General features: G+C 35.9%; 2 protein-coding genes across 4 annotated transcripts; both read left to right on the forward strand.

Annotated features, from left to right (window-relative positions):
- The first annotated feature begins 13,257 nt into the window (after window positions 1-13,257).
- Window positions 13,258-86,357, forward strand: LOC131144972 (DNA-directed RNA polymerase 3B, chloroplastic-like). Of its 3 annotated transcripts, none has more exons than XM_058093973.1 (19): window positions 13,258-14,185; window positions 14,279-14,479; window positions 14,610-14,743; window positions 15,018-15,087; window positions 16,894-16,952; window positions 17,418-17,535; window positions 21,255-21,368; window positions 22,725-22,856; window positions 23,890-24,309; window positions 24,763-24,813; window positions 26,350-26,420; window positions 54,947-55,031; window positions 55,230-55,382; window positions 56,074-56,148; window positions 56,257-56,346; window positions 83,650-83,697; window positions 83,784-83,898; window positions 84,802-84,905; window positions 85,468-86,357. In XM_058093973.1, exons 1-19 carry the CDS (start codon window positions 13,400-13,402, stop codon window positions 85,576-85,578), a joined length of 2,937 nt encoding a protein of 978 aa, XP_057949956.1. In that variant the 5' UTR covers window positions 13,258-13,399; the 3' UTR covers window positions 85,579-86,357. The 3 variants fall into 3 exon arrangements, with proteins under 3 accessions (XP_057949956.1, XP_057949957.1, XP_057949958.1); XM_058093974.1 differs by having other exon boundaries at window positions 23,893-24,309; XM_058093975.1 differs by lacking the exon at window positions 23,890-24,309 and having other exon boundaries at window positions 13,298-14,185.
- Window positions 86,358-93,675: 7,318 nt separating this feature from the next.
- On the forward strand, window positions 93,676-96,931 carry LOC131143891 (protein SRG1-like). The gene is made up of 4 exons (XM_058092250.1): window positions 93,676-93,912; window positions 94,461-94,708; window positions 95,425-95,749; window positions 96,662-96,931. The coding sequence occupies exons 1-4, from the start codon at window positions 93,676-93,678 to the stop codon at window positions 96,929-96,931; spliced, it is 1,080 nt and encodes a 359-aa protein (XP_057948233.1).
- Window positions 96,932-144,179: the final 47,248 nt, after the last annotated feature.

Below are 144,179 nucleotides of genomic sequence, written 5' to 3' on the forward strand. Positions count from 1 at the left end.
TATGAACTACTAGGCCACTTCCATGAGCTCTGGCTGGTGCTAGACTGAAAACTCTGAGACAAGGGCCTCTTTTTCTGATTTGCCTTTCTTTCCCCCTACTGAATACTGACCTCCACCGGCACAGCTCTAAGCTAATAATGCCGCTACCTGTGTGCATATTGCCTGCCTTAGCACTCTCTCAAACATCTGAGCCTTCTTCGGCTCGTTCAGGACCATATATGGAACACAATTATTAGACGAAGAAAATACCATGACATGTAAATTCTCAATTTAAAAAAAAAAAACAAGTCAAGAATTCTTGACACAAAACCGTCGACGGTTTGCCATCCACAAACCATCCCTCTCTCTGATACATGTACACGGTTAGTCGTATAAGGATATAGTTTTATTAGGGTTCGGACAATACTGCCTACGTCTCCTCCTCAAGCTCACAAGTAAGAGGATTCCACTAAGAGCTCACTTCATAGGTGGAGGGACACCGAATACAACACCTTACCAGCATAGTGCACCTAACTTTCCTAACCGGGTCCAAGCCAATCTAGGACTTTTCACAGGGAGAGTCTCCCTCTTTCGACCAACACGTCGAGAATACAACAGATATTCAATATTTTATGTGTACAAGAAAATGTGCTTCTAAACAAGAAAATTACGTACCAATACAGACAAGCAATAATCAATGCACCTTAACTAGATAGGAACGATAAGCTTAGTGCAAAAATGTGTGTAATAATACTCAAGTTAATGTCACTAAACAATTAAGTGCAAGAATGTATTATCAATCGATCTTTGAAACAATATATATATATATCTCAATCACAAATAGGGCTTCAAAGATTTCCAAGAGAATGACCAAATATCTCAAAAAGATTTTCAAAAACTTTAAGCACAGAAGATTAGAAAATCAAGCTTTTGAAAAACGATTTCTACAAGAACACAAAACAAGGTCAAGAGTCTTGCAATCAATATGTAAAGACACACATGCTAGCAAGATTTTCCCCACACAATAAATTTATGAGCTAAATCTATGGGGAAAATTTATAGCCTACTCTTACTAACTAAATCAACACTCAATCAAAACCAAGAGAATATAGCTTGTAAAGGGAATGTAGGTGATCTCAATATGCTCTCACTCAATAAAATTTTTCAAAAGAATGAGGAAAAGATAAGAATTTTGGCTTGTATGCGAAGAAAAAGGCTCTCAAAGTTTCAGAGGATATTTCCTTAATCAAATCTTAATCTTAGCTTAAGTTGTGCAAATAAACTCATATTTATAGACATAGGAAGAATTATGACCGTTGGGGACACCAAGGGAATTATTAAAATTATTTTTAAAAGAGTTTAAGAAAATTAACCCTGTTTTAACCCCAAAGAACCTCGATAAAAATTGTGCAACTCGAGAGGTTCAGTCGACCACTTTTGAGGTTCGGTCAACCAAGTTGCTTAGTTAGGTCGACCGGGGTGTTTTTGAATTGTAGTGATGGTCGGCTAGACTTGAGGCGATTTCAGAACCTCTGAGGTTCGATCGACCAGGCTAAGTTCGGTTGACCGAAGTTAAACGTTCGGTTGACCGAGCCATTTTATAACTAGGAGTTTTGTCGACCAAGGCGTTGGGATTTCCCATGTGCCAGTTCGATCGACCAGGGCGTTGACGCTCATTTTAAGGATGATCAACCAACTAGTCAAACTTTTGACCTTGGGGAGGTTTGGTTGACCGAAGGTCTTAGTATGTTTTGGTTCGATTGACTGACCATATGAAGTTTTTGTATTTACATCCTAACTTCATTTGAAGTCACCCCTATTCATATGATTATCACTTCTAAGATATATGTGGGCTTTTTCATGCAATATATTAGGACCTATGGTCAGTTTAAGGTCTTTGAGCATTTTAATTAGTCCCAAAAATCTGGTGTCAGTTGATTGAAGGGTGATCCCTAAGGTCCATCTATGGTTTTGAGCTTAAAATACCTACATGCATGATATGCATTAATTATTATAGACCTTTTATTATAATTACAGACCAAAATGATAAATATAAAAATACAACTTAAAACAGACAAAGGCTTCATGCTCTGCTCCTCGGGAATTCCATGGATTGCGCCAAAAGATGTGCTTGTTTGAGTGTTTCTCAACTTCCATTTCTCATCTGTCATCTTTACTTTGAAAAGTAAACCTGTTCATACACTTAGCACACATATGAGATACTGTGGTTTGTTATAGTCAACATAGTTACAAAGCAAGATTTGAGTAGAATGACTAGTTTTGACATTCTTTATTGCGTAGAAGAATCTCAATGTGCTTATGGAAAACCTTGTTTAGATGCTTGGCAGTAGATGATATAATTCAGGCCAAAGGAATATCAATGACTTTGGCTTGTGATTGCTGCGTGCAGAGAAGTTAGGAAAATACTGATCACATTCTTTCTTAAGGCGAGGTGGCTTCAGAGGTTTGATGTCGGGCTAGTGTGGTGTTGGGGATTCCTTTCCAACGGTTCCTTACCTAGAAAAATAATATTGTAAACTGGTTCCACTATGCTCGAAAATAATCTATTAAAGGTATTTTAATTGGTGTGATTCCATGTTTGATTACATGGTGCCTCTAGAATCGAAGATGCAAAGCGATGGAAGGAGTTTATCAAAGTGTGGATCAGATGTGGAGAAGTGTTCGATACTGGGTTAGCTCTTTATATGAGAGTTCTAATTCTTTTTGAAAATTGAAGATATCGAACATTACGATTTTGAAAGAGTTTCAAATTTAGCATCAGTGAGTTTGCGCCAAGCCTGGAAAAATTATTACATGAATTAAACCCCTAGTAGGGTGGATAAAACTTAATTATGGTGGGAGCTGTAGGGGCAATTCGGGTACTTCAAGAGGTGGATGAATTATTCGGGACTACCATGATATGGTGAAAGCAGTTTTTTCAAGCTATTTTGACAATGATATGAACAATAGTACGAAATTAAAAGCAATTCTAGAAGGAATTCGTTTATGCAAATAATGTCATTATTTTAATGTGATTATTGAAAGTGACTCGCGAATTATTGTTGATTGACTTCAGAAAGGTAGATGTATTTTGTGGTATCTTTGGGATTTTTGGGAGGACCTCGTGGCGGAGCTAAAGGAATGAACTTCATGGTGATCCATCAATATAGGGAAGGCAATAGTGCGATTGATTTTCTCGCTAGAGAAGGAGAAATGAGAAACAATGTCATCTACGAAGAACAACATCTTTTACCACGTTCTTTGAAAGGTATCCTTTGGATGGATAGGTTGGGTCTCACTTCCTTTCATCATTAGATCAACCTCTCGATTTTTGTTTGGTTGGTTTAGATTTTTTAATTTTTTGATTTTAGTTTATTTTATTATTTTTGGTTTTTGATAGGCATGTTTAGATTTGTTTCTTATTTAGCTTTGTTTGGATTTGTAGTCCTATTTTAGTTGGTTGTTGGTTTTGTTTTTGGGAGACCTTTAATTTTTTTATCTATAATCTCTCAATGCTTGTCTTGTAACAAGGGTATTCCTCCACCAAAAGTGAGGGTATATTAATAAATAAATGGAGGTGCCGCCCTCCTTTAGTAAAAAAAAAACAAAAAAAAAGCAAGATTTTTCTTCTTTATTTAGTACTTCCTAACATTATTGTTTTGGAGAAGGTCTTTGGATTATCACAATATGTTTTAGGCTTGAAGTTAGATTATTTTTTTTCTTGTAGTCCATCTTGACTCAATTAAGTGGGATTCCATTGGGTCAGGGTGTGACAGACTGCCTGACTATTCTTCCAAGACTGGTTGATTAGCTGCCTAAGGCTGCTAGCCTAGAACAATCTCCATTTCTCTTCTTTTTTTTTTTTTTCCTACTTCTGTTATTTTTGTGTGATGATCTTTCTTTGCTTAAAGATTACACACATTTCAACTTAGAACATGCAATCAAACACATAATGAAAAAAATCTTAAATATGTATTCAAGCTTTGTCCATTTTTTAAGTCTTGGAAATTTCCTTCAACCTTGGTCCATTTCATGAATTTATTATATACTTGTGTATCACACTTACTCAATGTAATTAGTTCTTAAGTAATTTGTTACCATCAAATTTGACCATGTGACCTTGGGGCTAACACTTTCAATTTCTAAAATTAGGCTAGTCATGAAAAGCTTCAACATTCTACATTGCATTATATTGTTGGAGCAGATTTTGTAACTTGTATATCTTTATGAATTATTCTCACATAGGCCAAGAGCTATAATTAAGCTTTCTCTTTGTTCACTGAGTCTTTTTAAGATTCATTTTTGGGTAAATGAGAAAAGGGTCTAAGAAAAGAATGTGTTGCTTATGTTTGTTATATCCTTTACTTGTATTACATTTTGGCTTTGTTTTGTTAAAGGGTTTTTACTTACAGAAGGATAGGTAGTCCTTGAGTGTTTGTAATACTTCAGAGTCTTTCTAGCCATAGAGGGTGTGCATTCGAGAAGAGGATTATGTTTTCTAAGTGCAGTTTACATGAGATTATTATAACTTTGAGCATCGGTACTAAAATTTCAAATAGTTGCTGAGGGTAAATGTAGGTCAAGGTTAGTCGAACCTTGGGTCTTGTTTGAATTGTTTGCTTGTTTTAACTTATGCGTTACTAATATTTCTTAAATATTGAGTGTTTAAATTAATTTTTTTACCAATTCACCCCCTTTAGGTCTTTGAAGCAACTTTTGGTCTACTAGTTCCAAATTCTTTGTAAAAAGGCTCGTTGTTGAAGCCCTTTACTCAATGAATTTAATTTTTTCTATTAATTGTTGTATACTTTTATTTTCATCAACATTATTGTCACAATACATTAACAAGATATGCTTAAAGAATTGATAATAAAGTTAAATTCATTCTTGATGGTGTTTACTCAATAGTCCCGTATTTTCAACCATTTAACCTCCAATTTAGTCTCAACTCTCTCTCTCTCTCTCTCTCCTTCAATTCTATATCTCAATTCTTAATGTCTTTATTTTTAAAATTTGACGTAATATCTTCTAATTCCACATTTAAATTCAAATTTAAATGTATAAGTTCTTAAACTAGCAAAACATTAAATATCCCGATAGAACATTTCAAATTCATAAATTTTGAATATTACCCAAACAATAAATTTATAAGTGCATGAATTTGTTATTCTAGAATTTAAAATTATTGTGTTTAATAATTAAATATAAGAACATGTTGTTGACAATCTAAAACTACAAATGAGATTTTACGTTGATTTTTTTACGTATTAAATTATAATTTTGTCTCTTATTTTTCACAATAAAATAATAATTTAAATTTTTTTTTTTCACTTGAAAAGTAAAAACCACATGTTATAACTGTCATTTTATGCATAAAATAGTAAATGTGAGGAATCCATAATAATTTTTGGAATGTCAATAGTTTATAATTAATTAATTAATTAAAATTATATTTATACCATATTTAATTTCAAAAATTAAATAAAGTTTTTAAAAAGTATATAAAAAATTAAATAATAAATTTGATGTTGTAAATGAAATAAAAATAAGAATACAAAAAAAAAAGTTTGGAGCTACAGAAATTCAACAGTCTAGTTCTTTAGGAATGAGATGTTACTAATCATCTTATTCTCATTTTGTTGTAAAACATGTCCTTATATAGGCAAATACATTTGCATCCCAAAGGTTAACCACATAATGAACCATTATGTGGGCATACCAAAGGTTATAACCTATTATCTAAATAGTCATCCACATAAATATACATGTTTTACAACATTTCCCCTTGGATGACCATACACTATGAATATGTTTCGTTTAAACCTTCGCTAAGGAAAACCCTATGGGATAAAACCTTAACGAAGGAAAAATAGTACAATATTCATACTTTCCCTAAAAAATACAATCATTTAAGAAATGTTCTTATGCTGTCGCATTTCAATGTTATGTTCATGCTTCTTGAAAATTGAAGTTGACAATGCTTTTGTGAATAGATCTACTGAGTTATCACTTGAACAAATTTTGCAAATGTCAACATCTCCTTTCTTTAGAAGTTCATGAGTGTAAAAGAACTTTTGTGAAATATGTTTAGTTCTATCACCTTTTATGTACCCACCTTTAATTTGTGCAATACATGCTGCATTGTTCTCGTATAATATTGTTGGCATGTCATTCTCCAATAATAATCCCCTTGTCCTTTTAATGTGTTAGATTATAGTTCTTAACCATACACATTCACAACTTGCTTCATGAACTGTCAATATTCCTGAATGATTTGAAGAGGTAGCAGTGATCGTTTGCTTTATAAATCGCCATGAGATAGTAGTATCACTACATGTAAAGATATAACCTGTTTGTGATCGAGCTTTATGAAGATTAGAAAGATATCCAACATTAGCATATCCTTTCAACTTTGAATTTACTCCCTTTGGGTAAAACAAACCCATATCAGATGTGCCGTGGAGATAACAAAGGACATGTTTGACTCCATTCCAATGTTTCTAAGTTGGTGTAGAACTAAACCTTGCCAGCAAATTTACCACAAAATCTATATCTGGTCTAGTGCAATTAGCAAGATACAAGAGTGCTCCTATTAGGACCAAGGATTTCTTCATCATCTTCTTGAGGACGAAAAAGATCCTTTTTTACATCAAGTGAACAAACAACCATCGGGGAGCTTAATGGATAAGATTTATCCATATAAAATTGTTTCAAGATTTTTTTTTCTATATAAGATGATTAATGAATATGAATTCCACTTGTTAAATGTTCAACTTGAAAACCAAGGCAAAATTTTGTCTTTCCAAGATCCTTCATCTCAAATTCTTTCATTAAGTAGTTAACAGTCGTTGATATCTCTTCTGGAGTTCCTATTATGTTTATATCATCAACATAAACTGTGACTATAGCAAATCCAGAACTTATCTTCTTAATGAAAACACAAGGACAGATAAGATTATTTTCATATCCAATTTTCAAGAAATATTCACTTAGACGATTGTACCACATTCGTCCAGATTACTTCAATCTATACAAGGATATTTGTTATTTAACAGAATACATTTGCCGTTGTTTTGGATTATATGCTTCAGACATTTTAAATCCTTCAGGGATTTTCATATATATGTCATTATCCAATGAGCAATACAAGTAAGTTGTTACTACGTCCATGAGGTGTACGTCGAGTCCTTCAGAAACTCTTAAACTAACAAAAAATTTGAAAGTAACTGCATCCATAACAGGGGAATAGGTCTCATTATAATCTATACCAGGCCTTTGGGAGAAACCATGTGCTACAAAACGCGCCTTATATCTCACAATTTCATTCATTTCATTTCTTTTATGTACAAAAACCCATTTATACCCAACATGTTTGACATTCTTAGGTGTTTGGATTACTGGTCCAAATACCTTACATTTGGTTAATGAGTCTAGCTTAGCCTATATTGCTTCTTTTCATTTTGGCCAATCATTTTGATATTGACATTCTTCTACAGTTTGAGGCTCAGGCTCATTATCATTAATAATTTCTGAAGCAATCGCATATGCAAACACATTGTCAACAATAACTTCATTTCTTCTCCACATATTTCCAAATTTTAATGAGATCTCATAATTTTCTGGTACTAGAACCACTTCTGGTTTTGCTTCTGTGGAAATATGAGATTGTTGATCTATATTTCATTTAATCTCTTCTTGAGCGTTAATGAACTCTTTTGGAGTGTCACTTTTATTCATTTCCTTTTTCTTTCTAGGAATAGTATCCTTTGCACTAATTGGTTTACCATACTTCTGGCGCACTTTAGATTCATGTGATGCTATTCCCATTGGGTGTTCTTTAGGAACAATCAATCTGGCAGGAATATTTGCAGCTAGAACTTGTGATTGAGTGACCCTTTTAGTGTCTGTAAAAATATCCGGCAATTGATTTGCAACATTCTGCAAATGAATTATTTTTTGAACTTCAAGTTCACATTGATTTGTGCGTGTATCAAGATTAGACAAAGTTGGTGTGTCCTAAAAAATTTCTTGTGTTTTTAATCCTTAACCTTTTCCTTCTCTTAATGACGAAAAAACTGATTCATCAAATTGACAACCTAGAAATCTTACTCTAAAAAGATCACCTGTTAGTGATTCAAGATATCTAATGATAGAAGGAGAATCAAAACCAACATAAATACCAAACGACAGTGTGCAGATGCAATAGGAACATATATAGCGCAACAAAAAATTCTAAGATGATATATATTAGGTTAGTGGTTAAACACAAGTTGTGAAGGTGAAAACTTGTGCTATGTAGTTGGTCTAATTCTTATCAAAGATGTAGCATGCACTATAGCATGACCCCAAGCAGATGCAGGAAGCTTTGATCACATAAGCATAGGTCTAGCAATAAATTGTAAACGCTTAATGAAGTATTCCACTAAATCATTTTGTGTATGAACATGTGCAATAGAATGTTCAACACTTATTTCTATTGAAAGTTGAGGTGTAGTGCCAAGAGGGGGGGGGGGGAATTGGGTTATTAAAATTTCTTTCAAATCTTTTAATGAATTCTTAAGCTCTTGATGATTTATGAATAATTAAGCTCTTGATGATTTATGAATAACACAGCACAAGCTTAATTATTTATTCAATCCACAACCACAAAAACTTAAATGAACAAGCAACCCTCAAAACCAATCAACAAAATCAATTGATTTACCAAGCACAAGTGATCAAAAACTTAAACATCTACATAACCAATCAACATTTAAGTAATCAAAAAAAAAAAAAAAAAAAAAACTCAAGCAAATATAATTTTCAGCACTTTGGTAATTTCAACTTTTGTTAATAGCCCTGTATGTATGATTGTTTCAAGCCCTACAGTGAATCTAATTTGACTCAATGCAAACCATAACTCAAATTCCAAGCAACTCAGAATTTAAATAAACTCTTAGTTAATTTGTCTTTGGGTGTTAACCAATCATCGTACTCCCTTTGAGGTTTCCGCAAAGTATTAATCAATCAACGTACTCCCTTTTGGTTTTAGCAATCCCAAAACCAAATTATATTTCAGTTTATTTAATTTCCAAATTACGTAGTATATATGATTAAGAAATTAAATCATCCACGAAGTTTGCTAGAATTTAAAGAGAGTAAAAGATAGAGAGAGACACCACGTTTTTTACGAGGTTCGACTTATCCCCAGCTTACGTCCTCGCCTTAGGCAAACTACCTAAGGATTCCACTATACGAGTTCCTTTCTAGGTGGAACAAAACTGTTACACACTCTTTTAGTAGGCTAGAGTAATCACCTCTCCAAGCGATACCCCACACTTGGATACTCCTTCAATAGGTTAGAGTAATCACCTCTCCAAACGATACCCCACTCTTGGTCAACGATCTAACAACCTGGAATCATCCAAGAAACAAAAGCTGTGTACAATAATGCTTTCACACAAAGCAGATTAGTACAAATTCAACACTATGTAGTTCAAAATTTAAATATCAAGATGAAATAGAATTGAGGCTTAAGATAAGATATCATCGGAGGTTCTTTCTTAGGATTTGAAAAACTCAGTAGCAAGTTAGAACCGTGGCTTTTGATCAACAAAAATTCAGTAGAGTTCTCCCAGTAAGAATGTGAGTAAGAGTGAGCTTTGAGAGATTGAAAGTAGGATGCTTGATTGCTTGATTTGTATGCTTGGTTATTTGATTCCTTGGGTTAAAAAAGTATTTATAGAGTTTTTAGAGTGAGTTTCCTTGTTTCCCAAGTTGCTTGGAGTGTCCCCCAAGTTTTTATAACGTTTAGATTTGAAAAACTAATTTTTAGAATTTTTCTGTTGAAGTTCAAAATTTAAATTCCCATAGGGTCAGTTAGCTGAGTCACTCGATTGGGTTAGTTTTTGTATAGTTCATTCAGCTGGATAGGCGGCTGACACCATTTCGTTTGTTTGAGAAATTAGTTTATTTAAATGTTAGTCGGCTGACTGAACATCGTTCAAAATGGTCAGTCGACTGCACAGTCCCTATGTCAGTCGGCTGGAAAGTTCAATTTAAAGGTTTTAAAGGTTATGGAAGGTCAGTCGGCTGAGGAACCATAGTGCAATCTGGTCAGTCGGTTGAACATATTATCTTTTTCAAAAACTTTCATTTTTTAAGATTTTAAACTCTTGTTATTTGAAAAACTCAATTTTGACTTTTCAAAATCATTTTCCAGAGTTTTCAAAAATTGGTCTCTAAGTCTTAATTGTATCCTAAACAGTTTCAACATATTTCAAGAGATATTAAATTATGAAGTACTTACAATATTGTCCTCAAAGCCTAAAACTCTCCTCTTCAAGCCTTTCATGATATTTTGCTTTAAGTTCCTTTTGACTTGAGCTTTGAGTTAGTCTTTAAGTTTCCATATGCCAATCTTCAAGCTTTGATAAATCATCCTTGAATCCATGCTTTAAGCGTCATATGATTATCCTTCTTTGAAATATAAGTTTTCGTGAATCCTTCCGAACACTTGACCTTACTGTCTCATAATTGAGTCCTGAAATGTCATCACTTAACCAAATATGTTAAGTTCCACTTGTTTGTCATGATCAAAACAAGATTTTAAGCCTTGTAAGGCCAACACCTATTAACATACAATAGTCATAAAATGCTTTTGAAGAAAATTCACCCGCATTATCTAAATGGACAGTCTGAATGGGATGATCAGGAAAACTTGATCTTAACTTTATTATTTGAGCAAGAAATTAAGCAAAAACAACATTACGAGTTGAAAGTAGACAAACATGTGAACATCGAATGGAAGCATCAATTAAAATCATGAAATATCGAAATGGTCAGCAAGATGGATGGATTGTGTCACAAATATCTCATTGTATTCTTTGCAGAAAAGATGGAGACTCTAAAGATAATTTAGATGGAGAAGGTCTAACAAGTAGTTTTCCTTGAGCACAAGAAGTACAAAAATAATCACTAGGTAAAAGAACTTTCTAATCCTTTAATGGATGTCCATGTGTATTTTCAATGATTCGTTGCATCATAGTTGAACCAGGATGACGAAGACGATTATGCCAAAGTATAAAACTTCTAGGCTTAGAGCACTTCCGGTGTATAAAATTTGATTCAACCATCCTTATTTTTATGAAATATAGGCTAGATGAAAAACTTGAAAATTTTTCTAATATGATCTTCTGGTTTGAAACTGTAAATGTAATAAAAAGATATTCCATATCTCTTTCATTTTTAGTTTCAACATGATATTCATTGCGACATATATCTTTAAAACTTAGTAGATTTCTTCGGGATCTACTAGAATACAACGCATCATCAATATACAATTTTGTCCCATTTGGAAACATAATGTGAACTCTTCGAGAGTCCTTTATTACATTTGTAGAGCTAGATATTGTATTAACATTAATGTCAACTAATGTTAATTGCAAAAATATTTTTTAACACGAAAAATTGTGTGAGTCGTGCCAGTGTCCACTAAGCACATGTCATCCTCTATTTTATTTAGTTTATTTCGTATGATCTTGTAAATGAAAAGTAAAATTTAAGAATTAGGAAAGATAACAAAAGATTACCAAACATATTATATGTAAAACTTTTAATAAAAAAAAAATTACATACGTTAATTTTTCCAAAATAACATAAACATGAAGATAATTTAATAGTAAACATTTCCATCCCCAATCAAATGATCAATTTAGCCACTAGGATCCTAAAAAATATGAGAATCATCAAAATCAACATCCAAAGGAGACTCATACTTAGCATAAATGAGTTTAAACAAATTCACTTCAACATTTTTCTTCTTTCCTTTTAATGATGCCTTGTGAAAATCAACTAGGTGTTTAGGAGTGCGATATATTTAAGATCAATGACCTTTTGTTCCACACCTATAGCAAATATTGTCATTATTTTGCACTTTGTTATTTTGTTCAGACCTTTCTTTATCATTTGCCCATTTCCTTTGAGTTTTTCAGTACCTTTGCTTTCAAATTTTGAAGGATGATCATCATGGGTCCAACAATTTTTCCTACCACGACTCCTTTTACCACCACTACCTCGTCCACGACCTTGAGAAAAAGCCACATTTATTTCAGGGAATGGTATTGAGTCAGTTGGACGAGATTGATGATTTTTTAACAAAATCTCTTTATTTTGTTTAGCTATAAGTAAACAAGAAATTAATTCAGAATATTTTGTAAATCTACACTCTCGATATTGTTATTGTAAGAGCACATTCGAGACATGAAAAGTCGAATATGTTTTTTCCAACATATGATCATCGGTAATTTTTCCTCCACATAACTTTAATTGAGAGCTAATTTTAAACAAGTCTGAATTATATTCACTTATAGTTTTAAAATCTTACAGTCGCAAGTGTATCCAATCATATTAAGCTTTTGGAAGAATTACCGTTTTTTGGTGTTCATATCTCTCCTTTAAGTTGTTCCAAAGGACTAATTGATTCTTAATAGTAAGGTACTCAATTTTCAATTCTTCGTATAAATGGTGTCGAAAGAAAATCATTGTCTTTGCGTGATCCTGTAGAAATGTTTGATTTCTTTCTTTAATTGTACTTCCAAGATTCATAACATTAAAGTGAATCTATTCATGGTAGATAATTTCTTGTAGAAATATCAAGGGCTTCAAGTTTTGTGAGATTTGACATCATAAAGTCACTTTGAAAATAAATAAAAATTCAAAGTTAGGTAAATATTAAATGGAAATATTATTCTCACATATATCTTAACATAAAAATATTTAAAGACACGTATTTAAGATAAGAAATATAATTAACATATAAATATAGTTTGACGAAAAATTAAAGTTATATAGATAACAAATGTTAAAGGAAATAAGGTTCTTACCTTAGAATAATACTAATAAAACTTGTTATACCATTAGAGACTCGATCGTATTGATAATGTGTTATAAATAAAATAAAAAGAGGAATACAAAAAAAAAAAATTGGAATTATAAAAATTCAACAGTTTAGTTTTTTAGGAACCGAATGTTGCTAATAATTTTATTTTTATTTTATTATAAAACATGTATTTATATAGACAAATATTTTGATATTTCAAAAGTTAACCATATAATGAAATATTACGTGAGCATACCAAATGTTGTATCCTATCATTTAAATAGTTATTTTACAACATTTGATATTATTTTATGCAATTACGCAATAGGGGAGTTGGATAAAAATAGGATGAAATTGAAAATTATAAAACTAAATTTATTATTTAATTTCTGCAAAGATATTTAAAGTCGTATCAGACGATTGCGGCAGCCTTCCCCATGAGCCCGTAAAAACTAACAAATAGCGCGGGGGCGGGCGGAGGAGGTTTTAGAGAGGTTTTTTTCTTCTTGTGCACAGGTACTTCGTCCGCTCAAACGTTATCCTCATTGCTCACTCACAGAAATGGCTTCAACAAATTCCTTTCCACAGAGACCTCAAGCCCAACTCCCATCCACACAGCGAACATCTCCATGGTCACACACCTCCAATCTTCACAAAACCCAGTCCATCCTCTTCTCTTCTCCTTCAATCCTAATCTCTCGCTCATTCAAACCAACCAATCCCTCTCACACTTCTCTCACCCCAAAGGCTCAATCTCAGTGCCAAACTCTCTCATACTCAATCCGTGAAAATTCCATCAGCACCCTGCATGATCCCATCGATTTGCTGAACCCCACCACTCCTGTTCGCCCCCAGGACTCAATTCGGAGGATATTCGCCCAAGACCCGCCATGGATGATTCCTTTAATCTCGTTGAGAAGCTTGTACGCGAGAAGCAAAGAGAAAGCGAAGATGGATTCCGAAGTGGCTGAGAAGAGGAAGTATAATCTGCTGAGGCGGCGGCAAATTAAGGCAGAGACGGAGGCGTGGGAGAGGATGGTGGAGCAGTATAGGGAGATGGAGAGGAAAATGTGCGAGGAAAGGCTCGCTCCGAACTTGCCGTACGGGGAGTCCTTGCTTTTGGGGTGGTTTGAGCCGTTTAGGGACGCGATAGCGAAGGAGCAGGGGAGGCAGCAGTCAAAGAAGCGGAGGGCTGCGTTTGCACCGCGCATTGATTCGTTGCCGCCAGACAAGATGGCGGTTATTGTGATGCACAAGATGTTGGGGCTAGTTATGGATAGGAATGAAGATGGGTGTGTTCGCGTTGTTCGGGCTGCAATGCAGATCGGCATGGCAATTGAGCAGGAGGTGATTTTCTAATTTCTAAGCTGATTGTTATGGCAACTCAGGTTGGCGAGTTTCTAATTGGGCGTTTACGTTTTTCCCTCCCCTAAATTTCAGGCTAGGATTCATAGATACTTGGAGAAAACTAAAAGGATACCAAGAAAGAGGATTGTGCCTGGTACTGAAGTTAGTTTAAGTATGGAGAAGCAGAGAAGGAAACGAGTTAATAGTATGATTAAAAGGAAAAAACTTTCTGAGGTGCAAAAACTATTGAAAAATGAAGAATTTAAGCCTTGGGGTCGAGATATACAGGCTAAGGTTGGTGTCTGGCCCTTCTTTATTTTTGTTTTTTGAGTTGTTGAGTTAATTGGCTCCATATTTTTGTCTGTGTCATACTGGTTACTGTATTTATTTGGCGTTTTTCCTTACACCTAATGTGATTGTGCAGCTGGGAAGTTGTCTGATAGAATTATTAGTACAAACAGCTTATGTGCAACATCCAGTTAACCAGGCTGCTGACTGCCCACCTGATGTTCGACCTGCATTTAGGCACACATTTAAAACTGTAACAAGGGATCCTGGGTGAGATTATGTATCTTCCTTTTAGTCTTTTTCGGAAGATTACATAGCACAAAATTTGTTATTTGGTCATTCCGTGGATGTTTTTTTTTCTTGGATCTATGGGTTATGGTCATCAACTGTTGCTTTACTTGTTTCAGTGGCAATTTCAGGTAGAATAAATGGCCAATTAGTTAATTTCTTTGAGTTAATCTGGGCAATATGCATAGCTCCAGAGAGTAGGCATGCTTCACGTTAATTGTGTTAATTATAATAATGAATTGTTTTATCTCTGTAGGCTGAAGACTGGGAAGAAGTATGGAGTTATAGAATGTGATCCCTTAGTTGTTGAAGGGATTGATCAATCTGTAAGCTTTAGATACCTTATATCATACATTTGTGTGTGTATGTATTTATGTGTATATGTATATATATTCATTTTAAAATAATTTGCCTTTGCAATTCTTAATTTTGTTGAAAAGCTTTCATTCCTTGTAAGGACATATCATACTTAAATGCATTATTGTGATCTTGTCTTAGTTTTTAAACTAGTTATTTGCATATGTAATTGCATTGTTTTAATATTTCATGCAAACAAGTTCATTTCTTGTAAGGACATATCATACTTAAATGCTTTCGATCTTGTCTTAGTTCTTAAACTAGTTATTTGCATATGTAAATGCATTGTTTTAATATTTCATGCAAACACACCCACTTGAAATAATTTCCCTTTGCAATTCTTAAATTTTGTCTAAAGTTTTCATTTCTTTGTAAGGGCTAATATACTTGAAAGCATTATACTGATACCGTGTTACTTGTTTGGTCCATTTGAAATGGTTATTTGCATATGCATATGCATTTTTTTTCTTATATAAAAAGAATTTTATTGAGAGATAATGGACTGTACAAATTTGAGGATAGGGCATCCCCTTGAATAACCAAAATACAATTAAAATAAAAAGGAAATAAAAATCGCGTAAAATTGGCCTTCCAATCATGCTTAAGAGAGACAAGTCCCTTTAAAGTAACTAGCAGAAAAATCCCCAAGAGATTCTAGAAATCAGATCTTATACCAAACAAAGATATAGACAAGTCCATGTCATTAAAGATATTTTCATTTTTCTCTAACCAAATTCCCCACACGACAGCAAAAGTAGCACAACCCCACAGTCTTCTAGCATCCTTAGTCCTCCCAAAACCTTTGAAGGAATAAGTAGAAACCTTTCCACCAATTTTGGAAAAATGGAACTCTCATCAAACAAACCACGTTATCTAGTCTATAATCCTTTACAACAAAAAAATGCAAAAAATGATAAGAAGCAGTCTCAGAATTCTCGTGACATAAACATGCACATTAGAGGATAAAGCCTTGTGGGGCCTCCCACCCTGCTACAGATTATTGGTGTCAACTCTATTAAGAGCCACCAACCATATAAAAGCCTTAATCTTTGAGGGAACTATTGCTTTCGAGATGCAACAATGAAGAGGAAAAGTCATACAAGACCAATGAAATTGTTAAAAAATAAAAAAAAAAGGTTTCAAGAAAACTTGCGGCATACAAAACCCACATGTGAACATTCCTCCTATTAGAGGGATTGTAGACATCCAACAGAGGAAGCAAAAAAAGAAAACTCCTTAACCTGCTGATTATTAAGATTTCCTAAATAATGGAAACCTCAGATAGATAATTGACAGTTAACAGGAAAGACAACATATAGGCATTGTTAATCATGGAAGGATGAAAAAGAATACAAAACAAGATCACCCCCCTCAACATCCTCCCAAAAATGACTGCAGGAACCATCCCTCAATTTATACCCAATGAACAAAAGCAACATGTAATAAACTTTTTTTTGCATTACTTTGGTTAGATTACCACTTTACCTAAAAGCTTCTGTTAGGTTGTGGGCCAACCATGTGTATCAAGCAACACTCTCCCACACACACAGCTCAATTGCATGTGGAGAAATAGATAAACGACAAATAACACCATTACAAGAAAGAAAATTGTTTTTAATCACACAATAAACTTGGGCAACAAGACTAGAGCCTGTGACCTTTTGGCAACTATAGTTTTAATACCACGTTAGATTATCACATTACCATGTAATCTTGATATGCTATTATTATCTTGGCATAATATTATTGGTTTTTCATGTCTTTGTTCTATGCAGGCTAAGCATGCAACGATTCCTTATATGCCGATGTTAATACCTCCAAAGAAATGGAAAGGGTAGGATATTGATGAAGTTGGAATACTTTTTGCAATTTCTCTTCAGTGAAGGACTTCTCATGCTTGATGTGTTATTTGATTTTATTTCTTTCTATGAAGGATATGTTCATTTTCTGTTACGTATTTGAAAATTTCTCTTGAGATGGTTGCTTCTGAGGTTGTTTTAAGTGGCTACAAAAATGAGCTAAACTTGCTGCAATTTGCTCTTGAATTCCTTGTCCCCTACAAAACGATTAAATTGCATAAAATTGGCAACATGGATTTCTAGTTAGTGAATTATTAAACAAAATATTAAATACATATTTAGAAAAACAGATGGTATGCGGGCTTGGTTCAGCTGTCCATAGGGTTCACTTGCACTAATATTATATGAACCCACCACGTCAAATGTCCTACAAAATTCTGATGCTGGTTCTAACATTGGTGGGTACTTAATCTTTTGGTCTTATAAAATTCTCTTGCTAGGTCTAACAATGGCGGGTACTTGTTCTTACCGTCTTATGTCATGCGTACTCATGGGTCAAGTAAGCAAGAAGAAGCACTTAGGAGGGTTCCAGCGAAAAATATGCAAAAAGTGTTTGAGGTAAATTTGAGAATTTGCTTAGACATATTTTTCTTCTTGTCATAGAATGTTGTTGATGCAACCTCAAATATGATATCCATATTACGATTGATTTTGTTATTATTATTATTATTATTTAAAAAAAAAATCAGTGGTCCTTGTGAATCTCTCCAAACTTGAACTGATTAGGCTGAGGTTACCATATTTTCAAGTTGATAATCATTAGTTTGTGTTTGGTTTGGCTACCACCATGTATAAACAGTGAGCATCAATGTTGGCCTGGCAGGCCTGAGCTTAGTTCTAAGTTAGCCAGTCCAGACTTCACACTAAAGAGAATAATTGAACCTGGTCCTACCCCTGTAAAGGCAATTTTACTGATAATTTATGTAGTTGCCAAGTTATTATTTTTACACAAAAAGATGAGCAGAGATTTTTTTTGTTGATCAAAAAATTAGAAGGGAACCTTTTTTATGTAGTAGTTGTATAATAATGGTTCAGGAATTAGGTTACAAATGGGGATGCCAATGAACCCATGATCCGATAGAGCACCCAATTTTCCATTTCCCAATTGCATACAACTAAGCAAAAGGAAATTAATCCTGATAAAACTCGAGTGGGCTTCTCATTCCAAATCATATGCTAATCAAATTAAAACTATGAGATCAAAACCAAGCATGATATTCATTCTTAACCATATTCTGTAAGATTCTTAAACCATATTCTGTAAGTTGAAAAAATAATCTAAGCTTGATTTTAGTGTCAAACCATAGCATACAATACGTTCAGTTCATTTAAACAAAACAAGCATAAAAGGTAATAAAGCCCCTACTCTAGCATGCAATCAAGAGGCAATAATTAATGAACTTTGATTCAATGCCCAAGCCTGTGCAGAGAACTTGAGTTGAGGCAACCACAGGGAGACTAGTGCCTGAGTTAAATTTCTATATTTATTATGCTGGAGAGAAGAGCCAGCATAAAACACAATAATGGTTTTGGATGTGGGCCTGCACTGAGAATAAAAACTCAAGTTGCTCACTTTTTCCCTTCTTGAATGGAAACTCAAATAAGAGTTCAGAGGCCTCTATAATGAGGGGCTAATCAACCATGGAATTGCACACATAAACTAAACATGCATTCTTTTATCATTCCACCTCAATTTGCCCACTTATTCCCTTCTTGAATGGTTATGAAGAAGTGTCAAATCACACAAGAACATCAAAAAAACATTCATGCTTTTGTTATTCCACCAAATCCTGCAAAATAATTATTTTTCTTAAATTAGAATATAAGAACGTGCAAAATCATAAATTGGTGATGGGATTGCACTGGGATGAAAACCGAGTTGCCTATATACATCTAACATTGAATAAATGATGAAACCAGTGATGGTTCAAAACTCCCTTCACTTAGGACCACAAGCCCATTGCAGTCAAGAACATATTTTCATCAAACATTTACTTAAAACAACTGAAAAATCAATCCCTAAGCATGCTTCTACTTGTGTTTGGAAAATAATAATCCGAATCCCTATGATACATTACTTAGAAAGTGAATTGAGTGGTGCAACTATGTAGAAACCTGCTTTTCCTTTGCAAAGCAAATTGAGAAGGCAATTTGACAAGGCTCTACTCTTTTGGTGCTAGAACAATAGACCTTGGATCTCCCTTCTTGAATGACCATGAATTGGGGGCCAAATCACACTAAGAATCACACACATCAACCAAAAATTAATGTGTTTATTTTTCCACAAATTCCTAAAAAATCAATCAAATTTCTCTAAATAAGAATATGAGCAAACACAAAATCATAAATTGGTGATGGAATCTGCTAGCATGAAAGTCTTACTTGCCTAGCTATCTGGTATCGAATATGGGATATAACCCATGATAGTTCAAAACTCCTATTAAGGAGGATCTCAAGCCCATTGCAATTAAGCTCATGCTCCAATAAAACATGTACTTAAAGCAATTGGATCAATACCTAATCATGATTTTAGCTGTGATCACTAAATAATAACCTAGATCCCCATTAAACATGCCTTAGAAGGCCAATAGAGTAGTAGAACTTTGTAAGTTTGTAGAACCTTGATCTTCCTTTAGAAAATAAAATTGAGACAACGTGGCTGGACTTTGCTCTTTTGGCGCTAGGACACTAGGCCCTGGACCTCCCACTTGCAGCTAAAACTTTGATTCCCCGTTAGATGCACTCAGCCTCATATTCATTGATGTAATGAGACTGCATTAGAGTTAGGGGTTGTGCTAACAGACACTCAAGTCTCAATAATTAGGATTAATTTTAAGGCCTCTAAACTCTAAGGTGCGCTGTCATGGTTTAAAATAATCTTATCACAGAATTAAAAATGGGTAGAATAGGAAAATTAAGGTGCAACAAAAATGAGCCGTGGCACTCAAGGTGTGAGTGAGTTCTTCCTCCACTGCACATTGCGGTGGTGAGCAAAGAGGGGAGTTGTGCGCCAAGCACAAACTTGTGGGCTGATCCCTCTTTTTGTCCAATTTTGAAACAAGTGTTAGCTTTTGCTCTATTGCCACCTCTTTCACTTGTTTTTGGTTCAACATTGCTCTCTTATGATTTTTAGGTTAAAATCATTAGAGTTTTGATTCACAGAAGTGAGGCTCATTTGGGCCAGGGTTTGGCTAATCCACATGCATTGGGTTTTTTCTTTTTTATTTTTTATTTTTTATAAGTAGGGCGGCACCTCCAATTATTTATTGATAAACCCTCACTTTTGGCGGAGGAATTTCGTGGTTACAAGACAATCAATGGGAGAAACAAAAGAAAAAACATTAAAGGCCTCTCAGAAAAACAACACCAACATCCATCCAAAAGCCAGGATACAAGTCCAATCAAAACAAAACAAAACAAGGACCTACAAAACAAAACTCACGCAACAAAACAAACAAAAGATAAACAAAATAAAGCATAAACCAAAACCAACAAGAAATCAGCTAAACATACCTCATATAAGCCGTACCCATCTTCTCCAGTTTATACAACCCATTGATAACTCTAGGGAGTTGACTACTATTTGTAAACAAACTATTCCTCCCCATAGCACCTTGTCGAGCCAAGGCATCTGGCACTTTGTTCCCTTCTCTATACCAATGCTTTATCGAAAAGTCTACTCCCTCCAATAAACCAATAAGCTGCTCCCAAAAATCCCACAAGTACCACAAGGAGCACCTACTGGATCTTATCCAATTTACTACAATATTTGAATCACATTCAATATCAATACTACATGCATTGGGTATGGAAATGAATTTGATGGCTAATATGTGTCCACCACCCAATGGTTGATCTAGGATGTTTGAGCTACATAATGATGTCCACTTATTTATATATATATAACATATACAATTCACCATGCATAAATCAAGACGCAGGAGGATCTATCCAAAAAAAAAAAGAGGTGGGGGGGGGGGGGGATCCAATTACTAAATAAACACCATTTACAAGGTTAAAAGTAGACAAAATCTATGACATTTTTGTACATTGAACTTCCCCCTGCTCAATGAAAAAATCATTGTGTGTCCACTCATTTCCAAATAATATCATGGTGTGTTTGCACGCCATTCCAACACTTGTCTGATTTATTGCCATGTTGCTGTAGCACATAAATTTTTTGATGATGCATTATGAAATTAGGTTGCTCCTTAGTTAAAAGAGAGTTTTTCAAAATTAAAAAATACCCTTATGCTCCGAAACTATGCCATTTACAGGCCCTGGATACACTTGGAAGCACTAAATGGAGGGTAAACAGAAGAGTACTTAATGTGGTGGAGAGCATTTGGGCTAGAGGTGGCAATCTTGCAGGTCTGGTCGATCGTGAAGATGTGAGTGCTTATTTACTTTCACATTCAAGTAGCAAGACCTTTCCTTGTGATCAAATTGTTTGCATTTGTTCACTTTGATGTAAATTTGCTCCACCACCAATGACAATATGTGTTAATGTATGCAAGGAAAGAATAAGAAATTTGATGGCTCTTGCCGCTTTGATATCCTCTGCCCTACTGATCTTGACCTTGATGAAGGATGCTTGATATTTTCTTGAACAACAGTTTCCCTTGAAATGTTTATGATATGTGCTATGAGCTGCTTTTATTTATTTATATATTTTTGGATAAGAGAAAAATTTATTACCAAAAACAGATCGAAATTACAAGAAGAGGAAGAGATGACCTCCAAAGAAGTACAAACACTACAAACAAGAGATGCTAAATCTGCCCTCCAATCTCTTTGAAGGACAAACAAAATAGCCCCCCAAAAGCCCAAAACAAGGCCTAAAAAAGAAACCAAAATGCCACTCTATCCCAAAACAAACTTGGAGAGGTTGCGGTTGAGCAATCCTTGGAGGTTCTTACATTCCTCTCAAACCAAAGTCTCCATAGGTTGCAAAAACTATGCAGTGCCATAAAGCTTTTTTATTCCTGCTCACCCCAAAACCATAAAACTTGACCAATAAGAACTCCCTACAATCCTAGTTGCCTCCAAACTTCACCACTGCAAGAGAAAAGAGCATTCCAAAGACAGCTTTCTATCCAACAATGATGGAAAAGGTGAGCTTTGGATTTGTTGGACTCATGGCACATCAAGCAGATATCAGGACTAAGAGATGCATGGGGTCTTATGGCTTGTAACATATCATGCATTTTGATCTTGTTGCGAGTCACAATCTAGATGACGAATCTTGAAGGGAACCTTTGCTTTCCAAATGATGTGGTTCCAGTGGAAAAATGGGGGAGGGGGTTTTGAAGGTGTTAGAAGAAAGATTTGGGAGAAAAGAAACCTGAGGAATCACCCTCCCAAACCCTCATGTCCTCCCCCCCCCCTTTCAAATGAAACAAAATTCTCTAGGGCAATAAGCAAGGTGGTGAGCATATAGATAAGAAGTGGAAATCCAAAGAAAGCAACCCCCCCCCTCCCGCGGTCTTCTCTCTCCTGAGGAATAGAAAGAGCTGATAGGTGTGCTGTGAAGGGAAGAAAGCTTAAACAATGTGGCACCTAAGCCTCAACGAGTTCTCACCCACCCAAGATCCTCCCAAAACCATACACTAATTTCTATTACCCACCCTGAAACTAGTGAGAAAGGATAGAGAAGACAAGTCACTAAGGGTATTGCATCCAGCCACCTCTCTTTCTCTTTTCTTTGCTGTTTTTAATTGTAACTTCATTTTTTCTTTGGCTTGTAGCTTCCTATTCCAGAGAAGCCATTATCAGAGGATATATCAGAGATGCAGAAGTGGAAATGGAGTGTGAAAAATGCAAGAAAGATAAATCGGGAAAGGCATTCTTTACGACTTGACATTGAAATTAAGCTTTCTGTAAGATCTCTATCCTTGTTTATTTATTTTCTTTATTATTTGTTTCTCTCTACATAAAAGCAAGCGTAAGTCTATCTATGATGCAACACCGATGAGGCCCTTAGCTTGCTAGACTAACATTGTAAAAGTGGGATATTGGTGTCTCCGTATGTTGGTTAACTCATGATCTTGATCATTGATTGCATTGTGTTGTTGGATGACTTCATATAAATTGTTGGGTTTTTGGTCCAATTTCCAACATTTTAAGTTTTTGTGATAGTTGATCATTTAACATGGTTATAGTTCCAAGAGATCCTACAGACAAGTTTTTTCATTTGTGTCTGTATTTTTGTTATAATGCACTTTGTGTTTGTATTTGTTCACCGATTCAATTTGTTCACTGCTACCCGTCCTTGGGGATTGATAGAGTAGCAAAAATATCACTAAGAAAACTCCAAGGGGATGCCAAGAAATTCACAAAATTAATTTACATGCCAGAAAAATTGACTAAATCTAAATAGACTGCAAAACCACAGGATGAATCCCAGCATACCATGAGTGTAAGGACTTTAATCGCTTATCCTTAAGCCTCAAGAGGGCTATTTCCTCTTCAATTGAACGTTTGTTTGTTTCCCTCCCACTCCACGCAGCCCAAAAATTAATGAGAGGGCCTAAAATAACAATTGTTCTGCTCTCTGTACAAGTCTTTGGACCCTGCTGAGCTGATTCCTCCTAGTTAGATATCATGATATATATTGTTGGGCCAAATTCCTAGCAGCTTACCTTTTGGGATTGTTTGTGGTCTAAAACATGTCAATATTTTATTTGGGCTTCAAACTGAACTTAATGTTGGTGAATCAACAGGTTTTGTGAATTCCATGATTTTGACAAAGTAAGGATAGTTCATGATGTTGCCTAAGCAACTTGGAAGATATTCAACTGCTGTTTAACCTTATGTTGTATTGACTTAGATTATGGCTCAAAGAATTGTGTTTGTACCATATGCTTCAAGTTTCTCTTTGGAACACTAAATGCTGAGCAAACTCAATTGAAGCAGGTGACTCAGAAAATGAAAGACGAAGAAGGCTTTTATTATCCTCACAATGTTGATTTCCGAGGTCGTGCCTATCCCATGCACCCACATTTGAATTATCATTGTTCTGATATATGTCGAGGTGTTCTTGAGTTTGCTGAAGGACGACCTTTAGGGAAATCTGGGTTACGTTGGCTGAAGATACATTTAGCAAACCTGTATTCAGGTGGTGTTGAAAAACTTTCACATGATGGGCGCCTAGAGTTTGTGGATAATCATCTGGATGATATATTTGACTCAGCAGACAATCCTCTCCATGGAAATCGCTGGTGGTTAAATGCTGAAGAACCTTTTCAGTGCTTAGCTGCTTGCATCAATCTTTCAGAAGCCCTCAAAAGCTCATCACCTTGTTCTTTCATTTCCCACCTGCCAATACATCAGGTGAGTGCCTCAGAAGAAGCCTTGGGGCTGGAGCAGCAGAAGAAATATTCCAGTTTAGGCTGACCGACTATTACCATTCTGTCTTGCTTGAGGATACATTAACCAGAGTTTTTCTTCCGGGGAAAAATGCAAATTGCTTTTGGAGCCCTCATTTTCTAGAACTTGTAACTGAACTAAAATAAATAAATGTAATCTGCACGGCGTTTTGGCTTGAGTGAATCCATATATGTTGCCTTTGGCAGCATATTTGAGAAATATCTGATCAAGAGGAGCACATATTGCGCTATTGCAATCGATTTCATTAATCTTTCTCTGCATATCATGCCTTTTCAACTTTACTTTTTTTAGAGGATTTCATGTAGACTGTTTTCAACTTCACTTATTTCAGAGGATTTGTTGTATTCATTTTATTGTTGCTCTAAATTTATTTTTAATGTTTTTTTTTTTTTTTAGGATGGTTCATGCAATGGCCTACAGCACTATGCAGCGCTGGGCAGAGACTCTGTACGTTTTCTGTTTGATGACTTTCATGTTGCATCTTTGCACCTTGTTTGCTTATTCTTTTATGTTTACAGTCCTCCTTATAGACATAATTGAGGGGAAAAACAATTAACTCACCATCACAGGCTGCCCCACTGACAAGCATACAAAAAATACACATTGTTGATCTGGGGTTCAAATATCGTCTGATTACCTGGTCATTGGTAGGATTTAAGGGGCAGCCAGCACCCGGAGTTTTCCTGCTTGGCCTTTGGGCTAGGATGGGGTTCTTCATTGTCAAAACAACAAGAAGAAGAACAATAATTGAAGAATTTGTGCTTGTGCTTTGTGTTACAATTTAATATCCAATGGGCCAACCTTTCTCAAACCTTAGGGCTTGCGCTTCTACCAGCCTTTGATAATGTCAATGTCACAGATTGTTTTAGAAACTTCCATGTGTGTACACACACACACACACACACACACATATGTATGTATGTATGCATGGTCTTAAATTTCCATGAAATTGTCAAAATTTCCGCCGAAATTTCCGATTTCTGTCACCCTCGAAATCAAAATGGCAGTTGATTTCTATCTTGCATAATTTCCGTCGAAATATCAATGAATCGTCCGAAATTTATCGAAATCTCGAAATTTTAGCGAAACTTGTCAAAATTTTAACTATATGATGAAATTTCATTAGAATTCAAATGAGAAATTTAGGAGTGAAGTGAAATTTCTATCTTAATTTATTTATTTTTTTATCAAAACAAAATATTATTACAAGTGCTTTTGAAATTATATGAAAAAATAAACTTACAGTAATATTTTATTTAACCATCCATGTCTAAATTATCATTATTTGTATAATAAATAATATTTAAGTGATTTATGAATTTCATTTGTATTAGCTGAATATGTTTAATGTATATTATCTTACACATAGTTTGATACACATGCTATTTTACATTTTTTCCACATCATACAAAACATAGATGTATTTAATTTGTAATATATTAGTCCTAAAACTTATATTATAATGCTTGTTAATCATTTCTAAAGTTTTACAAAGAATTTCATGCTTTACTACTAATTTCTGTTATTTTTTCAAATCGAAATCGAAATTGACATTTAAATCGAAATTTTCGTACTTTTGGAGCTTCGAAATTTGAGTCAAAATCAAAATTTAAGTCCTTGTATGTATGTATTTACGTATATATGAATTTTCCTTTCAGGATCTCTAGTGATAAGATCTAACCATAATTTCTTAAGAATTTCAAGGAACCCAAATCTGATATTTTTGTTCTAAGCCTCCAAAAATTCCATGAATGCTTTATGTCCTTGCCCAGAGAATGAGAATATGCTAAATAGGTAAGCTCTGTTAATTGGTTTTTGTTGCTTATGATATTAGCTATAAGCATTTGCGTTTGTTTTGTTTATGCTAAATAGGTAAGCTGTGTTAGTTGGTTTTGTTGCTTAAATTATTATCTAAGCATTAGCTTCATTTTTTTTTTTCAATTGTCTTGATTGATGCAAATCTTTGGTGGTCTGCTGTCTCAGTTGGAAGCAGCTGCAGTCAACTTAGTTGCTGGAGATAAACCTGCTGATGTTTACTCAGAAATAGCTGCAAGGTCTAATACAGTGAGCATGACCTTATCTGTACTATTCTTTTCCCCATACAAAGCTTTTAATTCAATATGCTCCTGTTTTTTCCTTCACAAAGAAACCTCTGTGCCATGTGACCTGCCTTTCATGGCATTTTTCTTCTTCTACTGATTTTTATTGGTTTACATTTGTCATCAATCTCAGTATTGATTGGATCCAAGTGAACTGGAGAAGATATAATTATTACCCCAAAAAAGAGTTGTATATTTTCCCTAACTTGTTCATGCTCTAAGAAGAGAAATTGCAAGAAAATGCCATTTAGGTTTGACACTCTACATGATTTAGACTTTGAAAGACCCTTTTAGCATGCAAATGTTGTGTTTTTTTCCTTCAACTCCCTCCATTTTCACCAGACTATTTGCATTTTGATGGCTGGCTTGATGCTTATTTAGCACTTTCTCTCATCCAATCTACAAAAATAGAGGTTCCAAGAAAAACAAATGAACAACAAAGCAAGCACAAAAATAGAGAGTTTGCATGAATAATCACCAACTCTAGAATACTGTAGTTCCACATCAGAAGATGAGACATGAATTGAGTGTCTTTAAGTTCTTGAGTACTCTCCTAAAACCAACTTGGGCTTAAGCATTTTGGGGCCTCATGGTTGCTCATTCAAGTTCCTACACCTGTATTCTTCTTAGGTTGTTACAAATGATAACAGAGCAGTTGATGGATATTTCCAAAATGGTATTCTACTCAATGTAGGAGTGTTCATGCGGCTGAAATGCTTGTTAACAGTGAGCAGATTCGTTTCCTAAGATCGGATGCATACAAGGGTGAGATTCTTACCCTTTGTTTTATGTTTCAGAAGGATGTCACAAGTAGTGGGGAACTTGAGATGCTCCACTCTTACATTGGAAGATGATGAAGAACAGGCTTGTATACAAAGCCTTGAGTAGTCTTCTTTGAGCTATTGGTGCTTAAGCATTTTGGCCATGTGGTCAGGCTCATCCAAGTTCTTATGCGAGTCCTGTTGATAATATGCACACATCTTCTTAGGGTTCATAGGCATACTCACAAAAGAAAAAAAAAGGGAAAAAAAAAAGAGAGAACTTGTATGGTTTGCACAAACTTGATATGCAGTCGACACCCCTAAACTGCTCTTACCTTGTTCCAATTTCCATCAAGGCATATGGCAATTTTCGGATGGTGGATACGATGTAGATAATGTTGCTAGTATGAGACAGAGTCTTAAACCTAGTTGGGCATGATCAAGATCCGATTTCACATTGTTTGTTTCCAATGCACTCCTAATTTTAAAAATAGTTTTGTAGGCACCTAAATTGGTGATGGCCCTCCCGTTACCCTCACAAAGCGGGGAGCAAGGTTTTAAATAACAGATGCGACTGTTAGTAATGCTGTTACGTAACGGTTTTTTCGGTTCCCGATACCATTACACACTGCAAAATCGGTGGGAAGAAAAATCACGGCCATAGTGGCTGTTATGGACTGAAACCATTACGTACAGGCCACATACGGCTGTTATGTAGCCTCTAGTTATGCCAAAAAAATTTATTTTGTTTTTTACTTTTTCTTCGCACTTTTGTTTTTCCCCCCTTTTATAAATCATTTTCATTATACTATGTCATAAGAGGGAAAAAAGGATTATAATGAGGATGATAATGATACAAATTATTTTTTTTTAAGTACTCACAAGAGATGCATTAATTTACACAAAATATGAACTTGTTAGGAAAATATATTATTTTGATAATATTAGCAATTTGAAATTTATGTTCTATATTTTTCAACTTCAACTTTCTTTTCTTTTCTAGTTTTTGTGTATTTGTATTTCTCGTATGTCTTATGTGTATAATAGATTAATGGAATGTATAATGTATTTTGTTTTATTAATTTATTTATCACACATTAGAATTTATCACGCATATGAACAATGAGAAAGTATAATTACGAACACGTAATTTTTCTATCAATGGTGGTTTAAAACAAATGTAAATTTCTTGCCCCCTTACCAAACAACTTAGTTGAACTTAAGGATCCAAAATACACTAATACTCTTTCTGAGAAGGCTTAAAAGCTTAAAACATGAAAGTACACTAATATGCACAAGCATGCTTAAAAAAAAATTCATGGCCGTTACACTCACTTCCCATTATGTAACATCCGCTACTCCCACTTCCTATTAGATCCGTTACCGTTGCGTTACGCTACCTGCTACTGCAATTTAAAACCATGGCCGGGAGCCTTGTGGCCCGGGAACACCCTTTTTATTTTTAAATTGGTAAATATGTTGTTTGAAACCCCTAATTTGTTCAAAAACTTCAATTCTACTTGGATATATGTTCCCTGCTTGTTCAGATTTTGTCCTCCTTGTATGATGACAACTGCACCTATGGTAACCTTCATAGTTCCACCTCTTATACAATTAATGTAACCCAGAGAATTTAACATGTGGAAGAATTTAAATTTTTTTTTTTTTCTAATTAATGGAATATGACAGTCATTTATTCAGAATCTTTGCAAACTCTACCAAGCATCTTAATTTTCATAGCACTTATGCTGGTGGTTTTAGAAGAAGCATCATTACCCCTTATAACATTACTAGTATTGATGCGTGTCAAACAAGTTACTAGGAGGTGGTTTTAACCTCCATCATTTGAAGGCTCTTTTTGACACACTTCCCAAGTTTGAGGATTCTTCTTTTTCCTTGATGCAGGACGAGTGTGGAAAAAATTAGAGAAACTGATTTAGGGTTAAGGCTGTGAAGGAAATTGAGGAATGGGTGGAATTAGGGCTAGAAAATTATAAGCTTAAGTTTGGTTTGGAGGACATTAATTAAAATAACAGGGAGAAGTAATAAGCACATTGCGGGGACTCGTGGCTTGGATACACTACATGATATTTTTGAATGTGGTGTTTGGGATATTGGATGCCCATGTTGGGGAATTCATAGGAACCCTATGCAGTAGCCATCTTGGACTCCTTGGTGTCATAAAAGCAAATAAGAGTCATGTAATAAGCTGTAAAGCAAAGGAATTCATTATTCACATCTTCATAGGCAATGTGTGTTTGGAAAGAGAGGCAAGTAGGCTACATGTTTACAATAGCTAATGAATTTTACAATGACTGATGAACATTCATCCTCCTCTAAAGAGCTTTCTATGCTATTCTCACTCTGTCTCTAGGAAAGATCAAAGTGATCGAGGAGTTATACTCACTATTTTCATTGAGGCATTGTCCTACTCCAAGAACTAGACCTATACTACTAGTTACATAATGGTTACTAGTCCTATGTGACTAACTCTAAAAATGAGCAACACAAAAGTTATTCCAAGTGTAGGAGTTTTGTCATGTAATACTTAGCCCAAAGGCCAAATTGTCTCCTCAGGGAATGCAGATTAATTCCAAACTTTGTGTAAACCCAAAAGAAAATAAGAAAAGAAATTTTTATTGAACATAGTTCAAATTCAGTTCCTGGGGTTTTTGGGAGATTTGTGATGAAATTAAAACAGAGAATGAACTGAACTTAAACAAAAGCCTAAACAAAAATAAACGACGCTTAAATGAAATCTTAAACTCAACTAAGTGCTTAAACAATTTAACCCCACATTAAAATGAGCGCACATTAAAATAAATTTTAACACACCACTATCTTAAAACAATTTAATTCCAATAACAACTTTATATAAAAACAACTAATTTCAACATTAAAAGTAACTTAAATAAAAACAACTACTTCAATAATGGCAAAAAAATAAATTCAACTATGAAATTAACTCAAACAAACATTTTGTTTAATCAAAACAGGAGAGAGAACTAGAAAAATACTCTTCAATAAAGAAATATACAAATGCACCAACTAATTTAAACAACCATTTAAACTCAACATTAAATCCAAATAAAAGAATTCAATGTAACAATTAACTGAAATAAATATTAATTGAAATAGCAAAATAAAACTAAATAACAATAAACTAATAAATCAATGAATTCAAGAGACTAGAGAGAGAGAGAGAAAGAGCAGGCCGTGAGAGAGCTGCCCTTCTTCTTGGTGCGGCGCCTCTCCTCCCCTTTGTATATGTATATTCTCCTTTTTAAAAGCACTGGCAGGCCCCCTTTAATTCAAGACCCAATTCGGCCCAGCGCATGCATGATGTGCTCCTCTCACGTGGTCACTTCAAAGGTGAGCCCAGCTTCCCATTTCAATTTAAAAGCCCAGCCTTCTGCTGCTAAGCCCACTTCATGCGCAACCTCACAGCACGCCCAAACGCATGCATCCTTTTAACATGAAGCCCAGCTCACGGCCCTTCTCCACGTTCACGTGTATTCGGCTGCATGCATGGATATGGCCCATAGGTTCCAGCTTATGGCTCCATGGGCTGCTCACGCACGGTCTTTAACCTGGTTCTATCACATTCGGGCTCACATGCTTGACCCATTCACGTGGTCAAATCAACGCATGGGCCTCTCTAAGACTCTCCACACGGCTCTAGCGCATGGCAACTTACGTTCTTCAATTGGGCCTTCAGCTCCACACGGCCCAACTAGAATGTTTGCATGCATGGTCTTTTTCTCTTTATTTTGATTTTGAAGCCCACGTTAATTTGCACGCATGGCTGCAACTTCTTCACATGCGCACGACTCATTTGATTCCATGCAAGGCTTCATGCACACACGCTTCATTCTCGTGCATGTGGCTCTTCCAAATTTCCTATGTGGCTTGGCTTCCGAAAATTATCAAATTGCATGACTTCTTCATGGGCTCAAGCTCACACATGACCCACGTACACTTTAATTTTAGTTTTAATGTCTAGAAAGTATCCTGCAATAATAAAATACCAAAAATGCGTAAATTATCGAATAAAAACCCAAATATTATAAATGGAGCTTAATGTTAAATTATGGGACATAATCGGGCATTTAATTAAAATTATAATCTTTAATGCAAGAATTTAAATGCCTAATTACGCAACTTTTACGCATAATCACACTCCCTAACTAACGTTTTGCTAGTCCCTAGCAAATAAAAAACCAAGAAAACTACCAAATCCTATCTACCTCCTCTTTTGCGAGGAACACTGTTGCATTTACCAAATGCAACAAGACTTTAAACCTCTAGGTCAATTCTAGTGGATTAGTTGTAGTCTCGTGAGGGTTTCCAGGGTGACACCCACAAACAACAATTCCAATGAATTTTAAATGAATGCACATGCAACACAAATATACCATTTCACATACAGGAATATCACCGGATTACATACAAAAGTCATTCATACACAATTCATGCAATTCCGAAGCTAGTCACTCATACAAGTTTCATCGTTATATAGCCATTAAGAACAGTATTTTCACATGGAGTCAACCAGCAATTACAATTCAGAGTTAATGTAGCTATATAAATTCGAGCATAAATAGGAGAAATTTCAAGGCATGTGTAATGTGTATGACTCGTTACACCCAGGATATCCATGGATACCTACAGAACGGTCGTTTTGACTCGGCCTCATTGGTGTACCCTTAAAAACACTCAAAAAGGATGGGTTCACTCGTTACATGTGAGGAGGAGTGTCATGATCAAACATCCCACATATTGCAAGGAACAAATGCTAAATGTATGGAGTGGACTAGTCTGAAAAAGATCTAACTTATTTGTGAGGTGTCGGGTCCTTCACCCTAGCATCTTCCACCTACTCATTATATCCGTCCAAGACTATCCTAGATCAACTTATTTACAAACCAGGCATGAATACATTCGAGGCATTAGGTGGTTGAACAGTTTTCGTATGTGTAAAATATGTGTCGTGTCCTCAACTTTTTATTGTACTTGTGTGGAGTAGGTATTAATCTTTCACCTCATTTTGGTGCATTTCTATTTCTCTTTTTCTTTCTTCTGCTCATTTTTCAATTTCTTTCTTTTCATAGTCAGTTAGGACAATCATTACACTTCTTTTATTGTCTTCATAGTATTCATGTGAATTAAACTCGAACAAGAGTCTATGAAATAAGTCTATTTCTAGGGGTGACTTAGCCTTCACATCTTGAGTATGCTACCAGACCTAGGCTCCTATCTCCCCACTAGATGTCACCTCTAGGTTAGCAAGTCAAAAATCGAGACTAGTTTACAAAGAAATCAAAAAAAAAAAGAAAAAAAAAAAAAAGAGGGAAAGTTGAATTTCATGAACTCTGAGTTGACGTAAAAAACTCAAAAGAACGATAAATGGCTCAACAGTACCTTACAAGGTGTCATAGTTGTCACGGGTGCTCTCTCAATGCTCACAAGGAACTCTAAGTGCTACGAGTCACGTGAACATGTATTTTTAGCCTAATGATATATCATGTAAATCTAAGAGTTTATATAGCCAGATTAACACGAATGAACTGCTAGTCAACCTTCATATAGTTACAATTCCTAGATTAGCCATATAAAGAGAAACTACACATAAATAACCTTTTTTTTTTTTTTTTTTACTAAAGGAGGGCGGCACCTCCAATTATTTATTGATATACCCTCACTTTTGGTAGAGAAATACCATGGTTACAAGACAAGCATTGGGAGTTTACAGATAAAAAAACATTAAGGGCCTCCCAAAAATTCCTAAGTTATATGCAAGTATGTAAAGGATATAAGTCAATGTTAATCATGGCCTAATCATCTATATTCAATATTTTTTTTTTGTCTTTTGTGCATAAGGATATCATCAAATGGAAGCACACAGTGTCACATGCAAATTCTCCCCCCCCCCCCTAACTAAAGTAAAACATTGTCCTCAATGTGAAAGCATAAAGGAGACGAAAAAGATGATAAGGAGGGAAGTAGAGGAGTACATGGGTAGAGAAGTAAGGGAAAAAAAAGACTAATACTAAGGGAAAATGTACCTAAAAATAAACTAAAAATAAAACAGGATAAAACAAAATGAAAAGAAAGGAAATAAAAACATCATAGTATGTCTGGAGGAGGCTCGGGGGGAATTTCATTTGGTGGGTGCAGGTTTATAAATTGAACTGGTGGGTCTCCAAATATTGAGTCGCCACAATGAATCTTCTTTGTTACTTGCACAGAATTTAGTTTCAAATAAATCATTGCTCTTCAAAGTGTTAGACAAAACATGTTTAAATTGACTTTCTTGTTTTAACAAGAAAGAATCTTTATCAAGTAAAGTTTCCAAAAAATTCATTTCTTTAAGAACCAGTCTTTGAGGAATGGGTGTTGGAACAGTTACCTTCGGTGCTTTAGAAACATCAACATCAAAATTTTTACCTGATTCCTTGAAAGTTGAACTCTTACCATTCTGCTCAACCCCCCTATCTGGTGCATCAGTCACCTTACCATTACGGAGACTTGTTTCGACATTGCAATCCTTGACATTTACTTTAGTAGAGGATGACGGCTCCACGATTGTCAATCTCTGAGGATAAGGAACTACAGGCCGGTGCTCCTTACTAGTCTCGGCCTCCACATTAATTGACTTCTTCAATTCTGGGCTTGCTTTCTCTGATTTTCCTTTGGCTTCATCTATCTCAGTTGTAACTTTAGGTGTCGGGACAACTATTTGTCTGTCGATGGGTATCTCAGGTCGGGAAACTTATTTTCCATTTCTCAAAGTAATAGCGGTTTCCGTTGTCTTAAGAGAATCCCCTGAGATATTATGTACTTGTTGCTAATATACTTGAGGATTAGGCTGAGGTTGTACCGGAAATTCCCTTGTTTCTAGGGTATTCAATGTTGTGCTCATCTTAGTCAAATCAGTGTTTATCTCGTTGATGGCTTGAGAAGTTTGCGTATTGGTTATGGCCAGACTCTGCATACATTACTGAAGTGTATTAGCCACCTGTGCCATGCTATCCTCAAGAGACATCGTCGGTGGAACAGGAGCTACATTAGATTGAAATCCTGGAGGTGTGTAGCTCTGAGAGATCTGCTGTGGCTGATACTGATGCAGAGGAGCAACTGGATGATATGTTGGCTGCAAAGGTGGTGCATGAGACTGAGGAGGCTGATGGAACTGTGAAGAAGATGGACCAGATTGATCATTCCTCCATGAGAAATTCAGGCGATTCCTCTATCCCGGATTGTAGGTGTTCGAGAATGGCTGATTTGGAGCTTTGTTAACCCAATTTGCTGATTGCATCTGATCAGACCTACTCTCATTCTCTAATTTCATAACTTCTACCCTCCTAGCTAGCGCAGCAACACGAGCCTGGAGATCAGTCTCCTCTTTGATCTCATATTTAACTCCACTACCGATTGCTTTGAGAGGTTGTACTTCCATTGATGCCTGATCGTATCATGTATTCCATTGTTGGACATTTTCAGCTAAGTAATCAAAGAATGATAGTGCCTGATCCGATTCCTTGCTGATGAATTCCCCATTGCACATAGTCTGGACAAATTGTTTGTAATCAGGAGTAAGAGTTGTATAAAAATAGTTGACTAACTTCCAAGACTCAAACCCGTGATGTGGAAAGATATTAATCAAATCCTTGAACCTCTCCCAGCAAGCCTAGAAAGTCTCGTCACCCTTCTGCATAAATTGACTGATCTGCTCCTGCAGGAACTGGGTTCTCTGAAAAGGAAATAATTTGTGTAAGAACTCACGTTGCATATCGGTCCAACTAGTAATAGAGTTAGGTCTCAAAGAGTTAAACCAGATATTTGCCTTATCCTTCAAAGAAAAAGGAAATAAGCGGAGCTTCATATACTCATAAGTTCCAGCCCTATTAAAGAAAGTGGTATAGACCAACTCAAAATCTGTCAAGTGCTGGTAAGGACTCTCAGAATTCAGCCCGTGGAACTGAGGTATCAATGGCATCCTCCCATGCTTAATCATGAAATTATGTGCCTCATCAGATAGAGCAATGCAAGATGGTGTAGTAGTTCGTGTAGGATGCAAAAAATCCATAAGTGTGCGTGATGTAGGTACAGCCGTATTTTCTTCAGAACACTTTTTTTTTTTTTTTCATGATGAAAATCAAAATAAAATGGAAAAACACTAGCTTGAAACTAAATCTGACATTTCCCGGTAACGACGCCAAAAACTTGACTCACTCTAAAAATGAGCAGCACAAAGGCTATCCCAAGTATAGGAGTTTTGTCATGTAATATTTAGCCCAAGGACCAGATTGTCTCCTTAAGGAATGCAGATTAATTCCAAACTTTGTGTAAACCCAAAAGAAAATAAGAAAAGAAATTTTTACTGAATATAGTTTAGATTCAGTTCCTGGGGTTTTTAGGAGATTTGTGACGAAATTAAAACAACGAATGGACTAACTTAAACAAAGCCTAAACAAAAATAAACGACACTTAAACGAAATCTTAAACTCAACTAAGTGCTTAAACAATTTAACCCCACATTAAAATGAGCGCACATTAAAGTAAATTTTAACACACCACTATCTTAAAACAATTTAATTCCAATGACAACTTTAAATAAAAACAACTAATTTCAACATTAAAAGTAACTCAAATAAAAACAACTACTTCAATAATGACAAAAAAATAAATGACTATGAAATTAACTCAAACAAACATTAAGTTTAATCAAAACAAGAGAGAGAACTAAAAAAATACTCTTCAATAAAGAAATAAACTAATGCACCAACTAATTTAAAAAACCATTTAAACTCAACATTAAATCCAAATAAAAGTTCATTTTTATAGCTTTCTGTCTAGTGATGATTTGAGTTCTAAGATATTTTTTATTGCATTTTAGTTTTGGTTTTGATTATTTTTAGTTAGTTGATGGCTTTTGCCTTGGGAATTCCCAGGTTTTGATGTAATAGTGTTCATTTTGTCGATGGAAGTTTTGCTTCCTTCCTCTCGGGTATGCCAGAGTTTCTGTACATATCCATTTGATCAATATAATTTATCATTTACTGATCAAAAAAAAAAAAAAAAAAAAAAAAATCCAAATAAAAGTATTCAATGTAACAATCAACTGAAAATAAATATTAATTGAAATAGCAAAATAAAACTAAATAACAATAAACTAATTTATTCGAGGAATTCAAGAGACTAGAGAGAGAGAGGGAGAGAGCAGGCCGTGAGAGAGCTGCCCTTCTTCTTGGTGCGGCGCCTCTCCTCCCCTTTTTATATGTATATTCTCCTTTTTAAAAGCACTGGCAGCCCCACTTTAATTCAAGACCTAATTCGGATGCCCAGCGCATGCATTATGTGCTCCTCTCACGGGGTCATGTCAAAGGTGAGTCCAGCTTCCCATTTCAATATAAAAGCCCAGCCTTTAGCTACTAAGCCCACTTCACGCGCAACCTCACAGCACACCCACACGCATGCATCCTTTTAACATGAAGCTGAGCTCACGGCCCTTCTCCACGTTCATGTGTATTCGGTTGCATGCATGAATACGGCCCACAGGCTCCAGCTCATGCCTCCACGGGCTGCTCATGCATGGCCTTTAACCCGGTTCTATCACATGCGGGCTCACATGCATGACCCATTCACGTGGTCAAATCAACGCATGGGCCTCTCTAAGACTCTCCACACTGCTCCAGCGCATGGCTACTTATGTTCTTCAATTGGGCCTTCAAACTCAACACGGCCCAGCTATGAATGTTTGAATGCATGGTCTTTTCCTCTTTATTTTGCTTTTGAAGCCCACGTTAGTTTGCACGCATGGCTGCAGCTTCCACACATGCACACGACTCATTTGATTCCATGCAAGGCTTCATGCACACGTGCTTCATTCTCGTGCATGCGGCTCTTCCAAATTTCCTACGTGGCTCAACTTCCGAAAATTATTAGATTGCATGGCTTCTTCACGAGCTCAAGCTCACGCATGACCCACGTACACTTTAATTTTGGCTTTAATGTCCAAAAATTATCCTGCAATAATAAAATACCAAAAATCTGTAAATTATCGAATAAAAACCCAAATATTATAAATGGAGCTCAATGTTAAAATATGGGACATAATCGGACATTTAATTAAAATTATAATCTTTAATGCATGAATTTAAATGCCTAATTACACAACTTTGACGCATAATCACTATGCACACAAGATAAACGGTGATAGGCAAGTGTAATACCCTGAACAAGCTTCGACCATGGCATTCTCCCTTACTTATGCAATTCAATGTCCTTGTAGACTTTGACATTGAGTACTCTTCAACTTTGTCCACGAATAGTTCCATGTCTTTGGCTAACATCCAAATTTCTTCATCTTTGAGGCCTTTTCCACTTCACTAAGAACTTATGCTGCTTCTTCCTTGATGATGTGAGCTCTTTGTCTGCAAGGTTTTCGATGTCTTTAGTGGTGGTTTGGTTGACTAACTTTTTCTTTGATCTTGGCTTGGGTTGTTGATGTGAAACATAGGATTTACCTTTATCCAACTTAGAGGATGAATTTGTAAGAGGGCTTCCTGACCTTCGCCAAGATGGGGATTGGTCCTTCATAATTACGAAGTAGTATCCTTTCTCGACCTCATAATGACTTGATCTGCTCTTGATGGAGCTTAACTAGCATCAACTAGTCTTCTTCCTTGATATGCCCTTTTCTTCATCCCCCCGGAAGCTTTCTCCAAATGAGATTGGGCAATCTCTGCGTTTTGTCTCTATTCTTTGGCAAAGATCTATGCTCTCGAACTCTTTCCTCTATACGACTCATCCACTATGTGAAGTAACATCAACTGCTGGCCTTTACAAGTTCGAAAGGACTTTTGGTGGTTGTTGAGCTCTGAGGCATTGAGACAAAATTGAGCCACACCAAATAGTTGCTCCTAGTTCTTCTAGTTGGGAGTGACGAAATGGTATAATACTCCTCTAGTAGCCCTTTGAATCTTTTTGTCTATCCATATATTTGCGTGCAAGTGGTAGCTTGAAAAGTTTTGTCTAAAAGTTTCCTATGAATCATATGTCTTGGTTATTGATGATATCTTGGGGAACACCCAAATTCTTTGTGACATGCTTGAAGGAAAATTGTGCAATCTTCTTTGAGCAGTACTTTGGTTTTGGAATGAAAGTACTAAACTATGAAAACTGTCTATAATAACAAGTAAAGACCCTGCATCCCCAACTCTAGGCAGGTTGGTGATGAAGTCAAGTGAGACATTCTTCTACTATCTTGTTGGTACTTGAAGAGACTCCAACAGCCTTGCAATCTTCTTTTCTCAACATTGTCTTGTCAGCAAGTTAGATAGGTCCGATTATATTCAACTAGCTCATCACACAGGTGTGGCCAGTAGTATCGTTGTTGCAACAATTTCAAAGTCTAATGCCATCCTGAATAACTTTCCCACATGGTGTAAGAAGGTTACATTTACTTAATGGAATGCCTATTCCCAAGAATAGATTAGTTTATTGGGTTAGTTACAATTAGCTATACAAAAAATTATGTTGTTACTATAAAGCAAATAACAATGTGAAACATTTTATGAGTCCATAATAACGAATAGACAAGCAATAACTATTCCCAAATTTCATCATGGGCATGTCTATACCTTTCCTATTACATGTTGAATGAAATAATTAGGAATATATAAGGAATAACTCTTCCCTTGATTCCCAAAATTTAAATTATGCTCCATCTTATTCCAATGAATAGCTATTTCGTTGAACCAAACAAGTCGTAAGACTCTTGCATTAGTGGCACAGAAAGGTCAATAACCGTCTGTCAACAAAAATTCATCCTCTAATAAGAGCTAGCGTGCTTTGCCCTCTTCCACCAACTTTATGAGGTTTTGGACAACTAAATCTTTGACAAGGTTCTCCTTAATGCGCTTCCACATTGTCCTAGTAATTTTGCTTGCTGTCAAGTATATTACTAGTTGTAAGGCCACAAGCTCGACCTTCCTATTTGGTGCATCTATGATTTAGTTCATCCATTTTGCATTGTGCTTGAAAGAGAAATCAAAATCTACCAAAAATTCTTGCCAACGAACTTTCTTGGGGGATAACTTAGGTTGTGCGAAGAAATGACTAACAACCAAGTTATATATCTTCACCACAAATTTAGACCTAAGTAGGTAATGCCATCACACAGATAGACGATGAATCATCACTAGCATCTCCTTCTCTTGGGCTATGTACTTCCCGCTAAGCTTCACTAACCTTATATCTTTTATACGCAACAAGATGCCCATCTTGTAAAAGGCTCCATGGGAGGCATAGTGTGATGCTTTTGTCTATTCTTCAAAGGGCTTCAAGATGTCTAGAAGAGCAAGTGTTGGATCCCACATTATGACTTCCTTTAACTGAATATTTTAAAAGGCTTAATCAAGGCTTGCCTCAAGGCATGGCATGCCTAAAGCACCTTGAGGTACAATCTAAAATACCAAACCCCAAAAAAGCTAACGCATTATACCGTGAGGCTTGTGCATTTATATGAAAGGCTTGCCTTTTGCACGTTTTTAGTTGAGGCTTATGCATTTTGGGTGTTTGATTATCTCAAGTTAGATTCAGGAATGTTATATTATGAGTCGATTTCTATTACTCTTTGACCTCAATCTTTCCAAAGTAATTAAGAGTTGTATCTTAGATCTTGAAAATAATTTTTTAACATTGTAATGTTATAAATATCTCTTGTTAATTTATATGATGGGTGTAAGTGAGCAATTTTTGAATGATCGACAAGTAGTTTGCAAATTATACAACAACAACAAACGAAGCCTTAAGTCCCACTAGGTGGGGCCAGCTACATGAATCCTTTTTTGCCAATTTATGCAATCATGGGCAATTTTATCTATAAATTTAAGGCTATTAAATCCTTAGTCATTATCTCATTCCCAATTATTTTAGGTCTACCTTCACCCATTCTACTCCCTTTTACAGTGACTAGCTCACTCTTCCTCGCTAGTGCACTATTGTTGCAAGTGCCCAAACCATCTGAGTCTTCCATTCCTTATCTTATCTTTTACAGGAGCTACACCTAACTTACTGCAAACATGATTGTTCCTTAATTTATATTTTAACGTTATACCACTTATCCAGCGTAGCATTCTCATTTTGACAACTTTTACTCTTTGGATATGTTGTTTCTTAGTAGTCCAACATTTGATCCATATAGAATTGTTGGTCTTACAACCATCCTATAGAACTTCACTTTAAATTTTAAGGGTATTCTATGATCACAAAGAACACTCAATGTACTTCTCCATTTTACTCAACCTTTTTTAACTTTTTGCATTACATCTTCTTTAATTTCTTCTTCTACTTGCTTAATAGGTCCAAGGAACTGAATCTATTGACATTATTTATTTCTTGACCACCAAGTTTAAACTTTTCTCCAATATTTCTCCTACTAAGCCTAAAATTACATTTCATATATTCTGTCTTATTTCTACTATCCTAAAACCTCTAGATTCTAAAGGTTCTTTCCACAATGCTAACTTAGATTTTACTCCATTGCTAGTTTCATCAGTCAAGATAATATTATCTGCAAACAACATACACCATGGAACCTCATTTTGGGTACTCCTAGTAAGTTCATCCATCAGTATGGCAAACAAGTAAGGGCTTTAAACAGATCCTTGATGCATATCTATTGTGATTGGAAATCCCCTAGCCTTTCCACTAGCAGTCCTAAAGCTAGTCATTACTCCATTGTCATTATTCTAGTAGTTTGCAAATTATATTTGATTTTTTTTTTAACATTATATTTGTGATTTTCTTAATTTTTTCTTAATTTTTAAAGTATGTATTATTTATCTATGTATTTTTATCTGGAAAAAAATCTCAAAAGGCTTACACCCTAACACCTTAAGACTTATGCCTTGACTTATAAGGTGTTGACTTTTTGAGTCCGATCCCTATTTTGATGCTGACAAAGCACAAGTGTCTTCTCTGTGCGTTGAGTGCTTGTACAAGTTTTTAATTTGGCACGCACATAAGACAAGGGGAAATGGAAGCCAAAAGCACTTAAAGAGCATTTACTACTGGTGCATTCCATGAAGATAGAAGAGTAAAGAAGAAAAGAAGACATGTATATTTTAATTTGTAATTGCATTTTGTTTTCCATTTGGTCTGTAATAATGCATTGCATGCATGATGTGGATGGAAGCTCAATGATGACCGTAGACAGACCCTAGGACCAATATTTTTCATAGAAAAACTTTTTCTTAATAACTAATTGGATAGGGTCAAAAGTTAGGGCCAAAATAAACTTTACAAATTCGGTCGACCGACGTTTGGTTTTTAGGCTTAATTAAAAGACTCAGTCGACCAAACCATTCCAGCTCAAATCATTTCTGTCGATTGAACGGAGAAGTTGACCAAAGTCAAAGCCTCGGTCGATTGACCCAATTTGAACTCACCTTCCACTGTCGACCGAACTATAAATTTGACTTTTCTACCTTTCCTCTGGCCACTGGCCTTCACGTTTTAAAATGGGTTAGCCAATCGAACCTGTTAGCTCGGCTAACCGACCATTACTCACCGTCGATTGAACCTACGAAGGTTCGTAGATCGCCCTGGCTTAGCCAACCAACCCTGTCTTCGGTCAACCAAACCCACAAATATTTTCAAATTCATTGAGTCTGTTCGGCCGACCGACCCTTTAAGACAGTTGACCGAACCTCTCGGGTCAGACCATTTTTAAATGCTTAAACACGCTTAAAAATTAATTAAACAATTTTAAAAATGTCCAGCGTGTCCCCAACGGTCATATTTTGTCCAAAGTCTATATATACCCCCTCATAACTCATAATTAACAAGGTAATTAATCCAAAAATTCTCTCAAATTTTTATACCTTATTTTTTTTATCCCTTCAAGCTAGATTTTCATTCTCCATCAGTTGTTTATTTGAAAAATCATTTTCAAGAGAGTGTTTTATTTATCTTGGGCATTTGTTTTACAAATCATATAGTGTTTACTCTCATATTTTATTTATCTTTCAAATCATATTTTTGAGAGTAAAACCAAAGTTTCTTCACATATTTTATTGAAAAATGTCTTTGAAGAAATCTTATTCTTGACTTGTGAATCTTTGCACATTTTTTGCAAAGATTTCCAAAAGCTCATTATGCCTTCATTGCAAAAATATTTTTGAGCAAAATATTTACTTCTCCCGCACTTTATTTGGAAAATCATTTTTGGAGAAAATATTATTTGAGTTTAAATCTTTTAGCACTTATCATAAATATCTTTATTCAAAGATTATTTTGAGAAAATCACCATACTCACATTGAGCTTATTTTCATATCATACGTGAGTGTATTTTGTACAGTATTGTGTACACATCTGCTTTTGTAGAAGCATTATTATGTGTACAAAATATTTTATATCTGTTGTATTCCCGATATGTGGTCGGAAGAGGATTGCACTGGCTTGTAACGCGTACCGGATTGCTTAGACCCGGTCAAGAAAGCACTGGATAGTTCAGACCCGGTTAGGAGGACCTGTTGCATCGTAAGGTGTAGTTGTAAGGGTTGGGGTCTGCCCTGTAAATTTGACCTGGGGTATTCCCTCGCCCAGTAAGGAGAGGTGATTGTAATCGGTGCCGCTCCACCCGTAAGTGGACATTAGTGGTGAATCCTCTTGCTTGTTAACTTGAGGTAGGGATGTAGGAAGTGTTGGCCGAACCCCGATAACATATCGTGTGTGCATTGTTTTATATTTCCACAATTTATTTTCCTGCACATATATGTTATATTTGATATATTGCATTTACTGCGCTTAATTTAATTTCTGTATATTTTATATATATTTGTTGAATTGGTATATGCTTAGACAGATCCTAGGTAGTGCTATATTGATTGTGGATTTGAATTGAACCTAGGAATAAATTTTTAAATATCCAATTCACCCCCTTGTTGGGAATACACCAATTCCAACATAAGGGTTAAAACACCTCTCCTTGCGCCTTAGCCTTTTAAAACACTGCTTTAAGTTGTTAAAGGCTCCCTCTAGTGCTCCTTTATTTGGTTCTACCTATGACATTTCTTTATCAATTTGTCAACGAGGACGCTGATTGTTGTTGGGATCTTCCAATTAGCTCTCATCTTCTCTATATACATCTGAATATGTTTTTGTTCAACTACATGACCAAGAATTTGTTGCTCCTTTGAGCGAAATAGCACAACTTCTCTTTCTTCACCCAAAGTTTGTTCTCCTTTAGCTTGCCAAAACCCTACTGTAGATGCTCTTTATATTTCTCCAAAATAGTACTGCAGGCAACAATGTCATAAACTTATTGAGGTAGTTATGAAAAACCTGATTCATCAACTTGCAAAAAGTTGTTGGCACATTGGTCAACTTGAAGGGCATCACCAAGAATTTGTAAGCCCCATACTGTGTCATGAAAGGCGCTTCGTGTTCAATGCCATATGCCATTCTCGCTTGATAATAACCTAGCCACAAGTTAAGTTTGGTGAAGTGCTTGCCATGACTTAGCTAATCAAACAAATTAGCAATCAGTGGAGTGGGATACTTGTTGTGCATATTCACTTTGTTGAGTTAATGGAAGTTCATGCACATTTTCATGCTTCCATCATGTTCATTGTAAACCAACATTAGTGCTCTAAACAGTGCTTTGGAAGGACGTGTATAACCTGCTTCCAATAACTCATCAAGTTTCTTCCTAAACTTTGCTAACTCTTGAGGTGCCATCTGGTACAACCCTTTAGGAGGAAGCTTTACCCCTGGTGACAACTCGATCTTATGCTCTACACCTCATTGTGAAGGCAAGATGTGCAGTTGCTTAACTCGCATCACAAGTTTGTATTCCTCTAACATGCTTTGGATGGCGGTAGGCACCTGCTTATGACCTACATCTTCATCCACCACAGATGAGCCAAGATATGTTGGCTCACCCTTCTCAATACCTTCTTTAGTTCCATGGCTGAGAGGAACTTCTTTTCGTTCCCTTTTTTCATAGCAATTTCCTTCGTACAAGGGTGATCTCCCATTAGACAAAGGGAATGAGCTAACAACATAGGTACTGCCATAGTCTCCCTTAAGAATTCCATTCCAAGTATCACTCGAAAATCATAAATGGGGATGAATGTGAAATTCGCATGTCCTACCCACTACCCCAGCTTAGTAGTCACTTGCTTGGCTAGTCTAGGAGTAGGTTGAGTTGTGGAGTCAACAACTTTCAGGCATCTTGAATCCTTCTCCAAGTTAAAGTTGATTACTTACGTTTTTTCCTATGAGAAAAAGTTATAGGTAGCCCCAATATTAACCATAGCATAAGTGCTTTTTCCATTGATCTGTAGGTCCACTAACGTTAATCTTTAGATTGGGTAACTTTTGGTTCTTTTGTTAGCCTCTCCAACACATTGAATAATTGCATTGCACCCATCCTTGGGGTTTCTTCCTCATCCTTATCATATCATTGTGTTCCCTTCGCCATGGAAGCTTGCAAGCCAATGAGCGGTGACTTTTGAGGGCAGTCAACTACTCTCTTAGGACATCATCATAAGAGGTATGCCGACTTAACCATATCATTGGATGTGTTGAAAGACCGAGATGAAAAAAAAACTTCTTTGAAGTTGATGCCCTTGGTGTCGACTCCCCTACTTTTAGGTTTTCCCTTTTTGAAAGACTTTCCGCTATTTCCCCTTGATGTGTGTCACTCTCCTTGAATGTGATGGAACTTTCTTCAGCATGGTCAGTAGCCTATGCAATAGGCAAGTCTTGAACTATTTGGCGATGAAGTTTAGCCATTGCTTATGTTTTCAATCCTCAAATTAAATAGAACAACTTGTCTTTCTCTAACAGTTTTCAGATATCCAATGCCAAAGTAGAGAATTGTTTCACATACTACTTACTATACTAGTGTTCTTAAGATCTCGTAGTTTGCAACATGCATTGTGCTCAACATTTTTAGGAAATAATTGAGCTCTAAGCTGAAAGCTCTCTCTTCAAGTGTGCTCAATTATCAATTAGAAACTGTCCATTCTAAATGTCATCATACTTGATATGTCATCACAGTTTAGTGTCATAACTCAAGTACATAGACACTATGGATATGCCTCCTCCGAGTTTGTACTTACCGCATGAAAAAATTGCTCCATGTCAAATAAGTCTCCAACTCGGTAGGATCATGGGCACCCGCATATGCTCTGGATTTTGACACACTTGTTGTCCCATATTATAGCTTTGTAGAGTTGGAATTTCCCGATAGCATGATAGCATCATGGGCACCAACATGCTTTGGCTTTTGACACCCTTGTTGTTTTATACTCTAGCTTTGTAGAATTGGAATTTCCTGATAGCATGAACCATTAGGTTCATCTTGGCAAGAAGATCATCCATCTAGATTTGTAGCGCTTCTACTATAGCATGGAAGTCTTCCAACAACTTGTCAATAGAATCCTGTCACTACTTTTGAGATGCCTACAAGTTCCTTAAGTTGGGCCATCTTGATGGCCACATTGTTGGTTGTCTCAGCTTGCACCTTTAATATATCAATTTTCTCAGTATGAGTGCACGAGATTCTCCTACCGATGCTTCATATAGTCTTGATACCAACTGTCACAAGTTGAACACTTCACAACTTGTCAAGGTCGTGGGACATGGGTTATAGCATACTAGCTTAACTAGTCGACCAAAAGTATGTTGTGGTTTCACCATCAAACGCAAATGAAATGGAAGCAGTAAGCCATCATGAAAGAAAATTCGAGTCATGGTAAATTGTAAAATAACACAATTCATTATTCACACCTCCGTAGGCAACTTGAGTTTAGTGAGGGCAACAAGTAGGCTAAACTTGTTTACAATAGCTAGGGAGTTTTACAATGATTGCACTCACCCTCCCCTAAGAGTTTTTTATCACTAGGAAACATCAAAGTCATTGGTCATACTCATACTCACTTTTCACTAAGGCATTATCCTATGCCAAGAATAAAATTTATACTATTATTTATGTGATGGTTAAGCACACAAAACAAGTGGTCATAGGAAAGCATAATGCCTTGAACAAGCTTAGCTTGTGACACTTAGGTATGCAAGAATTCAAGATTCCCTCATTGGTATTCAATACCCACTTCTCCTTTTTGGGTAATCTTGGAGACCCATGGGAATCCAATTTCACCAAACCAAAAAAAAAAAGAACCCTACTATCATTGCTCTTGATTGAAGTTGCTCCTTCTTGTTTCGTTTTTTGACTAAAGCCTTTTATAACCAACCTTGCCTTATATTTGGGATATGAAATATTACTTCACTTTTCAATTTGTATACCCATATATTCTTCAAAGCTCTCTTGTCCTTAGGCATCTTTACTAGCTCAAATGTATGATTTTCTTGTAGATTTCAATAGTCTTCAACGGTCGTCTTTAACAAATAGAATGGTCTTTAACAAATACAACATCATTGTTTCTAATCATCTTCTTCTCAATTGTGTCATATAACCTGTACCAAAAATTGACTTGTCCATATCCTAGAAAGATACATGGCTTCATTTTTTATATCAAGCTTTGACTTCTTATCTTTAAAAATGTGCACAAATGCTTTGCAGCCAAACACTTTCAAGTGTTTTTAGGAAACATCTTTTCCACTCAAAACACTTTCAAGTGTTTCTGGATTGTTGCGCTCAATGCCTCACACCAAAAGGATCTTGGCAACTTAGCATGTGCTAACATGCCTCTCACTCTCTTTGCCATTATCCTGTTCATCATTTTTGCCAAACAATTCAACTGAGGATTTTTTGGAGGATTTTTTTGATGTTGAATGCCTTAAGCTTCGTTGTACTCATCAAATTGTTGTAACTATTTACCACCATTATTGTGTATTGGTTTTGGAGATTCCATGGACATCTATTTCTTAGATTTATCCCTTATTCAATCCTAACATTAATTTTTTCTGTGGGGAGGGGTACTTGGATTCGTTTTTTGAAAGATCCGTCGTTGGGGAATGATGTTCTATCCACATCTTTTCCTTGCCTCTTTTGGTTGAGCTCAGGGCAAGATGGTATGATTCCTTTTTTTTTTTTTTTTTGTGGTCGATTAGGGTAGCCCACTGGTTTCTTGGAACTTCCATTTCAGATGATCTCTAAATGATAGAAAGACGTTGGAACTTTCCTATTGTCCTCTTTCTTTAGATAGGGATACTTGGTCTTGGGCTTTGGATCATTTGGGGGTTTATTCTTGTAAATCTTTTTTTGAATTTTTGATCCGTTCCAACTGTTATTTTTCTCTATTTTCATGTATTTGGAAGGCTAAAGTTCCCTCAAAGATTAAGGATTCCATTTGGTAATTATGCTTAATAGAATCAATACTAATAATCTGTTGCAAATTAGGAGACTTTTGAAGGCCTGATCTCCGGATGTTTGTGTGCTTTGTTATTTGAATTCTGAGTCAGCTCCTCATTTGTCCTTACACTGTGATTTTGCTTGGAGCATCTGCAACAATTTATTTGGCGTGGTTGGAATGTTGGCTGTCTCTTTTGAGGGCTTTGGAAAGAAAAAAGGAATGGACTGCTCTGTGGAAGTATGGAATATTTGCAGTGGTGTGGTGTGGGGTTTATGGTTCGAGCGAAATGCACGGACTTTTTCAGGGATAAAATTGAGTAGCTAGTTGGTTTGGGAGAAGATTCATTATTTAGCTTCCCCTTGGTGCATTGGCTCTGGTTGTTTTAAGGGAGCGAGCTTTTCGGAAATCCAGAAAAATTGGAGAAATTTGCTGCTTTGATATTTACAGATTTTTGTTTTTGTTTTTGTTTTTTTTGGTTTTTGTTTTATAAGTAAAGGAAACTTGATTGAGGAAGCATCAAGGGGATGCCAGCCCATGTACAGTAAATCAAGCACCATAAAGGGTGTTACACAAATCAAAGATTACATCATAATCATTAGCAACAGTCCTGCTGTGCCAGCTATTGACTGCAGTAAACCAATATTCTTTGCTGTTTTGGATTGCTGAGGTTGGATTTTTAAACACTTTCCTATTCCTCTTTTTCCAAACACAACATAAAATTGCAAAGGGAATGAGGGACATAGCCTTTCTCTTCTCCTTTGTTGCCCAAATTCCTTTCCAAGCTCGGAGGTCCCCTCCCACAGAGTTAGCAATAACCTGTGTTTGTCTGATCAGTGTCAGCACCATATTCCAGAGATTCCTTGTCCAAGTGCAGTGAAGGAGGATGTGCTCAACAGCTTCTGCGTCAGCCATGCAAAGGAGACATCTGGTGGCTACTGACAGACCCCTTCTTTGCAAATTATCCATTGTGAAAATCTTTCCATGGGTCGCCTCTCATTCAAGGAAGGCAACTTTTGTGGGGGGCTGCTGTCTTCCAAATCTGAGTCCAAAGGAAAATGAAGTTGTTTGACCCCAAAGGGAAGAGCTTCCTGTAGAAGGATCTAACAGTTGAAGGCCCCATCTCATCTAAGGCCCAAATAGGAAGATCAATGCTATTATGGCATTGGAGGCTGTGAAGAAAGCTGTAAAAGTCTGAGTTGGTTGAGTTCCCATTCTTCTACGTTTCCAAGGAAGGGGATGTTTTCAAAGAGCCCCTGATATGAGGTTTGAAGGTGTTGACTGATGCAGGCATCTTTATCACATGCCAAGTTATAGATGGCTGGAGATAAGACACTAAGAGCTTCTTGATTGCACCACGAGTCATGTCAAAAATATATTTTGTCCCCCCTCCCCACTTGAGATCTGATACAAGAAGCGAAATCATTTGTCTTTCCTGATGAATTCCACACCACTACAATCTGTGGTCCTCTATTAGCCTGGGGGATCCAATCATTATGTTCAAGCCTATATTTCACAACAATTCAATGCCAAAAAATGGTCTTTCTCAATCGTGAATCTCCATAACCATTTCCCTTACAGGGCTTTGTTGAAAAATGTGGTGGGACTTGAAACCCAAGCCTCCTAAATGAAAGGGTTGTTTCACCATGCCCCATTTGACAAGGTGAAATTTGAAGCTGCCCTGAAGCTCACCCAAAAAAACCTCCTTTCAATTCCTTCAAGTCTCTTAGCAACTGAAGTTGGTTGGGGAAGGAGAGCCATGAAGTAAGCAGGGAGATTTGTCAAAGTGCTTTAATGAGAGTGAGTATGCCACCTTTTGATAAGAAATTCTTCTTCATCCAGCCAACCTTTTTTCGAACTTTTCAATAATGGGATCCCACACTCCTAATTTGGCAGTGAGAGGTAGCACAAGGTAGTTTGTAGGGAAACTACCCATTTTATACCCCAGAAGACATTGATGCTGCTTTCAAATCTACCAATCTAAAGAATTCCTCAAAGTTGTTAATAAAGTCCTGCTTAAACCCTTGTGCTTTGTTTCCATTGCAGTCTTCAACGGCATGGTGGATTTAAGCTTCCTCAAAAGGTCTCTCAAGCCACTCTGCGATGGAGGAACTGAATTTAAAATCAATGCCATCCACTACCTGTCTTAAGATTTCAAATTCAAAGTACAGAGTTTTATAAATGTTCCAAATTCCCCCTCTGATGTCCTCTTCCTCAATTAAGGCGTCCTCCTCACTTTCGAAGAATTTTTTTTTTTTTTTTTTGTGTTTTTAGTTTCTTTCTTTTCATGGATTTTTCCAGAATTTTGATGGGAGATGTCTTATTCTCCTATTTGTAAATTCTTCTCTTTCTAATGAAATCTCATCTTTTGCTATAACAAAAAAAGGGGAGTAAGCTTTTCGGAGATTCAATGAGATTGGAGGAATATTTTGCTTTAATACTTCAAAGTATTTTTTTTTTCTGGATTTTTCCAGAATTTTGATGGGAGATGTCTTATTCTCCTCTTTGTAAATTCATCTCTTTCTAATGAAATATCTTCTTTTTATATATGAAAAAAAAAATTCACCACCTTTATTTGATCAGATGTACTTTAGTTTTCTGTCTGTCTTTCTTTCGACACTAGCTTGGAATTGCTTAAATACATCCAATACTTGATCTTTGGTGTTCAAGGTGTACACCCATCCTTTCCTTGATTGATCATCAATAAAAGTAACAAACTAACTGCAATGCACCACCAAGTGTTCTAGTTTCATAGGACCATACACATCCAAATGCACCAAATCTAAAATATTGAACTTTCTAGATGGAAGAGCACTTTCAAAGGAATCTGTTTTGATTCCAACTAAGCAATCTTCAAAAGGCTTTAGGGGCATGCCTTTCATTTTTGGAAGAAGTTTTTTCCTGACTAGAAATTCAAGTCCTTTTTGACTCGTGTCCAAGTATTTTGTGCCACAAGTACAAAATTGAATCATTCACCACTGCATTAACCATGCCCTTGAAGAGCTTTGCCTACATCAAGTAAATTTTAGAACACTTTTTCCTTTCGTCAACAACCATAGAACTTTAGTGAGCTTCCATTGCCCACTACTAAAGGTGTTACAGTACCCCTCATCATCAAGCTTCCTGCTGGGATTAAATTTTTATTTGATGTTTGGAATATGTCTCACTTCTTTATAAACCTATTGCCGTTAGTTTGTGAGTAAGAGTATATATCTCCAAAGCCAACAACTACAGATAAACCATCATTTCCCATTTTCACCACACCAAAATTATGGGGTATATATGATGAGAAGAAATCCCTTATGAAGTTGCATGAATGGAGGCACCTCTATCTATTATCCAGCTAGTCTCCTGGTAAGCAAGATTGATTTCATCATTATCACAAACAATAAGAAAACCATAAGAAGTAGTAGCAACCCTATTTTGTCTTCATTTTTCTTGTCATTTTTCTTTTTCTTTTCTTTTCCCTTTCTTCCACTTTCAACATTATTTTTTTATGTGACTTTTCTTACCATGAGCAAAACATTAAATGTCGTTCTTAAGAAGATGAAGAACCTGCAGTTTTTGTCCTTGTATCTTTATTCAATAAGTTGCTTTTTACCAAACTCAGAGACAACTCCTTTAGAGGCTAAGTTTGTAAAGCAAACCCTAAAAGTCTCCCAAATATTTGGTAAAGGATCAAGAAGCCATAAACCCAACGCCTCATCATTAAAAGAAATTTTTAGAGGCCAATTGATTTATAATTTATGAATTTCATTCAAATTATTAGTAATAGGAGTACTATTCCTGTATTTCAAATTCATAAGATTCTTTATCATATACAATTTACTTCTCCCTGTTTTCAAGCATAAAGCTCATCTAGTTTTGTCCAAAGTAAGTGTGCATCAATTTTATTGGCCACATGGTTATGGAGATCGTCATTACTTTTGTCATCAAGCTTGGTCGACTCATAAAGAATAGGAGCTTGATAATTTTTACAATAAAGAAGGTCCTCCATTCTTCTTTTCCAAATGTGATAATTACTTCCATTCATACTAATCATTCTACTAGTGTTTGCCTCCATGACTACACACTAACCAAGCTCTGCTGCACATTTGGGAAACAATAGAAAAATACGCAATAACTACAATTATCAAGAATAACAAACTCTGGCATACAAAGCAAGATATGTCATCACTAACAAGGTGGGATTAAACAAAAGAAAATTAAAAAGTCGAGAGATCTCATCCAAAAAACAGAGGCTGCTGTCGTAGCCATGAAAGCAAGTCTACAAGACTCCAAATGACTATCAAACCTTCCAGAATGAAGAAAAATAAGTAATGAACAAGCTATCAAAATTTCAGGTCAATCAGACGAGAAGTCACCACCTGATCGACAAGATTAATCTACATGCACCTTTGTCCCTAAATTTTCAGCAAAGTGTTTCTTCTCTCTCTCTCCCTCTCTCTTCTTGTCTGTCCCCAAGGATACACAAAAACTCTCTAACTGCAGCAATAACTTCCCAAATTAATTAATTTAACTTCTCCAAAGATGACCATTCGTCTTCCAAAGCAAGCCACTACTAAGTACTAACTAATTAATGAACCACTCCATGCATGACATCTAATTGGGATACCACCTTTTACTTCCACTTAGAAATGGATTCTGCTTGGGCATTGACCAAGAAATTCAAGTAGACCAATCTATACATGTGAGCCATCGTTCAAATAGGAGGGAAACCCAACAAGGTTTGGTGTTTTGATAGTTCTAGCATTGTTTCATTTAATCCTTTTATTTGTATCTTTTTCAAACATGACAGATTGTTATTTGTATCTTTTTCAAATATGACAAATTGTCCTTATCTTTTGAATAAGTTTATTTGGAAGGTCAAGTTTCCTTCTAAGGTTGGTTCTTCCATCAGGCGATCAAATTTTTTTTTTTTTTATGTTTTAAATGTGATATTGCTGTGTATGACTGAAACAAGATAATACTAATGATGCTTACAGAAGAGGAAGCATAATAATGTTCTGTTGCCTGATCCATGTGTCTTGTGCAAGCAGAATACTGAATCAGTTGCTCACGTTTTCCTGCTCATTTTTCCTGCACTGTCGTTTGTCTTGGAAACTGTGGAATCTTCTCTTCAACATTGAAGAGGAGTGTTGGGTTTGTTTGAGTACTGTGCAAGAGTTGTTTGTCTCTTTAGATTTTGGAGTTTTATCTAGAATGATGGTAGGATCTTATCAGAATCTGGGACTGTGCTTTAATAGCTGTGGTGCTGTGCATATGGTTGGAGAGGAATTTGAGAAGCTTTTTGGACAAGACTCTTCCCCTTCATTTGCTTTGGGATAGGGTGGGTTTCTATGCCTCCTTTGGGGCATTAGTGGCAGTGCTTTCACAAGAGTTTCTTTGAATTGTATTCACAGTGTTTGGAGATCTCTATCATATTGACTCTTGTTCCGAATACTGTTTTGCTTCGTTGTATTATTTGGAGGGCATCTAGTCCTCTGTTTGCATATTCTTTCTTCTCTTAACAGAATCTTTCTTTTCTTATCCAAAAAAAAAAAAAGACAATTCTTCATTCGACAATTCTAGATAAAATCTGTCTGAAGTCTTATGGCTCAAACAGCCCACCAGACTATGAAAGCATGCCTTTGGATACAGCTTTTGAAACCAAATTACTGAAGACCAGAAGACAGTAGAGTTCCCTCCTCTCTCTAATAAGCTCCTGGGCGGAGTCCATTTTATTTGACCAAGGGAGTAGAGAAGACTAGGTGTGTGTTCGAGTCAAGTTGACACAATGGATACTTAAACTCGACATGACTTCACTAAAAAATGTTGATCTCAAAGCTTGACTCAAATTCAGTTGATCACAAAATTGTTGAACTCGAGCTCGAACTTGAACTCGAACTCGAACTCAACTTGGCTGCAAGTCTTAAAACTCGAACTTGACTCGATTAAACTTGATTTGTTTATAAATCAATACTAAAATAATATAAATTATATATAAGTATAAAATATATATTTTATGATATGTTATGACTTATATAATATAAAAATAATAGAATTACAAAAGCTTATTAGGCTCATGAGTAGTATTACAGAACTTGAACTCAATTCATCAAGCTACTCAAGTGGCTCGAGCTTGACTCACTTACACCTGTAGATTAGAAAACATAATCCCCATTTGAAATATTAGGGTAAAACCTTGGAACAAATCTGATTTCTGAAATTGAACTAGAAGTTCTTGGAAAATTCCACTTCCCATTCTTAATTAGACTTGGAGCTTTAGCAGCATTGCTTTCCCACTCTTAATTAGACTGGCCATCTCAAAATGGAGCAATAATCAGTGTTTGGATTGTCTGTTCGGTCACCAGTGCTTAGAATCAAGAAACCATATTTTCTTTGAATTTGGTTTTTCCACTCAGTTCTATCATAAGGCTACAACTTCTTTGAGCATTCCCATCTTAAGAGCTCAAATGAATTTCTAAGCTGGGAAATGGCTCTGTTGCTACTCTTAAGTAAAGTTACCCGGGTTGCTTGCATTTACACTCTTCAGAGATCTAGGAACACGATTACCTTTGAAAATGCCTCCATGGACCTAGATAGCCTAACAAACAAAGCATTAGAAGATGCAAGAGCATATATTTTTGCCTCTGGTTTTAAGAATTTTACCAGATTCTGCCAGTTTTGAATTCTGTTTTGCTGTTTTGCTGCTTTGTTTCTTGTTTTTTCTTGTTGTAACTTAACTAATATTTAACCATACAAAATTGACTGGATAATATTAAACTTCGAAATTAGCTGAGATCAAAGACCAGAAATATGCAGCAGTGCTTGCGTTACTGTTCTGTCAGCAGTACTTCATTTCAAAACTCAAATTTAACTCCGAGGGCAAGCCTCCTTGCCTATCGTAACACTAAATCAGTGCTTGTGGTTGATAATTTTGCCTTGTTTTGTTTGTTCTATGAACCTTTTCAACGGTGCTTATTTCTATCACTCTTCCAACAAACTCGTTGAGTTTAGCACTAGTAGCCTTCTTGTCTGTTTCTTCCTATTCAGCGCTGTTGTACCAGTTTCTTCCTGTCAAATCATAGGATATGGTAGAAAGTAATAAGGGAATTAAACAAGCATACAAATACAGTAAGATTACATTGTTCACAATGTTCCTATGTCTAGAGAGGGGATAAAGATCAAATTTAACATCAAAATTAATTGGTTTTAGTAGAGCAATCTACATTTGTTAATACCAACACAAAAGATGGAAAACTGTCCATTCCCCCCCTCCCCCATGCAATGCACACTAGGATGTATGTTCATACAAATGCATGTGAGCACGTGTGCATGTTTCAAGCCAAAATGGTTTGCATGTGTTATCATTATTTGAAGCGGTTTCTAACGAGAACTGATTGGCAGGGTTCAAAATATCTTCAAAAGGGACAGCAACAAGGACCCTGCAGTCGATCCCAATGCATTATTAGCTAAAATCTTAATTGACCAGGTTGTGCCTTGCTTCTTTTTCACTCTTGTTCCTCTTGTTCCTTTTTTATTTTTAAAATTTTGTTTTTTATTTTTTATTTTTATTTTTTATTTTTTTTTGGGGGGGGTTGTGATCTACAAAATGATTAATTTAATTAAAGATCAGTGGAATTTTTTTTGGACTATTTTAACTCATGGTTTATATTTTGGAAATTTTCAGGTGGATCGAAAATTAGTGAAACAGACGGTGATGACTTCAGTATATGGTGTTACTTATGTAGGGGCACGTGAGCAAATAACTAGAAGATTGGAGGAAAAGGGTCATATCACTGATGATAGGCTCCTATTCAGTGCAGCCTGCTATGCTGCCAAAGTGAGCATGTAGCCACCAAACAAGACTACTGATAATAAAAAAAGGAACCAAATAATAAGAATTGGGTTATCTAGATTGGAAAAAGATTATAGTTGCATATTTAAATATCCATCATTATTTCCTGCAGTTAAAAATTAAATTGGAAGATGTTTTGGACTTCCTTGTACATTTTACAAGGAAGTCAAGGTTATAATATTAAATTCTAGCATGTCTACTTTTACTTGAGTTTATAGTTATTTCTACTCTAATTTTGCATGTTTGGCTCTATTGGAACCTTAAGTGTCATAGGAACTGGACAGAATAACTTAGACTATTCAAGGAACCACCCCAATGGGAAAATCTTGAGCAACTTGTACCACTGCAGGAGGAAAGTCGTGCACCCAAACATGAAACTTGGAACTTGCATTGGCCAGTTTAGGAACACAGTCTGCTGTGCAATTGGCTGTGTCATAGGTTTGAATCCCCAAAACAGCCTCTTTACAGGCAAGGGTAAGGCTGCATTCAGCAAATTACCCCCTTTCTGTATTAGCAGGAGCCTCATAAACTGGATGGCTTTTAAAAAGAAAATAATTGTGGATATCATATCCACATCATGTTGCATGGCTAGTGTATGACAAGATTTTCATTTTTATCTTGAATCACCCCATTCTGCATTTAAATATTGATTTTTTGATTTAATTACCTCCCACAGGTGACATTGACAGCCCTTGGAGAGTTGTTTCAAGCTGCTCGCGGCATAATGTGTTGGCTTGGTGATTGCGCGAGGGTTTGTTTTCTTGTCACATATAGGACATCTGAGTTGGTTTGGCACCAGTATGGCCAAGCAAAGAATCTGTTGTGAATTCTGAATTGTTGTACAATGGAAGTTCTGCAGGTTATTGCATCAGATAATCAACCTGTTCGGTGGACGACTCCTCTAGGCCTCCCTGTTGTGCAACCCTACTGTAAAAGTGAGCGGCATCTTGTAAGTACTTGTTATTTGTTGTCTACAGAGATAACACGGCTTAATATCTGTGATGAAATCTGCAGCTTTAGTGGCATGAGGTATTGATTCTCTCTATCCTAAGAGTAACATACCAATTAATTGTATTAATATGTTGTTGCAGCCTTTTGGGCGACAATAATTTGAAATCAAAAGAATCTATGCTTAGGTGGTTAGGTTATCTGGAAGAGATCTTTTAGGTGAAATCCATTGAGATTGAAGGCCCCTACATTGAGAAGACAAATTGAAATGTATGAAAATAGATCCCTTATTTCTTTAGGCATGTAGTCCAGCATGATGAGTTAACTCCAACCAAAACGTGGAATGAAACACATGGCATGATGGCCCTCTAATTTACTAACGTTAAAAAATTATGGTACCCTAATTATATCCTTTGCATGATAGGCATATAATAGACTACTTTTACCGTAATTAATTTGCTTTCTTGAATGAGGGGGAACTCCGGGCTAGCATCTGGCATGGACCATTTTGATGATTTTAGAGTGTAGTTTGAGGGACTTTGGCTAGTGCAACATTCACTCACTTGGCCTTTTTTTTTTTTTTTTCACGCTGCGTTTGGGAGCATGGATTTTGGCCCTTGGATTTGAATTTGGGTGGATTTGAACAATGCAAATCCAATACCTCTTTCAAACATAAGGTTAATGTTTTAAATCTAGTTGTTTGGATAGGATTTATGTTGTAGTTATTGTCAGGATCGTTGGCTCATCTTTCCCAGGAGTTTGTTCTAGATCTATCCTTTATAGTAGTGTTCAGGAAAAAAAATATTCTGCCCTAATATTCTCTGCATGATAGATGTAAAGCAGCCAAATTTTCCAAAACATGGTCTACATTCCTGAGGTATTTTGTTTGACATCAATAATAACTCGCTTTCTATAATAAGGGGTGACTTGAGGTTTAATTCTAGCATGGACCTGTTTGAGGGACTTTCCTTTGGCTAACACATCATTGACTCGGTCAGTTGTTGTTTCTTCTTTGAAGTTTTGTTTTTAGTCTAGTCTTTTGGGTATTATTTACATTGTAGCTATGGAAGGATGTCTTCCTCATCTTCAGTAGGAGTTCATTTTATATCAGTCCATTACAGGTGTGTTAGTAGGCATATTATCATCCTTCAAATAAATAAAATGGGAGTCTCAACTGTTCAGGAGGTTTTCTAGTTATTAGAAATATTCTTAAACATGATATCAGAATGGGACTTGAGACCCAAAGCCCTATATAGACACTTCACCACCAAACCAAACCTTAAATCCCTTGGCGCTATGCCTCTCCATCATCCCAGGACTGCCGTTTGTACTTGGATAAGTTGGAATTATGGACATACTTGTCAGTAAACCTCCTGACTTCGCTGGCAGTTTGTTTTGACAATCTCCTGTCGTATTCAAAAACTGAACAAACAAACATCATTCTTAAACCTTGCCAACCTGGCCACCCTGAAAACTCATCTCTGCCAATTTCCTCATGCTGCAATTGTAGGCTGAGAAGTCTGACATCATGCTCCAACAGGTGAGTGATGCAGTTATACCAAATGAATGTACTTAAGTGTTCTGAGGTGATGCAATTCTTACTGCTCACTCCCTTATCAACAAGATGTCATTGTCATCTTTGGAGGTAAAATACCATACTATATCCTATTACCAAATGATCCTTTGTTCTTAGTACCTTCTCATATATTCAATTGCGTCTTTCATTCATCATTTGACTCTTGGAGTTCATAAATTTTAACCTCTTGATCTCAAATGTGCTTTTTTGGGGTATTCCCAAATTTTTTCTCTCTGCCAATGTCACTTTCTTTGTGGTCTACTCTACGGTACTCTAAATCGAGCACCAGAATGTTTCCTCTCCATTGATCACTCTTCTTTCCCCTTTTGATTTGAGATTTTTCTCTCTACTTTCTCCATGTTCTCCTAAGCCTTCATCTTTATTGAGTCCTTCAAGTTGTTCGGATGGTCCTTATTTGAATTTGTCTGCAGGAAGTGGCACAAAGTAGCTGAGATCCCTCAAGACTCTAGTGCTGTAGCTTTGCCTCCTTTGTCTACAGATATTGTTTCTTGTATTGCTGTTTGGAAAGATAAAATTAAATGTACCCAGCATCCTATGTATAACTTTGTGTCGGTGTCTAAGGCTTTGTCCTATTTAATTGGAGACCTGTAATGGATGAAGAGATGCATGCCTTGATGATACTTGGGAGTTTGTGCAACTTCATGTTGATAAGTATATGGTTGGTTAGTTATTGGGTGTATAATTGAAAGTTAGCCCAATGGTTGTGTTTCTCATGTGAAGGTGGGATAGTAGCTAAATGTTGTACTTGAGTTTATGGTTTGGATTATTCAAACACATTTTCTCTTGAGGCCAAAGTCAGGTATATTTACTCTTTAATGACCACATTTCATAAAGAATGCCTTCTTGCGTAGTGAGTTTTAGCAGGTTTGCATGCAGCAACTTTTGGTTTGTTACTCAAGATGAGTTAGACTTTGTATGTCGTTTGAAAAAGTCTTTCTATGGCTTAAAGTAGTATCTTAGAGCATGATTTGGGTGATTCAATGCAGTGGTGATTGATTTTGGTCTTCAAATATGTGCAGTAGATCATTTTGTATTCTACCATCACATTGCTGTGGGCAAATTTTACTTTTGGTTTATGTGGATAATGTTGTAATCATAGTTGATGATAGTTAGGGTATACAACATTTGAAGTAGTTTTTAGAAATTGCGTTCTAGACTAAATATTTGGGACCATTGAAGTACTTCTTGTAAAAAAGTCTTTCTATGGCTTAAAGTAGTATCCTAGAGCATGATTTGGGTGATTCAATGCAGTGGTGATTGATTTTGATCTTCAAAGATGTGCAGTAGATCATTTTGTATTCTACCATCACATTGCTGTGGGAAAATTTTACTTTTGGTTTATGTGGATAATGTTGTAATCATAGTTGATGATAGTTAGGGTATACAACAATTGAAATAGTTTTTATAAATTGCGTTCTAGACTAAATATTTGGGACCATTGAAGTACTTCTTGGGATTTGAGGTATCTATATCTCATTTAGGGATTGTTTTGTTCTTGACGTGTTGGATGAAACAGGGTTGTTGGGATCCAAACACACACCCATGAATCTTAACGCTGAACTAATATGCAAGATGGGGAGGAATTGTTGTTTGAGTTAGTTCCTTGATTTTCCTTGATTACGATGTTATTTTTTGTGTCTTATGATATCTCAAAACTAGTATGCTTGGAATAGGTCTTTTGTATTGAAATCATGCTCATGTTTAGGCATACTTAGAGGCAATGTAAGCTGAATCATCATTTGACGAAAGATTCATGCCTAGATACTGTGTTTTTGTTGTTGGTAACTAGGTTCTTGGAGGAATTTGAAAACTATTGTTGTGATGTCACTGTTCTTGGAGTATAGAGCCATGGAACATACTATTTGTGAATTGATTTGGCCAAAGGAAATGTCAGAAAAGCTTGAGCATTCACAATATATGGAGTTGATGTACAATAATTAGATTGCTTCATGTCCAATTCTCCATGAGAGGACATAACACATTGAGGTTGATTGTCATTTTGTTTAGGAAAAGTTTGCGCAAAAGTTCATTACAACTGCTTATGTGAAGCCTGGATATCTGAGTGGTTTATATAGCCTTTGGGATTGCCTAGGTTAAGTTCATTTGTAATAAGCTAGGAGCATATGATACATGTATATGCTCCAGCTTGAGGGGGAGCATTATATTTTACCATGTTAATGAGGGTATTATCCTCCTTTGATGTACTTTAGATATATTATAATGGAATGGGAGGGCCAACTATTTATTTTCCAATTATTGAACATAGTGTATAATTTTTAGTCCCATATCGGAATGTTAGGATAACCTCACTCTCTTGTATAGCTATATATACATCTCAAAGTTGTAAGCTAAGTACACCAATTGATATTCACTTCCTCTTGTATAGTTCTCTCTCTTTTACTTTCTTCTTGGTATCAGAGCAAGGTTGGGTTCCTTGTTTAAGGTTTGGGTTCTCAATTGAGCCGAATGCTCTGCACTCGCCACGTATGTGGAGCTTGTGCATCAGAATGCTTTATTGGTAGTAGCTTGAGTCGTATGCTCTATACTTGCCACTTTTAGTGGATCTTGTACATCATAAAACTCAGTCTACTATTTTCTCGGTGCATCATTTTATATTGTCACTTTCCAGTAACCTTTTTCCAGCAACTTTCGGCAACTTTCCCGGTGACTCCGTCAACTTTTCTGACGACTTCTGGCGCCTTTTCCAGCAACTTCCAGCGACTTTCCCGGTACCTTCCGGTGGCTTTTCTAGAGACTTTCCCGGTGACTTCGCGTCTTCCAGTGTCCTTTTTTTGGCGACTTCCTCGGTGCCTTCTGACATATTTTCCGGTGACTACGTCAACTTCTGGAAACTTTCATTCCTTTGCTGCGTTGATACTTTTGCAGCCTATTCCTCTTCTTTACAATGGCTACCAAAGACGGTGATATGCCTACCAAGGGCAGTAAATCCACCTCTTCTTCTCTGAACCTTTCACGCCCTTACTTATCTCTGGCTCAGACTGCTCCTGTTCAGAAGGTCACCAGCATTCTTCTGATCGGCGACAACTTTCATGCCTGGTCACAGTCCCTTCGCTTATTATCTTGGGGGCTGTGACAAGGCTGAGTGGTTGTTAGGATTGGAGTTTTGCCTTGCTAATATTGATTCGGCTCATCGACAGTGGTCCATTGACAACTGTGTCATCTTGGGTTGGATATTTGCTTCTATGGAAGACCGCCTCTAGAGGATGTTTATGTTTCACGATACTATTTATAGCCTTTGGTCTGCCTTGACTAAAATGTTTGTCCACACAAGGTGTGAGACTTAGATTTTTGAGCTTTATCGGGAGCTCCACGAGGCAACCCAGGCTCCTTTGGGTTTATCAATGACTGACTTCTTTAGCAATCTCTAGTCTCGGTGGGACGAGCTTGCCCAGTATGAGCCTCTTTCTGAGTTTCCTACCGAAGCAGCAACTATTGAGGCAAAGCGCTAGGATTGTCGGCATGCCTATCAGTTCTTGATGGGTTTAAAACCTGAGTTCGAATCACTCCGGACTTAGATTTTGAACACATCCTCGGTGCCCTCTTTGTACGAGGCATTTGCAATGATTGATGGTGATGATTAGCAAGGACATCTTCTCCCTGGATTTGCTTCTTCTTGTGTGCCCGTGCAGGTTGCCCTTGCAGCCTTTACTGGTGCTAGGTATGTTGACTGCAAGACTTGATTCTGCTAGCACTGCCAACGGAATAATCACACCATTGAGCGCTGCTTCATTCTCCACCCTGAGCTGCAGGAACGTTACTCCAAACATGCCTTTCATGGTCGTGGTCGTGGCAAAGGTCAGGAACCTTCTAACATTGGAACTGTTGAAGAATCTCACCCTGCACCTCCAGCTTCTCTTACTCTTGCACCAACTGCTACTCTCCTGCACCAACTGCTACTTTAGATTTGTCTTAGCTCCGGGCTTAACTTACTCAGCTTCAGTCTCAAATTAGCTTCCTTGCCTTTGTTGCACCGACTGCATCCTCCTTTACAGTCACCTTTGCTGTAGGTAACCCTACTGCCCTTTTAAGTAAGTTTGGCATGCAAGGTTGCACACCCGTTTGGATACTGGACTCAGGGGTGAACAACCATTTGACTAGTGAGGCATCTTTCATTACATCCCCTGTCCCTTCGTTGGATCGTACTGTCCACATTGCCAATGGTACCTCTCGTTCCATTCATACCCAAGGCACTGCTTGTTTATCCTCTACTCTATCTTTATTCCCTGTTTATTATGTTCCACAATTTTCCAATAACTTGTTTTCTGTTAGCCGTATTGCCAAACAATATAACTGTGCTATTGTTTTCTTACCCAACTCTTGTTACTTGCAGGACCTGAGTTCTAGGAAGATTTTTGGTAGGGGCTTTGAAAGGGACAGGATTTACTACTTTGGCAATCCACCTTCCTATCCTGCATCCTCTTCTGGCTTTCAAGAATTTGCTTTGCTTTCTGATGTTCTCTTTAAAAACCTTGGATTTGTGGCATGCCCATTTGGGACACGCAAATTTTAAATATTTGTATTGGCCGTTTCTAGAATTTAATAAAGCTTACAAGAATTTTAATTTTCAGTGTGCTACTTGTGAATTATCTAAGCATGTTCGTTCATCTTATCCGTCTCGTATGCACCGTTCTCTTACAACTTTTGATATTATTCATAGTGATGTTTGGGGTCCGTCCCCTATCTCCTCACTCACTCAGCATCGATATTATGTCACCTTTATTGACGATTACTCCCGTTGTACCTGGATCTTATCTCATGAAAAAGAAATCCGAAGTTTTCACTCATTTTCAGGCTTTCTTGCGAATGATTAAGACTCAATACAATATCGTGGTTTGTATTTTAAGGTCTGACAATGGCCGTGAGTACCTCAGTAATGAGTTTCGTGCTAAGTTGTGTCAACATGGTATTCTCCAACAGTTGACATGTCCGTACACTCCTCAACAAAATGGTGTGGCTGAATGCAAAAATCGCCATATCATGCATTGTCGAATTCTGCTCCACTTCATCTTCTACATCTTGGCAAGTCCATTTTCTCCCGTCTTCCTAGGGTGTTTGGATGCACCTGCTTTGTTCATGATTGGAGTCCTTCTCGGACCAAGCTTGATGATAAGGCCATCTAGTGCATTTTTATAGGGTATTCCTCTATGTCTAAGGGGTATCGCTGTTATGATCCTCTTGGTCGGCACACTTATCACTCTCTCGATGTCACGTTCCACGAGTTTACCCCCTTCTACACTGACTCCTCTCCTTCCATATCTTCGGTAGTGCCATCTCCACTTCCTTGACCTGAGCCTATCTTTCTCCCATCTGTACCAGTGCCCTCTTCTCCGATGTCGTCTTCATCTTCTGTACCAGTGCCCTCTTCTCTGGTGTCATCTTCATCTTCTGAGCCTCTTACCTCTGCCCCCACTGGGCAGGACCATATGTCTCTCATTCCAAAGGTTTACACTCGCCGACCGCGTCCTTTGGAGCCTTTGTCAGCATCTTCACCAAGCTCGGGTATGTCTCCTATTGTCTTTGATCCCCCTACTCCCTCCTCATGGTATCCTTCTCGAATTTGTCGAGTTCCTGATAGACTTTCTTTATCCTGTTCTATTGACTACCCTATCTCCCAGTATCTTTCTTATCAGGATATTTCCTCGAGTTATCGTGCCTTTTTGGGATAGGTTGACGCTGTTATCATACTTCGCTCAATTCATGAGGCCCTCTAGGACCCCAAATGGGTTGCAACCATGCGTACTAAGATGGAAGCTCTATAGCAGCAAGATACTTGGTATCTTGTTCCCCTTCCTTCAGGTGCACACACGGTGGGCTATAAATGGGTGTTCATAGTTAAACACCTTGCAGATGGTACTATTGACAGGCATAAAGCCCGCTTGGTGGCCAAGGGTTTTACGCAGATTCTTGGTCAGGATTTTTATGCTACATTTGGTCCTATGGCGAAGCTTACTACCGTTCGCCTCCTGATCTCTTTGGAGGCTTCTTTCACTTGGCCTTTATATCAGCTTGATGTCAAGAACGCCTTCTTGAATGGTGATCTTTCTGATACTATTTACATGGATCCCCCTCTAAGTTTTTCTGCTCAAGGGGAGTATTCTGGAAAGGTGTGTAAATTACGCAAGTCCTTATATGAGCTTAAGCAATCACCTCATGCATCGTTCAGAAGATTCAGTGATGTGGTTCTCTTTATGGAATTTATTTAGTGCCAATATGACCCCACTTGCTTTATTAGGCGTCTCTCCCATGGTCCTTGCAGTATTATCTCTGTCTATGTGGATGATATTATTGTTACAAAGTAATGACTTGTCTGAAATTGTTAAGATTAGAAAGGACTTGGGGGACACCTTTGACATCAAGGATTTGGGACCCCTCAAGTATTTCTTGGGCATTGAGATAGCACGCTTCCGCAAGGGCATTTCCCTCTCTTAGCGGAAATATGCCTTAGATCTCCTTATGGACACTGGTATGTTGGGATGTCAGTATGCTTTTACGCCCCTGGATCCTAATATTTCCCTTTCTGTAGAGTCTAGTGATCTACTGACAGACCCTTCGATGTATTAGAGACTTGTTGGTCGCCTTATCTGTTTGACCAACACTCGACCTAATTTAGCCTATGCAATGAGCCTAGTAATTCAGTTAATGCATTCTCCCCGGACTTCACATCTTGATGCCGCCTATCACATCTTATGGTATGTGAAGACCTCACATGGATTGGGATTATTTTATTCATCTGAATTACAACTAGGTCTTTTCTGTGTTTACTGATGCTGACTATGCTGGGTCCAAGACTGACGGACAATCTACCTTAGGTTTTTGTACTTTCAAGGGTGATCATATTCTTTCTTGGAAGAGTAAGAAGCAGGCAGTGGTTTCACGTTCTTCTGTTGAGGCTAAGTACCACGCTATGGCACAAGGTACTTGTGAGATCTTGTGGCTACGCGCTCTCCTATTTGAGATTGGCTTTCTTGTTACATAATCTTCTTTGTTGTTTTGTGACAACAAGTCTGCTATATCTCTCCCTTCTGATTCAGTTATGCATGAGAGAACCAAGCATATTGAGGTGGATATTCACTTCATCAGGGAAAAGGTTCGTTCTGCGATTATCTCTCCCCACTTTATCTCCTCCAAAGGCCAGGTTGCTGATGTCTTCACCAAGTCTGTTGGCCCAGGTTTATTACAGACAACTCTCTCCAAGCTTCGACTTGTCAACATCTTTGTTTCAGCTTGAGAGGGAGTATTGAACATAGTGTATAGTTTTTGGTCCCACATTGGAAAGTTAGGATAACCTCACTCTGTTGTATTGCTATATATACATCTCAAAGTTAAGCTAAGTACACCAAGTGATATTCACTTCCTCTTGTATAGTTCTCTCTCTTTTACTCTTTTATTCTACATCGACTTTGATAATCTTTCTTCATTGCATAATGGTGTTGTGTCTTCTTCTTCTTCTTCTTCTAAATATTTGGTTTGTCCAAATTCGGTGGAGGATGTGTTGCCCATAGACTTTGCAAGGAGGATCGGGTTGGATAATCCATGGTTGATTAGGTAGATTATCAGGTTAGGATATTACAATCCATATTCAACTCATTTAAAGTGATGATTTATGGTAGTTCAGATTAGATTAGATAATCCATGGTGGATGGCGGATAACCCGTCATTCCCATCCCTAATATAATTTGTTTACCGTCTGATGAACAATTTATTTTATAAAATAATAATTGAAATCATTTTTAGAATTATAATTTGGCATTTGTTAAACATTTAATGACTAACCATAAAATTATAATTTTTTCATTTTTAGAACATGAATTTGGAGACTCTTGTTTTGATCACGAGAAAATTGAGAGTATCTAGCTTGAGTTTGGAAAATTTGGTTTGTCCAAATTCAGTGGAGGATGTGTTGCCCATAGACTTGACAAGGCGGATCAGGTCGAATAATCCGTAATGGATTAGGCAGATTATCAGGTGAGGATATTACAATCCATACCCAACTCATTTAAATTGCGGATTTATGGCGGTTCGGATCGGATAATCCATGGTGGATGGCTGATAATCCGTCATTCCCGTCCCTAATATAATATTTTTTACCATGTGATGAACAATTTATTTTATAATATAACAATTAAAATTATTTTTAGAATTATAATTTGGTAATTGTTAAACATTTAATGACTAATCATAAAATTATAATTTTTTATTTTTAGAACATTAATTTAGAGGCTTTTGTTTTGATCACGAGAAAATTGAGTATTTAGGCTTGAGTTTGAATGTGGGCATGGGGCAGCCCAAAGACGCATACAATAATGTAAGAGTTGGGGATGTGGGAATAGGCTTTGACCAATAGAGCTTATGCTAATTAAATTATGCCCAATAAGCATAGACATATAGGATTATCTAGCAGATAGGCGGCTATCCATCGGATAAAATCCTAAGTCCGGAAACCTACATATCCATTGGATAAAATCCTAAGTCCGGCAACCTACTCATTTAGAAGCAGATAAAAAAAATTTAAACCATATTCGGCTCATTTAATGTACGGATCAGTTATTAGTCAGTTTAAGCGGGTTGTATTAATGGGTTTTTATTAATTTTGTCAGGTCTAGTTGGCTATTTCATTTTTTGTTTTGACTGGAGCAAAGACAAGTGAGTCTTATGGAGTTGTGGGTTATATGCTCTCTTGTTGGGTATTTGGATGGAAAGAATACTTGCATTTATAAAAGGAAATTGGAGTTCTTGGTTTTTTGGCTCTTGCTGCCAGTTGTTTCAAGTGGAATGTTTTTTAAGGATGTTCAACATGATTAACTGGGTGTTTTGTATTGATTGCTATCTTCTTGTGTACATTCTTTCTCCCTTTATAATATTTATTCTCTTTCAATAAAAAAAATATTTGGATTCTAGTTAGGTTCGATGAGGCCCAACTCCTTTTCATTTTGAAAACATGTGGTTTCTCATCACTAATTCTCTTGGTGAGGAGAGTTGGAGAGGTTGATTTTATGAGGGGTGGTAGGGTTCTAGGTTTATGAAAAATTTGAAATATCTTAAGGAAACTGAAACCTAAGGTGTAAATCCAAGAGAGAGGGGGGGGGGGGGGGTGAATTGGGTTTATTAAAAATTTATTTGATCCTCTTTATGAGCTCTTGTCTCTTTTTACAATCTCTTAAGGTTTTCTCGTATTTTCGTTAATTAGGCAATACATACTAACTCCTATTTCCTTTTAATCAATTCACAATCAATAAACACAATCAATTAATTTACCATTCACACACAACAACCACAAGACAAGAAATCAATTCGGAATATTTAAAGGTCCTGCAAATGAATGTTCAATTCTTGTTGTTGATTTATGAATTTGAATATTGCAATAATAACCAATCACTTTTTTAATATCAGAACTTAATTAAACCTTCAGCTAATAAGTTTTGGGTGTTAACTAATCAATGTACTTCCTTTCGGTTTCCGCAAGAGATCGATTAACCAATGTACTCCCTTTTGGTTTCCGCAAGCCCAAGAACAAATTAGGCCTTTTTGGGTTTACTTAAATTCTAATAAGTATTACTTTATGATTTCAAGTATTAAAACATTCACGTAAGTTATATTGTTGCTGAAATTAAAAGGAGAGTAAGGAGAAGAGAATAACACCACCACTTTTTACGAGGTTCGGCTTACCCCAGCCTATGTCCTCGCCTTAGGTCAACCACTTAAGGAGTTAACTAAATCTTGTTCCTTCCGGGTGGAACGAAAAATCTTACACAATTTACCCTCTTTTTTAGGAAGAGAAAAACCTCTCCAAGCACCAGCCTATGCTTGGTCCAACGATCCAACCAATCATTTGAACCGTTCAAAGTACAAGAAGATGGAAAATAAATCTGCATACAAAAAAAAATACTCTCAAAATTTAGAGTAGGTTGTACAAATTGAGATCTAAATTGTACTTTTAAAAACCAAAGCAAAATAGAATATATGAAGCTTTAAAATTTTAGAAGTCACCGATGGTTCTTAAAAAAATATTGAATTGCAACTTGAAACCGAACTTTGATATTTTCAATCTACCAAAATGGTAGAATTCCTCTCCAGCAAAAGATGTGTGCAAATTGAACTCAAGGAGAATTTCTTTCTCTCCAACAAAATGATGTGGGTAAATGGAGCTCAAAGAGAATTTCAGCACAAGAAGAGTTTCAGCAAAAGACTTATTAATCTCTCTTCTTTTGTATTCTATCTTATGTGTATTTTTCATTACCTAAGGTGGTATTTATAGGCTTTTTCAAAGATCAATGTCCCCATCAAGTTAGGTAATATTTGAAAAAAAATTGTTAACTTAATTTTGAATTTCAAAATTTTTCATTATCCAAGGAGGTATTTATATGTTTTTTCAAAGATCAATGTCTCTATCAAGTTAGGTAATATTTGAAAAAAATTGTTGACTTAATTTTAAAATTCAAAATTTTTCATTATCCAAGGAGGTATTTATATGCTTTTTCAAAGATCAATCTCCCCATCAAGTTAGGTAATATTTGAAAAAAAATTGTTGACTTAATTTTAAAATTCAAAATTTTTCATTATCCAAGGAAGTATTTATATGCTTTTTCAAAGATCAATATCTCCATCAAATTTGGTAATATTTATAAAAAATTGTTGACTTAATTTTAAAATTCAAAATTTTAAAAGAGAATTTCCCGTTTGAGATCTGAAATCTGCTCCGCGTGGTAGTCGTCTGCCATGGTTAAATCTGAAACTCAGAATGCTGACAGTCGTCTGCCAGAACATAGGCAGTTGTCTGTCATGGTTAAATTTTAAACCCAGAACGTTGGCAGTCGTCTGCCAAGACACAGGCAGTCGGCTGTCAAATTATCTCACTCATATATTTCAAATACAGTAGGGTGGCAGTTGTTTGTCCATATGGTGACAGTTGTCTATCCATGAACAAATCAATTTTTTTTTTTTTTTTAATATACACAAAAGATTGACAGTCGTTTGGCAGAACATTCACAGATGTCTTAATTTTCTTTAGTAGTCGTCTATCAAAACCTTGACAGTCGTCTGTCAAAACCTTGACAGTCGTCTATCAGGCTTCTATCTTCAGTTTAAAACACTCAAATTTTGCCAGTCGTCTTTCCATAGACAGACAATCGTCTGTCAAGTGCCTGACTTCTTTTTATTTTTGAAAACTTTGCTTCCTTTAAGACTTTTGTTGCTTTGATTTTAAAAATATATTTTAAGCTCTTTTAACAAGGTGTTTCTTAGTTTTTTTTTGTTTTATTTATGAGAGCTTCACATATCTAAATGACATTTGGTTTAGAAGTACTTACAACAGTCCTTCTAATTATGATCTCCTTAAATCAGTAGGTCCTTCAGCCTTCTTTAGCCTCTTGAGGTTCACTTTTGACTTTGGATTTGCTTACTCTTAACTTCTTCATTTGTCATCCATTGCCTTTGATATTCTAAGGAGCTTCCACTAGATTAGCATTGAGCTTTTATCAACCTTGAGAGTCCTTTTACCTAAAAACACAGTAATCAACACAACATGTTAAAGCATCCTTCATTTTGTTATTATCAAAACAAGATTGAAAAGCCTAATTAGGCCAACAATCTCCCCTTTTTTTATGATGATAAATGAGAAACAAAAAAAATATGAATACACGTTAAAAAAAATCTCCTCCTTACAACTAACATCATTCTACTCCTCCTTACAATAAGTATTACTTTAATAATTTGTAGATTCAAGACTGATGATGCTTATTGCTCAATAACGCTCAACATGCTCAAATAGTATTTTTGCACAAATACTATTTGTAGATTCAAGATCGATCATGCTTATTGCTCAATGACGCTCAACATGCTCAAATAATAGACCCCTAGAACTTATACACTTGGACTTGTTTGACCCTACAAGAACCCAAAGTTTAGAAGGAAAAAAATACACCTTTGTAATTATTGATGATTACTCAAAATACCCATGAGTGTTGTTCCTAGCTAACAAAGAAGAAGCTTGCAACTCATTGATCACTTTATGTAAGAAGCTTCAAAATGAGAAAGGGTATAATGTCTCAAATATTAGAAGTGACCAAGGAAGAAAATTTAAGAATCAAAATGTTGAAAATTTGAAGAAGTTAAGGGTAAGCAAACCCAAAGTCAAAAGTGAACCTCAAGAGGCTGAAGAAGGCTGAATGACCTACTGATTTAAGGAGATCATAATTAGAAGGACTGTTGTAAGTACTTCTAAACCAAATGCCATTTACATATGTGAAACTCTTATAAATCAAAAGAAACTAAGAAACACCTTGTTAAAAGAGTTTAAAATATATTTTTAAAATCAAAACAACAAAGGTCTTAAAGGAAGGAAAGTTTTCAAAAATAAAAAGAAGCCAGACACCTGAGAGATGATTGTCTATCTATGGACAGACGACTGGCAAAATTTGAGTATTTTAAACTGAAGACAGTGTCCTGGAAGATGACTGCCAGCATTCTGAGTTTTAGATTTAATCATGGTAGACAATTGCCATGTCGTGGCAGACGACTGCCACGCGAAGCAGATTTCAGATTTCAAACGGGAATCTCTCTTTTTAAATTTTGAATTTTAAAATTAAGTCAACAATTTTTTTCAAAAATTACTTAACTTGATGGGGATATTGATCTTTGAAAAAGCATATAAATATCTCCTTGGGTAATGAAAAATTTTGAATTTTAAAATTAAGTCAACAATTTTTTTTCAAATATTACCTAACTTGATGGGGATATTGATCTTTGAAAAAGCATATAAATACCTCCTTGGGTAATGAAAAATTTTGAATTTTAAAATTAAGTCAATAATTCTTTTTTTTCAAATATTACCTAACTTGATGGTGACGTTGATCTTTGAAAAAGCCTATAAATACCTCCTTGGGTAATGAAAAATTTTGAAATTCAAAATTAAGTCAACATTTTTTTTTCAAATATTACCTAACTTGATGGGGACATTGATCTTTGAAAAAGCTTATAAATACCACTTTAGGTAATGAAAAATATACGTAAGATAGAATACAAAAGAAGAGAGATTAATAAGTCTTTTGCTAAAACTCTTCTTGTGCTGAAATTCTCCTTGAGCTCCATCTGCTCACATCATTTTGTTGGAGAGAAAGAAATTCTCCTTGAGTTCAATTTGCTCACATCTTTTTCTGGAGAGGAATTCTACCATTTTGGTAGATTGAAAATATCAAAGCTCGGTTCCAGGTTGCAATTTAATTTTTTTTAAGAACCATCAGTGACTTTTAAAACTTTAGAGCTTCATATATTCTATTTTGCTTTGGTTTTTAAAAGTACAATTTAGATCTCAATTTGTACAACCTACTCTAAATTTTGAGAGTATTTTTTTTTGTATGCAGATTTATTTTCCATCTTCTTGTACTTTGAACGATTCAAATGATTGGTTGGATCGTTGGACCAAGCATAGGCTGGTGCTTGGAGAGGTTTTTCTCTTCCTCAAAAAGAGGGTAAATTGTGTAAGATTTTTCGTTCCACCCGGAAGGAACAAGATTTAGTTAACTCCTTAAGTGGTTGACCTAAGGCGAGGACATAGGCTGGGGTAAGCCGAACCTCGTAAAAAGTGGTGGTGTTATTCTCTTCTCCTTACTCTCCTTTTAATTTCAGCAACAATATAACTTGCGTGAATGTTTTAATACTTGAAATCATAAAGTAATATTTATTAAAATTTAAGTAAACCCAAAAAGGCCTAATTTGTTCTTCGGCTTGCGGAAACCGAAAGGGAGTACGTTGGTTAATCGATCTCTTGTGGAAATCAAAAGGAAGTACGTTGATTGGTTAACACCTAAAACTTGTTAGCTGAAGGTTTACTTAAGTTCTGATATTGAAAAAGTGTTTGGTTGTCATTGCAATATTCAAATTCATAAATCAACAACAAGAATTGAACATTCATGTACAGGACCTTTAAATATTCCGAATTGATTTCTTGTCTTGTGGTTGTTGTGTGTGAATGGTAAATTAATTGATTGTGTTTATTGATTGTGAATTGATTAAAAGGAAATAGGAGTTAGTGTGTATTGCCTAATTAACGAAAATACGAGAAAAAATCTCCCCCTTACAACTAGCATCATTCTACTCCCCCTTACAATAAGCATTACTTTAACAATAGATTCAAGACCGATCATGCTTATTGCTTAATGACGCTCAATATGCTCAAATATTATTTTTGCTCAAATACTACTCCCTCTTTTGACATCAATCAAAAAGGGTAAACATTAAAAGGTACATATGACCACATACTCCTCACTCATGCCAAGATTCAACATCATATCTCAAACATCCACATGTAGCATGCTGCATCTCATTTATCATGAGCCTTGTTTCAAGAAACAAGGAAAGCAATTCAAGCTAAGTGCTGCATTATACAACACATCAAAGTACATGCCAAAATAAATTTTGATCCCTCAAAAGAGACAAATCCTAGGTGATCCTAGAGACAGTTTATTGACTGTGGATTTTTCTTTAAGCCTTGTTCTTTTAGTTTACTTCTCTACTATGTAGTAGACCAAGTTCTCTTCTTATGGTTATAAATCTATCTTCTGAGAGTGGTTTAGTAAAGATATTAGCCCATTGGTCCTTTGTATTGATGAATTCTAGATTTATGTCTTCTTTTTGAACATGATCTCTTAGGAAGTGGTGTCTTATGTCAATGTGCTTTGTTCTTGAGTGTGAAATAAGATTTTTAGATATGTTAATCGCACTCGTGTTATCACACTTAATTGGTACAGTTGTGTAGTTTAAATTGAAATCTCTTAATTATTGTTTCATGTAAAGAGTTTGTGCACAGCAACTACCAGCTGCTACATATTCGGCCTCGACAGTTGACAAAGCCAAGAAATTTTGTTTCTTAGAAGACCAAGAAACTAAAGATCTTCCTAAGAAGTGGCATGTGCTACTTGTGCTTTTTCTATCTATCTTACAACCGACATAGTCCGCATCTGAATAATTGATCATTTCAAAACCGGTGTCTTTAGGATACCATAGTCCTAAGTCCATCGTGCCTATTAAGTATCTTAGGATTCTTTTAACAACAATTTGGTGTGATTCCTTAGGTGCTGATTGAAAACGTGCACACATACACACACTAAACATTATATCGGGTCTATTGGTTGTTAGATATAATAGACTTCCAATCATGCCTCTATAGTGCTTTGTGTCTATGGATTTTCCCTTTTCATCTTTGTCTAGGCTGATGGAGGTACTCATAGGTGTGCCTATGGGTTTACTATTTTCCATACCAAATTTTTGTATCATATTTTTTATGTATTTTGTTTGACTTATAAAAGTCCCATTTTTTGCTTGTTTAATTTGTAGTCCAAGAAAATAGTTTAATTCCCCCATCATACTCATTTCAAATTCTTCTTGCATACATTTTGCAAATCCTTTACATAGATGTTCATTTGTAACACCAAATATTATATCATCTACGTATATTTGAACTAAAAGTATATTATTTTCCTTATATTTAATGAACAAGGCGCTATCAATTTTTCCTTATAAAAATCCTTTCTCAATTAGAAATCCACTAAGTCTTTCATACCAAGCCCTAGGGGCTTGTTTTAGTCCATACAAAGCCTTAGTCTAAATACATGGTTAGGATTTTCAATATCCTCAAAAGCAGGGGGTTGTTCAACATATACCTCTTCATTAATATGCCCATTCAAGAATGCACTTTTGACATCCATTTGATATAACTTAAATTCTTTGTAGGAAGCATAAGCTAACAACATTCTAATAGGTTCCATTCTAGCTACAGGGGCAAAAGTTTCATTATAATCTATTCCTTCTTCTTGATTGTACCCCTTTGCTACAAGTCTAGCTTTGTTTCTAGTGATTATACCATTTTCATCCTTTTTATTCCTAAATACCCATTTAGTTCCTATGATCAAATGATGTTCCGATTTGGTTGCTAATTTCCATACTTGACTTCTTTCAAATTGGTTTAATTCTTCTTGCATTGCAACTATCCAAGATTCATCCTTAAGGGTTTCTTCAATATCTTTAGGTTCATTTTGGGATAGGAATGCATAATGATTGCAAAGGTTCTTTAGTGAAGATCTAGTGGTCAAAGGTGGTTCACCTATAATTTGTTCTTGAGGATGATCTTTCTTATATTTCCATTCTTTTGGTAATTTCATATTTTCTATGAGTTCATCTTTTGATTGTTCTTCGTTTATTTCATTTTCCTCCTTGATTTCTATCTCATCCTCCTTTTTGAACATATCATCTTTTTCTTCATTTTTAACTTCTCTTGAAAAAGAGCTAGATTCATCAAACTCTGTGAATTGATTCAACTAAGGTGAGTGTTCTTTTTATTGTAGACTCTATAGGCTTTACTATTTGTGGAGTATCCTAGGAAAATGCCTTCATCCGATTTAGCATCAAATTTTCCTAAGTTGTCTTTGTTATTTAGAACGAAACACTTACACCCAAAGACATGAAAGTAATTCATATTAGGTCTTCTTCCTTTCCACAATTCATAGGGTGTCTTGTTTAGGTTTGATCTAATGGAGACCCTATTAACTATACAGCTAGTTGTATTTACAACTTCAGCCCAAAAATATTTGGGTAGGTCATTTTCATTAAGCATGGTTCTTGCCATTTCTTGGAGGGTTCTATTTTTCCTTTCCACAACTCCATTTTGTTGTGGGCTTCTAGTTGCTGAAAAGTTGTGATTTATGCCATGTTCATTACAAAAATTTTCAACATTTTGATTCTTAAATTCTCTTCCTTGGTCACTTCTAATATTTGAGATATTATACTCAATTCTCATTTTGAAGCTTCTTACATAAAGTGATCAATGAGTTGCAAGCTTCTTCTTTGTTAGCTAGAAACAACACCCATGTGTATCTTGAGTAATCATCAATAATTACAAAGGCGTATTGTTTTCCTCCTAAACTTTGGGTTCTAGTAGGACCAAACAAGTCTAAGTGTATAATTTCTAGGGGTCTACTAGTTGATATATGTTTCTTCTTTTTGAAACTTTTTTTGGTTTGTTTTCCTAATTGACAAGCATCACACACTTTATCTTTGACAAATTTTGTTTTAGGCAAACCTTTAACTAAATTCTTTTTGGAGAGTTTGGATATAAGATCCATGCTAGCATGTCCTAACCTCCTATGCCAAAGCCAACTATTTTCACTCATGGCCGCTAGGCAAGTTATGTCTTGAGGGATTAAACTATTAAGATTTATGCAATAAACATTGTTCATTTTAAGTGCAGTGAATAATGTATTTTGATTCTTAGAATCTTGTATTATGCATTTATCTCTCTTAAACATTATTTCACATCCTTTATCGCTAAGTTGACTAATACTTAGTAGATTATGCTTTAGACCATCTACAAACAAGACATCATCTATAGAAAGTGAGGAGTCTTTACCTATTTTACCTATTTCGATGATATTGCCTTTTGCTTTGTCTCCGAAGGTTACAAATCCTCCATCCTTTGGAGTGAGAGAGGTGAATTTAGATTTATCTCCCGTCATATGCCTTGAACATCTGCTGTCCAAGTACCATTTATCCTTAGATAGAGTGGTCCTAAAGCAAACCTACAAGAAAGGATTCAAGTTGTTAGTTTTGGAATCCAAACCTTCTTAATTTTTTTAGATTTTGCCTATTTTTAGCATGTATCTTCCACTCATCTTTTACTTTTGTATACTTTTTCTTAAGTGGACAATTAAACATTATGCGTCATTTCTTTTTGCACATGTAGCATGTGGTGTGCTAATGAATATTTGTTGATGAAGTAGTTGCATAATATTTAGATTGATTTACAAAATATCCCATATACAAGTTTTTCTTTCTTTTGTTTGAGGCTCCATTATAACCAATTCCTTCTTTGTTGTTTGTCATCCTTTGTTGTCCTACCATCTTTTCAAAGTTATCCTTACCTTTGGTAAAGTTATGGATGACCTTTTCTTTCTCTTGAATTTGATTTTTGAGATTATTTATTTCTTGCATAATCTTGTTATCTTCATTCACTTGAGACTCAGATAATTTTTGAGATAAGTTATCTACTTTCTTCTCAAGTTCTACAATCTTTAAATCTTTTTCTTCTTCAACAAGTTTTGCAAATTCAAGTTGATTTTTAAGTGCTTCGTTTTGTTCTTTCAAGTTTGTGTTCCTTTTCGAGATTTTAATGTACTTGTTATGTAGAAAGAGTAATTCAGCTTGAAGTTCTTTATAAGATGACATACTTTCACATGAATTACTGCAAGACTCATTACATGAATCTTCAGAGAGGGAATAATAATAGTTTACCTCTCGTTATGCGCTATGAAGCACATGTTCGCTACTTCTCGATCACTTGGCTCACTTTCTGTTTCACTCGAACTAGTGTCATCCCAAGTTGCCTTCATTGCAGGGTTCTTTTTCTTCTTTTCCTTCTTGAGTTGTGGGCATTCCGGTTTGATGTGCCCCACCTTTTTACAGTGATAGCAAGTGGGAGGATCATTTTTATTTTTGTATTCCTTTTTATTGCTTTCTCCTTTTTCAACTTTTGATCCATTAAATTTTCTAGTGAATTTTTTGTTTCTTCTTAAGAATTTTCCAAGCCTTTTAGTTATTAGAGCTAAGTCCTTGTCTTCAAATTCACTAGATTCATTATCTTCCTCACTTGAATATTCTTTCAAAGCTTTTAGAGCTATAGACTTCTTATTTTTGTTTTATGTGCTTCTTTCTTTCAACATCATTTCATAGGTTAAAAGAGATCCTATGAGTTCATCTAAAGAAGTTGTTTTAAGATTTCTTCCTTCCGTAATGGCTATGGCTTTTGGTTCCCAAATAGATGGGAGTACTCTTAGAATTTTACGGATCATCTGATGGGTGGAATAAGTTTTTCCTAAGACACTAAGTGAATTTATGATATGGGTGAACCTAGTGTACGTGCTTATTATACTTTCATCAGAGTTCATCCTAAAGGCTTCATATTCACTGGTTAACATATCGATTCTACTTTCCCTAACATCTACTGTGCCTTCATAGGTTACTTCTAATTTATCCCAAATCTCTTTGACTGTTTTACATGCCATTACTCTATTGAACTCATTTGCATCAAGTGCACAGTATAAAGGGTTTATTGCACTTGAGTTAATTTGCAACATTTTATAATCTGAGTCATTTAGTTCTTTATCTTCTTTAGGTACTTCTTTTCCATCAACTAACTTAGTCGGGATTAAATTTCCATTTGTTACAACGTTTCATGCCTTCCAGTCCATAGTTTGAAGGTAGATTCTCATTCGTTGCTTTCAGAAGGTATAATTTAATCCACAAAAAATAAGTGGCCTAGTTGATGATTGACCCTCACCAAAGGGAGCTACTCCTATTTGTGTCATTTAGATCTTTATATAGCTACTTATTAGGTTTTTCTATAACCTTGCTCTGATACCAATTGAAACCTAAGGTGTAGTTCCAAGAAAGGGGGGGGGGTGAATTGGGTTTATTTAAAAATTTCTTTGATCTGCTTTATGAGCTCTTGTCTCTTTTTACAATCTCTTAAGGTTTTTTCGTATTTTCGTTTATTAGACAATACACACTAACTCCTATTTCCTTTTAATGAATTCACAATCAATAAACACAATCAATTAATTTACCATTCACACACAACAACCACAAGACAAGAAATCAATTCGGAATATTTAAAGGTCCTGCAAATGAATGTTCAATTCTTGTCGTTGATTTATGAATTTGAATATTGCAATGACGACCAAACACCTTTTCAATATCAGAACTTAATTAAACCTTTAGCTAACAAGTTTTGGGTGTTAACCAATCAACTTACTTCCTTTCGGTTTCCGCAAGAGATTGATTAACCAACGTACTCCCTTTTGGTTTCCACAAGTTCAAGAACAAATTAGGCCTTTTTGGGTTTACTTAAATTCTAATAAGTATTACTTTATGATTTCAAGTATTAAAACATTCACACAAGTTATGTTGTTGCTGAAATTAAAAGGAGAGTAAGGAGAAGAGAATAACACCACCACTTTTTACGAGGTTTGGCTTACCCTAGCCTACGTCCTCGCCTTAGGTCAACCACCTAAGGAGTTAACTAAATCTTGTTCCTTCTGGGTGGAACAAAAAACCTTACACAATTTACCATCTTTTTCAAGAAGAGAAAAACCTCTCCAAGCACTAGCCTATGCTTGGTCCAACGATCCAATCAATCCTATGAACCGTTCAAAGTACAAGAAGATGGAAAATAAATCTGCGTACAAAAAAAAATACTCTCAAAATTTAGAGTAGGTTGTACAAATTGAGATCTAAATTGTACTTCTAAAAATCAAAGCAAAATAGAATATATGAAACTTTAAAGTTTTAGAAGTCACCCATGGTTCTTACAAAAAAATTGAATTGCAACTCGAAACCGAGCTTTGATATTTTCAATCTACCAAAATTGTTGACTTAATTTTAAAATTCAAAATTTTTCATTACCCAAGGAGGTATTTATATGCTTTTTCAAAGATCAATATCTCCATCAAGTTAGGTAATATTTGAAAAAAAATTGTTTACTTAATTTTAAAATTCAAAATTTTTCATTACCTAAGGAGATTTTTATATGCTTTTTCAAAGATCAATATCCCCATCAAGTTAGGTAATATTTTAAAAAAAATTATTGACTTAATTTTAAAATTCAAAATTTTAAAAGAAAACTTCCCGTTTGAGATCTGAAATCTGCTCCACGTGGCAGTTGTCTGCCATGGTTAAATCTGAAACTCAGAATGCTAGCAGTTGTCTGCCAGAATATAGGCAGTCGTCTGTCATGGTTAAATTTTAAACCCAGAACACTGGTAGTTACCTGTCAAATTATTTCACCCATATATTTCAAACACAGTAGTGTGGCAGTCGTCTGTCCATATGGTGACAGTCGTCTGTCCATGAACAAATGAATTTTTTTTTTTTAATATACACAAAAGATTGACAATCATTTGGCAGAACATTCACAGGCGTCTCAATTTTCTCTAGCAGTCATCTGTCAAAACCTTGACAGTCATCTGTTAGACTTCTGTCTTCAGTTTAAAATACTCAAATTTTGCCAGTCGTCTGTCCATAGATAGACAATCGTCTGTCAGGTGCTTGGTTTTTTTTTATTTTTGAAAATTTTCCTTCCTTTAAGACCTTTGTTGCTTTGATTTTAAAAGTATATTTAAGCTCTTTTAATAAGGTGTTTCTTAGTTTATTTATTTATTTATGAAAGCTTCACATATCTAAATGACATTTGGTTTAAAAGTACTTACAATAGTCCTTCTAATTATGATCTCCTTAAATCAGTAGGTCCTTCGGCCTTCTTCAACCTCTTGAGGTTCAATTTTGACTTTGGGTTTGCTTGTCCTTAACTTCTTCATTTGTCGTCCATTGCCTTTGATATTCTGAGGAGCTTCCACTAGATTAGCATTGAGCTTTTAGATATCAACCTTGAGAGTCCTTTTACCTAAAAACACTTTACTCAACACCACATGTTAAAGCATCCCTCATTTTGTTATCATCAAAATAAGATTGAAAAGTCTAATTAGGTCAACAGAAACCTTGAAAAATTATAACATTGACGTGTTTGGTGATATGAGGGTTAGGAAGGAAGGCTAAGGGCCTGTTTAGTTGTGGAAAACATTTTGCATTTTCCATTTTCCAATTTTTAGTTTTCCAAAGAATTATAAAAATTTAATCTATTTTTGAATATTTTCAAAATTCGTATTAAAAAGATATAAAATAAAAGTTTGTTTAAATGTGCAAAATAATTTTTTATTTTTTTATGTTTAAAATTTAAAATAATCACAAAATAGACAAACCTGTTTTCCAATTTTTCGAAATTTATGTAAGGTAATATTTAGAATCATCGATTTTGGGGCTTAAATTTGGATTTGTACAGATTTAGAAAAAACTCTACATAATTCACACAAATTAAAGTCCAAATCCAAGTTCCATGCTCCCAATGCATAGTAGAGTTGGAAATTTAGGAAATAATGAAAGATGTTTTCCAATTTTTCTATATAAATTTGGAAATTGGAAAAACTGTAATTAGGTACATTTTTCATTTTCCATTTTCCAAATTTTAGTTTTCTAAAGAATTATAAAAATTTAATCTATTTTTGAATATTTTCAAAATTCGTATTAAAAAAGATATAAAATAAAAGTTTGTTTAAATGTGCAAAATAATTTTTTATTTTTTATTTTTAAAATTTAAAATAATCACAAAATAGACAAACCTGTTTTCTAATTTTTCGAAATTTATGTAAGGTAATATTTAGAATCATAGATTTTGGGGCGTAAATTTGGATTTGTACAGATTTAGAAAAAACTCTACATAATTCACACAAATTAAAGTCCAAATCCGAGTTCCATGCTCCCAATGCATAGTAGAGTTGGAAATTTAGGAAATAATGAAAGATGTTTTCCAATTTTTCTATATAAATTTGGAAATTGGAAAAACTGTAATTAGGTAACTTTTTTGTTATTCTATGGAAAACTAAAATGGAAAATGAAAACTGTTTTCCAACCCTAAACGGGCTCTAATATTTTGCAGGAGATAGAATATATTCATATGATGGAGGATGCTAAGATTATGGCTCTAATGGGAGCTTCTCTTAAAATGAGTTAAGAGGATTTGTTTTTAAGGAGGATATAAGTTGGAGGCAACAGGCACAAGGTTGCTACTGGCAGGAGAAGGAAGAATGTGATTGAAGAGTTGGGAGACCGGTGGAGTAATTGTTAAGGAGCCTGCTTTGATTGTGGAGGAGGTAACCAATTTTTTTTAAAAAAGGTTTTGTTTAGGCCTATGATTGAGGAGTTGAGCTGGTATTCAATTTTAGGCAGTGGGCATTCCTGATTAGAGATTTCTTTTGAGGAAGATCAGATTAGGAAATTTGTGTTTGCTATGGAGAGTGACAAAGCTTTGTGGCCTGATTTTTTCGATCAGGCATTCTTTTTGGAGCATTTGGGTGTGGTTACTCACGTCTTGAAGGCAGAAATATTATGCTAATGGGGTATTATCAAATATGTGTGTGTGTTAATGGGGTGATTAGTAAGAGTATGGATTCTTCTTTTATTAGTTAAGTGTATAAAAAGGATCTGTCCTTTATAATGGAAGATTTATTACCTATCATCTTGATGTTTAGTGTTTATAATGTTATTATTGTTAAGGTTCTTGTTGACAGGTTGAATGAGGTTTTATATTCTACAGTCTGTGATTTGCAGACTGATTTTGGGGGGTAGGCAGATTCCTAATGCTGCTTTGGTAGCATGAGATAGTTGAGGGTATTTGGAGGGGAAATAAGAAAGGTTAGGTTTTTAAGAGAGAGAGAGCCTATGACAGTGAATTGGCATTTCTTTTTTTGTTCGTATTTGGCTCTCTTTGGATTAGGACTTGTTTTTTTAGTTTCTAGGGGAGTGCACCAGTGGGACCTTTTCTACCTTTTTATTTTGGTGGCAAATGACTTGAGTAGAATGTTTTCGTTTCTCATTTGCAATGCTAGTTATACCGTTTTCCTCTTTTTCTAATGATGTTTTCTTTCAAGAATGTCCTTACATTTTCATAGAATTTTGAGTTTTTTTTTTTTTTGGGTACCATTAATTGAGTAAGCGCGTATTTAAGTCGAGCCGAGTCGACATAATGGCATACTCAAACTCAACTCAACTTGAAAATTTTAAGCTTGAAATTCGACTTAAACTTTATTAGTCACATAATTGTTGAACTTGAACTTGAGTCGGCTACTAGTTCTTAAAACTCGAGCTTGCCTTAATTAAGGCCAATTTGATTATAAGTTAATATAAAAATAATATTGAATATATAATTTATATATAATATTAAATAGATGTAATAAAATATAAATTATATGACTTATATAATATAAAAATGGTAAATTAAAGAAGCTCGATTAGGCTTGATTATGCTTGTGAGTAGTATTACAAAACTCAAACTCGACTTGTCGAGCTACCCAAATAGCTTGAGCAGACTTGAGTCAAGTCAAGCTACAAAGCAAGTCAGGCCTGAGTAGCTCGCTAGTGGCCTTGACTTACTTACACCACTAAATTTGAGTCTTAAATGTTTTTTTAGTCTATCATATTTAGTGGGTTGTAGGGTTCTGAAGTGGCTTATGACTTACCTAGGTGTTGCATGTGGTAATGCTTGGTCTGTGATCTTGTGGTTAGTAGGGTTTCCAAGTGCCTGAATAGTTGGAAGGTAGCTTTTCTCTATAAGCGGCTGGGTTACTTTGATTGAGGTTTCTCTCTCTCAAATTCCCCTTTACATCCCTTCTCGCTTTAGGGTTCTGTTTGGGGTTGCTGCTAGGTTGGAGTGTGTGATAATGGATTTCATTTGGTCAAGGGTTGGTGAGGGGAGAGATCATTTGGTGAATTGAGAGGTGATGTGTAGGTCTAATGCCAATTGGGGCTGGCTCTTGGAAATTGATGCTTAAAAAATTCACTCTGGTGGGGAACTCATATGTTGTTTTTCCCATAGAGTGCTCAAAAGCTACATTATGTTTTATCCAAAAAAGAAGAAAGAAGAAAAAGAAGAAGAAGAAGCTAATCTGATGTCTAAAACTTCCCTCTGGTGGCATAAGCTAACTCTTTTTTTGTTACTTATTTTGTTGGATTCTTTTCCACCTTCTTCTGGAAGGGTTACTAGATCTGGTCTTGGATGGTTCTAGGATGTTAACCTTCTTCCAGAAGGGATTACTAGATCTGGGCTTGGATAGTTCTAGGATGTTCTCTTGCAGATCCTTTTAGTATTATTTGATCCATTACTCTACTCCATTCCCTCTAGTAAATTGTATTTGAAAACCCAAAATGCTCTCCAAGGTCAAGGCCTTTGTTTGGCAAGGTCTTTATCTGGCTAAGCACCCTTCAAAGAAGTAATAACCACCGACAATCTGCTATAGATGAGGAGATGGTTGTCTCCCAATGCCTGTGTTATGTGTTATAATAGTGACTAGCTGCATTCTCCTTTATTCTTATATTGTTCAGCAGTTTGGAGTTCATGGATAAGGTATTCAGTTTGTTTGCGGAGTGTTTGATGTTCCTAGTTCGTTGGAAGCATTCTTGTTGATTTCATCTAGAGGTTTTGGAAGGCATAAGGACGTGGCATATTGTGGTTTTGTGCTGTATATGTGGTGGTTTGGAATATTTGATTGGAAAGGAATGCTTGTGTCTTAATTGTCAGTCTATGCCTATTGATTTGCTTTGGGATAGGATAATTTTCTTGCATCTTTGTGGGCTATTTCTTTTATTTTATTTTTGGTTTTAGTGGAATTGTCTTCTCAGATCAGCAGAATTGACCTTCCTTTGTTGTTTTGAGCTTTTATTTTTGTTATTACTATTATTATTGTTACATTCACTTCTTCTTCTTTCCTTTTTTTGTTTATAATTTTTTTGTATTCTTTAGGAGGATGACTTACCCTACTACTTTTACTATTTTTCTCTTCATCTTAAGATACTTTGTTTTTCTATAAAAAAAAAACTCTCTTGGACAGACTTCTAATTTGTAGAATAATGCAAAAATGAAATAACGGGAAGCTTTCTTTTAGCAAAGGGAATTGATTTCTTTATACAATGTGTCGATAAGGAAATTGCTCTCAATGTTGCAGCACTGTATTTGCATCAAACTGATGCATGCCTCATATGTTCCTTCAATACTCTAGTCAGCACGTAGTAGCTGAACTCTGCTTTTGGCTGCAGATAAGAACATCGCTTCAAATTTTGGCACTGCAGCGAGAGAGTAATTTTGTAAGATTATGTTTTTGTCTATTTTATGGCTTTCATTTTTAAAATTTATGCTGTTTCCAATAACTTCCCCTGTTATCTGAAACCAGGTTGATGTTAGAAAACAGAGAAGTGCATTCTCACCTAATTTTGTACACTCACTTGATGGTTCACACATGATGATGACTGCCGTTGCCTGCAGAGATGCCGGTTTGTGTTTTGCAGGTTTGTTTTCCCAAAGCTTAGAGCAGGTTTATTCTATATGAGTTTCTGACGAGAACAAGTTGATTAACATGTAATACCTTTTAAAACATACATGCATAAATAAGTTTAAGAGTATATGCTTAGGTTTTGAATGTAATAAGCCTTCCCAAGGTCAAGGCTTGCCCTTAAAGAATATCCCCTTGTGAAACTAAATATAATTAGTTGAAGAAATTCTACCCGCATGTGAAACTAAATTTAATTAGTTGTGGAAATTCTATTTAGACAGTTCATTTTCGCATATTGGTTGTGTTTGTAGGGGCCTTTGCTCTGGGTGGTACATATTCTCTGGTTGCTACTTTGTGGGCATTCTGCTTTCCTCTTTTTCCTTCTCTTTTTTGTCAATGTGCACATAATTTTGTCAAACTATTTCTTTTGCCCTTTCTTGGTGAGGTTACAAGCTTTTTGATAAGTTGATAAGTTCAAAATATAGGTCCAAGGGTCATGTTAATGGTCAACCAATGTTTTTTTTTTTAAATGTACAGAAGTAATTATTTGGTCACTCGATTTAAAATGCCAAAATGTGTTTTTCCGATTTCTAGTATATTTTTCTTCAAAATCATAGAATTGGCTCAATGATATTTGAGTGTCATAACTTTAGTAATATCCTAGATGCTATTATTTGTTATGTTTACAGTAAAATGATAAAATCTCAGTGAAACGTTGTTTTAATTAATATTCTTTCTGTGCCATTAAGCCTTGATACTGTACCACATTGTATCAAATTCACTCTAAAAAGTAAAATAAGAAGACTGCTGGCAATTAGCATTTCTTAATCCCTACTTTTTGTGAAATGATTATGAAACTATAAATTTTCTAGAAAAGATCTGGCGTATGGATCTGAAATATTCATGTCTTCATTTGTAGGAGTGCATGACTCCTTCTGGACACATGCATGTGATGTGGACAAGATGAATTTGATTCTTCGTGACAAATTCATAGAGCTTTACAGTGTTCCAATACTTGAAAATGTAAGTGTATCCTGATCCAGATTCTCTCTAAGCATTATGCAAAAGCACATAATGTTTTCCTCCACATTATGCTTTCATGGAGCTCCACATTCTGGTTTCTCTGTTATATGCCATAGTTGTATTTGGAGGCAACTTTAAGAAACAATGTGTCAATGCCACCAGAATGGTTTCCTGGAATTTTTTCACATCTTTTTGTACTACCAAGAAAAGAGGAAAGAGAGTAAAAGAAGAGTGCATAAATTATTTAAGTATACTTACGCTGCATTAGGAGCATGAATTTTGAGCTTTGGATTTGGATATGTTAACTTGGATAAAATTCAATAAAATTTTGTATTATATTTTATCCAAATCCACACAAATCCAAGCCCAAGGCCTCTCCCAAAAGGGTTAGTGTTAGTGTTAGTGTACAAAATGGTCCAATTTTTAACTTATTGCACGAGTGATTTTCACTTGTATTGTGAAGTAAATCAACAATTTAACTCTGTTTACAAATAATTCGAAATTTTGTTTTATTTACATACATTTGACTTCTCATTTTTTTTTTTCTCTGATTTTTTTGCAGTTGCTTGAAAGCTTCCACAAATCATATCCAACATTAACATTTCCTTCCCTCCCAGAGAGAGGCAACTTCAATGTGCAAGAAGTTCTTAAATCTCCATACTTTTTCCATTGATCCTTCAGGCACCATCAACATTAGCACATACCATTTGCACAAATGTGATTGTGAGCTTCGAAAGCATTGACCACTGAAGTGGGATATATAATGCTTTAGTTGGGTAACATTGAGTGTTGCAGGGACTAGGAAAAACTAAACACTTGTGACAACCCCTGAAAATACGCCATTCCGAAAACGATGCTGAAGCTGTTTTAATGTTGTGATTAAGATGTCCCCTACAAATATGCAATACTAAGAACATGCTGAAGCTGTTTTTATGTTGGGATTAAGGTCAACTCATGCCAGTCTTCATTTGAAAGATGGAGCTGCCTGGTTCCTTGGAAGGTTATGACCAAAGAAACTCATCTTGTACTTCGATTGAGTTCTCTCTGAAATCTTTAAATTTGAAGTGCAGTGGCTGAACTTTCTCGAGGCAGAGCATAAATGGTGCATGCTTTTGCAACATCTGATTCTGTTCTTGGGGAGCTGAGCATTGGTTTTCTGGTCTGAATTGTTTCGTCATGCTGCTAAAGAGGTTCTTGTTTTTGAATTAATCAAGTTGTTGGTTGTGTGTCCAGAATAATGATTAAACTAGGGATTAACTGTACAAAACTGTGCATGGTTCTGATGTCTCCATATTTGTTGTATGAATATAGAAAAAGGGTGTTAGAGGAAAGATACAATCTACGCTAATGTATTTTTTGCAGCTAATGTTTTATGCAAGTGCCTAGATGTTTTATCAGGCACAAGGCTCTTTTTTATGGACAAACGTAATTAAGCTATGATGAGTTCGTCCAGCTCCTAGTCTTTACGGATAATATTGATGCAAGTTTATAGTACTACAGTCCTATTCTAGGATATTATGCTTGATTAAAACTAGTAAAAAGTTTTGAAATATAGCATTGCACTTATAAGCTGGATCATGCATTATGACTCGGGTGCAAGCTGCCATTTATCCATCTACTCCTACAATAGGGGCGGTGGCAACGATTGAAATAAGATGATTTTGTTTTCTATTTCAAGGTTTTAGCAGTCATTGCAAACTTAGGATTCGTAGAGGCCACCTGGAATATCAAGGATGTGGACAAGCTCAATTTCTTTACAGAAGCTAGCTACTATATCCATCTGCATGGAAGAAGATCCATATTTGTTGTTTTCAAAATTGAATTTCAGTCTGTGTCTATAATAAGGTGATTGGTGAAATTTAATTTTTAAATTGTATCGTGTAGGGTGAGCTTATAATTAGGTGACTGTTAAAATTTCACCTTATATTATAGGCACAAATTAATACGTGACTAAATTTCAGCTGCAAATTACAATGACCTTTTACCTGTAGGGGCCTACTGTGGAATTTGATAGAGGACTCCTTGTACTAGAATAGAAGCACTATGAAACTAGATGGGTGACTTTACAACCAAGATGAAACTGATGATTCATGTCATTGGGCATTTCAATTCTAGTGGTATAATATAGAAGAACAATGGGTTCTAGGACTAGAGTGTATGGGGTGCTTGTGATGCTAAGGAGTCGGGGAATTATTTGATAGGGGGAGCAATACTTTTAGAGTGAAGACCAACTCAAAGGTGTCCATGCTGACCATGTACTTGAGTGGAGATGGTAAGCTGTAGTAGTATAAGTATGAAAAAATTCAGAATGAATGGTGTGTAATTGATATTTGGGTAGACTTGAAGAGATAGCTCAAAACCCAATTTTTTCCTAAAAATATTTACAATGTTTGGTGGAAGTGATGATATCTTCACACGCTGGTACTATAAGGGAGTATGTGAAACAATTCTCTACTTTGATATTGGATATTCCAAACATGTCAAAGAAAAATAAGTTGTTTTATGCTAGGAAGAATTGAAACCGTGGCCAGGGTTGAATTTCATCTAAAGGTTTAAGACTAGCTATTGCATGGCTATTGTGGAAATTTTAATTGACTATGCTGGTGAAAGTTCTACCATGTCCAAAGAGTGTGGCATTTTAGATAGAAATAGTGAAAAGTCTTTCAAGAGGGGTAAACACAAAAGTGGGGGGCCCAACACTAAGGCATCAATTTTAGAGGAAGTTTCACAGTGTCTGTCGTACATCTAATGTAAAGGTAAGTTGACATGATTCTTATGTTGATACTCTCACAAAGTTGTTGATTGCTTCGCAAGTCATCACTTAATGCCTTGTAAGCTTTCATTGCGGAGGGGACATAAAGATAGGATGAGGATAAAATCTTGAAGATGGGTGCAGTGATGTTACTTAATATGTTGGATGGGCAAACAAAAAATATCTAAAGTTGCCTAAGCTTTGTTGTGGACCTACTAATCAATGGGAAGAGCAGCAATAACTTTGTCTCAAAGGCAAAAGCATAGACACTGAACTTAAACTTAAGAAAAAATTAAGACACATGAAAGTGGTTATCTCTATAACTTAGCCTAATTTAGGAGTAGCCAAAAAAGTGATTGTGAAGTATGGTTAGTTGATACGATATGGGGATTTCATAATCATTTCAATGGACTGATTTCCAAGTAATGCTTGGAATGGAATTCTTAAGGAGACTAATGTGGTGATAATGCTTTTTGTTGGTTCCTTTTATTTAAAAAGAGATCACCATTAAATAGTACATGTAGAGACTCGAACTTGTTAATAAGAAAAGTATAAAAGGGGATTTTTGTAGGCTTCGTCGAAGAAGCCAATGCTCTCGTCGAAGAATGCCCTTCAGTGCTTTGTCATCGAAATTTAGAGTCTCATCGACAAAGAGATCCCAATCAACATGAAAAATATCAGGCTTAGGGTTTGTCGACGAGGGAGGAGACTCGGTGACGAATAGCCTTCTATGGCTCGTCGATGAGGGACCAATTCGTCGACGAGTTTAACCGGGTCATAAGGCCTATAAATATCATTTTTCATTGCTCAAGGGTTAAGAAACCCAAAATTCTCTCTCTTTCTCTCTCTAGAACCGACGAGTTCACTCTCTTTTTCTCTACAATTCTTCGCCATTCGTCGCATGTTTCAACGATCGAAAGATACTGCGAGGATCAAGTAGCTAGGATCTACAGTTCTAATGGATTAGATTTTCAGTTTGGTGCTAAAGGTCAGGATTTGGTTTTCGACTGTTTCGGTTTCTGTTTCGAAATCAGGTAAAGGGATAATGTTTAGTGCAATGATTTATCGTTTTTGATCCGATGGAGCTAGTTATGGAAATGAGTATTTATGTTTTCAATTATTCTTTTGAAAACCAACCATTCGAAATGCTTGTTTTCGAACCTAGGATATATGGTATGATATATTTTTTTTATAAAAATGAACGGTGGAAAGTTCGGTTTGATCTTACAAACCATTTATTCAATGTTTTTCGTGGTTGTCTATGGGCTATGTTTTAAATATGGAAAATTGTGTGGCATATGGATATGTTTGCATGATACTGAACTGTTTGCGAAAATATTGGAATTGTTTTGAGAAATGTAGGAATTTATGAGAGAGCTGAGGTCGAGTTTGTATTAAATGACTGAGGTCGGGTTTTATAAATAACAGATTTTATTTTGAGGCTAGAGTTTGTATTAAACGGCTGAGTTGTAACATAGGGGCCAAGGCCTGAGATTTGTACTTTATGAGAGGATAGAGGCCCAAGTGATGTTAAATGACAAGTGGCCAGGTTTTTTGAAATGAATTTTAAAGTACAATTTATTTACTTAAATTGCACGATATGCTTTAGAAAACTTGTGAACCTAGTGTTGTGAGTGCGATACCATTGCTAGAGAGAGTTTCACCATTGAATCGCGTGCATTCACATCTACGAGCGTGTGGTCCTAGCCAATTGACCTAGACGCAATCAGACCTGTAAGCGAGCTTGCGGAAGCCTACTGACATATATAGTAGGGAGTTGACTTGGCATAGGTTGATCCCTCGAGTTTTTTTCCAGCCTTTGGGCCGCATAACCCTGACTATGGTGGTTTATACCTAATGAGTAGTTCCAGGGTGTATCTTTCATGCATATCTGTATATTTATGTAATGATGTAAATGCTTTCCAGTACTGATTTATATTTTGGGAAATGAGAAATGAGTATGCATACTATGTTTAGTAAAAGAGAGAGGTATGTTTCTAGTATACACTGAAAAGCATGCTGCCACACACTGCCATTAATTTAATCTTCCTTAGTAAGAGATGTCTCACCCCATTGTACAACATATCTTTTCAGGGAATCCCAGAGATCGAGTTTTGAGGGATCCAGGGGGTGGAGACTAGTGTAGTTATTTTATGTGTCTTCAAGAACTCAGACATGAGTAGTTATTGTAGTATGCCTTTGGGCTTGTATTTATGGTCGTGTGGACCGAGTTTATGGACTTATTAGATTGAGATGTAATATGAGTATGGAAATAACCTTGGTATATATGTTGATTTAGACTCTGGTAATAGTATGTTGAGATTGTTTCATTATTCCGCTGCTTATCGTGTATGATATGATGGTATCAGGTACATTTTGGCCATTTTGTTATATCCAATCGACTGGGTTTTACAACCAGTTGACTAACCCCTCTGTAAAAATGATTGATATTGTGATTTGTCATTATCAAAACGGGATAGGACTCAAAAAGTCAACATAAGGTACCATCCAAGCCACACACAGTTGGCAAGAATTACTTACTACTGAAGCGACTTCAAATATATCTTATGGCTGGCCAGCCACATCTTTGCTTGTCTTGATAAAAACGTGCTTTTCTCTAGCACATGTGATAGAATTTTCTCTATATATACATAGCACTAAGTCAAAACCCATCATTTAGCACGTTCATTATTACAAAAAGATCAGGAAATAGTCACATCTTCACTTGTCTTGATAAAAATGTGCTTTTTATGTAGCACATGTGATAGAATTTTCTATATATATATAGCACTAAGTCGAAACCTATCATTTAGCACATTCATTATTAGAAAAAGATTAGGAAATAGTCTCATCTTTGCTTGTCTTGATATAAACATGTGTTTTTTTTGTAGCACATGTGATAGAATTTTCTATATCTATATCTATATATATATATATATATATATATATATATGTGTGTGTGTGTGTGTATAACACTATGTCAAAACCCATCATTTTGCACATTCATTATTACAAAAAATCAGGAAATAGGTGCCTTAAGATTGCATTAATGGAATACTTTTTTTCGTTTTTCTTTGAATTTTAAGGTTGATTGTCCTGCACTCGATTGAATAGCTCTTTTCTCATTCACATTGAGTGCTGTTTAAATTAGTAAAAAATCTTATCAATTATTTAAGATAATTTGTAGTTTTTGTTTAAAGTTTGGGTTAATCATTCAAACCTTTGTTAGTTTATTTATTGTTCGATAGAAATTGGTCATAATTATATTGGCTTATTATTATTGTTGGAAATGGTGTGATCCTAAGAGGGGGGTGAATTGGGTTTTAAAAACTTTTTCGGTTAATTTAAACATTTACACCGATTCACCACAGTTCATATCTCATTAAGTATAATAGCGTGTATGAAAAATGATGAAGCTATACATTCAAACATACATGTGCGACATATCTCATTTAACTCAAATGTGTACATGCAAATAATTATAACAGTTAATAAACAAGCATACACATAGAGATTAAAGTGCAGAAAGTAAATGAGATAGAAAGAGAGAAACACGATATTTGTTATCGAGGTTCGGCCAAACCAGCCTACATCCCCGTCTTAGGCATACCCCCAAAGATTCCACTATCCTTACTCACTTAAACGGGTGGAGTAGAAGCCGCTACAACCTCTCCTTATGGGGTAAGGTAAACCCCAACTCAATTTTGAGGCCGAGCCTTACTGGTCTCCATTATGGGGTGGAGACACCCCAGTTCAATTTTCGGGCTAACTGAACTGATCTCACTTACGGGGTTGAGACTTCCCAGTTCAATTTCGAGCTGAATCCAACCGATACATTAAAAATTATTTTTGTACATATTAAAACACTTATAAATACAAACATGGATGTACACATTAAAAGCTCAAATACATGCCCTCTCTTATGATATGATATAATCTCATTAGAGTAAGGGTGATTTTCTAAAAATGATTTTGTAATCTTTGGGAATAATATATATGATAAATGTTTCAAAGATTTGGCCCCTAATAAAAGTTTTCTCCTAAAATATATTTCAATAAAAACTGTAGGAAATCTTAGGGTTTTGCTTTAAAAATATTTTTTCAAAAACAATACATATATGATCTTTGATGTGAACTAAATATGCAATAAAAACTTCAAAGATGAAAATGTAATAAAAGTTTTCTCCAACAAAGATTCGTAATAAGAGATATTTGGATAAGCTAGGATTTGTGCATGAAAAGGTTTTTGCAATAAACACACTCTAAAAATAAATGCCCAATAAAAATACTCTCTTCAGAAATGTTTTCAAAGAAGGAATCAAAGAGAGTTTGGAGAGTATGAAAAAATTTGCCCCAAAGAAAATGTTTTTTCAATAACAATAGGTTTGGGGGAACTTTGATTAGGAAAAGTCAAAATAAAGTTGAGAAAAAATTATGGCTAATCAAAGTTACTAATCTATGCAAATGAAGGGGTATTTATATAATTTCTGAAAAATATGACCGTTGGGGACACGGAAGTCATTTTAGAAAAAAATTAATGATGTTTAATTAAATTAACCTCAGTTAAATGCAATAAAAAATTGACCAAACCGAGAGGTTCGGTCGACCACTTTTATAAATTCGGTTGACCAAGGCTATTTTGAACTACAAGTTTGATCGAGTTTCTAAACCCTTTGTGAGTTTGATCATCAATGGCAAGACGCCGGTTGACCATTCATGAAGTTCGGTCGACCATGATGTTTTTGAATTGTGAGTTCAGTCGATCAAGTAGTTGAAAGAGTAGATTTTTATAATTCGGTCTACCGAGGAAGGTTAGCTCAAAACAGGTCGGTCAACCAAGGCAAGTCAAACTGTTGACTTTCTCATTGTTTGGCCGACCAAGGCATTTAACACACCAAGAGGTTGGTCGACCGAGCATTGGTCAACATATTATTTGACTCCGGGCATATTTGGTAGACTGAGCTGATTAAAGCTCGAATAGGTCGGTCAATCGAGGGCACTAACAATTAATATTTTGCCCAAAAAATCCAACGTTGGTCGACCAAAGTCTTTGTAAGCCCTACTTTGATCCTAAACTCATTCCAAAAACTTTGTATGATTTTAGTTTTTTTTAGAAAAAGGTTTTTGATGAAATGTTAGGAGTCCTATGGTCAACTTATGGTCGTCTGAGCGTTCAAACATATAATGCAGATGCATGCACTATTACAGACCAAGTGATAAAAACTAAAATGCAGATACAATAGAAAAATAAATGTCTTCGTCTTTACTCTTTAAGACTTCATAGAAAACGCTTGAGTGTATAGTCTTTATGTCATTTATGACTTCCATTTTCCTTTTTTGTGTGTGCATACCAAAATATGAACCTGTTCAAAGTACTAGGCACACACATAAGATACTTGTGCTTATTAACATTAAAACAGAAATCAGACTCAAAAAGTCAATAATTATTATTATTATTATTATTTGGAAATGATAGAAAATTTGTTAACTTGTCAAATATAATTAATTGGAGAGCATCTTGAGAGTCTCGAAGGGATGCCTCATTAAAAGAAGTTGCAATACCTATATTTAATAAGTAAAAAAGAAACATCTGTTCCTCACATGTGAAATTAAGATTGTAATAAAAATATATATAGTTGACCTAAATTGTTTCTTCTTTCTAAAATGGAAGCCACCTTAAAATAATGAAAAATTAAAAATCTTCACAGCCATATACTAATAAAACAAAGCAAGAATAAATTGCCAAACAAAACAAAGAAAGAAGCAAAAAAAAAAAAAGAAAGAGAAAAAGGAAAAGGAGGTGGACGTGCCATGAGGAAGCAATTAAAAGCCAAGTCTCAATTACCCGATGGGTCTTTCGCTAAATGAATAAAAAATTGAAACTTTTCTCTATAGTATTTTACATCCACATTTCAAAGGTTTTATTTTAAATTTGGAATTCCTATAAATACCCACCTTGGGATGTATATGCATGGATATAATTAAATTAAGGCTTCAAGAAGAGGTGGCTAGCTAGCAATGACACCATCACAGGCAGTCCCAGCTCTGAGCCTTCAGGAGTTCCTAAAAGAACCCGCTAATTTTGAAGTCCCAGAATGCTACGTTTGCGAAGAGAAAGAATCCCCAGTGCCCGCGGAGGCATTTTCGTTGCCACCCCTCCCCACCGTTGACATGAAACGCTTGCTTGGTGGGGAAACCGCGGATTTGGAACTCCACAAGTTGCACACAGCTTGCAAAGAATGGGGTTTCTTCCAGGTTTGTATTTCTTCTTCTTCTTCTTCTTCTTCTTCTTCTTCTTCTTCTTCTTCTTCTTCTTTATTAGTTCCGAGGTTTTTGCAGTAATTAAAATTTTAATTTATTCTAATGTCCCGTTTGGTTTGCAAAATAAAATCAAAAGGGAATAGAACGTAATGAAAATTTTTTATTTTATTTTGTTTAATTCCATTTCATTAATTACTTAATGTGTGTGTGTGTGTATATATTACTAGGTAGCAAATTTTTTATCTTTATGGTCCATCTGGAATTTTAAAAATATAGGAGAAAGGTGAAGAAAATATAAAGAAATTAACTTTTTTTTTTTTGTATATTTAATCATCCAAGAAAGTGAGAAATAAAATAAAATATATAGAAAATTAACGAATAAAATTTTTATTTAGGTTTGAATAGTATTTGATTTTTTTTGCCCAACTTTAATCATAGTAAAAAGTTTTGTTTTAAATATTATTTATGTAAAGAGGAGTACGATATATCGCTATCTATTTAGTTAAGCTTATAGTGGTCCGTTGGTCTTGATGAACAAACAGCTGGTGAACCATGGAGTTAGAGCTTCACTGATCAAGAATGTGAAGTCTGAAATTGAAAAATTTTTCAAGCTACCTTTAGAAGAGAAAATGAAGTATAAGCGAAGGCCAGGTGATAGTGAAGGGTATGGGCAGACCTTAGCTCTATCTAAAGACCTAAAGCTTGACTGGGGAGACAGGTTCTACATGCTCGTCAATCCTGTTCATGAAAGGAAGCCACATCTCTTGCCAGGGTTCCCTCCATCGCTAAGGTCACCTCTCCCTCTTCCTCTCCCTCTCCCTCTCTCTCACACAAACATATGGGTGTATTCGAGTTGAGCCAAGTCAGGACAAGAACTTGATTCGACTCAAAAATATTACCCTCAAAACTCTACTCAAGTTCATCGGGCTCAAAATTCTTAAACTCGAAATCATGGGTGTATTCGAGTTGAGCCAAGTCAGGACAAGAACTTGATTCGACTAAAAAATATTAACCTCAAAACTCTACTCAAGTTCATCGGGCTCAAAATTCTTAAACTCGAAATCAAGTCAACTACAAATTCTTAAAATTTGAGTTCAACTCAATTATAAATAAATATCAAATACATGTATAAATCTATATATGATGAACATATAATTTCAAATAAATTATAACATATATGACTTATTTAATATAAAACTAATGAAATTAAAAATCGCCATTATACTTAAAATTTAACTCGATTACTATTACCAAACTTGAACTTAAATGGTTAAAATACTTGAATAGTTCAAATTCAACTCAAACTCGAGTAAAATTGAGTTGAGTCGGGTTAGGAGATGAGTCCAATTATTTGAATAGCTTGCAAGTATTCTTAGACTCACATTAACACCTCTATTACTCATACATATTATATCAATATGTATATATATATATATATATATATATATATATATATATATCTATGATGTGCAATGTGTTCGTGTTGTTTTTGTTGAGTGCATGCAGGGATACGTTGGAGAGTTATTTCTCAGAGTTGCAGAGAGTTGCGATGACACTGATGGGGCAGATGGCAAGAGGGCTAGAGGTGGAGTTGGGAGAGGTGGAGGAGACGTTTGAGGATGGGATGCAGTCGCTGAGGATGACACACTATCCTCCATGCCCACAGCCAGAGAAAGTGATGGGTCTGAAGTCCCACACGGATGGGTCAGGCCTCACCATCCTCTTGCAAGTTAACGGAGTTCAAGGTCTCCAAATCAAAAAAGATGGCATTTGGCGTCCAGTCAACTTCCACCCAAATGCCTTCGTTGTTAACATTGGAGACATTCTTGAGGTTTGTAGCTGTAGTTTAAAAAAACTATCTATCAGTTTCCAACTTGTTAGTCAAACATCATGTTCAAACATAATCATTTTATAGTGAAATAATATATATATATATATATATATATATATATATTTATATTTATGTGTGTGTGTGTTTGTGTTTGTGTGTGTATGTATATATAAAGTTTCAAATTCATCTGGCCTAATTAAAAATATTTTAAAACTTCACAAACACTACTCTTCCAACCATCACCACACATCCTTTAACATACAATATGACTTTTCATTTTAAGGTGTACGGCACATATCAACCCAAATTTCCTTTTTATAAAGAGATGATTGGAGAGTCACAAAAATATTTTAGTAATTCAAAATTAAAATTTTTTTATGAAATTATTTTGAAAAAAAAAAAAACAGAATATTTGATCTATTATAAAGATTAAGAATTCAAAATCGAAATTAGTTTGATAAAGAACACAAAATCAAAATTTTAAAATATTAATAGTGGCACCCGTCTAATAGAACATCAAATATTTTTCTTGGTACTATTTATACTAAAACCCTTCTTTCTTTCTCCCTCCCTCTTGTTTTGTTTTTGTTTTTTTCTTCTTACTTTGTGATTTTGCAAATTTAAACTTGATTTACTTCTAATATAAAAATTACATATTACGTATTACTAATCCATAATTTTATGGTAATGCTCCATAAAAAAAGAGCCTACCCACAACATTGGGGCTAGGCCCTATATTTTTTATTTGAAGTCTTTTGTGCCCTATATTCATATATTAATTAGCATTTAAGATGCACAACATCATTTTTTTTTTTTTTTGTTTTTTTTGAAAATATATATTATTAAAATCCTTTTTCTCAATTTATTTGTTTTCTACTTCTCTAGTTCCTAACAAAAGTTGTGATTTTACAGATTTGGAGCAATGGAGTATACAAAAGTGTTGAGCACCGAGCCACAGTGAATTCAACGCAAGAGAGATTCTCCCTTGCTATGTTTTTCAGCCCCAAGCTCCAAGCTGAAGTTGGCCCTGCAAGAAGTCTCATAAACTCACAAAACCCACCTTTATTTGAGAGCATAGTGATGCGAAATTACCTGAAGAAGTTTTTCTCTCGTCAGCTAGATCGAAAGACAAACATAGAGCACATGAGGATTATTAGAAAGGGAGGAAAATACATAGGCTGAAGTGTGCCGTTGGTTGTATGTTATGGTTTTATGTATTGGCACTAATATCCTTTATACCTTCTTTATGTATGTATAATATGTATGTATAGTATGCCTTATTTATTATACTCGTCCCATCACATTGCAGCTTGAATAATCCTAATTTTCTACTACCAAATACCACTTCAGGGCTCGCAGGCACTGGGTAGTTGCATGTAAAATAAATAAACCCTTCTCCTCGGTTGTTGTTTGGTATCAATTATAAACATTTTACCAGTTAATAAAGGTATATGTAATCATTATGTGTCCCCCAATTAAGATTCTAATCTATTATTTCACGCATAAATATAAAATAGGATTAATTATATGAATGCTGGGATTAATCATAGTTACTCAGCCACAAAAAAAAATATTGCATTCGATAAATTTGGCAAAAAGAACTTTACAGAATTCAAGAAAGCTCTTCATAGAAATTTTGAGCTCTTTAACAAGAGAGTCTATCTAACAGCAATATCTTTTATTTCGTAGTTACCTAAGCTCATGGGTTTTCAAGCAACAAGTGATCATTAATTATTAACAACACATTTATCCAATATATCTTGATTTTTTTTACCTAACTTATTAGTACAGCCCCTCACGTACCAATTCTTTGCATGCGGAACCATTTCTTCTACCTTGGTATAGACGACTTCTGCAACCACCACTTCCCTATCGGGGATTAGATTGCTTGCCAATTCCTACTTCAGCTTCTCCCCAACCTCGAGCTTTGCCTTGCCGTGATGGTAAGGACCGATTGATACTAGCACGAGAGCGTAGCATTTGGCATTAGCTTTGGCATTGCGTAGCATCGTAGGAACCCTATGAAGTCGGTCTATCTTATCAGATACTACAACCCCTCTCCTTATCATCTCATCAGACTCTCCCTTCATTATGGACTCTAACCACATCAGGACATTTTACGTCATTAGAAGAAAATATTGAGCATGTGTGTGTTGTGATCCCCCCCGTCAGTTGAGATACGTGTTGAAATATAACCCACATGAAATGAAAGGGCAATGAGCATTTTGGATTAATGGATTAAGGTGACTTATGACTTTTAAAATTCTATGAGAATTAATGGAGAAGTGGAAGGGCTTCTTCCTATTAATGTCTACTTTTATGGGGAGTGGGAAAATGGTTATATATATATGGTTGGAAATTGTCCTCTTGCTACCAATCCCTTCTCTCATTAGTTTACCAATATGATCTGGTGAAGGATAAAATAGAAAGAGGGTTAAGTAAGAGAAATGATTCCTACGAGTCTTCTTCAAAGACTAGTTCACGATATGGCCGAATCTAGTATGGTTTTGTTGAAACTTTTTTTTTTTTTTCTATATGAAGCTGATTTATGTGATGATCATGATAGTTAAAGATCCTAATTTAGCAAGTGAAATACAGAAAATTTCTTATATGTTGTATCAGAACATTGGTTAAAACTATCATGGTTTTCCTTTAATAAAGAAATTGATTTTGTTAATTGTGCAATGTTTAGCATTCATGATGTTTGTTCGTTTGACTTCGAAAAATTCCCATGTTGTTTTTCAGATTTAATGAAATATTGATGGAAGAATAAACTGGCTAGATTTATTGGATTGTAATATCATGATTCCGAAATCGTCATCACTTTTGTAGTGATATATTCTGCTAATTGCGAATTTAACGAAAATTTTGTCTAGGAAAGTGAGACTTAAGTAATCCGTTGTGACCCCCCACTTCCCTAGGAATTTACCTGCTATAATTAAGAACAATCATCACGGGGCCCAACTGTCACGTCATCAACGCCACCTTAGTAAATGGTGTTATAACGACTAGGCAATATTTCGCCAGTCAAGGAATATTTTGTTATGCGTACTTTATTGTTTGAATTTAGTATGGACTCACTTATCTTGGATTAATATATAAATATATTTATGCATACAAGGGCTGAAATGTTATGGGCTGGATTTTATATATCTTTCATGATGAAATTATTATTTTGGGATATTATTTATCTGCTTCAAACATGGAAAAATTTTTGATTGGATATTTATCAATCAATGTTTATATTGTAGTTAGTGTTAACTGTTGACCTTATAGGTCAAGCCCAATTTTGATTATGACAAATATTCATAATATCTAATGGATGTTTGAGGCTTTGTGCAGGAACCAAAAATTGTCAAGATCAAGATGCACATAAAGCAAGTGAAGATTGAAGACCAAAGTCCATTATGTTGTAATATATATTTATTTCATTTTCGAAATTGGTCTGTAATAGTACATTAAGGTATTTTACTTGTAATAATCACACACCCCACGTGCATGGTCTAATAGGTAAGCTCAGAACTCAAACAGAACTAAAATTGGATCTAGAAAATACCCTAGGACACTCACCTTTGCACTCATACATGTTAGGCACTTGAATAGGGTGTTTGTGAATTAAAATTGGACCGAAATGCACACTTTGTGCACTTTCGATCGACTGGCACATGCAGTTCATTCAGCTCTCGATCGACCGAACCCGGTCTAGGTCAACCAGTTGACCATAGCTCGGTCGACCGAATTAGTTTAGTTCAAATACACCTGGTCGATCGAACCTCCTAGGAGTCAACTTTTTGACTACCTGGTCGATCGAGCCCAAAATGTATTCCAACGCTCTAGTCGACTGAGGGTCCTCGGGAGATGTATCAACAGTCTGGTCGACCGAATCATGAAGTTCAAATATCCTAGGTCGACCGAACCATGCTAATTGGGAAAATTGCCATTCCCGGTCGACCGAAAGTAGAATTTTAAACTGGAAATGAATATGTGTGAAAAAGGGGACTTTGATAGCCTGAAGTTATCCTCAGGCGCCTAAAGAATTTCTTCTGCAGCCTGAAGATTAAGTTTGGTAGCCTGAAGAATTAAAGGGGAAAGACAGAACCTGGAAGAGGTACCTCGGTCGCCTGACCTTGGAACCTCAGGCGCCTGAAGTTGCCACTTCAGGAGCTTGAAGTCGAGTTCGGTTGCCTGAACTCGCGGGAAAGCCTAAAAATCAGTTCTTTATTAAAAAGACATGCGAGGTATCTTATTGATCCAATGGCTGAGATCAATCCTAAGGGTAATATACTATATATTATGAATATCTAAACCCTAGAACAAAAAAAAAAAAAAAACCAAAAAGTTAGACACACAAGAAAGAGAAGAACACACCTTGTTGCAAGATTGTTGATTATCTACTCTTAGTGCTATTCGATTGCATATACATCAATCTCAAATCTTCAAGCTTGGGCAAATCAAATCAGTTTTTCAAAGGGAACTTGTTTACTCTACTGTACTTCAATCTAGTATTGAGGTTTGATCTTTCAAGTTATTAGTCTTGTGAACTTTACATCTCATTCATTGCTTGTTCTTGACTAGTATTGAAAAGTATTGATCTTGAGTGTGCCTATTCGTACAAAAAAAAATTTTCTAAAGAGATCATTACTTAAGAAAGTTTATCTAACTTGGTAGATTGAATTTTGATTCAAGAGAATATAAATATACATATATTTTCTCAAAGAGCTTATTATTGAAAAGCCTAGTTTTGATTAAAAGGGTGATCTTGAAAGTACCCATACATATACAACACTATTTTAAACAAGATCATTATTTGATTTATGGTGTGTGATTGATTGAAAGATTTGATTCAAGTGTGTGGTTTCTAAAAGGATCTATCTTTAGATACATTAGAGCTCGATTTAATATCCTTGGTACGTAGAACTATAATTTTAATTGAGGGATATTTTCTGCAAATTAATATACTCAGTTTTGTGATTGAGTACATGAAATAAAACTTTGTGATTTTGATTGAGTGTATATTCAAGACATAGTTTTTGCTAACTAGTTCACTTCAATTATATAAGTGTGCATTTTTGCAAAGTGAACCAAGAACCCTAGTTTATTCCAAAACAGTTTGAATTTATCTTTACTTGAAAGTTTTGGTTAAAAAGAGATTTGTGTGTTGAGGCATATCATACATAGAACGATTTTATCATTTTCATTCATTCACGAGCTTCAAGTTATATCATATGTCAATGTTTTAGGAATTTTAATTGTACTCACCAGCTTTTGTTAGAAGCATTGTTTTTGAGTGTATTTTCCAGATTCTATTGTATACACGGTTCGGTGTGTGAACCGGTGTGAGAGGAGAGAGTTGTATCTCTTGTAAGCAGCAGGCCAGGAGGAAGCTGTGCCTTTTGTAAGCAGCGAATTGTAAGGGAAGCTCCATCCCACTTTAAGGAGCAGGGTTTTAGTGAATCCTTGAGTGGTTGCTCAAGGCGAGGACGTAGGCCAAGTAGGCTGAACCTTGTAAAACTGTGTTTGCCTTCTCTCTTCCATTCACTATTTATTTTTAGCATCACATTTAATTTCCTGCTTGCTTGTGTATGTTGAATAACTTTATACGCACTTAATTGAGTAAAAAGGAATTCATTGATAAAATAACTTTAATTTAGACATAAGTTCCTATCATTAATTAGTTAAACTTAGAAATAGGGATTGATTGGTAAATAGGTTTGAAAGAATTTTTAAAATACCCAATTCACTCTTCTCTTGGGATTACACCTTAATCAACAAATGCAAAAAAAAAAGGAGGTTGGGGTCCAGAACTATGTTGATTTTGCTCTATTAACTGTTCTTCATTGTTTGCGTGTTTGGTTGTTTAGAATATAGAAAAATCAAAGAAAAGTTCCCTTGGTTTTGGTTGTTTGGTAAATGCTTTATATGTGTGCTTGAGTGTCTTCAACTAATGCCTTCGATGTATTTTGCTTCCAAGGAAGATTGCTTTGATATTTTAATTGGCCTTATTTTTGGAAAACAGTTAATTTGTTTGTGGGTTGTCTACTTTGACCTAAATTTCATGGCTTACTTTCTTTGTTTCGTTGTTTCTTGAATTAATATTGGAGTTCCATGCCTTTTTCTTTTTCATTTCTTCGTCAGATGTTTGTTTCACTGTTTGGTTGCCAAGAAAACTACGAAATAAAACAGAAACTAAAGAAAATTTTGTATTTTGATGGTACATCTTGGTTTGGGTTTCAAAAATGAAGCACTCACCTGAGCCATCCCTAATAATTTTCTTTGGTTTAGTTGTTTGGAGATTTTTTGTTTTGCTGTATTTTCTTACCTAGCAAATGGAATTGTCGTTTTAGATTGAACTGCTTGGAAATTTTAGTTTTTTTTTTTTTCGTTTGCTATGTTTCATACCTGCAAACAGAATCGTTGTATCTGAGCTCCTGCTACAATCTTTTGTCGGTATTTTTTCCTATTTGTTTGGTTTGAATTAAGAGTGACATATCTGGATTTCTCTTGTTACTATTTTGCAGTTTTTGGGCTTGTTTTTGTTGTTATTTTGTGGGATTGGCAGTTTGCATTGTTACTTTTGCTATTCCACTTGTTGTATTGATTTTGTAAGGGTGTTTTATTGAATTTATGTGATATTTGAATGGTGCCATTATTTTTTCTTATTTTTGTAAAAGTTCTTACAATATTTTTTTCTTTTCATATATGCTTTTCTTTTTAGTCGATGATTTTGCCTACAATTATTGCTATTAGAATTGTAACACAATTAAAGCATAACATATGAAAATGAACATGGTTTTATATTAAGGGGTTATCATGAAGCTTGCCTAATTATGATATATATACATATATATATATATATATGTGTGTGTGTGTGTGTGTGTGTGTGTGTGTGTGTGTGTGTGTGTGTATACTAGACACAATTATTTGAACCATTGTTCCTTCACTCTGTTGTGATTGAATATTGTTTGAGGGACTAAGTTATATGAGCAAGCATGTACTGGAATGCATTTAGAGGTCTATGTGCAAGTTTGTGCGTTTGTAATAATTAGTAGAGTTGCTGGCTGGTGGCTGGAAAAACTAAGCCCGCTTGGGTAAGAATAAACTGGTTATAAAAAGAAATTTTAGTTGGATGTATCCAAATCCAATAGTCATCATATACTTGCAAACTTGTATATATTTAGGTTCTGATCATGCAAATTAACATACATAATAACTCTATATGCGCATTAAGTATGCCTTAAAATAGCGTATTCTCAATTATTTGTTTCTTCCTTATATCTTCAGAATTTTTTGTTTTCACATATACTTTTTGTCGTATTTCAAGAAAAATATGAATATTGTTGTCTTGATATATTTGATTGTTAGTAATTTGAGTTTATTTCACCATTTGAAAGTATATTCTTTTCTTATTAGTGTATTGTTTACCATATAAGTGTTGTGTTAAGACTTTCTGCTCTTATTGAAATTATATTACATCTCTTGTGAAATACTGGATTGAGTTGCCATACTGGTTGTGAATATGCCTTTTGCATGGTTGATGCAAATTTGTGTATTGCATGTTGGTAATGAATCTAGGTTCTCGCATACTCTTATATATAAACCCTTTTTCAGGTAAATTTTTTGTTGGAAATGTTCTTTATAGTCGGCATGCTACCAAAATTTTGTTAAATACTTTTCCAAAATATGAAATAGTAGATGTTAAAATATATAACTGTATAAGCACCAAATGAGATGAGTAATGTTCTTGGAACCACAAATAGCTATTACTTGTTGGAAATCAAGCTCAAAAGAGGAAACTATGTTGGCAATTTTTGAAAATTGCCCATTTAGTGCATCATCTCATTAAATTGCTTTTGATCTTCCATTAAATATACATTTGAATTCAAATTTCTCATCGCTTTCAAGACTCATTATTAGTTATGATTTTCTAATTCAATCATTATTATTTATAAATTTTCTAATTCAAAGTCGCTGACCAACACATCTGTTGTATATTTTAGAACCGTGATATAATATAATGGATGCATGCCATTGAATTTAGAACCCATCTAAGTATATATATATATATATGTGTGTGTGTGTGTGTGTGTGTGTGTGTGTGTGATTGCAATGTGGATACTTTCAAAAGATTACATTTTTAGTTTCATTTACACAAAACTATAAGGAAAATCACATGGGTTGGACAAATTTTTTGTTAAGATTTACATTAGTGTGTAGTCATTACTCCTATTATTTTTTTTACCTTGTACAATTCTTCTAAATGCACAAATATGCTTAAACATTAACAAATACATACTTTAATATTCTAGATTTTGAAAAATATGCATACGATTATTTTCTTAATTATATTTTCGAAAAATATGTTAAGCACATTGTATTTGTCAAAGTTAAAAATGACAACTGTATGCATGTCTATGTTTGAGCTGGCCACAGTTGATCACTTGGCCACATCCACACATGTATCCAATGGTATGAAAGGAGTGAGTTATATACGTACGCCTATTAATTGAATATTTTCCTGTAATGTTATTGGTAGGTAAGATTACAATCAAGTCGGTCCAAATCGAGTTGACTTTTAACATACTTTACTTATTTAGTAAATGAGTTTTAAAATTAAATTTATGTTGAACTTTTTTAATAAGTGGGGGGTTAAGTATGCCCCTTTGAAAGAAATTTTGTTTTCAACATAAATCTTAGGGTTTCATCTTTCTTAGCCAATGCCTCCGCAAACGAAGCCTCGGACTGCCTCAAAGCACAGCCACTCGCCACAATGCACTGCCAAGCGGCATAGGGTCTAGGACCCGCCAAGGGGAGAGTCTTCTTCCAAGGGTCGAGCAGCCCTAAGTGAGCACAAACGAATTTCGAATGAAACGAGAGCACCAACTCTTGAGGATGTGCATTTGCCCCCGACACATTCTGCTAAGCCACACATTAGAGTGTAGTCCCTGAATGTTACCCTAGGGCTTACAGAGGACATACCCACTCATCCGGTGCTGTTCTATACGATTAGGCCGACCATGCCACATGATTTTGCTGCAGGGCCTCTGACGGACATTCCTGACGAGCTGGTGCCACACCGTCTCCTCAAGCCACGCAAACCACAACCCTCCCCTCGTACCCCTAGATTGCATCATCTGCTGGAGGAAATGGCATGGGACCAAGATTCCGCTCGAGTAGTAGTCGCCTCGCCTCGCTCGACTAGTTCTGATTTTGATTATGACTCTGATCACGATAGAATAGATGCTTGGGATCTTTAGATGCGATTTCTCTTTTGCTTATGTACTATGCTCATGCACCCATTGCTTTTATTTTTTTTTCTTTTATTTGTTTTTTCTTGTATTCTGTCTTACCATGCTTTTGAATGGTTGTACGCGTGCTTCGATGTTTCTATCTACATTGTATTGCTTCTAAAATTAATGAAAATACATGGTGCTTTTGGTTTATACTTGTATTTTGTGCTTCACTATATCATTACGTTTTTTTGGCTATTTCTCGATTTTATGTGGATGTTACTTACACAGATAAGGTAGGTAGATGAGTGTTCACTTTTTTTATCCTTCTTGTGCATCCATTTGAGATAGTGCCATAGCTATTTTTTATGACTTTATTCTTTATATGTTGCATTAATATATGATCGAGTTACTTACTATTGTGCAGGGGGTTATTGGACTTGTTTTTGGAAGTGAAAACTCTACTTCAAGCGAAGATAGGTAAGCTGCTCTTATATGTTCACGATTATTTGTAGGGGATAATATTTTTCCATTGAACTACTGGAATATATGAACATCAACTTCATTATTAGTGCAATATATTGTGAATTGCATCCTGGTAGTGGATTTAGGTTGTTGCATGCTTGAAATGATTTATTTGCTGAAAACTGCCAAATTAATTGCTATCATTTCTTTTGTTGTAGGTTGTTATATTTAATGACAATAATTTATTTTAAAATTGATTGCAATAAATCTTCAGAACAACAATGTACAAAAGACCAGTGAAAAGACAAGAATTAAATGCCATGTGAAGTAAAATGCCAAGTTAATTGCTGTCATTTCATGTGTTCATTGAAGTTTAAATCCGTTCAAGAATGGTTATTACACATTCATGCCTAATCGTACATGTGAGACAAATCAATTGTTAAAATTCAATTGATTATTAGTCATACTATGTAGACTAATAATCAATTGAACATGTTGATTATTTGTTTCATTTATGATTAGTGATGTTTGTATTTCAACCATTCTTGAATTGTCCAATGTGGACAGTTTAGGAAGTTGTATTTACATTGTTGTCATCGTTCACCCTTTGTTCATTGTCATTATATATTTTGAGCGTGTCTATGCTTGTGTTCTCTGGGTGCATAGTGGGGTGTCATGACAATTTGTTAGTGATGGAAAACTAGCGACATTTTCACTTCCCCTATCTCGTGTACTTAGAGAGCCATGCGGAGATACTGCCAAAATTTTTAATGAATATGACGAAGGAATTTGAGTGATTATTTGCAATGTAAATGCAACATTCCTAAATGGGATAGGATCAGTACCCTTTAGATGGAAGGTTGTTGATTTTAGGATTCACAATGCATGCATCATAAAAATTATAAAAATGTAATTAATACCATTTACTTGAACATGTTATGGGGTAATTAATGAACATGGATAAAAGTTGGATGAATGCTCGGGGTAGGTTTTTGCTAGAATACGTGAAAGGGGTACATGATTTCATAGAGTTTGCGCATCCTCGTGTAGACAAAACCAGTAGAATAAGGTGTCTTTGCAAGAAATGTCAAAACATAACATTCAAACACATTAATCTGGTCCATTCACATTTATTAGATTTTGGAATGGAGAAAAGGTACACAACATGTGTGTTCCATGATGAAGATCACCTAGTTCAGAGCGACGACGATGACAATGAAGATTAAGGGGCAAATATACTAGGTGGTGATACACATTCGGAAGGGTTGATCGAAAAGTTATGTGACTCAAAAAGGGGCATTATAATAGACACGGGCGATGTCAGTGTGTGGCATAGTGGTGATGGATCTACTTTAGAAGCTACCATACCTTGCGACCCTAGTAAGTTAGATCAGATCAGTAAACCATTTGCTAATCTTATGAGGGACGCATGGGTGCCCCTATATCCAAACTATGTAAAGTTCTCAAAATTAGAGTTTCTGATAAAGTTGCTTCACACAAGGACAATGCATGGGTTATCTTAGAGCGCATTCAACATGCATTTAAGGCTCATAAAGGTGGCACTACTTGATGGTGAAACACTTCCAAAGTCCTTTTATGAGGCAAAGACATACATGCGTGAATTGGGTCTCAGTTACACTCCAATATTGTGTGTAGGTACGATTGTGCACTCTTTTATGGTGAATATGAAAATGCAAATGAGTGCCTAGAATCTGGTGAACCGAGGTGTAAAAATAATCAAAAGAAGGGTAAAAAGATCCCCCAAAAAGTTTTGTGATATTGTCCACTAATCTTGCGACTGCAATGATTGTATATGTGCAAAAAGATTGCTACAGATATGAGATGGCATCAAGAGAAACGTCTTCAAGATGGAAACACCCTTAGCCATCCAGCGGACTTCGAAACTTGTCCTCGCAACGCAAACTTGGCCTTGCTTCAGATGGGTTCAATCCTTTCAGTAACATGAATAACTCGTATATCTATGTGGCCAGTTATGATGATGTCATACATTACTTATAAATTCGTCACTAATAGTATTAGTGATGAATTTATAAGTTTTAGTGATAGTTTTGATCCTTTACTAATAACCTTATTTTCTGTAGTGCTTGTATTTATGAGATATTAGTCATAAATCATTGTCTTGTATAAAATCTCAAAGGCATGGTTAAGTAAAATCTACTTCCAAATGGACAAAGGTAATTTTACCTAATATATAAAGATAATTTTACCTAATATATATTTCTTAATGCTTACTCTATACTTAAATATGAAAACCTTAACCTAAGAATCTTTTTTCCATTGCACAAAATTGAGGTTTAGGGATCCATCTCATACTATATATCATTTAACCCTAAACTCATTTGTGAACATAAAAGCCTTGATCAATATTTAGTCATCACTCTATGCTCAAGCACTAATGGTCATAAAAACTCCTATTCTACTAGTGCTTATAAAAAGGACATCCTTCCATAATAAAAATTAGAGACATCACCAAGGGATTCAAGATTTATCATCTAGTCATTAAAATATTCCCCTTGTGCTTCAAATGCAAAACTCTCTTATTTTTGTTCACCTCTCCTCCATAGGAAAACTTTACTAAATCATGATCATATCTAGTAAAGATTCATCCTTTCATTGGATTGTATCCTTGCTCTACTCAGTGATCATATTTAAAGGGGTACCTTCTAGTTGTGGATAATCAAAATGACCAAAGAGCAGCATTTAAGAAATTCATATACCCTTAAGTGCTCTTTTACTAATCTGTTAGGACATATTTGCTAGCATGAAAAATATTCTGAATATATTCCACTTGTGCTCACCTTTAAATACTCTTTTGAACTCAATAGTAATTTAAACCTTTAAGGGTATTTTGTAAACTCTTGACATAAGCTCTCAAATTAACATCAAATCCTTTAGAGCTTCATATATTTATAGTGAAGTTGAATGGCTAAGATGATTGCTATGGGTTTCAATCTAGATGATGGAACAAATTTCAAAGAAATAGATGCATGAACAACAAAAATGGAAAGCCATTCAAACTTGTGCCTCTCACATGCATTGAGATTCATATGAAAAGAGAAAAAGTAGGCTTAGTACATCTAAAGAAAAATTCATTGTGACTTTTTGGCCCTCAAGCCTAGGCATTTAAAGCGAAGTATAAATCATTGAAAATTTAAAGCACTTGACTAAGAGTTTGAATAGATAAAAAAAACATAAGACAATTATGAGTGGAATGCATAACTCAGGGGGAGCATTTATCTTTCATGGCTATATAAATTAAAATGCTCTCATGATCATATTTTATGCTCATATGCCTTCATAAGATTAGCATTGTAGCTTACTATCCATAATGCATTAAATGATTAAATCTCTTTGATGGATGGACTTATTTTATATGAATTACTTATTGAGCTTCTAGAATGCATGCTTGTATTGAATGTCACCTGCATAGCTGATGCAGTGATGCGAATTGCATGTTGGTAATGGATATAGGTTGCTGCATGCTTAATATAATTTATTTGTTGGAAACAACCAGATTTCAAGTACAAGTTTTATAAGAAAATGTCCAATTTACAGACGGCATGCTGCCTAAATTTTGTTAAAATTTTCCCAAAATAAAATCATGTACTAAGATGATTATGATAAAATAAATACTAAAATATTTTTGAAAGGATGAGTGAAAATTAAATGAATATTAAACTTCATCCTTAGTTGAAAATGCATGCTTGAAAATATTTAGGGGAGCTGAGCTCCATCCCTAGAGAAAAAGCATAAAAGACTCATGTGCATCATGTCTCGCTTTTTGAATAGTGAGACTCTTTTGGAAACCATGAACATCATATCTAGCTCTTAAAGCTTGATAATTAGATATGGACCGTTCTCCGGTTTGAGCACTATAGCAATGCCTTGATATTTATATTTTTTATCCATTTGTGTTCTATAAGAAAACTATACTAGTCATGTGATAAGATGGTTTAATGATTATCCAGTATAGTTGTTCTAGAAGTTTTAAATGATTACTTATACTGTTTAGAATACTTAGTGAAATTAATCCTTGTTTAGTATAAGTAATTCAATTCATCCAAGCTGGTTATCGAATCTAAAGGGGGAGTTGTTGTAAAATTTCATTTATTAAGCTCACCCTATTTTCAGCTAAGACCTATAGCTTACTATGGCTTGTATGTATAGTATAATGAATTTCTTTCTACCCACATTAAATCTTAAATCCGTTGCATCTAAGCTTGTGTTCAAATTCATAGGGGGAGTCTTCAAACTTTTTTTTTTTTTTGTTCTCACATACTCTAAGGCTTAGATGTGCATTGAGCTATATTTTGGCATGTGCGTTAAAAGTATATATTTTTCTTGTAAATTTTAAATGAAAATATCTTGCTTAGCCACAAAGATGTCAAAATTTGCCATATGATATAGCTTTCATATAGTTTGACATTTTTAGATCTATATGGTTGTTTTTATGGTTATATTTTTGGAATGCTCTTAAATGCTTTACCAGGAAAATGCTTGCTTGCTTGAGTGTTTTATTAAAGTTTCTTTATCAGCAAGCATAGTTTCCAGTACTTTTTGAATATATCAAAGAGGGGAAATATTTTTATGGCAAGAAATGTTTTAAAACTAATTTTTTATTTTTATCTCTTGCCTCAAACGATTCATGACATATAGTTCTTATTTTTATAAAATTCAAATGCTTGTCATGATGTTTAAATTTTGTTTATTTTTTGTGAAAAGGGCACTCCATTCTTGGTTCATTGGCTATATACTAAAAGACATGCTAACTGGTTAGACTGAATTTATATGCAAACTTATATTTGCTATCATATGTCGTGTGCTTTGAACTCATAACCTTCACAGGTCTTATGAAGTGTTTAGTTGCAAAGGTTTGTGGATATTTCTAGTATGACCCTTTTTAACATGTCATATAGTATTAATCCCAATTGGCTAGTTATACTACTATTTGTATGTGTTATGCCCAGATTTTAAATCAAATATGGGGAGTTCCTTTTTAAGCTAAGGTTTCTTTTAAATGCTAAAATTATTTTATACTTAATTTAACCCTTTTGTTGATGCCAAAAGGAAGAGAATTTTATGAGCAAAATAATAAATGTTTGTATGCCAAAAAGAGGAAAATTGCAAAATGATAAATGTTTTTAAGCCAAAACGAGGAAAATTTTTTGGTAGGGCAAATATTTTTAAATGGGTTAAATATCTTAGCTGCGAGCATGTGTGCTTCACTGTGAAAACTATATGCATGATTATGTGAAATGTCTTCTTTCTCAAATATGCTTGATCTATACTGTCGATTTTCAAGTTATGCATATAGTTAGGGGGAGGCTTTTTAGGCTACACCCATTTTGCTCGTATGTGTTTGTCATCATCAAAAATGGGTAGATTGTTGACTTTTTGAGTTTAATCCCTGTTTTGATGTTGATAAAGCACTTGTATCTCATGTGTGTATTTTTTGCATGAGTAGGTTTATAAATCAGCACACACACAAATGAGAGATACAATGGAAGCCATGAGGATCCAAAAGCTCATAGAAACTTGGCGTATTCCATGGAAATGTGAAGATCGGAAGGAAAAGAAGACACATGATTTTACTGGTAATGCATTTAGAATTAGATTTTAATTTGTAATAATGTATATCATGCATGATGGGATGAATGCTCAAACAGTGGAGCATAGTTTGACCATAGGGAACTTAAATTTTCATGAAGAACCCTTAACTCAAAATGCCATACTCATACATATAGGGTTGAAAGTTTTAAGGTCAAAATTTGCTCAAAATCTTAGGTTTTCAATGTCTTCTGTCAACCAACCCACACACATTATAATCACCTCAGTCGACCGACCATAGTCTTTTGGCTTATTCTATAAAGCCTCGATCGACCGGCCACTTTAGCTTTTGAATACCTTAGTCGACCGAACCCACAAAGGATTGGAAGTCGCCTATAGCCAACCGGTCGGCTCGCTTCTCAGTCGACTGAGCCCCTAAAGTTATTTGAATTTTTGCCCTAGCTCAGTCGACGGACCTCTTGCTCAGTCGACCAAACCCATAGAAAATTCAAATTCTACCCTAGGTCAGTCAACCAACGCATTGCTTTGTTGACCAACCGTCTCAGGTTACCTAATATTTTCAACGCTAAATATGCTTAATTTTTTGTTTAAATATTTCTAAACTGACAAACGTATCTGTTGACCTTATAGGTCACGTCCGGTTTTGATTATGCCAAATACTCATTGTATTTAATGGGTATTTGAGATTATGTGCAGGAACCTCAATTGTCAAGATCATAATGCACATGAAGCAAATGAAGCTTGAAGACCAATTCATGTTTATAATTGTAATATATAATTCAATCATTTGGTTTATAATAGTAATTAGGGCTTTGATTGTAATAATTGCATGCATCACATGCATGATGTAATGTGTAAGCTCATAATGCAAATGACCTTAGAAATACCTTAGGGGTTGCCCTTCGGGTTCCTACAGCCGATGCACATCATCCTTATACTCCCGCACTCGGGTTCCTACACCCAATGCACATCATTCTCATACTTCAGGTTCCTACACCTGAAGTACATAATCTTCACACTTCAGTGCTCGGGTTCCTACACCCGAGGCACATCATCCTCACACTTCATTGCTCAGGTTCCTACACCTGATGCACATCATCTTCATATTTCGATGCTCGGGTTCCTACACCGCAAGCACATCATCCTCATACTTCCACACTTGGGTTCCTTCACCCAATGCACATCATCCTTATACTTCAGCACTCGGGTTCCTACACCCAGTGCGAGTCACCCTCCTAAGTTATCGGGATCCTACACCCAGCACAAGTCCTTCTTAAAAGCCTTGCTAACCGGGATTCTACACCCGAGTCATCATTAACCATTGGTCTAGAATTCCCATCGAATAGTGATTGGACTTTTAGAATCCTACTTCTGAGAAGCCCTCGAGATCCTACACTCGAGAAATCATCAGACTCTCAGAATCCTACATTTGAGAAGTCCTCGAGATCTTACACTTGAGCAATTCGCAAACTCTCGGAATCCTACATCTGAAAAATCCTCGAGATCCTACACTTGAAGTAATCAACAAACTCTTAGAATCCTACATCTGAGAAGTCCTCGAGATCCTACACTTGAGCAATCAGTAGACTTTCAAAATCCTACATCTGAACTATAGCTCGAGTTCCTACACCCGGTGCGAGTCACCCTCCATGAACTATAGCTCCGGTTCCTACACCCGGTGTGAGTCACCCTCCATGAACTATAGCTCGGGTTCCTACACCCTGTGCGAGTCACCCTCCGTGAACTATAGCTCGGGTTCCTACACCCGGTGCGAGTCACCCTCCGTGAACTATAGCTCAGGTTCCTACACCCGGTGCGAGTCACCCCCCGTGAACTATAGCTCGAGTTCCTACACCCAGTGTGAGTCACCCTCCGTGAACTATAGCTCGGGTTCCTACACCCCGTACCAGTCCCCCTCCGTGAACTATAGCTCGGGTTCCTACACCAGGTGCGAGTCGCCTTTCATGAACTATAGCTCAGGTTCCTACACCCAGTGCAAGTCACCCTCCGTGAACTATAGCTCGGGTTCCTACACCCAGTGCGAGTCACCCTTAGTAAACTATAGCTCGGGTTCCTACACCTGGTGTGAGTCACCCTCCGTGAACTATAGCTAGGGTTCTACACCCAGCACAAGTCCTCCTTAAAAGCCTTGCTAACTGGGATTCTACACCCGAGCCATCATTAATCATTGATCCAAAATTTGCATTGAACAGTCATCAGACTTTTAGAATCCTACATCTGAGAAGTCCTAGAGACCCTACACTCAATTGATCATCCCCAGCAAAGTAACCATCTTTCAAAGACTTAGGATCCTACACCTGAATACTCAGAATCTTACACTTGAGTGATTTTCCCTGATTGGCAGAAATAAATAATTCTTGATTAACCTCAAAGCCATAGGGAGTTGTTTGGCTTGGCTAAAATAGGTGTCTTTTATCTTTGCAGGTTTGTTGCTAGAAAAAATGTAGAAGAGTTCCTACCGTTACATTGAAGTAACAAAGCCTACAAAGAGAGGCAGCTGTAGACACCCTATTTTTGCCATAACCAAATAGAACAAGGGGTCCCTTCTCATTATACTATTATTATTATTATTACCTTATTATTATTATTATTGTTATTATTATTATTAGTATTTATATTATCGTTGTTATTATTATTTATTCTTCTTATTATTATTATTAGTATTATTATTATCTTTATTTTATTATTACTTTCTTATAATTATTTGTATTATTTATTATTATTTATTACTAATAGTATTATTAGCATTACTTTACTATTATTATTTTGGATATATTTATTATTATTATTATTATTACTATTATCACTATTTTTATCATTATTATTATTATTATTATTATTATTATTATTATTATTATTATTATTATTATTATTATTATTATTATTATTATTGTATACTATTATTATTGTTAGTAACATTATTATTTTTATTATTATTATTATTATTATTATTATTATTATTATTATTATTCTTATTATTATTATTATTATTATTATTATTATTATTATTATTTACTATTACCATTATAATTAGTATTACTATTATTATTATGATTATTATAAAAACGAAAAAAAACAAAAAAACAAAAAAGGAATGATCTTTAGGGTTTTTGGGGATATAGCCTATATATAGGCTCATTCTTCCCAGCCAAAAGGAGGGGGGGGGGGGGGGCGGTGCATAGCAGCACACACAGCCAAAGAAAATAAAAAAAAAAATTCTTCTTCTTCTTCTTCTTCTTACCTACGGCTGCCCCACCAGATCACGCCATTGCCCTCCATCCTCTGTAGCAAACTCCAGCCGATCCCAACCTCGCCGTCGTCTTTACCCACTAAAATCGCAGACGGCAATCCCTGCACCACACCAGTTCCAGGAGGCCAACACTCCTACTCCTGGTGAGATCCCACAGTGCCCTCACGCCCAGCTCTGGCAACTGCGGATCACCACAGCTCCAGTTCAGACCCGAACGCCTCACCTGCAACCGCCACTCTCACTGTTCTCCCGTCGTGGAACAGCCGCCAACCGAACCTAGCAGCTTCGGCAACCTACCACATATCCATTACACTCACGCCGCCAGGGAAGTCTTCTTCTCGCTTTCCATTCACTCTGCCATTCCCTCACGGCAGGCTCCTGCACACACAGTAAACGTATAAACACACACACCCATACACAGAACTCACACATATAACACACAAACACCCAGTGCACACACATAGCACTGTTAATGTCAAAATCTCATTTTTCAGGGTGTCCCGTAGTTTCCTACTAATTTCTTGCATTTTGCTTTGCTCTTTCTTTTAGGTACGACGATTACAGATGCTGGTGAAATGGTGTTCTATGCTTAAAGGGACTGATTTGTACTATATAGGCAAGAGAATTCTGTGGTGTGTGGTGGTGAGTTTTGGTGGAGAAGGTTGTGATTATATTATTATTATATTTAGGTTATGTATTTTAGTTTTTGCGTTATTATTGTTGTATGCTTCGGATTGGTTGTAGAATATTTGATTATCATGTTTTATTATTATTGATGTTCTTGTCGTTATTGGATATTTGACATATCTTACATATATATTATTTTATTATTTCATATTTATGGTTTATTAATTTAGGTTGGTGTTGTGTTAATTTTCAATTTGTTTTGTTTAGATATTTGCTTGATGTTTACATATTATTATTGAACTTGTATTATTTAAGTCATATCTCTTTAGGGTATGTTGTAATATTATTGTTTATTGTTATTTTTTTGTCACGTGTATATTTGGGTGATATTGTGATATATTATTTCATATTGCTTTATTATTATGCATGGTATAATGTTATTATGTATATACCTATATATCTAGATTTATTATGGTTTATAATATCATTTCTATTATCATGTACATATTATGAGTTTATATTGTATGTAATATTATGGTTTACCACTTAATATGGTATTATTATCACGTATATAAATTTTATTATTAATATGATATTATTTAATATAGTATATATTTTTTTATCATATATGGTACTATAGTCATTATTATTTATCATGATATTTTTAGTATCTTGAGATATTTAGTATTACCTTAAATGTTTAGTACTACGTATTTTTGGTATGTTAATATTGTGTTATTTATGATAGTATTTTTATTAGTATATACGGTATTTATGGTATTACTTTTTAGTATCTTTAGTATCTTAATGTATATATATATATATATATGGTATATGGTATTTTATTACTTATTATGATATTCACAATATTGTAGTAGATATGTATTCTTATAATTATTGTGTGTATTATGGTAGTTTAATATCTTAGCTTATTATCCTATTAACCTATATTGAAACCTCCCAAACTAGTAATTTTATACTTAGAAAAACCCTATAGGATTTCCAAAATTTGGGAGTGTATTTTGCAAATTATTTTTGATTTTCTCCATATGATTTTAATGCTAGGGTATTAGCCTTCGGGTTTTACGTACCTTTAGTTATGAGGGAATATATATTGTACATATATTTTTGTATTATCTATTTATTTATTTATTTAATATTTATTTATTTATTCCACATGTATATTTTTAAATCCACTAATAGAGGGGTAATTTGAGAGACTTATTAGATTGACTTAGGGATAATTCCGAATTAGTTAGGTACCGTTCGTAAGAACGGGCGCATAGGGGGTGCTCGTACCTTCCCCTCGCGTAACCGAACTCCTGACCCCAGCTCTGGTAATGTAGACCCATTCTACCCCTAACGGGGTAGTAATCATGTGTTATAACCACACTGAAGGTTAGTGGCGACTCCAACATTCCATATTTTTCCTTAAAAATTAAAATTGATTTTTATTTCGTCACCCGGGGCACGCACCAGCCGGGATGTCGCGACACTATGATCCCATGCTGATATCGATTGGTCCTTACTATCACAGCAAGGTAGAGCTTGAGGCTGGGGAGAAGTTGAAGCAAGAATTGGCACGCCAATTAATCCTGGATAGGGAAGTGGAGGATGCGGAAGTCATCTGTGCCAAGGTAGAAGAAATGGTTTTGCATGCGAAAAATTGGTATGAGAGGGGCTGCACTAATAATTTAGGTAAAAAAATAATCAAGATATATAAGATAAATGTGTTGCTAATAATTAATGATCACTTGTTGCTTGAAAACCCATGAGTTTAGGTAACTATGAAATAAGAAATCTTGCTATAAGATAAAATCTCTTGTTAAAGAGCTCAAAATTTATATGAAGAGCTTTCTTGCAATCCATAAAGTTCTTTTTGCTAAATTTATCGCACAATGCAATACTTTTGTTTGTGGCTGGGTAACTATAATTAATCCTAACATTCATATAATTAATCCTATTTTATTTTTATGTGCTAAACAATAGATTGGAATCTTAACAAGGAGACATATAATGATAACACATACCTTTATTAAAATGTAAAATGTTTATAAATGATACCAAACAACAACCCAGGAGAAGGGTTTATTTATTTTACATGCAACTAGCCAGTGCCTGCGAGCCCTGAGGTGGTAATTGGTAGTAGAAAATTAGGATTATTGAAGCTGAGTATGAGTATATAGAAGGCATACTATGCATACATGCATGCATAAAGGATATTAGTGCCAATATATAAAACCATAATATACAACCAACTGCACACTTCAGCCTATGTATCTTCCTCCCTTTTTAATAATCCTCATGTGCTCTTAGTTTGTCTTTCGATCCAGCTGACGAGAGAAAAACTTCTTTATGTAATTTCGCATCACTATGCTCTCAAATAAACATGGGTTTTGTGAGTTTATGAGACTTCTTGCAAGGCCAACTTCATCTTGGAGCATGGGACTAAAAAACATAGCAAGGGAGATTCTCTCTTGCATTGAATTCACTGTGACTCAGTGCTCAACACTTTTGTAAACTCCATTGCTCCAAATCTATAAAATAACAAATTTTGTTTGAAACTTGAAAGATATAAAACAAACAAATTAAGAAAAAGGGTTTTAAAAAATATATGTTTCAAAAAAAAAAAAAAAATGATGTTGTATGTGTTAAATGCTAATTAATATATTAATATAGGGCCCAAAAGACTTCAAATAAAAAATATAGGGCATGGCCCCAATGTTGTGGGTAGGTTCATTTTTTATGGAGCATTACTATAAAATTATCAATTAGTTCTACGTAAAATGTAATTTTTATGCTAGAAGTAAATCATGTTTAAATTTGCAAAATCACAAAGTAAGGAAAAAAAAAAGGGAGAAAAGAAAGAAGGGTTTTAGTAAGATATATAAATAGTACCAATAAAAATATTCGATGTTCTATTATACGGGTGCCAGTACTAATATTTTTAAATTTTGATTTTGTGTTCTTTATCAGACTAATTTTAATTTTGAATTCTTAATCTTTTAATAGATCAAATATTCTGTTTTTTTTCAAAGGAATCCTGATGTAATTGTTGTAATTGCAAGAGGGGGGGGGGGGTGAATTGGAGATTAAAAAAAAAAATTCTAGGTCAAGTTTTCTATTTTTAAATCCACAACACAACCTATGGTCAGTCTAACCAAAAATAAATCTAGCAAAGATATGAATTCTTAAATAATCAACATGAGTATCATAGTTCCAGTATTTCCAAGCAATCACAAATAGATATTTGAATGTAAGTGCAATATTTCCAACAAATAAATGTAAAAAAGCGAGTACTGGAATGTAAAGAGAGTATAGTAAGAATGACACAGGATATGTTATCGAGGTTCGGCGACTATGCCTGCATCCTCGCCTCAAGCTAACCAAGCAGAGGTTTCCACTAATGCTTACTTAACGGGTGGAGTGAAACCAATTATAGCCTCTCCTTATGGGGTGATGAATACCCCAACTTATATTCACAGGGCTAAGCCCAACATACAACCACACCTCACAGGATGGTGCACCTAGTTCTCCTAATCGGGTTTGAACCAATTCAGTGCACATTACAGGCCAGTACAATCCTCTTCCAACCACAAGACGGGAATACAACAACTATCAAAGATTCGTATACAAGTAACATGCTTCTACACTAAGCAAATGATGTACAACTTTAAGCTCAATGCACTTTTGTATGATAAAACTTAATGCTTAACAAAATTTATCTGAAATATGATGGGTGGAGAGGAACACTCAGTCACTGGTTGTGACTGAAACTCAGTGAGAAATAGTTGTAGGATAAACACTATCAATTTATTCAAAACTGAATTATAGTGAAATCAAAACACTTGCTCACTGGCTATTACTCTCCCTACACACCATGCTACACTGCACACACACACACACACACACACACACACACACACACACACCTATTTATATTAGATACTAAACCAAAATAATCAAAGATTGCAGTTGGAAGGTGAGGTTGGTGAGCGAAGAAGCGGCTGGTTGGCAGCCATCGTCAACCATTGCTGCGACCGTCAACCGTCAAGTTTACTATTTCAACATCCCCCCTTAAACTTGACTCTTTGTCATTCCGAACATTGTCTTCAGTGTTGCAAAAATATCATGCCTGAGTGGCTGTGTGAAAATATCAGCCATCTGATCATACGTTCTGCAAGATATCAATTCCACTTCTTTATTCATCACATGCTCCCTGATAAAATGTTACCAAGTATCAATATGTTTGCTTCTTTCATGGTAAACTGGATTTTTCACAAGTGCAATCCCTGATCAGTTGTCGATGTAGACTTCTGTGGGATTATCTTGAAGAAATACTAGATACTTCAGTACATTCCTAATCCATATACTATGACAAACAGCTGAGCTGACAGCAAGATACTCAGCTTCACATGATGACAATGTTATGATGGGTTGCTTCTTCGAAGACCATGTAAATGCTGTATCTCCCATGAAAAATGTGAATCCCGTCGTGCTTTTTTTTTTTCATCAAGATCTCTTCCCCAATCGCTATCTGAATAACCAATAAGTTTGCAATCACCGCTTGATGAATAGAACACACCATCGGTGATGGTACCCTTGACATATCGGAGTATCCTTTTCGTTGCATTTAGGTGTGACTAGTCAGGAGTGTCCATGTACCTTCTAACAAGCCCAACTCCACAGAGTATGACTAGTCTAGTGCATGACAAATACCTCAAGCTTCCAACCAGACACTTGAAATATGTGAGGTCAACATCTCCTTCCTCATTCTTTCTCAATTCCAATCCCGTTTCAAACGGAGTTGTCACATGGTTGCATTTGTCCATCCCAAACTTCTTTAGTACTTCTTTTGCATAGTGGCTCTAGGAGATGAAGATTCCTTTCTCACTTTGCACGACTTCTATGCCAAGGAAGTGAGCCATCTGGCCAATATTCGTTATTTCGAATTCTTTGACCATGCTCCTCTTGAAAGCGGCATACATCTATGGATTATTGCTGGTGAAGATCAGATCATCAACATATAGGTAGGCTATCAGCATGCTTCCATCTATCTCCATCTTTATGTATAGCGCATGCTCATAGAGACACTTCTCAAATCCATTCTTCTAGAAGTAGTCATCAATCCTCATGTTGCACGCATGAGGTGCCTACTTCAAGCCATAGAGTGCTTTTTCAAATTGTACACTTTATCTTCTTTTCCCTTCTTCACATATCCAGGTGGTTGATCGATATAAATCTCTTCTTCCCAAAAACCGTTTAGAAATGTTGATTTCATATCCAGCTGGTAAATCTTCCATCCATTTTGTGTTGAAAGTGAAATTAGTAATCTGATGGTTTTAAGTCTAGCAACCGAGGCAAAGATTTCTCCACAATCAATCCCTTCTTTCTTCTTGTAGCCTTTGGCGACAAGTCTTGCTTTGTATCTCTAAACTTCTCCTTGAGCATTCCTTTTGGTCTTGTAGACCCATTTCACACCAATAGGTTTACTGCTCTTCAAGAGATTTGTCAACTCCCAAGTCTTTTTCTTCTCGATGGATTGAATCTCCTTATCCATCGTTTTTCTCCATTTGTCTTCTTCGTTAGCTTCCTTAAAGCTAACCAGGTCGCTAATCAACAACAGACAGTTTAGAGTAACATGCTCTTCTATTGGTTCTGTAGTTTCATACAGGTCAACTAGATTTTGAGCTCCTCTAGGTCTCATGTCTGAGATTTCACGCTCTCTTGGTGATGGAGCTTCATTCCTCTGTGGTGAACCATGTGGAGATGTCTGCAGCTCCGGAACTTGTGACTCGACAGCCGCTTCTCTTGTGTATGTAGGTTCTTCTCCTTCAAGTGCCAATTCCACATCTTTAGAACATTCAGCTTGGTCCCATTTCTAGGATTCATTTTCTTCAAAAATGACATCCCGACTATGAAAGACTTTCTTTGATGGGATTGTAAAGTCGATATCCCATGGTGCTATCACCATATCCAAAAAGGATACACTTCTCTCCTTTATCATCCAACTTTATCCTTCTTTCTTTTGGGATCTTGGCGTAGGCTATGGAGCCAAACACCCTATTATGACTCACATTGGGCTTGTGAGTACTCTAGGCTTCATGTGGCATTTTTGTATCGAGACTCTTTGTAGGACACCGATTGAGCAAATAGATTGCACATGACACTGCTTCTGCCCAAAAACTCTTAGGCACATTCTTATCCTTTAAGATGCTCGTGGCCATGTTAAGGATTGTGTGGTTCTTCCTTTCGGTTACACCATTCAACTAGGGAGTGTAGGTCGGTGTGAACTATGTTTGAATCCCTTATTGCCTATGGAATTCCAAGAAATCTTCATCTTTGTACTCTCCTCCTTGGTCTGACCGAAGTGACTTGATGCGATAGCCACTCTATTTCTCCACAAGATCTTTCAACTCTTTGAACTTGTCATACACCTCTGACTTCTTTTTTTGGAAGTAGACCCAGGTATTCCTACTGTAGTCGTTAATGAAGGTGAGGAAGTATCAATTCAGTCCATTTGAAAATGGTCTTAGTGGACCACACACGTCTGTGTGTATTAGTTAGAGCAGTGTGGTAGATCTCTAGTTGGCTTGTTTTTCAAAGCTGTTTCTTTGTTGCTTGCTTAGAATACAACTTTCACATATTACATTTGGTTGGTGGATATTAGGTAAGCCTTTCACCATCTTCTTGCTTCCCAATTGTTTCAAACTTTCAAAATTTAGATATCCATACCTTAAATGACATAGCCAGTCTTTGTCTTTGATGATAGCGCTCAAACACCTTGGTGTATCATGTTGGATGGTGAGCAGAAACATTCGATTCTTTGCCATTTGTACTCGAGTAAAAAGCTTTCCTCGAGCATCTGTTATCACCATCTATTTATCACAAAGGCTAATTCGGTAGCCTTTCTCGACAAGCTGTCCAAGACTCAAAATGTTAGTCGTCATATCTGGCGCGTAATAGACGTTGGAGATGTAAGCATGATCTCCGGATTTCTGTTTGATCAAAACATCTCCTCTCCCTTGAATTGGGATTTTAGAATTATTGCCAAAAGAGATCTCCCCTGAACTTTCTCATCAAGTTCAAAGAATAGGTTCTTTCTGCCAGTCATATAGTTGCTGGCTCCAGAATCAAGGTACCAAACACTTTGGTCTTGGGGAGTTGAATTGTGTGCCATCAGCATCAACGACTCTCCATCTGTATGTTTAGTTTCAGCAAGGTTGGCCTCCTTGCTAACCTTTTCTTGTTGTCAACCCCAACACTCATTGCTGTAGAGTCTGTACTTGTGGCAGTTGTAGCATTGAATGTTTCGTTTGTTTACATTCGGGCGGTTATTGTATCCTCCTTTTATTTCTTGTCCTCTGCCTCATGGAACATAGTTCTATTGATTGCATCCTTCTCTAGTGGGACCTATTCTACCTCTACCACCTCTTATGGAGTTAAAGTTTTCATAATTTCTTCCACGAGATCCTCGACCTCATCCTCTTCCTTGCTATGACTTCCTCTTTTTGTCGTATCTAACTGTAGTGAGGGATAACTTTGTTTGGAGGGCTTGCTCTAGTGCTTTATCATCGCTTTTTCTGTTTACTTTCTACTCATGGGCTTGGAGTGAGCCCACAAGTTTTTCTGCGGATATGGTTTCCAAATCTTTTGTTTCTTTTAGGGTTACAGCTATATAATCATATTTTGGATCTAGAGATCGAAAATTTTTTTAAAAAATTCTCTCATCATTGAGAGTCTTTCCATTTATTCTCAATTGATTTGATACTACTATAACTCATGTATAGTAGTCAACAATAGATTCAGTAGATTTCATTTTTAGAGATTCGAAATTACCTCGCAATGTTTGAAGAAGAATCTTCTTTACTTTGTCTACACCTTTGTATGTTCACTGGAGAGTCCCAAACTTCTTTGGATGTCTTGGCGGAGGCAATGATTTTGAACATGGCCTTATCAAGGCCTTGGTAGATTATGGACTTCGCCTTGCAATCCTTCTTTCGATCGGCTCATAAGGTCATTCTTTGAGCATCCGACATAGCTGCTTCGACTTCTTTTGATGGGATTTCTGTGTATCCATCTTCAACGATGTCCATAACATTCTGAGCACCTAGAAGGGCTCTCATTTGAATCAACCAGTTGTCATAATTCTCTCGGGTCAATTTTTGAATGACCACTTGGGTAGCACTGTTTGCCATTGAGTTTAATATATAAAAATAGAGAGATTGGGGTTGATTTTGGAAAATCTAATGCCACCAATGTGTTCATAAGGTTGAAAAACCTTAGGAACCAGCTTTGAATTGCAAAGAACCGGTCCAAAAATCACTGAACCACCTACAGGAATTTCAGGTGGTTTTTAAACTGGATCTGTTTAACTTAACGGTCGTTTAACGGCGTTAGTGCTTACCGTTAGGCCACGTGGAAACTTCTACACGTGCCGCATGTCGGCAGCTAGATGCGAGTCAAAAGGGGGTTGGGTCTTCGATACGGATCTGAGTTGCGGGTCGCAGGTTGTTGAGCTAGGTCGCTAGTTGCTGGCCGGGTCGGATCTCACCAAATGGGCAAGGAATACGCGTGCGAGGCGCGTGGAGCACATGTCACCGGCTACCGGAGTCTACGTTGACACATGTGGTATGTGGGAAAGGCGCTGACAACGCTGGAGGCGCGTGTGAGCACGTGTGGCACTTCCCGATGTCCATTTGAGATGTAGTTTCCACTGTTCGAATCATCTCGATGTGAATTTCACAATGGTAGGCACAATTTTGGATTTTGATCAACTTCAAATCTGAGAGAAAAATGAATTTTTTCTCTATTCGTCTCTATTTGACAGATTTCAGTGTTCCTGGACGCTCTGACACCACTGATGGGTGGAGAGGAACGCTCAGTCACTTGTTGTGACTGAAACTCGGTGAGAAATAGTTACAGGATAAACACTATCAATTTATTTCAAAACTGAATTACAGAGAAATCAAACACGTGCTCACTGGCTATTACTCTCTCTGCACACCATGCTACATTGCACACATATACACACACCTATTTATAGCAGATACTAAACCAAAATAATGAAAGATTGTAGCTGGTAGGTGAGGTTGGTGAGTGAAGAAGTGGTTGGTTGGTAGTCATCGTCAACCATTGGTGCCACCGTCCACCGTCAAGTTTACTATTTCAACAAAATATCTCTCAAGAGTGTATTTATCAAATAATGTGAGAGATAGTCATGTTTGATTTAAAAAAAATTCAAGTTAAGAGCTCTTCAAAGATCTAAATCTTAAAAAAATAATGTCTCCAAAAATATTTTCAAAATAGAGTATAGGAGATGTTGGATATAGCTCAAAAAAATACTTCTAGCAATAAGCACAAAAAGATCCTTTGAGTCTTGCAATGAAAATGCACAGAGACTCACAAGCTATGAAGAGTTTTCTTAATCAAATATTTATCAACAAAATATAATGGGAAGAACTCAAAGCTAACTCTCAAAAGGATATTTGAAAACAAATGAATTAGAGAGTATTATCTTTAGAATAATATATCGAAAAGCCCACAAGAATGACAATCAAACACTCTTCAAGTTGCAATGAGTTTGCAAATAAAGAGTATGAAGTTAAAGCTCTCCTCTTAGAATAATTTTTGCAAGAAAAATGAGAGAGAGAGAGAGAGAGAGAGAGAGAGAGAGAGAGAGAGAGAGAGAGAGAGAGAGAATACTTGAATTTGAAAGTGTATAAGCTGAAAAGCAAGGTGTAGTCCCAAGAGGGGGGTGAATTGGGTTTTAAAATTTTCTTTTTATTTCCTTTTAAGAATCCTTTACCTTCTTTTACTTCTTTGAACCAATTCTTGACTTGTTTATTTAATTCTTTAATCACTCAAGAACTTTGTTCTTTTAATTCAATCAATCAACACAACTATGTAAACCACCAAGCAACCAAACCAATCATTCAAGTAACCAAGCCAATCATTCACAATTTGAAAACAAGCAACCAAATGATTTAGCAAGCACAAGTTACCTGCAACACTTAAAATAGTTTGTTTGTTTATATAAGCCCTATATATAAAAAATTTGTACTTGCTGATATAAAGCCCTGTATTGATTGTTTTGCTTCTTCAATATGATGTGCAATACAACATCCAATCAACACAATATCTACACTCTTCTTAATATTCAGAACTTAACTAAACTCTCAGTTAATTTATCCTTAGGCTGTTAACTAAGTAACGTACTCCCGTATGGTTTTCGCATGATATGGTGTAACCAACATACTCCCTTTCGGTTTTTGCAACCCAAATCAAAATCAGACTTCAAGTTTACTTGATTTCGTAGTATATATGATTTCCAATTTAAACCATCCGCGTAATTTAAAAATGCTGAAAATAAAGAGTAAGGGAAAGAAAAAGTGAGACAGAGATTTTTACGAGGTTCGGATTATACCCAGTCTACATCCTCGCCTTCGGAAAACCACCAAAGGATTCACTAAACTTGTTCCTTTGATGGGTGAAACAATACCTTCACAACACTCCTTGGTTAACGCTAGAGCCCGCCTTCTCCAAACGATATCCCCTCATTCGGTCACTCCTTAACTAGGCTAAAGCCTGCCTCTCTAAGCAATGTCCCCTTGCTTATCCAATGATCCAAATAGTCCTTGGAATCATCAATCTACAAGAAATACAATCACCAAATATGTACAAGAATTTGCTCTCACAAAGAGCTGATTAGTACAATAGTTATACCACTAGGTACTTCAATAATTTAAATACCCCAAAGAAATAGAATTCAAGCTCAAGAGTAGAATTTACCAAGAGTTCCTTTGTGCTTTGAGAAAATTCAGTATAAGAACCTTGGGATGGTATTTCAGCAAAAATTCAGATGATTTCTCTTCAGCAAGATTTTGAGCAATTCAAAGCTTTGAAAGAGGTTGAGAGATTTGATACAAGTGTGTTGTGTGATTTCTTGTCTATTTGAAATCTTGAGATTAAAGAAATATTTATAGGCATTCTAGGCTAAGTTTCGTTGTTCCCCAAGTGACTTGGAGTGTCCCCCAAGTTTTTATAACATTCTTATTTGAAAAACCAAAATTTCCCATTGGAGTTTAAAAATTCAAAAACCCGTGGAGCCAGTTGGTTGGACAGGCGGCTGACACCCTACTGTCTCTAAGAAATTAATTCAAGAAATGGTCAGTCGGCTGGCAAAACACAATTCATTTTTGGTCAGTCAGCTGGGTGATTTTACCTTTGCTGATTCAGTCGATTGGACAGATATTGTTTCTATTCTTTTCTGTCGGTCGGCTGACTGAACCAAGGTCTTTTTGGTTAGTCGCCTCGGCAGACCATTAACTATTTTTTCTTTTTTGGTTTTTCAAATTTAGTTTTTCTCATATGTTTTAATCTTTCATAAAACTATTTTCCAGGGTTTTTAAAAGGTCTCTAAGTCCATATAACATCCCCTAAAAAGCTCCAACAATATTTCATAAGATATTTAAATATTAAAGCAATTACATGTTAATCTTGAAAACTTTGAGTCTCCATGCTTTGGTCTTTTCATCTTCAAGCTTTTCATTGAGTTCTTCTTTATCCTCAAGCTTTAAGATAAGCAATAATAGCACAAAGATTTTTTGAGAGAATTTTTTGCTAACCAAGTTGCTAATTATGCTTACAAATGGGTTATTTATTGACTTCCCAAAATTTTTGACCGTTGGGGACACAGAGGGAATTTTAGAAAATGTTTAATTAAAAATTTAACCCTGATTAGCACTGTAAAAATTTGGGAACCCGAGAAGTTTGGTCGACTGACGACTTCTCTGGTTGGCTGAACTGTTAAAATTTAAAGCAAACCTACAAGGGTCGGTTGACCAAGCACAAAGTTGGTCGGTAGGCCTTTTGTGTAGTTCCTTCATGTCGTGTTCCCCCATATGCCCAAGGCGCATATGCCTCAAGACAATCTCATCTAATTTAGCATCTATATCTATAGCTCCACCTACAAAGGTAGTTCCCTACAATGTGTAGATATTCCGATCTAGTTTCTACCCTTTCATTACAGTCAGATTTCCTTTCCATACTTTCATAACTCTAGCTTCGGACTTGTATTTGAAACTATTACAATCGAAAGTTCCAAGTGATATCAAACTCTTCCTCAACTTTGATATATGTCTTACATTACACAACGTTCTCACAGCACCATCAAATATTTTTATCTTTATATTTTCTTTGCCAAAAATCTTGAAAGAAGCATCATTACCCATAAGAACTGATCCAAAATTCACTAACTTGTAAGTGCTAAACCACTCCTTGTTCTGAGTGATATGATAAGAACATGCTGAGTCAAGTATCCAAGAGTTTGTTAGATTATCCGACCTCATTGAAACTGATAGAACATCACCCTCACTACACGCTAAACCTCCTTCTTGAACAACATTCACAGATTTTGAAGTACGCTCATGTTTTTCAGAATTTCCATTTTTCCAATCCGGACACTCTAGTTTCATATGCCCCTTTTTATCGCATTTATAACACTAGATTTCATTCTTCTTGGATTGATTGCAGGATTTCTGACTTAATCCATGTTTGGATTTTCCTTTGCCTCGCTCATTATTACCCTTTAGCACAAGTCCTTCTCCTTCATCACATATTTTCATTCTTTGATGAAAATTTAGCAAAGCACTTGCTACCTCTTCAAGATCAAGATTTTCTTTTCCCCACGTAAGAGTGGTCATAAGATTTTCATAGGTATGAATTGAGGGCAAAGAGTTTAACAACATCAAAGCTTTGTCATCCTCATCAAACATAAAATCAACTCTCATAAAATCACTAATAATTTGATTGAAAGCATTAATATGTTGATCTAAGTTTGATCCTTTAACCATCTTAAGTCAATACAAACGTTGCTTAAGAAAAAGTTTATTATTGAGAGATTTGGACATGTACCGGCTTTCTAACTTTCACAATATAGCCGTTGGAGAATCCTCCTCCATCACTTGATAGAGTACTTCATCGGCCAAACACAAGTGTATTGTAGAAGCGGCCTTTACTTGCAAATGTTCACATGTTGCCTCATCTATTCCTTCCGGTTGAGTATCAAATAGAGCCTTAGCCATTCCTTGTTGCATAATAATTTCCTTCACTCTCCTCTACCATAAACAAAAATTCCCGATTCCATCAAATTTGATGATGTCAAATCTTGTAGAAGATGATCTCTATGCCATAACAACAATTGCTCTTATACCAACTTGTTGTAATATGGATAGGATAAGTAGGATGCACTACGGAACAAAAATGCAATAAGCAAATCAATCACAACCAGTAAACAAGAATAACAAGCACAACAACAAGATTTACATGGTTCGGTAAAGCCTACATCCATGGAAGCAATGGCACAAAAATTTCACGAAGGAAATATCAAAGTAGATAGTACACTTCACAAAATAATGACTCACAATATCAATACACACCTCGAATGACATATATAACAGTCTCTTAGAGGTTTCCCTCCTATTACCCAACCACCCCAATGTTCAAATTCAAAATTCAAAAAACTACTTGCAGCCTAGACGCACTTGTCGATGAGTACAGGGAATTCGTCAACGAGCAAAAGAGACCCACTTATTGACTAGTTTATCCTCTCATCAACGAATCTTCAACTTTGAGAATTTTTGGCTCTCGATATCTGCCTATCAACGAGCATAGGGCCCTCATCAACAAGTCTCTACTACTATACCACACCAAGAAGCATCCATATGTTTTTCCTTCCGTTTGTTTATAAACCCCAAGTATAAGAGTCATACCATAAACAACCATTTAGTTTTTAAATTTTACAAATTAGCTTTTGAGAAGTATTTCATTGTACGAAAATTTATTTTTCAAATCATTTGTATTTGTGGTTCAGGTTGTGAACTGTGCCAGGTGAGGGGATATCACTTTAAGAGGCTTCTCCACCTCTAAGGAGGGAATACAGTTGTGAACCGTGCCAAACGTCGGGTATCGTTTGGAGAGGTGGCTCCGCCTAGAAGGAGTGTGTAAAGGGAGGCTCCAACCTATTGAAGGAGTGTGTAAAGGATGGCTCCACCCTATTGAAGGAGTGTGTGTAAGGTGGCTCCACCTTGTTAATGAGTGGTTAAAGGAAATCCCCAAGTGGGTTGCTTGAGGCAAGGATATAGGCGGGGATAGCCGAACCTCATTAAAAATTGTTGTGTTTAATTTCTAATTCCGTGCACCATTTATATTTCTGCACATGTGTGATTGTTTATATTTATTGTTGTGATTGTTTTACATACACGCCTTTAATTTTGATTGGGATATTATCGGTGAATTGGTAAAATAATTAACAATAGTTTCTAAAAATTCCAATCACCCCCCTCCTCTTGGGATTACAACAATCCTCACACCTTAAATATTATTTATTTTTATAACATAATTTAGATCATACAATGTTCTACATTTTCCCTCTTCTTTCTTATTTTTTCGTCTTTTTCTTCTTTCCTACGAAAGGTGGGAGAGGATGATGATAAGGTTGCAATATATGGACTCTAATAAAAAATTAGCCATATTCAAAATTGGATTGAACTCAATTCATTGCACTCACAAATAATTTCAATTTTAATGAAATTTATTACAAATGAGTCCGTTTCAAATTATGCTATATGTGGGTAGCTTACTCAATTTGATTATAGAGGTCGAAGAGAAAAGAAATTCAATTCACACTACATTTGATTAGGTAGAGGTTGAGATAAAAAAAAAAAATTATAAGAGGACCTGCTAGGTTGACTCAAGTGGTAAGGGCAACTTGTGACTTTGCTAACCACAAGGTTACGGGTTCGATTCCCCCTTGAGAGTTTACCCCTATGAATTATCATAGATGCGTCAATAGATGGGCGCTTTCACCCCCCCCCCCCCGGGGGTTTGGTGCCACACCATAGTGTCTGAAGTGTCGTAATGGTGGCTGGAGTCTTCGGGTTATAAAAAAAATTACAAGAGAATAGAATTGAGAAAAGAAACTAATTTTTTTTTAACTAATTCCTTAATTTTACATCATAGAAAATGGAAAAGAGATAGAAGGTGATAACAGAAAATTAAACACGAAAGTCTCAATTAATATTGGAAAAATATTATTTATAGGATAAGTTTTTGAATTTGTTGATAGCTAAACTATCAAGTTCATGACATATGGCAGTAGAAAAAGTACGTTTCATTTTCTTTTAGTTATTGATAATGACAAAGATGACACTAGGTGGTGGCAATAGTGGAGATGCATATATGCTAGTGACAGTAGCATGTATATATGGAAGGGTAGCATGTATATATGGAAGGTAGTTGCAACATTGGTGGTAGAAAAAGGTGGTGGTAGAGGTTGATGGTGGCGGTGGCGATGGTTGTGATAATGACTGTAGTAAAAACCTTAGGAAATGGATATATATAGCGGCAAACATGACCAAGAACTAGTCAATGGTGGTAGTTTATGGTGAAAAATAAATGAGCAGAGAAATAGGCTTGATGAAATAGTTGAAAAGAATTGAAGGATATTTATAGTGTAGTTTGGAAAAAATTTATATGTGAATAGAAACTTTCACTTTTTCATAGATTAAATACTTTTTATAAAATATTTAAAATAGTGAAAAATTCTTTACTATTAAACACATAATGGTTTTGTGTAATGCTCTCTTTATCTCTCTAAGTATTTTATATAAGTTTGATTTTTCTCTCAACACATCCGTCTATTTCATTTCTTCTCTCTCCATACAATGTTAACCAAATGGTGGAGGCTAATGTTTGATTCCATATCAAATACCATTCATGACAGTATCCTTTATATACATATTTTTTTTACATTTGTCTAAGTTTTGAAATCTTTTTAAGAAACTTCTCTTAATTATGCTAAATTTCTTCCAATTATTTGACTACAAAACAAAGTGGTCATTTTTACAACTTTTTCTTCTTTCTGTATGGTATCTATAACACACTAAAAAAATAAAGAGAAATCTAATTACACTTTTTTTTTTTCAACAGAGTTCTATTCCTAACCAAACAAACTAAAACATATTTGAGGTGAGAATTGGCTCTAACTATAGTTCAAAGTGCATGAGCTCAAAAATATGATCAAACTTGATAATTTAGAAAGCTCATGTGGCTAAAGGTAGATCAAGTTTCACACAGAGAGATTTTTTATAAAAACTCTAAATTGAGGTAAATTTTAGGAGCGTAACTTTTGTGTGTTCTAAAAAAGATATCCTTAGTTAGAGCATGAGACTTTTATGTTGATAGTCTCATATTTTAGCCTTGAGAGAGAATATGGAAGGGATATTATGTGAGAGAGACAGCTGAGAGCTACCTAGCTATTATATTACATACCCCAACTGTATTATTAGGCCTTCAATATTGGACACCGAAAAGAAAAAAAAAAAGTTAAAAAAAAGACTAGCCCTTATGCACGTACATACGTAGCCCTAAGAGCATAATATGTACTTCTCACGAGATTTTAGATGTATAGTGCATATCATAATATCCACTTGTGTACACAGAGCATCCTAAGATTAGGACTTAGCTAGAGCAATATTGGTGGCTTGTCCTCTTCCCCCCATTGTACTTATTGCATCCTATCTTCTATACATCCCCTCTTAAATCCTTTGCATGTGACTCCATCTTTCTACTCCACCTTTCAATTATATTATGTTTTCCTAAAAACTTAAAATAATCTACACTGTATGGTGATATCAATATTAGATTGGTCCCCTCTAATCACACCTCTTAATTATAATGCAACTTTTTTTTTTTCCTAACTATTTCTTTTTAGGTCTTTTATGGAGTTCGATTAATCTATGTGCACGATGTCAGAGGGTCTTTTTTGAGTTTTCACCCTTCCCTAAACAAGTAAGTATGACATTCAAGTAATCGAGCTTGTGATCAATAGCTGACATTATTTTTTATTTTTTCCAATAAGACAGGCAACACGTGAGGAATTGAATCAAAATACTTTAATTTAAAAAAATGTAAAGTTAATTGGGTAATGTTTTATTTATGCTCCAAACCTAAGAGTTAAAGAAATAAGAATATATAAATCAATGGATCACTTATTGCTAACTAATTTTTCATGAAATAATTACTAAATTTTAATAATATTTGGTCACAAAATAATAAATCAAATGTGTTAGGCCAAAAGTCATGAAAAAGACTACCTAATAGTAATAGATTGTAACCTCTAAAAGTGAAGCCACCATAAGGAAAAAAGACTCCCTTAGGTTGCCTATAGGTTAAATTAGATTAAAATTATTGTAGGAAGTATAGAACCAACAAAAGATAAATGTTTAAAAAATAGGCCATCGTCAAGGATGATTGTCTTTTATGAGCCTAACCGTTCACATAAAAAAACGTAGAAAATAATAAAATCATGTATCCTTTATATACATATTTTTTCACGTTTGTCTAGAGTTTTGAAATCTTTTTGAGAAGCTTCTCTCAGTTATGCTAAATTTATTCCAATTATTTGACTACAAAACAAAGTGACCATTTTTAAAACTTTTTCTTCTTTCCGTATGGTATCGAAAAGTTATTTGAGTTGAGAATTGGCTCTAACTATAATTAAAAGTGCATGAGCTCAAAAATATGATCAAACTTGATAATTTTAAAAGCTTACATGGCAAAAGGTAGCTGAAGTTTCACGCAGTGAGATTTTTGATAAAATATCTAAATTGAGGTAGACTTTTAAGAGTGTAATTTTTGAGTGTTCAAAAAAAGACATTCTTAGTTAGAGCATGAGACTTTTACATTAATAGTCTTATATTTTAACCTTAAGAGAGGATATGGAAGGGATATTATGTGAGAGATAGATGAGACATACCTAGCTATTAAATTACATACCCTAAGTCTATTATTAGGCCTCTAATATTGAACACCAAAAAGGATAAAAAAAAAAAAAGGAGAAAAGACTAGCCCTTATGCACATACATACGTAGCCTTAAGAGCATAATATCCACTTGTGCACACAGAGCACCCTAAGATTAGGGCTTAGCTAGAGCAATATGGGTGGCTTGTCCTCTTCCCCCCACTGTACTTATTGCATCCTATTTTCTATACTTCCCCCTTTTAAATCCTTTGCATGTGACACCATCTTTCTGCTCCTCCATTCAATTTTATTCTGTTTTCCTAAAAGCTTAAACTAATCTACACTATATGATGATATTAACATTAGATAGGTCCCCTCTAATCACACCTCTTAATTATAATGCAACTTTTCTTTTTTCATAACTATTTTCTTTTGGGTCTTTTATGGTGTTCGATTAATCTATGTACACTATGTCAGAGGGTCCTTTTTGAGTTTTCACCCTTCCCTAAACAAATAAGTATGATATCCAAGCAATCGAGCTTGTGATTGACAACTGACATTATTTTTTTATTTTTGCCTATACAACATGCTACTCGTGAGGAATTGAATCAAAATACTTTAATTTTGAAAAAAAAAATGTAAAGTTAATTGGGTGATGTTTTATTTATTCTCCAAACCTAAGAAGTAAAGAAATAAGAATATATAAATCAATGGATCACTTATTGCTAACTAATTTTTCACGTAATACTTATTAAATTTAATAATATTTGGTCTCAAAATAATTAATCACATGTGATAGGCCAAAAGTCATGAAAAAAGACTACCTAATAGTAATAGATTGTAACCTCTCAAAGTGAAGCCACCATAAGGAAAAGAGATTTCCTTAGGTTGCCTATAGGTTAGATTAGATCAAAATTATCGTAGTAAGTATAGATCCAACAAAAGATAAATGTTTTAAAAATAGGCCATCGTAGAGGATGATTGTCTATTATGAGCCTAAATGTTCCCATAGAAAACGTAGAAAAAAAATAAAATCGTGTATCCTTTATATACATATTTTTTTTACATTTGTGTAAAGTTTTGAAATTTTTTTAGAAGATTCTCTCAATTACGCTAAATTTCTTCCAATTATTTGACTACAAAACAAAGTTGCCATTTTTAAATTTTTTCTTTCTTTCTGTATGGTATCCGTAGTGCACTAGAAAAATAAAGAGAAATCTACTGACACTTTTTTATTTTTTGCAGAGATATATTTCTAACCAAACAAACAAAAAGTTATTTAAGTTGAGAATTGGCTCCAACTATAGTTCAAAGTGCATGAGCTCAAAAATATTACCAGACTTGATAATTTTGAAAGCTTACATGGCTAAAGGAAAATCAAGTTTCACGCAATGAGATTTTTGATAAAAAATTTAAATTGAGGTATGATATGCCCAAAATATATAAGCTAATAAAAGGGAGTCAACACCTAATAATCACTCCCCAAGTCAGACCATCTGGCAAGGACAACCAGCTCCAACACAATAAAGAGGGGAGAGATCAATGCTGGTGCCTTAAACGTTTAGAGTGATACTTGCTGGAGCTTTATGACCTGGGAGCGATCCACGCCCCCGTGTCATAATGACAAATCACCACAAAGATTAACCCTCACCACTATAAAGAGGGGTACACAAACAAGCGGAGGTATCTCATTCTTAACTCACCTTTACTATTGCATTCAACCTCTTTGAAGCATTCCCCTTACTTAGGCATTAGAGTGATCCCCCAAACTACACCCTAGGTCCTCCAAGCCTGTTTTTCTCACACCCTTTTCAAGTCATCAGAAGTCAGAGGGCAATCTTGCAGGTCATCACCATTTTTATCTCGCAACAATTGGTGTCGTCCGTGGGAACCAACTTTTGAGAGGTGTTAATCTTGCTCTCCACCTCCTACACTCGAATAATGACCACCACTCATGGCTCAAGCTCCAGCCTTGCCACTGGAAAAGAATCATCCCAGTCCATTTACTCCACACCCGTAGAACACTCGGGGGTCACTAGGGAAGAATTTATCACCTTCCAAAGGAGAATGGAAGCTTCCTAGAAGAAGACGGAATATATGTTCAACCTGCTCTTGCAACAAAAGAGTCAAAAAGAGCATGTCCCCTGCCAACAAATGGTTAGCCCCAACTCACATAAGAAAGCAGAGAAACTCAAGGAGAGTGAGGAAAAAACATACCTCACTAAGAAGGTGGAAGACGAGAACAACATAGGATTCAACGAGCAAAGATTGACCGATTTAGAAAAGAGGATTAAAAATATAGATCAAATTGAGAAAATGACGAAAAAGGGTCGAACCAACCCCTTCTACAGGGAAGCCTCTCTAAGATCCTCAGAGCCGCTATTCATTAAAGAAGTGATGGAGGTGCCATTGCCTAGTAAGTTCAAAATGTCAACTTTTGAAAGGTACGAGGGTTTGATTAACCCGATTGATCATCTGGACACCTTCAAGGTGTTGATGCAATTGTAGGGCACACTTGATGAAATCATGTGCTAGGCATTTGTAGCTACCCTTAAAGGTAGTGTCAGGGATTGGTACCGAACCCTACAACCTGGATCAATCGGCTCCTTCTCTGAGATGGAGTAGCTGTTCACCGGTCATTTCCTTAGCAGTCGGAGAATCATCAAAACGTTGGCTCATTTGATGAGCATGGTTCAGGGGGAATGGGAGACACTAAAAAAGTTCATGCATAGTTTCCTCACCACAACCTTGGATATCTGCAACCTAGACATAGGGATGGCTTTGGCAGCTTTGGCCATGGCTCTTCAGTCGGGAAATTTCCTGTACTCATTAGGGACGAAGCCGCCAGCTGACATGGGAGAATAGATGGCTAGAGTGTAGAAGTATGTCAACCTACAAGAGATAATGGATAAAAAATGAAATCGAATCAAGTTGAAAAGGAAGAGTAACAGAGAGGTTGGCGAACCTTCTAGACCCGTGAAGAGGTAGGAGAATAGCACACTACATGCCAGCTCCAAGGCGAGAGGGCAACCTAGTAAGTTCTCCACTTATACTCCCCTAAACGCACAACAAATTGATGTGTTTATGCACATAAGAAAGAAAGAGAACGTCTCGTGGCCCAAACCTATATGAACACCCTCATATAAACGAAACATGTCAAAGTTATGTTAGTTCCATAGGGATCACGGGCACGATATAGAAGAGTGTATTCAACTAAAGAATGAAATTGAAGCGTTGATAAAAATTAAAAAAAAAGCCACCTGTCGAGGTTCATAAAGAAGGGGGATCGTCAAAGGGAAGCTCATGAGCAAGAAAGGCCAAACAGAGATGAGAAAGAGGAACAGATCATAGAAGAAATCACTACGATCTTTGGAGGATCCGCTAGAGGCAGAGATAACGAAGGTGTTTGAAAGATGTATGCTAAGCAGGTACTCTTAACAGCGAAAAAGAAGCCAAACAGTAAAAGAAAAAAAATAAGACAATGCTTTCACCTTTGATAGCGAAGATGAAGAAGGAGTACAACAACCCCACAATGACGCTTTTGTAGTCTCCCTTCTGGTGGCTAACTACAAAGTGAGGTGCGACAATGGGAGCTCAGCCAACATTATATTATGGTCAGTGCTCGATGGAATGAAGATCGGTAGGGAATGCCTAAAACCGATCTCCACCCCGTTGGTCTAATTTGGAGGAGTCATAGTACATCCCACGGGAACAATTACACTCTTGGTAACAATGGGGACATCCCCATAGCAAGTCACGTCGTTGATGGATTTTCTGGTGGTTGATTAACCATCAGTTTACAATATCATACTAGGCCACCCCTCGCTCAATGCGGCCCAAGCCATAACGTCCACGTATCACCTAAATATGAAATTCCCTACCCCACATGGGACAAGGATGGTCAAGGGAGATCAAGTAGCAGCCCAGAGTTGCTACGTGATGGCGTTAAAAGGTAAGCCAGAATCAAGGGACACGTTGACCATTGAAAACTTGGAGGTAAAGGGAGAGTGCCCCCCCCCCCCAAATTAGCACATTGGATGATGATCCCACACATATACCCATAAACGGTAATCAAGAGAAGTACGTGCAGATCGGGAGTTGCTTGCCCAATAATTTAAGAGCAATACTAAGTGAGCCACTAAACGAATTCACAGTTGTGTTTGCCTGGTCAGCCGAAGATATCCAATTAACCCTACAATCATGGAGCACAGGTTGCAGGTAGACCCCAACCATAAGCCCGTAAAGCAGAAAAGAGGAGTTTCGTGATGGAGCTAATCTAGGTGATAGATGAAGAAGTGACCAAATTGGAACAAGCCAAATTCGGCAGGGAGGTTAACTATCTAGAGTGGTTGAGCAACATAGTTCTGGTAAAGAAATTGAATGGAAAGTGGCAGACATGTATTGATTTCACAGACTTGAATAAGGCATGTCTGAAAGATAGCTTTCCCCTTCCTTGCATCAATCAGCTGGTGGATTTGACGTCTTGGCATGAGCTCCTGAGCTTTATGGATGCATACTCGGGATATAATGAAATCCTAATGCATCGAGCAGATGAGGAGAAAACATCTTGCATCATAGAAAGAGGGCTCTATTGCTACCAAGTAATGCCTTTTGGGTTAAAGAACGCAGGGGCAACATATCAGAGGCTAGTGAACAAGATATTCAAAGATTAGCTCGAAAAAACAATGGAGGCATATATAGATGACATGCTAGTGAAAAGCCTAAAAGCTGGGGAGTACTGCAAGGATCTGAAGGAAACATTCAAACTGCTGTGCAGGTATTAAATGAATTTGAATCCTTCAAAATGTGTGTTTGATGTCTCTGTAGGGAAGTTTGTAGGTTTCATGGTGACGCACAGAGGGATAGAAGTCAACCCTAACAAAATAAGAGCACTCCTGGAGATAAAGGCCCCTCGAATGAAGAAAGAGATCCAAATCTTGACGGGAAGGATAGTCTCCTTCCATAGGTTTGTCTCCTATTCGGGAGATAAAGGTCTACCCTTCTTCATGGCACCAAGAAAGAAATAGGGATTTGAATTTGGGGGGGGGGGGGGGGGCGGAGGGGCAAAGTAAAGCCTTTGATCAGCTCAAGCAGTACCTTGGCTCTCCCCCACTACTAACAAAGGCGAAAGCAGGAGAAGTCCTCTACCTATACGTGGCTTCAACTCCACATGCGGTCAACTCGATCTTAGTCCAATAAGAAGAAAGGCAGCACAAACCTATATACTACACCATCAAAGTGCTGAACAATGTCGAGATGAATTATAGCACAGTAGAAATGACATCCTTCTCCATCATCTATGCCACTCGAAAGTTAAGATCCTACTTTCAGGCACACAAGATAATTGTGCTGACAAACTTACCGTTGAGACAAATCCTCCAGCGGCCAGAGAGTTCAGGAAGAATGATGAGGTGGTCGATTGAGTTAGGGGAGTTCGACATACAATACCAGCCAAAGCCTACCATCAAAGCTCAAGTACTGTCCGACTTCATGGTCGAACAATCCTATGAAATAGCAGAGAAATCAGTGGTGTGGACATTGCATATGGACAGGTCGTCTAATGCAGCTGAAGGGGGAGCAGGGCTAATCCTCACAACATCGGATGATTTGAAGACACTATACACACTGAAATTAGAGTTCTCAACAACAAATAATGACGCCGAATATGAAGCATTGCTAGTAGGACTACGCTTGACTGAGGCATTGGGGGTAGCACAAATTCAGGTAGCAAGTGATTCCTAAGTAGTGGTAGAGTAGGTAAAGGGAGAGTTTGTGACTAGGGATCATAAAATTAATAAATACCTATCCAATGCCCAAGAACACATCAAAGCATTTACTCATTTTGATATAGAGTGCATGCCACGAGCGGAGAACGTGAAGGCTGATGTGCTGGCAAGATTAGCCTTAGCTACGAAACTAGAATGGAAGACACTATACGCACTAAAATTAGAGTTCTTAACAATGAACAATGACACCGAATACGAAGCCCTGCTAATAGGGTTACGCTTGGTGAAGGCACTAGGGGTAGCACGAATTCAGGTAGCAAGTCATTCCTAAGTAGTGGTGGAGTAGATAAAGGGAGAGTTTCAAGCTAGGGATCAGAAAATGAAGAAATACCTAGCCAAATCCCAAGAACACATCAAACCATTCACTCATTTTGATATAGAGCACGTGCCATGGGAGGAGAATGTGAAGGTTGATGCGCTGGCAAGATTAGCCTCAGCTACGAAGCCAAAATGGAAGAATGCCTTCTACTTGGAGTGAGTTAGAATACGAGGAGGTCCGTGTTAACTTAGTGGTAGCTAAAGTCAACGAAAGGGATTGGAGAGCTCTTATGGTGCAATACCTCCGCTACAGATCCTTACCAAAGGACAAGAAGAAGTCTTTAAAGGTAAAGAGGAGGGAGGCAAAGTACACACTCATAGACAAAGATTTGTACAGGCAATCCCTAACACTACCATACCTATGGTGCCTAAGTACCGAAGAGGGAGAATACGTGCTAAGCAAAATTCACGAAGGAGTGCGAAAATCATCTCGCTAGTAGAGCTCTAGCCTACAAGGCCCTATGGCAAGGATTCTACTAGCCCACAATGAGGAAAGATGTAATTAAGTTGGTCAAACACTATGACAAGGGCCAATAGTGCACGGGAATACCACACATGCTGTCCAATTTTCTCTCCCCCCTGACCAGTCCTTGCCCCTTCCCTCAATGGTGATTGGATATCTTGGGGCCACTACCTCAAGTGACTGGGCATAGGAAATTTATATTGGTGGCTATTGATTACTTCACCCAGTGGGTAAAGATTGAAGCCCTAGCTTAGATAATCAAGTGAAACATCACCCAATTCATGTGGGCTTCGGTGGTTTGTCAGTTCAGAATCCCATGGGCCATAGTCACGTACCATGGAATATAGTTCGACAATAAGCACTTCAAGAAATTTTTTGCCAACCTATCTATAAAACTTTTATTCGCATCGATTGTGCATCCCAAAGCAATGGTTAGGTGGAAAACAAGTATCGTACAATACTGCACTGTTTGAGGAGGTGACTCAAATCTTCACAAGGCAGATGGGTGGAAGAGCCCCCTTCCATAATCTGGTCGTACCACACAACCCGACGAGCATCAATAGGGGAAACCCCATTCATGCTTGTATTCGGAGTAGAGGTTGTTATTCCTATTGAGGTCGGGATCCCCTTTAGGTGGAGGCAGCACTATGATGAAAAGCATAACAATGAAGAGCTAAGGGTGGAGATAGACCTCTTAGAGGAGAGACATGAGCACGCACATATGACAATTGCCACACACCAAAAAAAGGTGGCAAGGTACTACAACACTTGTGTAAGAGTGCGAACATTCCACCCATGAGAGTTGGTCCTTAAGAAGGCACAAATAAGCCCATCAGAGCTTGAACCAAACAAACTGAAGCCGAACTAGGAGGGACCATACCGAGTTGCAATAGAAATAAAGCCAGGAACATACGCATTAGAGGACATAGAGGAAAGGGAGATAAAAAACTCATGGAACTCTGACATGTTGAAAAAATACTACTCTTGAAATTTCATTCCCCAAAATGTTGTACAACAGAATTGATTTCCCAACATTCATAAGGTTGTACCACAAATAAATTCAAAAGTACATTATCAATGTTTAATAAAGCCACAAGATGGAATATTCAATAATTAGTCAGCTTTACTGCCTTCCACAACCTCCTTCTCCTCGGGCTCATCCTCCTCATCCATTTCATGCCCAGACTCTGTACTTTCACCACCGTAACCATGTAAGCACACACCAGCCAAAGAAAGGTCAGGGTGCATTGTCTTGACCTGCTCCCGACACCTCCTAGAACAAATATGATAGGTCTTGGCAGTGTCAAAGATGAACTACTTCGAATCTTTGTACTTTTTATCGTGATTTTAGCGAAATTTGCAATAGTAGCAGCAGTAGCAGCAGGAATCTCCTCCCTTCGGATCTTCTCTATCTCCTCTCGAAGGGCTTTCTCACAGAGTTTAGTTTTGTGAATATCGTTCTGAGCAGCAACATACTTATCTTTGGCCCCCAAAGTCTACCGCTACATCTCATTTACCTTCTCCTCATGGGATAGAACCATGGTTGTCAGCTGAGGACCACAAAAGGATAGAAGGAGTTAAAAGAAATAAAAAGAAAAGGGTTGGATGGAGCACAATCAAACAAATGGGTGCTAGAGGTACTTGGTACACAGTATGTCATATATTCACAAACAAATGATCCAAAAGGGAACACTGAGCTACCACCATATCTTCCACATGAACCACCCGACACAACGCAAGACTAGAACGAGTTGGCTCGTGAAAGATGGCCTCGCTAAAAATTACCAAACCAGGTGCATATGCTATAGGAGGGGGCTCACTCTCAGCTACAGGAACCTCCCCTCTCTGGGAAGACTCCCCATTAAGTTCCCTCATTTTCTTCTTGCTCATGCTCGATCTCTGCCTCTTTGCCTCGCCCATTAGGCACTCATACTTGTTGAAGTCCATGTCTGCAAAAAGAGAATAGGGGATAAGGGTACATAGAACTACTGGGATATACAAATATACACATCATGAGATCAAGGTTAAGATAAGATTTGGAGAAATGAGGCTGAGCCCACATTGCACAAGGACTCGCTCCTTGAGCAGCTCCTCGTGTGGGACAATCTATTGCCAATCAAAAGCTCGCAGGTCTTTAAGGATGGCTTGCTTAAAGGGAGATAGTGTGGGGGGGCATATGACACACTCGAGCTAAAAGAAGAAAGAGGTAAGCAACACGTACCTACACATATCTAATGCATACACAATAAGTAAAGAATGAGAAGAGAACATCACCGTCGAGAGGAGTAGACCAAATGCGAGGCCCAAGATAGTTTAACTCCCTGGATGCAAAAAAGTAGCGGGACTTCCAATTGTGAATGGAAAAGCTACTCAGGGTAAATAGCTTATAGTTGGGCAAGGAGTTGAAGTAGTACAGTTCCTTCTCTACAGAGTGCATCCTCATTTGTAAGTAGCTCCGAAAGAGAGGCACCATGGGTTGTTGACCTTGTTGGAGCAGGAGAACCACAAAACACACCAATGATAGGTAGGAGTTGGGAACAAGTTGTGAGGGGGTTATGTGATAAAAGCATAACACATTAGAAATGAAAGAGTTAAAAGGTAGCCTAAGTCCTAAGTTGAGATAGTTGGTATATAAAAAGATTTCATTGGGGCCAGGGTCGAGAGCAGACTCTAAGCTGGTAGCTAACCTAATGTTAATGTCTGAAGGGATAGCAAAAAAGCGACAGACATTTTGCATATCTGAGTGAGAAAGATCACATCGAGCACTCGTCACAGTAATTGGAGTCTTTTCCGAAGGCATCAAAGACTCCATGAGAAAATCTAAGTGCAAGAAAAACAAGACAAACAACTTACGCTATTATACAAATGGATCAAATTGGCAAACTTTTCACAAGAACACAGAAGCTACTATGCAGAGGTGGATCAACAAGGAAAACTTTCCACAAGAACACGAAAACCAATATGCAAAAGTGGATCAACAAGGTAAACTTTTCACGAGAACACTGAAGAAAAAAACAAAAACAAACATACAATACCAAACACAAACAGAATAAAGCCACCAAGACAAAGGCAGAAGGAGAGTGTACCTAGCAGATAGAAGGGGACCCTTTGGGTGAGACGAGGAGCAAAAGTGTAAGCCCATGTCCTTTATAGATAAACCTACACAGATCCCAAAAAAAGTTAGCATCCCAAAAAGGTAGGAACTCATCAATCCAGGTGTGCATCTCAAGGGAAAGAAATCTAATCCCCTTACATACACTTATGCGATGCCAATTCTAATTCTCCCAAGGTATGGCACAATTGACAAGTGATTATTAAATTTTGCAGTGGCGACAAACATCATAAAAGGACTCCAATGTCACATCAGAGTGGCCAAATTGATAGGAAATACTTGTGAGGCTAAAAGAGAGCCCAATAAATGAGCACGACTCATAAGGCAAACAAGGCCCAACTGACGAGCACAACTCGTGAGGCTACGCAACTGCCAAATAAATGAGCATAGCTCATTGGGCAAACAAAGCCCAACTAACAAGCATAGCTCGTGAGGCCACGCAATAGCCTAATAAATTAGCACAGCTCACTAGGAAAACAAGGCCTAACTGATGAGCACAACTCATGCACAACAACCCCGCAAATGAGCAATGCTTGTTGGCCCGAATATGCATCTAGGGGGGGTGAATAGAAGTTTGGCCCGGATATGCAAATTTTTCTACAAACACACAAATTTCTGGCCAAGAACAAGAGTATTTTATCATAGTATATAAGTAAAACAAATAGTAATGGATGAGCAACACAAGAGAGAAGAGGGAAGAGAAGCTTAACGCAGCGAAGTTAACGTGGTTTGGCACCCCGCCTGCATCCACGCCTTAAGACTAACTCAAGAATTCCCCAAATCCACTATGTGATCCTCCTTTTGGTGAAGAAGCCTATACAAGAAGCTGCTCTCGAAGAGCTTTTACAGCGGTGCTCACCTAGAGACACCTTACAATGACTCTCAAAGAGCTTTACAATACAAGTAGTTTGAAGAGAAGTAGATAGAATTAGAAATGCTCCTCTTGAGCTAAATATCCCAAAGTTATCCTCACACTATTTTATTTTTTTCAATGGGGTGTAAACAAAAGCAAGAGCAAGAAGGCAAGTGGATGCACAATGAAACCCTAGAATAAATGCACAATGAATATTCTTAACAACCAAATAAGCTTCTTAATTTGAAATCAATGCATAAGACCTATTTTAAAGGGCAAAGGGGCGAGCGGGGCACTGGAGAGCCATTGGACATTTATTGATATGAGACAAAATGAAAACTAGCCATTCTAGCTCATTAAATGAAGCCTGCAACCCGACGTTCGTCAACGAGGTCGCGCCTTCATCGATGAGCCCTTTAATTCTTTCGTCAACGAAGCCCTGTGTTCGTTGATGAGTCTTTGGTTCTGAATTTTGATAGGTCTCGGTTTCTCTTCGTTGACGAGTACCCTATGTACGTCGACAAAATTTGAATAGAATTCATCACCGAATCCCCTATATTGGTTAACGAAGGTGTTCTGAACTTTTTGGTGTTCTCGGTATATTCTCAGCGATGAGTGCCCTGTGTATGTTGACAAGGTTCAGTGTTGTTCTCGTCGACGAAACCCCTGTGTTCGTCAACAAGGCCCTTTTACTTTTCTAAAATTTTTTTCAACAAAGTTTGTGTCGAAGTAAAAAGGTCCTTATCTTTATTTTAGAAATAATCTCTGATCTATTTTAAGATTTCTTAGGTTTAATAAAATATTTTTGAAGGTTTTAGACATCTTGTGCAATTTTACTTGACTTTTTATATATGTGTGGGACTGTGCTTGTGTTCTAGTGATATGTATGCGATTTGCCCATTTCTTGCTTGTTCTT

Source organism: Malania oleifera, chromosome 12, assembly GCF_029873635.1.
Source record: "Malania oleifera isolate guangnan ecotype guangnan chromosome 12, ASM2987363v1, whole genome shotgun sequence".
Lineage (NCBI taxonomy): Eukaryota > Viridiplantae > Streptophyta > Magnoliopsida > Santalales > Ximeniaceae > Malania > Malania oleifera.

Excerpts from the sequence above, each read along its gene's own strand:
- LOC131144972 (XM_058093973.1), top strand. The coding sequence starts at position 13,400 with ATGGCTTCAACAAATTCCTTTCCACAGAGACCTCAAGCCCAACTCCCA. Across the intron at positions 21,369-22,724 it reads GTCTGGTCGATCGTGAAGAT|CTTCCTATTCCAGAGAAGCC; the intron begins GTGAGTGCTTAT and ends TTTGGCTTGTAG. Across the intron at positions 83,899-84,801 it reads TGCCGGTTTGTGTTTTGCAG|GAGTGCATGACTCCTTCTGG; the intron begins GTTTGTTTTCCC and ends CTTCATTTGTAG.
- LOC131143891 (XM_058092250.1), top strand. The coding sequence starts at position 93,676 with ATGACACCATCACAGGCAGTCCCAGCTCTGAGCCTTCAGGAGTTCCTA. Across the intron at positions 94,709-95,424 it reads GGGTTCCCTCCATCGCTAAG|GGATACGTTGGAGAGTTATT; the intron begins GTCACCTCTCCC and ends GAGTGCATGCAG. Across the intron at positions 95,750-96,661 it reads ACATTGGAGACATTCTTGAG|ATTTGGAGCAATGGAGTATA; the intron begins GTTTGTAGCTGT and ends GTGATTTTACAG.